This window comes from Parasteatoda tepidariorum, chromosome 6, assembly GCF_982258835.1.
Source record: "Parasteatoda tepidariorum strain Cologne lab strain chromosome 6, Ptep-v5.0, whole genome shotgun sequence".
Lineage (NCBI taxonomy): Eukaryota > Metazoa > Arthropoda > Arachnida > Araneae > Theridiidae > Parasteatoda > Parasteatoda tepidariorum.
Window position 1 is genome coordinate 109,507,412 of NC_141760.1, and position 121,986 is coordinate 109,629,397.

At 30.4% G+C, this 121,986-nt stretch overlaps 1 protein-coding gene across 12 annotated transcripts; it reads left to right on the plus strand.

Moving 5' to 3' along the window:
• Positions 1–9,450: 9,450 nt before the first annotated feature.
• LOC107449379 (regulating synaptic membrane exocytosis protein 2) lies at positions 9,451–102,297 on the plus strand. 12 transcript variants are annotated; one of them, XR_011636321.2, is made up of 20 exons: positions 9,451–9,695; positions 28,653–28,848; positions 31,916–32,154; positions 35,401–35,672; positions 48,058–48,152; positions 55,280–55,484; positions 58,623–58,746; positions 62,932–63,026; positions 64,379–64,467; positions 67,076–67,209; positions 71,283–71,454; positions 73,425–73,587; positions 76,441–76,684; positions 80,482–80,648; positions 81,922–82,069; positions 82,933–83,132; positions 89,853–90,021; positions 94,978–95,180; positions 97,716–97,858; positions 101,807–102,297. XR_011636321.2 is itself a non-coding variant. In XM_071178230.2 (20 exons), the coding sequence occupies exons 1-20, from the start codon at positions 9,589–9,591 to the stop codon at positions 101,999–102,001; spliced, it is 3,336 nt and encodes a 1,111-aa protein (XP_071034331.1). In that variant the 5' UTR covers positions 9,451–9,588; the 3' UTR covers positions 102,002–102,297. The 12 variants fall into 12 exon arrangements, 10 of the variants coding, with proteins under 10 accessions (XP_071034331.1, XP_071034334.1, XP_042899171.1 ...); XM_071178230.2 differs by lacking the exon at positions 89,853–90,021 and adding an exon at positions 89,404–89,548; XM_071178233.2 differs by having other exon boundaries at positions 89,853–89,916.
• The last annotated feature ends 19,689 nt before the right edge of the window (positions 102,298–121,986 follow it).

The following is a 121,986-nucleotide window of genomic DNA, read 5'->3' on the forward strand; positions in this document are numbered from 1 at the left end:
ATTTTTTTTTTTTTTGGAAAAAAAAAAGGAATTATTTGCACGTTCTTTAATATTTAATTATTATTTTGTTTGCCATGTCAGATAAACTCAATGATCAGCATGAACATGGTAACATTAGAGGATTACGTCGCCAAATTAGTATTCCTAATCTTATTCAAACCCACCTATTTATTTTGCTAACAGTTATGCTTTTAAAACGTGAATCTATAAAATTAAATAATTTGAATTATTAAAACTAAATTATTTTGTAATTGAAAAAAAAAAGAAGTTATGTACAAAAGAGCAAAATCAATGGAAAAAGTATTAATTCGTAAAGGAGAAACAAAAAAATTAAAAGTTGTCATACTCTTATTGACGCTTGATTAAATTTGGAAATAATTATTGAAATTAAAAATAAGCTATGTTTAAAGCAATATTATTGGAGAAAGGATACTAATCCGTTTAAGAGAAGCATGAAAAATCGCCTAATTATTCTTGATCCCAATGATAAATTTTAGCAGTAAGTAGTAACTGAAATTCGATAAAATAAAAATAAGCTACCTTACTTTTAAGTACTATAATGCAAAATTTAAGAGAATCTGCTCTAATTTATTTTGCTTAATTTTGGTGATAGGTATTGTGGTGTCGGTACTGTTTTAATAAGTACAAATATTCGTGCAATGTAATGTATTAGTACATTGGATACTTATTAAAATTGTGTCAATACTAGAAAGCTGTAATGTAGTTATTGTGAAAAGCTTTGAGGAGAAATTTAGGTAGAGATAGATGGTCTATCGTTTAGGCTCTGAAAACTTGTGCGAAGATGAACTGATAAAAGGGTTAAATTTTTAGTGAAAAATTTCTAGATGGCGGTCACATCGCACAAGAAAATTGTAAAGAGTACCTCAAGATTTTCTCTCTTTTTTTTTCTTTTTTTCAATTCCTACTACAGTCAAACCCCGCTATAGTGAACCTTCAAGGGACCGAAATTTCGATTCATTATAACCGGGAGTTCACTATATCCGTTGCGCAGGCAATTTCACTAATGGTTCCCAAACTCCTCCCTTTTATTACATTATATTCATATAAATGACTGAAAAATATTGTGTAGTTGCAAAAAATGTGTTATATTTCATCACTCTTCGTCTTGCGTACAAATAAAAATTAGTAATCTTTAGCTAATGAGCAATCCTCAACATCAGATATGGAAACACTTCCCGACTCTCAGATAATTTTTCCTGAATTTCTGTTATTCCGCTTTTTAAACACCTGTCTAACCTGCCATTCGAGCACATAAAAGTAGTTTCTATAGATGGTTTTAAAAATCGGCATACGTATTTATTTTGAAGTAAAAATTTCAAAATTATTACAACGAAAATGGGGGGGGGGGAATCAGTCGAAGACAGAAAAAAGTTCATTATATCCAACTTCCTCACTTTTTTGGTTCACTATAACCACTAAAAATAACATACGTGCATAGCAAGGCACGGGACCGAGCATTTCGTTCACTATATCCGGGAGTTCACTATAAGACGTGTTCACTATAGAGGGGTTTGACTGTATTGGTTTCACATTCTCCCTATATCTTGTTCAAATTTTCAATCGTTAATAAAATACTTTTTATTCATCCACTCAACTTCAAATACATTTTTTTTTCATGTTAATACATTATTTTTTTTCAAATACATATATTTTTTTGGCTAATCGTGGGCACTTGAGTCTATTTCACATTGGCCTCAGAATTGCTACTCTCTTATCGTTACCCAGTGAACACCTATGGTTAAGCCACGGTGGTGCAGTAGCGTCACCCACGTTATACAACCACAAACCCGTTTATAGGGTGGGTCACAATCACACAGAAGAAAGAAACATCCATGCCCTGAGCGGGATTCGAACCCGCAACCATCAGCTCAGCAGTCAGGCACACTAACCACTCGGCCACCTGGTGGGCATTTTTTCTGTCAAATATTAATCCATTCATTAAAATAGGGATGAGCGAAAAACGAAATGGATATTTCTGGTGCGTTCAGCGTTAGTCATTATTTTAAATTTTACTATAAGCAATTGGGTATAATATGAAAAAAGCACAACTACTTCCACTTACTAGGAATAACATTTACCTTTTAGTTTAATTAATAAACTGAGTTTTAAAGATGCTTACTAAATTCATAAACTTCGGTAAAACAACAATATAAATTATTTCCAAAGGAACTAGACTAATACAATTGGGTATAATATGAAAAAAGCACAACTACTTCCACTTACTAGGAATAACATTTACCTTTTAGTTTAATTAATAAACTGAGTTTTAAATATGTTTACTAAACTCATAAACTTCGGTAAAACAACAATATAAATTATTTCCAAAGGAACTAGACTAATACAATTGGGTATAATATGAAAAAAGCACAACTACTTCCACTTACTAGGAATAACATTTACCTTTTAGTTTAATTAATAAACTGAGTTTTAAAGATGCTTACTAAATTCATAAACTTCGGTAAAACAACAATATAAATTATTTCCAAAGGAACTAGACTAATACAATTGGGTATAATATGAAAAAAGCACAACTACTTCCACTTACTAGGAATAACATTTACCTTTTAGTTTAATTAATAAACTGAGTTTTAAATATGTTTACTAAACTCATAAACTTCGGTAAAACAACAATATAAATTATTTCCAAAGGAACTAGACTAATACAATTGGGTATAATATGAAAAAAGCACAACTACTTCCACTTACTAGGAATAACATTTACCTTTTAGTTTAATTAATAAACTGAGTTTTAAAGATGCTTACTAAATTCATAAACTTCGGTAAAACAACAATATAAATTATTTCCAAAGGAACTACACTAATACAATTCCAACCTGGCGAGTAGCGACAAGACACTTCGTTTGATGCTTTTACTTGTTGCTAGAAATCAGGTTCGCAGAAAATGCTGTTTACTAGTTAAATTTAGTAGGAATAACACGATCTGTGACGTAGGCTATAGTATACCCAATTCTGTTTCGCACATACTTAAAAGATAACATCAGAGATAATTTCGAACTTATAGCTCTATTTGAACAAAATAGTTTATTATGCGCATTTAATTATTTTATATTCTCTGTGTTTGATAAATTCAATAAAGAACATGACGTGATAGCACGTGTGGTCCACGTCACCACCAAATGTAAACTTTTATAGTTGTCTGATACTACGCGCCATTTTTTTTCTTCTTTAGATTCCTACTATTAGTTTACCCCCTCCCTATATATATTTATATATCTTTTATCTATTCATTCAAGTTCAGATACATTTTTTTAAACTTGTAGTGGATGACACTTGATGTTAGTACAGTTTTTTCAAATATTAATTCTTAAATTTAATTAATTGTTAATTAAAGTTATTTAATTTTAATGGGTTTTTTTAATATTACTTGTTTTCTTTATTATATCAAATATATTCCCAATATTGTTAGCGACTGTAAAAATATAAGTTTCGAAATCAAAATACATTATAACAATAAGCGCACTACTTTTAATTAGTCATTTATAATTGTTTAAAATTATAAAACAGTTTGAGACTTATTTTAATATTAGTTACACATAATTTTACCTAACAATGGTATAAAAATACTGAATCACAAATTAAAATAATAAAAAAGATTTAGATGTTTTCTTTTTATTTTAAAAATTAAAATTTATGTAATGATAACAAATTGCCACTTCTCCGACGAACTAAGGCTACAAAATTATAAATTTAAACACAGTCATGTAAAATTAGTTAAAAATTTTCCTAAATGATAAATATAAATTTTTCTGAAGAAATATATTTCTATCCAATTTAGGTTTCTAATTAAATTCGATTCGAAATAAATAAAAAAATCATTTAATTTTAATGCATCAAAATAAATTATAGCGTGATATGTTTATTTATGAGTAGAAATTATAAAACGAAAACAAAACGCAATTCGTTTACAAGACATTGGCGTGAAAATAATGAGCGACAATTCCAATTTATGTACTTTATTCAGGGAAGCAAGCTTTAGTGAAAAGTTTTAAATTTTTATACCAATATAAAGTTTAATTGTAATGAAAATGCCTACAAATGTTAACTACCTTATAATCTATTAATTTAACCAAAAATATAAAAAATAAGTAGCTATTTTACAAGTTAAAAATTCATTCCATAAGAGCACATAACTTACAAATTGCGATAAATTGTCTAGAAATAAATGCAAAAGAACAAAAATCGTGTTTTTGGAATGTAAGAGATCCTTTTTTTATGAAATTTTCTCCACATCCAAAAGCCCAGCGGTATGCTACTATTTTTTATTGAATTTCATTGTTCCTAAGACAACTTAGCAATCCATTTCTTTAGTAAAAGGCTGGGGGTATGGTTTGCTGGAGAAAATATCGTCAATTGTATCACGGGACAACGTTTTTTCAACGAAAGGGGGACTAACTCTCAACATAAAACGCTAATTTAAGGTGAAAAGGATTTTTTTACTGTCTCTCTTACTTAAGGGATAAGTACCGGAGAAAATTGTGGTAAATTTCGACTACCATGAGCTGGTCACGAGCAACAGCATCATGCCAAATGATTCTGAATACAGTTAGAACTGAATTTCGATGGAATGGATCACTAAAACGTCTTTTGCTTAATCTAATAACGTAAAGCCACAGAGAAGGACAAACTATAATCATCTATCTTGCGATACATAAAAACCTAACGATGATTATCTTCAATTTAAAGTTATATTCCTGTACTGCTATTATTACGCTTTTAGTTCAAGAGTTTAAAAGTTAGAGAATTGTTCATTATTATTATGATGTAATTCTGTGCTACATTTTAAGATAAAGTTATTTAGAAAAGTGGGCTAATCTTGTTAACCATCTTACAATTATTATTTTTGTTCAAATAACATTAATATACTGTTATAAATTACAGTTAAAGATATCTGTTGAATGATTAACCGCGATGGATCAGAGGAGGGAGTTCGCGCCTTCCAATGAGGTGAACCGAGGTCAAATCCCATCTATGGCTGGTCGATATAAATTGCACTGTCCACATTGCTGACGTGAAATATCTACAGTGGTAGACGGATCATGGGTTAGAGTCCCTTTGCCGTCGGGCTAAACCGTGGGAGGTTCTCGTGGCCTTCCTCCCCACGTAACGCAAATGCGGGTTAGTTCCATCAAAAAGTCCTCCACCAAGGCAATTTTCTCCCAATACTTGATCCAGGAGTTTCCTTGTCTTCTGGATCGGGTTCAAAATTACAAGGCTACGGAGTTTAACACTAGAAGTCGTAAACCCGAATATTAAATCGGCTGTTCAACGACGGTTATAAAATGATTTATAACCTAACGATCAGTTTCATGCACAATGAGATGCCAGCTAAAATAATTTTTAATGTATCCTCCCGTTTGGTAAGCGAAAATATTAAATTACTGTTGTGAATTCCTCAAATTTGTTTAAATAATATAATGTTATAACAATATAACTGTTATTTAAAAAAAAATGATTACTAAGAAAAATAACTTCTGTTCACCAATAGATCTAAATGTTATGATTTTTATAACATTTAGAAGAAGAATCGAAGTTATGATTTTTGAAACCAGTAATTAAATTTATAACCAGTTAATATTCCATTATTTATTTAATATTTCCGTTGTTTCTTAATCAAAATATTTAATTGAAATGTTTGTAAAGAAATAAGTTTCAAAACAATGTTTTTATAATGAGGGCAATTCCATATGTGACAAAATGATATTTTGACTTACAAAATAACAATTAATTGAAGTTTCTATGTATCTAATTTCAAATAAAAAAAAAAAAGTTTCTCATGCATATCATTATTATTGGCACAATGCGCTTCATAAACTAAAAAAAACAGGATTTTCTATCTTTTTTACGTTTAATTTTACGAACTTTTTATTTGCGTGACGGAATGACATTTTGGCAACCAAGCTTTTGGCATCCCGCTTAGAACTGGTAGTTTCTGCGAATTTTGCAGCTATTATTTTTCTAAACTATTTTATACTCTTAGTATAATGTGTAAGCAATGTAAAATGTGAATTTGGAAAATTAACTTCAGGTTGGCTAGCAGTTATTAACATCTATTTGCTGTGACGGAATGACCGTGACGGAATGACAAAAAGTTTAGTAGAAGAAAGCCTTCATTTAAAAAATGTTTTATTAATATGTAAATGATAAACAGAATGTAACAGATAAACAGGATTAATATTTATGTAAGAATTAGAAAAAATTTCAACAGTTTGAAAATTAGGTTGTCTCTGAAGAGGTTTTATATCTAACTTGCCAATGTCACATTTTATCTTCGTTCTCAGGTAATTTATGCATTATTAAAACATATGACGGAATGACGTAAAAGAAGTTACTTTTATTTTATATATTAAATTTAAAATGTTTACATTTTGTTCTGTATGCATATTTTTATCAAAATATTGCAAAAGAAAGATACATTTCTTTTATTTTATAAGTATTTTTCAAGAAAACAATTTGAGCACAAATGTGAACAATTCACTTGTCAGCCATGTGATTACTTAAGAATACTGCCAGATTCAAAAAATTTAAAATTATCAAAAATGAAACGGCAATATGTAGACTTTGGCTATTTTTGAACATATTTTTAAAATTAAAATATGCAATTCATAAAAAAAAAAAATTTCACTTAAAAGTTGACACTTCCGTGGAATTGCCCATAACAATTATAATAAATAAATTATGAGAAGGATGTGCATTTATGAAAAATTCTGTACTTCAATAATATGTTTCTCTGATAACCGTTCTCTGAGTTTATTTTCTTTCTTCTCTGTTTTTATTTTAATGAAAATCACAATGCAGCTTCTTCATTTTCAGTTTATACATGCATTAAAATTAAATTAAGTACTAGACTTGATGCCGCTTTAGATATGTGACCCAATTTTAAGACTAATATTGACAAAAGAATACGATAAAAAAAAGTCATTCTTTATTTTATTGACTAAATATTTTCAAAATAATTAACAAAGTTTATATCATTACATATTTTGGGTTCCACAGCAGAAAAAAATTGGGAAACGCTGCCTTAGGGCATGGCATAAAAATCATTTTTTCCGTTAAATTTATTTTTCAGATATATATTTTTACGAACTGGTTTGAAGTTACAAACCATAATTTCGAAAATCAAATTTCTGGTAAATCGTTACCATATGAACGAAAAAATTACCAAATGAATGATTTAAATAATTTTATTTTAATAACTAGAATTATGTCTTTTTTCCCGCTCCAGAAATGTTATTACTAGAACCCGGATTTTGATGACCTAAAAAATCTCAACTAATGCCCTTAAAAAGTGCAAAAAATAACCTTAAAAAGGGAAAAAAATGCCCTTAAAAATGCAAAAATTGCGCAAAAAATGCCTTAAATGAAGTAAAAATATTGAATTAAAAAAATGTTTTGCTCTTTAAAATTATTATGAGTCATTTAAAAGATATAAAGCAATGCAATACTTGTTCTACGCTCATTAAAGTTTGAAAAATATGTTTTATATCCTAAAATAACAAAAAAAAGGAAAATATATTGACACCAAAATATTTTTATTTTGTATAGAAACTTTAATGGATATAACAACTTCCATCTCATAATATTACTAAATATCGGAATTACATTGGATTATTAAATGTTTTTTGATAATTTGAAATGTAAACGAGCGTCTCTTGTCTGAAAGTAAATTTTCATTCCTGCAAAAGCTTCTTTCAACGTCTACTGATGTTATAGGTTATATATTCTTTGGTTATAGGTGCGTACTTGAAAAAGACGGTCTTCCTTACTGACAATTCTTCTTCAATTTGAAAAGATGTTGCTTCACCTGTTAATATCCTATAGATTTTCTTTATTGTTTGGAAGCCAGTGTAATAATGAAAATTGATAAAAAATAATAAAAATTGTAAAAAATTAACAGAAAACTTTAAAAAATGCATTAAAATGCAAAATACGCCCCAAAATTTCAAGAAAAATGCCCTATAAATCTAAAAAAATGCTCTAAAAGACAAAAAATGTCCAAAAATGCAAAAAAAATGCAAATGTCATCAAAATCCGGGCCTTAGTTATTACCATACAGAACGGTAATTTTACCAGAATCTCCCCTCCCCCCCCCCGTGTCCTTCAGTTTTATGCATGATTTCGTTGTGTTTTTCAATACTGATGTATTGATTGTTTACTTTTTTCTCACTCCGTTCGAAAAACGGGTATTCAGCTAGAATATAAATAAAAAATAAGAATTTTTATCAATGGGAAGAAAATAATTTTATTACTCATCATATCCTAATTTTACTTTTTTTTTTTAAAAGTGCTTAAACGTGTTTATTTTTTATTGAAAAATTTGGCTATGCACCCTGAAAAAGCGTTACTTTGATTCATTTTTCATTTATTTATTCCCCACCATCAAGTAAATCTAAATTATTAAGCGCAATTTGAAAGTAAATAAAACTAAAGACTTCATAAGTACAGAATTTGAAGTCAAATTGGAAGCCATAAGGGTAAATTTGATTCATGAAATTTTAAAAGATACATTTATTTAGTTTTTTCCCGACACTAAATGTATTTAAATTATCAAATATAACCTGAAAGGAAGTAACATTAGAATAACATAAACATCAAAAAGTTCGTTTAGAAAAAAAGAAGAAAACTACGTAAGTTGAAAAAAAAAAGAATATTAATTTCTTAAATGCATAATTAGGAAATATTTTATTTTTTGTGCTTATTTATCTGCAATTGTAAATTTTTCTAGCAGTTCATTTTCTTGAAATTTTTTTATTTGATAATTTTTCTTTTAATTAATAAATTAATATTTCAATTAAAACAAAAACGTAATTTAACTTTTATTGGAAATTATTCACCTCCTTCCCCCTCTCCAAAAAAGGAAAGAAAGAAATCGAAAAGAAGATAGAATGAAATAGTGGTTGGAAGCCAACCTGTATCATTCATAACTCTTTATAAATGATTTAGAAAAAAAAAACTTTATACAATCCATTATATTATTATGAATAAATCCTTCTATACTTCATAATGAACAAAAACTCTTAAAAAAAATAGTTAAGATATTAGAATATTTAAATAATAATTTTAATTGGTCTGTTACTACGTAATAAATGCAGATTGTAGTACAAGTTAACTCCTGTCTGTTTGCACCCAAATTAATTACTTTGTTTATTAATTTTATCAAACACCGTATAAATTTTTACTTGTTTTTTTGTTGTTGTTATTTTATTTTTTTATCGAATATATTTGCTACGGAATTTGATGGAGAGAGTGGGAATCTTTTTGACGTTTATGTCGTCACAAATGTAGGCGTAGCTGCAGTATTTTCCCCTCTCACTGTCCACACTTGCCTCTTCTCACGGTCAGAGGGATTTCCTTGACTCGATAGGGAATTTCTTAGGGAATAGACTCGATCCGAATGTGGAACGCCCTCTGGCGTCCGTTCACGCCAACAAACCAGACTATTCGAGCAGGCTGCATGGCTACCAGAAGAGTACCCCGTCTTTCGATAATGCACTGGGAGGTCCGACGAACGGGACCCTAGAGGGGTACACCAGGACATGGGGCTCAATTATGGAGGGCGTCGACATCAGCCACCTGTCTTTGGAGGAACAGAACATATTGCGGAATGTCTTCGCCCGCCAACAAGATGAGGAGACGAGGGAGGAACAGATTTTCAGGTCAGTGTTTCATCTCTCTCTATTCACCCGTCTCTCCATAGAGAAAACTCTCTATATAAATATAGCCGATTTTTACTTTTTTTTTTTTTAATTTAGAGAATCTTCCTTTAAAATTAAACGAGAGGGGATGAGTGGGGGTGTTATAGGATTCACCGAGAGTAATGGCCGCCCCCGAACTTTTCTACTAAGAGAGAGAGAGAAAGCCACTCCAGAGGGGGGTTGTAAAGATGCAGGGATCGATGAGTTGGGCACAGCTGTAATTTTTTTTTTCTCCCCAAAAAATTACGTGTTTGACTTGTAATTCAGCATCATTCCCATTCATCACAAAGTAAACGGTGTTAAAATAATAAAGAAAATGTAGCATTTTTATTTTTAATGTGTAGTAGCGATCAACAGTTTTTGCCCATTGCTCCCAAAATAACCCTCCCATTCTAAGCTGCTTATTTTACTCCTTAATTCACAAAAGCAGGTTCATTCATGTTTATCATTATTATTATGGGTCACATTTTTTCCCATTATTTCATCACAACGTTCTACCAAAGTTTTTTTTTTTACTTTTATTTTTTAAATTTTTTACTAGAAAGATTATAAATCTTCATAAACCTTCGCTTAACTTTGAAAACTTTACGTTTCTACCTGTTCCTTTTAATGTTGTATTTTTTGTGAAATCTTAAATTTAAACCCGATGAAAAAAAAAATTTTTTTTTTCTATCAGTACTGTCTCAATATCCTACAGTAGCAATAAATCTAAATTTTAGTACCGCTTTAGCGTGAAATCTATGGGGCACAAAATTTTTGTTTGCTTTCAAAGTTATTTACGTTTTTAGTTCAGATAAATAAATAAATATTCAATAACACAGCCATTTTGTATTAACTATGTGTAACATATATTTTTTCTGTTTGATATTAAATTTCTGTTCGAAATATGTATAACATTTGCCTTTTGTTTCAAATCTCTAAGAATGTTTCCATTTTTTACAATTATAATGAGAAATACAATGAAAAGAATTTTTTTTTTCTAAGTGCAAATTTTAATAAGTTAAATATATTACATAAATAATGAGAGCATTGCCAGAGATTTGAAACAAAAGGCAAATGTTAAACATATTCCGAACAGAAATTTAATCTCCAACAGAAAAAATATATGTTACACGTAATTAATACAAAATGACTGTGTTATTAAATATTTATTTATTTGAATTGAAGAAGTAAATAACTTTGAAAGCAAACAAAAATTTGGTGCTGCATAGATTTCACGCTAAACCGGTACCAAAAGTTAGATTTAATGATGCCGTAGGATATTAATACAGAATTTTTTTTTAATAAAATATATATAATCTGTATCAATATCTCAATTTTAATAAAATATATATATACTGTATCAATATCTAATTTTAATAAAATATATATATACTGTATCAATATCTAATTTTAATAAAATATAGATATTGATACAGATAAAAATTTTTTTTTTTCTGTATCCAATATCCTACAGTATCAATAAATCCAAATTTTGGTACCGCTTTAACGTGAAATCTATGGGACACAAAATTTTTGCTTGCTTTCAAAGTTATTTACTTTTTCAGTTTAAATAAATATTCAATAACACAGATATTTTGTATTAACTATGTACAACATATCTTTTTTATGTTGGAGATTAAATTTCTGTTTGGAATCTGTGTGACATTTGCCTTTTGCTTTAAATCTCTGAGAATATTTTCATTTTTTATATAATATATTTAACTGTTTATAATTTGCGCTTACAAAGAGAAGTACAATTATAATGAAAAATAAAATGAAAAGAATTTTTTTTTTTTTACTAATCTTGTACAATCTCATGTTCTTTTAATGTTGCTTCGGAAATTATGCATCCTATTTCAATACAGTTTTTATGAGATTATGAAATGTGCCTTAAATTTTTAATATCTCTAATTATGAATTTTTTTACGAGCTTCATAAATTCTTGCAGAAAAAATAAACATTTGAAGCTCATAAAAAAATTTAAAAACAGATTTAAAAATTTTTCATGTTTGCACTGTTTTAAAAGATAAGTTGATGATCTATAATAATAAAAAATCGGGGGTAGAGTATATCGGCAGGTAAGGGGATTTCTAAAAAATATGTTTTCCTGAAATTAAAATCAACCTGAATCATGTAGTATTAGGAAATATGTAGTGTATTAGTTGTTGTAATTCCTTAAATACTAACTTTTAATTAGGGTTAACTATTTTGAATATTATTCCAATATTTACTGAAATACAAATCAATATCTATATTAAAAAGTTTATCACTCTCAATAAACTAAAGCGGAAATCGAAATTTATTATCTTTATTATAAAGCATCGAATCTTTGTTGTGGTAGTATTATTTTGTTCCCAAAGAATCAGGGGATCAGACCTTTTCTTTGAGTACTTTTCCTATGCAAAGTATTGATACTTTTTCAATGCTAAGTATTGATATTTTCTCTTCTCTTAATACTGTGTCACTATGTATATTATATTAGATAATTTAACAGTGGAAAACGGAATTAGTTCCTTCATTAAGTATTAGATGAGAAACGCGTTCATTTGTCCCCTGCGAAACTGTTTCACTACAACGATTAATACTATGCAAGAAAAACACTGAATCTAAAAAATTCTAAAACAGATGTTTCTTTTTTCTCACGTTGTATCAAAGAAAAATAAGATTAACAGTGGTACATCATAAATATTATTTATGAATTAATTTTTGAGGAAAAAAACTTAATATTTATTTAAACTATTTTTTTTTAATTGTTTTTTCATTAGATATCAATTTAGGTATTTTTATCCATTTAATTTTTTATCTAATGATAAAATAAAAGTTTTCAAAACGTTTTTCAAGAAGAATATTTGTAATTTTGTCAGACCTAAAGGGAGAAACGTAAAGCGGTCCTTTTTTTAAAGACGCCGTAAGAATTTTGGGTGATGATAGAAGTTTATTACTAAAGCGATGCGCCCTACGTTTTTCGTTTCAAATCTGAAAAAAATTAAATTATTTCAGTCTATTTGTTAAACGTAGTTTTAATATTTTCTAATTATGTGTTTACAAATTTGTTTATGTCGGAAATGTGACGGAATTCTGAGTAGCCATAAATGTTGCTTGCTGTATTTAGGAAACAATTGTAACTTGGTTGGAATTAAGAGCAGCGCACTCTAGCTAGTCAGAAAGTGGTCGAAATTTTGATTGACTATCAAAACCAATTTTTCTATAAAATATTGATATAAATTTTGCCTGAAGTGGCAAGGAGTCAATCAGAACTTGTATTTTTACCCTACACAACTCCAGTTAAAATTCAAGGTATTCTGACAGTGGACTCCAGAGGAAAACATATCACTCATAATTAAAATTTACAATATGCATTCTCATTTCATTCTTGTGTAAATTATTTATGTGACCGAGAGCGATTAAATTTGACATTCTGATAGTTCAAAGCACAGGGAAGGTCACTGTCGACATTCGAACATTCTATTACGAGCTGTTCCAGCGGGATGAGCAAAGAACAAAATTGAATTTTCTGATTTTAAAGCGTTAGCCATTGTTAAAAATTGAACTATAGACGATTCTGTTTTTTCAAACAACGTCAGATAATATCAGTGATATTTGCTTGCTTATAGATCTACTTGTTGAAAAGAAAAAGAGTTTATTGTACGTGATTTAATATTCATTATTTTTCGCTATGTCAGATAAATTCAATGAACAACCTTAACATAGTAGCATGAGAGGACTGCTTCACCAAATTTGTATTTCTAAAATTATCTAAAACTTTTTTCTTTCTTTTATAGTAGTATTTTTAAAACATGTTTCTATAAAGGAAAAATAATTTTAAATCAATGGTAATTGAAATGAAAAATAAATTAGGCTAAGATAATAGCAAAATTAAAGGGAAAGTGGTACTAATTCGTTTAAGGAAGACGTAAGAAATTAGCTATACTTTTATTGAAGCCAACGATACTTAATTTGTTTACAGATACTAAATGAAATTGCAAAGAAATAAACACACACTAAAAAGCAAAATTTATGGAATAAAAGTATTTATTTATTTAGAGGAACCGTAAAAAAAGAGCTATACTATTATTGATGCAAATGCTTTATTAATTTCGGGGTATTTAGGTTAATTTATACCCGTATAAATTAAATACAAAAAATATGCTTTGTACTAAAAAGCAAAGTTAATAGAGAAAAGGTTAGGAATGGGGGAATTATTAGGTTAAGGGAACAATAGAGAATCAAAATGCAGATGACACTGAAATAATTATGTTAATACATTCTACTGGTATTGTGGTAATTGGTTCAGTTTAAATAATAATTCTATAAAAGATTTTCATAAAATACTTTTATAGTGGTAGCAAATATAGTGTAGTAATATTTCAATTAATTAGAATTATAAAAAGAAATTTCCATCAGTACTTATAATTTTAAACAGTATATTAAAAATCAGATAGAGAAATGCTAATGCTCTATATCCACACCAATGTCTCATTAAAAATTCTTTTTGATTTGAAAATTTCGGTTTTAGTTTGCTTCCTCTGATAAATGCATTTCGTACGAAACTCAAATCTTGAAGTGATAGGTACCAAATATACTAATATAAGTGCAAAGTCTTCTATAGATTTGTTAATTATTAAAACTACGCCATTACTGAGCAGTTTTAATAACGATATTGTGAAAATAAGTGTTTTTCGGTCCTTAGAAAGGGATATTTACCAGGGAAAATTACTCGATAGTGGAAAATTTCGAGTGTCATCAGTTGACCGCCAGCAATAGCATCATGCTAAGTGCTACTGAATGCACTCTATTCTGATGGGATGAATTACAAAAGAAAAGAAAAGTGTTTCACTTAATTTGATAACGTAAATCCACCGAAAAGGTCAACAAATAATAATATATAAATATATAATTGATATTATTTTTAGCTTTATTAATTGTATCAGTATATGGGTGTCGCAGGTGTCCAATTTTTGAAGGAGACAAAATTAAAATACACAGTCACAATAGTACTCGAACGTAAGAAAAAAATATCTTATTACTGCAAAGACATTCATTATTTTTATCTCTTTCTTCTTTTTTTTTTAAACTTGAATGATGATGAATTTTAATCAATAATATTTCTTGAATTTTTTTTTTTTTTGTCCTAAATATTGAGGTGGATTTTTAATTATTTTGGGGAGAGACATGAGTCTACTGTTCCCTCCCCTGACAGACGCCAATGTGTTAGTATAAACCTTTCAATTTTGTGTTTGACTTTGTAGTGCTCAGCGTTGATTTATTGATTTTTTTTTAACCCCGTACAAAAAACGGGTATCCTGCTCGTATAAAATATTATTCCTACTCCTTTAAATGCAAATTGTAAGCTTAATCACAAATGCCGCTACAATTTTATTAAACTAAAAATTTAAGCTGACAGAAATTCTCTCTTTATTTCTTTTCATTGAAATATTTTAAACTCAGTAGAATTTTTTTTTTTCTTCAGCTTTTCAATCTCGAAGCGATTGCACAGTTTAAACCGAACTAACCAAAAACTATAGAATATTCTTTGTAATAAGAGTAGAATTCGATTAATTAAATGAGATGTTTTGTCTGCCAACTGACATTCTAAGTAATGGGTTCGTAACATTCGAAACATTCACCGAATTATGGGTTAAACATTCGAAACATTCACCGAATTATGGGTTAAACATTCGAAATTTTATCTCGTAAGATAGATATTTTCTAAGAGGGGGAGTACAATACATGGAAATCTTAAAATGAAATGGTGTTATTTTGGTCTAATCTTTTATCATTCTCATCTTTCTAACTTTCTTTTTTAACTGATTTTTTTTTATATACTCTGCTTAAAATATAATTTATCAGGATATTTATTTTGAAATAAATATTGAATGTATATTATACTGTGTATCATGATATGTATTATATCTCCTTTAACAAGTCCTGTTGAGATTACAATTCAAATAAAATATGCAATGTGTATCCATATAATTTGTTTTATAGAATAATAAAAATGTATTAAAACTTTTTTTTTAATTTCGAGCTTTATTATTTCATGTAGTTAATTCTTATATATTAAATTTTGCTTCCGAAAATCAAACTATTAAAATATTTTTTAATTCATATATTTTTGTGTAAATAGTTACTAATTCGAAGATTTCAAAGGACAAATTGATTTAATAATTGCGAAGAAAATTGATAGGAAATGGAATTTCAACTCGTAATGGGTACTTCCATGTTCTGAAAAAACTTATTTTGGTGAGCCATACCCACTTCTGCACTTAACTGGAAATTCCTAAAATTTAATATAATTCGAAAAACACATTTTTGACAAAATTTTTACTTCGAATCCTAAAACAGACAACCTTTACGACTGAGCTGAATGTGACGTAATATTTTAAATTAAATATAGACTAAAAAAAATTACTATTAATAGCTAACTACAATTGAATATTTATTGGAACCATTAATATTAATTTTTCCTTCTTTAAAACTTATATGTAGTCAAAAATAAAATATTAAAATTTAAGTGGAACATAATTTTTTCAATCAACGAAGAAAACTACCGCAACAGGCTGTTGTGGTATAAGGGGGATCGTGGAGTTTAATGTTGCACAATTTCATAACTATTGATTTGATTATGGTAATGTGGTTGGCATTGAGCATTAGCCGCCTTTATTTCCTAGATAAGCTATCTAGGCTTCAAGCCACCGCTGAGGATCGAGCCTCAGTCCTTCACAAAGACATCTCAGTGCCTTTAACTACTGAACTATCATGGTTCTTCTTCGATGAAGGAGTGTGTTTGTATTTTTTTATTTACATACATTTTTAGGGTGACAATTATATGAAACAAAAAGTAGAATTTTTTCAAAAGCTAATGAGTTCAAATATTACATGCAAAAATATTCGGATTAATTTCATGACACGTTAAATATTTTGATGTAGTTTATGACATGTTATATATTCTTGTTATCAATGGCTATGTTGGGACGCAGACAAATAGCGAAATTCTTCGATGACTTCATCAACCTTGGAAGCATTTTGCAGACAGTCTAATGGTCCTGCCCCCCCCCCCCCCGCAGAACCCTTTTTAGTTATTTCCCTGAATGATTTAAAAAGCAGTTTTCGGTCATGTTAAAATTGCAATGTTCTCCGCTAAAGAGCACTTTTTCCAAGTGGGTCTCGGACGGCCAACGGCGACAAAACTTTCGTCTCCTTCTTATTCAAGTGATTTGATGAAGAGAAGATTTAATTGCAATACTAAAAGAAACTCGAAATTTGCTGCAGAGGAACCACTAACTGAATGTCGGAAGTATTTGTAATTTGTTTTTACTCAATTTGTGAAGAGGATTTTCTATTCAAAAATATACAATTCATATATTGAGTGATTCTAACATTGTTTTTACAAATCAAGAAGATCATAAATTATTCAAACAGATAAGCAATTATTACCACAGGAACCAATATAGCTCTTATATATATCTATGACAATATATACAAATTATGATTCAAGATTCTTCAAAAATTTTAAAGAATATGAAAGTAAGATTTTTGTTTTGTTTTGTGAGGCAATAAATCTCATCCTGGATACTGGTTTATAAGTCCGTAATAAATTTTGTCCGAGGACCCATAAAATCGGTGTCCAGAGTTTCATGGAACATTGGAGAAGGCAAAAAGATTAAAATTAGAAATTCAACATAAACTTACAATAGAAAACGAGTACCAAAAGCTGCACAATCTGATTTACTGGTCTCACAGTAAGGTTCTAAGTGGCCAGGGTTTTAGCCCTGCTAAGTGGCGATCACAATGTGTCGTTGCACAATTCATTTGGCGAAGGAATGACAAGTACACCCGTTCGAAGATTCCTGATGTGTAAATTTTGCATTGTCTGCGATAACAATCCCAGAAAGCAAGTAACCTTACAGCAACCTTGTATTGGAATTTTCTTGTTATTGCCACGAAAATGTTCGTACTAAAAACCTTTTTTCAATAAAGCAGAAATATTGCAGTTTCAAACCTTTCAACCCAAAATGATTAAAAATTATTTTTAAAGTTCTTTTAAAAAGAATTGTAACACTTATGTAGCTGAGCATACAAGACATTGTGAAAAGAAACCATACAATTATCTAGATTTAAGAAAATTTTCACCTTGAAACTAGCGTTATTCAAGGATTTTTTTTTCCACTCTTGAAAACCCTAAGACAACCTCGATTTTCAGGTTTTATATAGAAGGTTGTTTAGGTAATGTGTGTAGAATAGAGCAAATTGTCACAGATCTCGTTTAAAGCTTAGAAGGTTTACACGTAAACCGCATAAAAACCTTTTTAGGTTTACATTAAAGGGTTTTTTCTGAGTGAAAATAAACCTTATTTTTTATCTGGGAATGATTCTCGCTGCAAGATCTTCAATCGAGTTCATTAAAGATTCCATATGCCACAGAAAGAAAATGTACAATGGGTTGAGGAGCGGTGACCGAGAAGCCAAGCAACAGGGCCACCTCGACTAAACTTATGTCTGCTTCTTCGAGTGGAAAGCGAAGCCATGTTCCATGGTCATTATTGCTCGCCTGGACGGCTACTATCGCCCCTCTTATTTTGTAAAAATTGTTTAGACTCGCCTTATACATATTTTAATTTTATTTGCAAAGTACGTGAAATTTTTTTTTATTGTAATCGCTTTTATGCATTGTTGTAAAAATAATTGGAATTTTTTAATTGACCTAAATTTTTCGAACATTTTTAGTGAAATTAAGTAACGGACATCTTTAATCTAGTTCTGTTCTTTACTAAAGATCTAAATATTTCCATTCCCTTTCTTCAATGTATTTAGTACTTAAATGTTTTTCGTAGAACTTTTAAATTGATTTTTCTTTTGTGGGAAAATAGGAAGATTGTTGGTGTAATAAAATCCCATTTTATTTATTAATAGAAAAATGTATTCGCATACCTCCAGAGTGAAATTTAATTTTATTTTAAGCGTTAGTGATAGAAAAAGTGGGGTGGGCAACATTATTCATAAAAATATTTATCTTCATAATACTGCATTCTTTATATTATCATCCTTGGTTCATATCATTGAAAAAGAAAAGAATGAAATCGTATTCAATAATAAAAGATGAATGCGTGTTTATGGCTGTTTGCCCACTGACCTCCATTCCTCTTCCCACTTCCATTAAAATTATACTACTGTTGCCAAAACGGAAAAAAATATGTTTGTACCATTACTCAATCTTTCCAACAGTAATTTCATAGAATATTTCAATATAAATATTTTGCCAAATTTTCGCTGTGAAATAAGTTTGCAGAGAAGCAGAGGAAGAATCAGTGCTGTAGCTATCATTGCTTTAAAAAAATTCTCATTCTAAAACAAGATACATTTTAGCGTTGGTACATCTGATGCTTTGTACATAAAAGTATAATATTTAAATGCGTACATCATGGGATTCACAAGTACGTTTAAGATAGCTACTATTGACAGGGGTCTGTTTAGAGGAAATTTGGGTCCGTTAACAAATATCTTATCATAAAAACGGACCCTTCACAAAATATTTTAACTTAAAAACGGACCCTTCACAAAATATTTTAACTTAAAAACAGGCCCTTCACAAAATGATTTTTCTTTTAATTGGACCCTTCACAAATTTGTTTATCTTCATTATTGTTTTGTTAATCGAATAAACCCTTCCCAGGGCAGAAAACAAGAAAGATGGATGTAAACGAATTAAGTTTTGTCTTCGGCAGACGATTCTTCCATTATTCGTCCGAAATGAATATTCTGCGTTCAGCAGTATAGGCTAAATACCAAATATTTGTATGTTGCATCTCTAATTTAGAAGCAGCAATTGCTGTTTATTTTTGAAATTTTTTAATTTTTTTATTATAATTTTACAGTGCCGAGCATAATCTTCTATCTATTTACAATTTAAAAAGTCCTTGAAAAAGTTCTTTGCAATAACCGGACCCTATTTGCACAAATTCATAAAAGCGGACCCTGGTTGAAAGAATGTGAGTAATTTTTTCACAATTTCACGAAAAACGGACCTTTCACAAAATGTCTGGACAGACCCCTGATTGATATATAGATACTAAATACGGCGATTCATGTCTGTTGTTGTTTGCATGGGTTTTTGCCAGAACTAGTGATTAAAATATAGCGAATGTGAACTGATTTTGTAGCCTACACATAAAAGCAAATAATTAAGCGGCTTAAATAAATTAATATACAAATGCTTTTTTTTTCTCATTACACTCATAGAGTTCATAGTTGTTCTGATTTCATCCTTGATGAAAAATATTTTGTCTATATTTGTCCTGATTTTTAGCTTTTTGTCCTCGCATTCCTGTTCTTTTTTTTCTTCTTTTTTTTTGTCCATGTGTTCAGTTTATTTTATTTCTTACGAATACTAAACGGGAAATTTAAAATTTTTGCTGGTAAAAGTCTCAAAATGCAGTAGTCCAAACTTAATTCCATCCACTATTAATACAGTCCCTGGCCAAATTATTGGACGCACTATAAGATTCTATGTAAGATCTTAATTATCAGGTGACAATTAACAATTTTTGTGGAAAATAAAATCGAGTTTTATTCGTTTATTTATATGAGCAAATGTAGTAACAAATCCTTTAAGATGGAGATATTGATCCGTCTTTTTCATCAGATTTAAAAAAATGATTAACTCCAATCAACAATACATTATTCATATCATAGAAATTTTAAATTGAGAGATCATTCTTTCAATTACTATTGAACAAAAAGTTCAAGCGACTTAATTACTGCATTTTTTATTTTGAGATTATTTAAAACCTATTTTAAACTGATTTAATTAAGGAAGTCTCGAACTCGATTACAAATTTTATTTTAACATTCGTATGAGGGAATATTAACTCATTGAAACTGGTAATTTTTTTTAATGTTTTAAAATCTATAAGAGATATCTATATATTGATCGCTGACTATTATGAGCTGTTCAGCACCCCATTAATTAAATTATACCAATAATCGTTAGAATTTTCTATCCTAGCAGTCTTAATTCTCAAATAAATATATGGAGTCTGTTTTATTTGATGTGTTTCAAAGGGTAAAGGTGAAAGGCAAATAATAAGGACTGCAGTTAAATCACAACATTAATGAAAACTTAACAATTTAATGATTCAAACTGCAAGCAAAAAAAAAGAAGGTTGGAATCATTTTCAAACAAATAACGAGGTGCAACTCTCCGAAAATACGTATCTTCGTCAAGACGATCAATAATGAACTCTTAAGCACTTAAGTTTTCTATTAAGCAGGATAACGTTAAGCGCCACTTTTATCTTTAGCGTGCTGTTTTTATTTCATTCAAGAGAGAAGTATGTATATATATATATATATATATATATATATATATATATATATATATATATATATATATATATATATATATATATATGTGTGTGTGTGTGTGTGTGTGTGTGTGTGTGTGTAATAACAAGGTTCCAGCCCTGTTATCAGTGTTGTATTTAGCTTGAAATAATCGCAGTCTTAAGCCATCAGACGTTCTAAACAGGTTTATTTAAATGTAGGCTGGTATTGCTAACAGTTCACGTCCCCACTCCTGCAAAGGAGGGGGAGTGGACAAGACTCCGGACAATTCCGGCACAGCTTATCAGAATCAAATCATGATGAAAAGGACACGCAAAACTATGCGTTCTTACGTTTTATACCAACATAGATTTGAGGTAAAAAGGCACAGTTCTTACATTCCTTGCAACCTAACGCATTAAGGAAAATCATTTACTGCTTCCTTATATGGAAGTGAAAAAGGGAACGATTCTAAAAATAACTCTTCCTTTGAAATATAAATCTATTTATATTTCAATGGTATGTTTTTTGCCTTGAATTCCCAAAATAGACTCTCTCTACGCTTATTCTTTAACAAAGACATTTTATGAAAACGAAAGAGTTTTAATTCTTTTATTAATACAAAAGTATTTAATTTTTGTATTATATATATATATATATATATATATATATATATATATATATATATATATATATATATATATATATATATATATATATATATATATATATATATATATATATATAATAAAATTTACCTTCATTTCACTAACATAAAGCAAATTCTGCTTTTGTAAAAAATTCGCCATTTGACCTTTTTAAAAGTTATCTGGGGCTGGCGTATATACTGCCCTGAAAAATGTCTTAATTTGTTTCTTCGACTGTTGGCCCCAGCAGTGGACTGACCATTAAGACACGGTTCCCAGTTGAACAAAGTCAGGCTGCGGTCAGGCGGGGACCAGTTGGATCAGTCTGCGAAGGGACCGAGGTTGTGCAGTATTATACTTCGTTAAACTGTTCTACCGTAAAGTGCTCGACTTCACGCGCAGGTCGTCGGGCTACCAAAGTGGAGGTGCCATCCCCTCCGCAAAGGATCAAAATCGTGACGGCATGCCTTCGGATCATTCTCAGAGATGTTTCCCAGACCGTCACTAATAGCCCATGGTGCAGCTCTAGTGCGGCGTAAATAAACTACAACAACTGCAAATAAAGTTTAAGTTTCAAAATACTATAAAAAAAAGAAGAGAGAAACACTGATCAGAATGACTCATTTGAACGGAATATTATTGAAGAAACGGGAAAGCGTATCATATAAAACAACGGCTAAGGTGCAAGTTACACGTTAAACAAAAAGCAACTGTTCTGTTCAGTGTGTATGACGGTACAAGCGTGATACTCTTTGTTACGTAAGTTCATCCACTACGGCAAGGTCATATCACATCGGATGGGAAGAGTCACTTATTGTTGTCAGACCAAAAACCCGCATATATAACGCATCAATCAAATCAGTTTTTAATTTTCATAAGATTGGGCACATAACATGTTCAATAAGCTGTTCACCATTTTCTGCAGCAAGTTGAAATCCAGAAGCAGCATGTTTCACAACTGATTGAAATCTCTCCGAGAACGTGTCGTGCAATGCGTGCTGCTACAACAGATTGCAATCGGAGGACTGAACTCAGCATTTTTGATAGCAATACAGCCAGAAGTCACACTGATTAAGACAAGGTGATCGGGACAATCAGGCTGTAGAAAAATAATAATTTATACTTTCGGAGAGAAAACTATTAAAAAATTTCCTATAAAATTGTGGAAAGAAGCACTGGCACACTGTGTAATGATACTTTTTACAGTAAAATTTCTCGAAACAAAAAAATTGATACAGCGTAATTTTTATAGATTAAGATTTACTGTAAAATCACTAAATCACTGTAATTAAATAAATATTAATGTAAAAATTCTACTGTATAAAATTTTACGGTAAAAATAGATTTTATTGCAAAATAGGTTTCACTGGTACTGCAGTCAGGTAGCCGATATTTTTTACCTTAATCTTTTGCAAAATTTCTTACAGTGAAGAAACAATAATTATTTTGAAGCAATCATCAAGGTTGATAAGTGGCAGAGAATAGGGGCTTGGTGCCATTGTGACAAAATAAAAAATTTAAAAACCGTGTTTTTCAAGCAGTTAAAACTGGAGAAAATAATTTTTTAATATTTTCGCCCCTAAAAGGTAGAGGTGGGCAATTCCACAGAAGTGTAAACTTTAAAGTGAAATTTTTTTTTATTAATTGCATATTTTAATTTTAAAAATATGTTCTAAAATAGCCAAAGTCTACATATTGCCGTTTCATTTTTGATAATTGTAAATTTTTTGAATCTGGCAGCATTCTAAAGTAATCACATGGCTGACAAGTGAATTGTTCACATTTGTGCTTAAATTGTTTTCTTGAAAAATACTTATAAAATAAAAGAAATGTATCTTTCTATTGCAATATTTTGATAAAAATATGCATATAGAATAGAATTTAAACATTTTAAGTTTAATATATAAAATAAAAGTAACTTTTTTTACGTCATTCCGTCACATGTCCTAATAATGCAAAAATTTCCTGAGAACGAAGATAAGATTTGACATTGGCAAGTTAGATATAAAACCTCTTCAGAGACAACCTAATTTTCAAACTGTTGAAATTTTTACTAATTCTTATATAAATATTAATCCTGTTTATCTGTTACATTCTGTTTATCATTTACATATTAATAAAACATTTTTTAAATGAAGGCTTTCTTCTACTAAACTTTTTGTCATTCCGTCACGGTCATTCCGTCACAGCAAATAGATGTTAATAACTGCAAGCCAACATGAGATTAATTTTCCAAATTCACATTTTACATTGCTTACACATTATACTAAAAGTATAAAATAGTTCAGAAAAATAATAGCTGCAAAATTCGCAGAAGCTACTAGTTCTAAGCGGCATGCCAAAAGCTTGGTTGCCAAAATGTCATTCCGTCACGCAAATAAAAAGTTCGTAAAATTAAAAGTAAAAAAGATAGAAAATCCTGTTTTTTTAGTTTATGAAGCGCATTATGCCAATAATAATGATATGCATGAGAAATTTTTTTATTTATTTGAAATTAGATACATAGAAACTTCAATTAATTGTTATTTTGCAAGTCAAAATGTCATTCCGTCACATATGGAATTGCCCAGGTGTTTAAAATAAATTTTCTCCCAATTAGTATCCTTGAAAAATTTGATTTCTGAAATTTTTATTTCATTTCAATATTTTATTCAAGTCAAAAGTATCAAAATTATTTGTGATAAGACAATTGAAGAGCTAAAGACAACAGAGTGAGAAGTTATATATTTTTTCTAAATGTGACACTTTTTCAGCAAACTTTTTCTTAATATTGTTTTCAGATAGGTATTTGGGGGGGAGGGATTTTCAGAATTTCCTCTGGATAGAATTTCCAATACAAAGAAACATTTTAATAGCTTACAATGAGATTGAGGTGATTTTCACATTTTAAAAAAATGCTTTTCTGAATAAATCGAAAACATGCCTTATCATATTGCCCCAAATTCTTTCTATTATAATTAAGTAATATATTAATTCTCATTTTACTAATTCTTTTATGAATATTGATTGTTATTTTCATCCTTTCTTTCTTCCTCTCTCACGATTTCTTTTATTTATTTATTACCATAATGTAAATTACTAATCATTTTACATGACTAACTAATGTTCATTTGAAGAGCGTTTCAATTCCTAATGTTTCTGCTCATGTTCAAATACTTTTTCAAAGAATTTAATGATTTGCTTTGCAATAAAATGAGACAAACCTGTTCTACAAGTTTATTTGCAATGAAAGCTGCAAAAATGCCATTACTGACAAAAAATGTTTGTCAATGTAAATGCAATTTATTTCTAATCTATCTATTTTTTTTTTACATTAGCAGATTTATTTGAAAAATTTTATAATAAAATATGCACTTACCAAAACTACGTAACTTTAATTTAAAATTATTTGTAATTTTAGCTTACCAAAATATTTGAGAGTAATTTTTCGATTGCTTCATGAATTATAAAATGAATGAGATTTTTATTTAAAAAAATAAATAAAATTTGTTTTTTTCTTCTTCAAAACATTAAATTTAAAATATTTTATTTAAAGAATTGTTTTCGGGTAAACCTTAATTCATTTTTATGGGTAAATTAAATCTCCCAGAATAAGAGTCGTGAGGTAGGTAGTGGGCATCAACCATACATTTCCGAAAAATATTTTTATTATTACATACATAATTGCCATTTAAAAATTAATAAAAGTTGTTATACCTTTAAGAAGCAGTTAACGAATAAATTAACAAAAATGGTTTCTGGTTAATACGTTACTGGTTGCTAAACTGGTTACTGGTTGACTGGGTTAATATATACATTAAACTTGTTATCCAAAATATATTAATAAATAGGGGAAAATAAATATTTTATTTATTTTATTCGAATTTACGACAATGGTGTTTATATTATATGCGTCTGTATTGTGTATATATTATATATACAATTTGTTTATATTCGGGACAAAGATCTTTTTATTTATTGCTTTATATATTTATTTATTACATAAGTACGACTTATAAGCCTTTATCAAGTATAAATACAGATAAATAGATAGTACTATTCCGAGAGGGACAGCGTGAAGTTACATACACAGTTACAGTGGGTTTCGAACCAGTTATCTCCACTCAACAGAGCGTTTGGTGGGCGATGCCGCTCTGAAAAGGGAATATATATGTACAGGCTTTAAGCTTGGTTAACAGCTAATTTAGCTACGTTACAAATTGAAAATTTGACTGGTTGTCCATTGCCAAATCATGTGAACTAATGCCGTAGCCTCTACTTCCGACAAGGGGCCGTGGTAGCCCAGTGGTTAAAGAATCGGACTTCGGTCTGGAGGGACCAGGGTTCGATCCTCGACTCCGCTTAGACCCAAGGAGTATATGAGGTATACGTGCTCATAAAATCTGTTGAATCGAAAGTCCAATGGTAGGTCGCTGACAGTGCCATGGGTCCAGGGATGTGGAGAAAATTTCCTTTCCCTACAGATCTATGTCTAAATTGAGGAAGTGACTTGTGATGGCATGTCTTCGGATCATCCTCAGGGATGTTTCCCAGACCGTCGCCAATAGCCCATTCTGCAGCACTAGTGCGACGTAGATAAAGAACCTACCTACTTCCGTCTAGAAAGTAGGTGGCTACTTACTTAAATTAATTGCGCAAGGCGTTACTTATCAATCGCAGATTTTAAAATGAAAATAAGGTAAAAGCTTTCGTTGAGCTCGTTACCCGACTCACTGTACGATACACGATACGGGGGAAATAATTACGTTTTCTAGTGATTTTAAAGTGAAAATTCGTTACATTGTTAAAAACAAGCGTCTCACTAGTGCTTTATTTGGAGAGAAGTCTTTATTTAACTCAGTTTCATAAAAGTTTCCGTCCCGCAGTGGACTGATCGTTTAGACAAGGTTCCCAGCAGATCACCGAAGTCAAGCATCACTGGCTACGGTCAGTGTGCGGGTGGGTGATTACTTGAATCAGTCTGCGTAGGGACCGAGGGTGTGCGGTATTGGTCCTCTTTAAACTGTGCCTCCGTAAAGTGCTCGACTTCGAGCGCAGGTCGTCGGGCTACCGAAGCGGGGGTGCCATCCCCTCCACAGAGGATCAAAATTGTGATGGCATGTCTTCGGATCATCCTCCGGGATGTTTCCCAGACCGTCGCCAATAGCCCATTGTGCAGCTCTAGTGCGACGTAAATTAACAACAGCAGCAACTACATAAAAGTTTCCGTTTTCTGTTTTCATAAGAAGGAAACGTCGAACCTTTTTTTTGGAAATTAATTAGCCTTCTTCGTATAAGATCTTCGTATCGTGATCTGGCAACTTCCGGGCAGCGGCCCGCATGAAACTAAAACAAAACTAACTCAGAAATGGATCAATTCGTGGAGTAAAACCACTGTTCAGAAAACCCATTTGAAAAAAGTATAATATGAGAAAAAAATACTTCTTGTTTTAGGTTTCCTCTTCGTCTCAATTCAAAAAGCAATAGCACCTGTTTTGATTCATTTAGAAGAAGAAAAAAAAAACGCGTGCAATGCTTTTTTAAGTAGTTTTAAAAATATTGTATTGTTATTTGCACTAATGTGCAGCAAGTATACATTTGACGACTTAGAGGGACTTATTAATAAAGATCTTATTTTGAATTTACGGAAACTGGTATTTCCAGAGCCATGTCGCTGTATTACTATGAGTTTTAAAATGTTTACTTCTTTTTAATATTCTGTAACAACTTTATTATATGATCGCTAGCTGCAAATGTAGAAAAGGATTTTATTATAATGTTTTTTGTTCTTCTGTTATTTACTTTTCTTTAATTGTCTATTTAGAAGTCTGAGTGGAAATTTAGCTCATTTTTTTTAAAAACAAATTGTATGTAATAAATGTGATTAGATAATCTCAAATCAGAAATTTTTTTTGTTGTTTAGAATTTCTCTTCAGAGACTTTTTTTTAGATAGAACCATAAATAACTTAAAATTAAATTTCAATTTTAGGGGGAGTTCTAATTGATGCTTATTTGAGGTTAAACTTTAATTTCAAGATTAAATTCAAAAGAAAGATTTAATTCTGCACAAAACAAAATCAACATTTTAATTCATTTTATAAAATTTTGTGTAGAATATTCTTTTGAAATCTTTTAGTTTTCTTTAGTGGTTGAATTTCTTTTCCCAAATTTATCTTAATTTCAAAGTTAAAAATTTTTTAAGTCAAATTTTTACCCTTTTTCTCATGTTAAAATTTTTAAAAAAATTAGGAATTTTTAGTATTTTGCAAGATTCATTGCTTATACTCTTCTTCTCAGCAAAAATAAGCAAATCACAACCTACATAAGTGCTTTTTTACCATTTGAACAACCCCTTTGCAATAATCACTAATAAGTGTGACATATTTTATTAAAAAATACTTTGAAACGACCCTCAGTTTGAACTGAATAGATTATTTTGTTACCGTTTTCTTTACAAAAGCATAAATAACATTTTTTAAACTTTCTTCGATAAAATAATCATTCTAATTTTTTAAGATAAATATTCTTAAATAATAGGTAAAAAAATATAAATGATTAATCATGAAAATATAATTGAAAAAAAAAACTGCAACTTTGTAATTTTTTAGGAGCACTTTATTTTGTTATAAGAATCTCATGTGATTTTACATCCGCTATAATACTTTGTCTAATTTTGGGGAGAGATTTTTCAAATTGAAGGACTCTTTTCATAATTTTCTTAATCTTGACATCAAGATGACTTATACTAATTGTGTTTGAAAGAATTCTATGTGAATTTGTACTAGTATTAACCATAGATAACTTCAATTAAAGAATAAAAAGCGGCATTAAAAATATCTTTCATTGTAAGTAATGGAATATTGCTTTATTCCTTCAACTCTAGTCTTTAATTAAAGTTGTATTTATTATTTTTTTTTTAGTAAATATGACTTATAAATAACTTTCTTTTGCTTTACTACATTCTAAAATTAAGTTATATACTAACAGGAAGTCGCAGGCTGACCTTCATCTGCTGGAAGAGGCCATCAACATCCGGCGTCGAGAGAAGCGCTTTGACCTGCACGCCACCTGCAATATTTGTTTCAAAACAAAGTTTGCTGACGGTGTTGGCCATATTTGCCAACAATGTGGCGTTCGTTGCTGTGCCAGGTGCGGCTGCAAAGTGCCATTAAAGAAAAACAAGGTACAAAACATTGCATTATCACTTGACATTACATACATTGCAGCATCCACATTTTGTCTGTAAATTTATGTATGGATTTTGTGGGGTAAAATGGGGTATTCTACCATAATATCTCCTATTAAATAAAATTTTTGATTCCTTGTAAAAAATAAATTAAACAAATGGATACTTTAGTGATAGCAAACAAATGTTGAAGAGAAAGAAGAACAAAACAAGTGTTATAAAAATTTGATAAGTCTATAGCAAGGAAAGTTATATTAAAAGTATCAAAACCTATGTAATTGATGAAAGAGGTAATGTAAGATTATGAACAATATTTTTAAGCTTCATTTAGCAATAAAGCTGATTTTGTAGATTTCAATAATGTTCTTGTTTTCCGTTCTTTATTTTCATATTTTTTGCTGCAAACAGCATATCAGGATTAGCTTTTTATGAAAAGCATTTAGTTGCAAGTCAAGCTTTTGCATAAACCTTAAAAGTAAACCTTTAGCTATGCAAAGTAAAATATTTATTTTATAAACTCTCTAATTGTTATGTATTCTTAAATTTTCTAAATATTCCTCGAGCTCCTAGTTTTCATTTTCATTGTAAGAAGGTAATTTGGTACTTTGGGAATATTCCATCGTCTTGTCAACGCTCGCGAAAATGTGCAAATCCTTTGCCACCATCATAATGAAAAGCAATTTTCAAAATAAACTTTCTAAACGCATTAAATTTATCAAATAATAATAATAAATTAATAATAACAAAAAAATGTAAGTGTATAAATACATAATAAAAAAGTGTAATAGGAAGAATCGAAGTGAAGTAAAAACCTCTATTTTTTTATATTTACACATTGAATTAAATTAATTGAAAATATACCTCTGCACTTTCTGCATGCTAGGCAAATCCCAAATTTGAATCATTTTGTAGCGGAGTAAAAAAAAACACAGTATATTTCAATACGCTAAACAAAACTAACTCACGTAGTCAAGGATTACACAGTAAATATGATGAAATTTGCAGTTATTGGTGCAGAAGATACCTTTTGGCGATAATATCGGGTTTGGCAAAAATGGTTGTGTATGGGATAATCCCAAAGTACCGGCAATTCTTCAACTTTGGCCTCCCTCTCACTACTTCTTAAATTCTATTACAGTTCAGTGTGTCACTAAAACAAGGAATGTCAATAATCAGTTAAAGCATTTAAAAAGTTCAATTTTCTGAGAGTAATTGCAACTTTTAATATTCTTGTTCAGCATACCTGCCAAGTCTCCTGTTTTTTAACAGAGACTCCTATATTTTATGACTATCTCCTGTTTACCCCTATATTCTCAAATTTCTCCGTATTTGTTGAAGAAATATTTAAAGCCAATTTGGCTATAAAATATCTGCTGATGGCAAAAATACTTCTCTTATTCCTCAACAGATGGTGCTATTGTCAGTACTGCAGCAGGTTGAGTGTTTATAGTTTGAGTAATTATAAATAATTGTTTAAAAAAATCTTCTTTAGATTTATATACATATTTTTTACTGTAATTTTGTAAGTACTGTAATTTCCATATGTAAGTGCTTATATTATTTTCAATTTGGAATTTCAAACTCTGCATGGATGCAGAGTTTGAGTCTGCATCCCTTCAGGATGTACGTACTTTTTGAACGGCCCCTATGACAGATGAAGTAGATTCAGGCTTGGGCTAGTATACTGAAAAAAGGTTTGGGATGGGCTCGGACTCATGATAAAATGTTCATAAATTTTTTTTTACTGCTTTTAATCAAATATTTGGGTCACTAGTTGAGTATAAAATATGTAAAATTGTAATGTAAAAAATTTTACAGAGGTCTGCTACTTCTGTTTGATACTTTTGCTTTATGAGGCTAACACAAATTGTGAAATGTTTTTTATGTAGCTCAAGATTTAGATTTTTAATTTTTGTTTTAGTCCATTAATTTTTCTCTTAACTTTTTGATTTGCAAGTTATTGATAATAAAGATTTTACCGATTATTTTACTTGTTTAGAAATCAAAAGCTGAGTGGTGAGACAAGAAAATTAGGTCTTCGTCCAACATATGTCTTAGGCTCGGGTGGGCTCAGATTAAAATTCTTTGGACTCGGGCAGGTTCGGACCTCGAAAAGGAAGTTCGAATCTTCTAATTAGTTTCCTCCCTCACACGTTGCTCTTATTTTTTCTCTCCGCTATAACATTTGAAACTAAACATTTTCCCATCCATCAGCATAACAACATAGTTTGCCTCTGTGGGGGGGGGGGGATGAGTAAGCTCCTGCCAAGGAAATGTTAAAGCTCCCTTGAAATAGAATAATTTTCCCTTCTTTTTTTTCTTTTCTTTTTTTTATTCCTAGCACTTGATGTGTACATCATTTGCTGGAGTGTAAGTACACTTCGTACAGACCCATAAGAAATAACAACAAATAAAAAGAATTTAATAACATTAAAACATTCAAAATATAAACAGAAAATCAGTCAGTTAGCAGTGCCTGCAACTGTTCCCTAGCATTCCAGCATCTGTCATAGACGCTGCCAGTAACTGCGGGGCAAACCCTCGGATACCCAGCATTCATTAGGGAGTCCTCCCCACACAAGACACAATTTGAATCGGGAAAGATCTTAAGTCTATGGAGGTGAGCGGCAGGGCAGTTGTGTCCAGTTTCCAACCTAAAGGCAGCAACCACATTGCATATTGGGTGATCAGAGATCTCATTCAGAGTCTCCCTCCAGATCTTGTCACCAATTTGTTCATTTAGATTATTTTCATAACATTTGTTTATCGTGTTTTTAATTATTTTATTAAAAACACAATAAAGAATTAAATTTTTTTAAAATTTTTTTTAGAATTAAGGCAAGAAAAATCTATTTTAATATACAAAAATTATCTATTTAATTGAACAAAAAATATTAATTGAAAAATTGTAATCTTAGAACAGGCTGTGGGCTGTGCCCCATCATCTATAAAATGTGACAGGATTGAGGCCTCTCTGCCCGTTGGTTCCACGGTCTCTGACTACAATTGCAATAATGTAAATATATTTTGGAATACGTTAGTTAATATTTGCTTTTTGTTTTAGATCTGGCTTTGCATTCTGTGCCGTAAGAAGAAGGAGCTGGCTATTAAATTTGGCAAGTGGTTACAGAATGATAGAAAGGAAAGTTGGGGTAGATCGCGTAGTCTGGAGGAGGATTCAGAGAGGAGGCTGGATGCTGGCGGATTTCTTTCGAGGCAGTTTACGTCCTCACTTAACATCACCACTCCTAACCTTCCTCCCTTTTGGCAAGAAGAGAAGAAAGATCCCCAGAAACCTGAAAGGTTCATATAACCTTCTTCATCTATCACAGGCACATTTTGTCTTTCCGTCACTAATCTAGCTTATTTATTTTAATCATTCATGTAGAGAATATATTTTAGTTAGTACAATAGTGAAATTGCACATAGTATCTATTCTTAACCCTAACGCTAGTGTAATCTTGTCTTTCTTAAATGAACATAGAATGAGACTATGTAAGAAGGAAGAGCTTTTTAAACTTATTAATTCAACTCCAGTAACAAAATAAAATAACTTATTAGAAACTGATAACACAATATTGATAAACCCCCTGGTAAATCGTGGCGACATTGTGGCAAAACGTTAGACTTCTTGCAGAAATATTCATAGAAGCAGCATGGATGATTTAAGAAAATTTTAGCATAGAAAAAAAATGCATCAGGGTTTTAATTTATTACTTTTAACATTAATTACATTTTTAATTATTTTTCGTCCAAGTGCATTATAATTAGTTTCCCATCAGCATTAATTTTCCTATTAGAAATATCTAATTATGCTAAATTAAAACAAGATAAAATTTTGATATTGATTGCTATTTATTCTTTTTTCTTTATAATCTTACTACAGTCAATTCGCTATAACTCGAAGTACGATAACTCGAATATTACTATAACTCGATTTTTTTATGAGGTCCCGACCCTTTTATCTTCAATTTCATGTTAATTATTCTCGATTACTCGAATTTTACTCCTTTAACTCGATTTTTTTTCGATCTTTTGAAGCAAGAAAAAAAACCTAGGAGCTGATATCTTGTCCCTTCCTTTGCAACACACACACAATGTCTTTCGCACTCTTCATGGAGAAGCTAAAGCTGTCCCTCTTGAAGTATGTGAACAGTGGTTAAATGAAACGTTACCAAATTTACTTCAAGGATACAGTTCAAATGACGTTTTCAATATTGATGAAATGGGTTTATTTTTTAAATGTCTTCCAAATAAGAATATGATGTTTAAGGATGAAAACTGCACAGGGGGTAAAATGAGCAAGGAACGTTTGACTGTCCTAGTTGGAGGAAATGCGTCTGGAACAGAGAAATTGCCCTTACTTGCTATCGGAAAATACCGAAATCCCCGATGTTTCAAGAATGTAAAAACGTATTCTTTGGATTACAAGTGTAACAAAAAGTTTTGGATGACATCAGTATTATTTGAAGACTATGTAAGAAAATTGGATCGGAAATTCTTCGCTAAGAAAAGAAAACTGATACTCTTTATGGATAAATGCACAGCGCATAGTGATCTACCTAATTTGAAAGCAGTAAACTTGCAGTTTCTCCCGCCAAACACAACAGCAAAGTTGCAGCCGATGAACCAGGGTATCATAAAGTGCTTCAAACAGTCTTATCGTAAATGGCTTGTCAGAAAAATGATCTTAAATATTGTAAGCATTTAGGAGATTTGTAATTAATCAGCATTAATTAAATAATCCAACAATATTTTGAAAGTCCAAAACCGAAACTAACGGTAAGTCGAACTTCCGATATGTCGAAGTTTTTCGTCAGTCCTATCAGATTCGAGTTATCGCGAATTCACTGTATAATTTTTAATAAAAGTCTTGAAAGTGAATTAATTACTGACCAAAGCTAACACAGCAAATATAAAAAGGAAAAAGAAAGGGTGTTTTCGTATGCAGAAAGATTAAATTATCAAAATGGTGAGTGGGAAAAATAAAAAATAACGAGTATTTAAAAGGAAACAGAAATAAAAAGGAAAGAATGCAAAATCTGCTACTAAAATTTTTATTTAATTAAAAGCCATTAATATCCTAGAACTGTTAAGAGAGTTATCATGAAAAGAAAAATCACAAGAAACTGAGCGGAAACCTGAACTTGTTAACGGAAAAATGTCAACTTCAAAAATAAGTCGACATTGAGAGCTCAAAATAATAGACGTTTATTTTGAGTTTATCAATCTAATCATATTTTTTTTGTAGTTAATGAAATTTTTTCATTGACAAGAATACATGTTTTTATTTTTGAACAAAAGTTTACAAAATTGTTTGTTGTGAAAATAAATTAAAAATTTTTTTTTTTTTTTTTTTTGTCATGAAATATGAATTATCAAAGTAATTGTATTGTATCATCTATGAGTATCACTTATTTAAGAAAAGAAAAATTTCTCAATGTGTCATATTTGTTTCAGTTTTATATTTTTTAGTTAAATTTCTATTTTCAAATTGTTGAAATTTTAATGCATTTTAACTTAACAAAATTTGAATTAAAAAATGAGCCATTTATCAAGATGAACAAGTGTGCTGAGTTTTTATAGGTGCTGAAAAATTTCTAGTGTATTATTTGTATTGGTCTATAAATGGCATTGTTAAATGCATCACAATTTAAACTGGTTATAACGGTAAAAATTTTGCAAAAACAGTAAAATTAAGATAAAATTTATCTCCTAAACCATGATTAAAAGAGGGGTGATAATTAACAGTAACTTGCAAGGAGTGATTTTGTTGACAGCTGGTGGCTTATTTGTCAAATAGAATATATTTCCTCCTGTGAGTAGTCTGATTTTCACTGTGATTAATTAGGGTGATAAGGCACTGCCTACTGTCTGTTCATCACAAGATGATCGCGAGGTGGAAGGCACGTTGCATTATGGTTACTATGAAAACCTGTTTGTTAACTGCATTTCAGAGAGGTATGACAGAATGCTGCAGTTTGTCTATTTGGTTCTGAGTGGTAGACGTATCATGGGTTAGAATCCCTTACCTTTGAGTTAACTGTAGGAAGTTTTTATGATTTTCCTCTCCATGTGACACAATTGTGGATTATTTCAATTTTTATTCTTCCACAAAGGCTAGTTGGTTCCGATGCTTGATCTAGGTGTTCCTTATCTTTTGGGTTGGGCTCAAAATTACAAGGCTAGGGAGTTAAAAATTGATAGTTATAAGATCTGAATAGGGTCAGCTGTTTGAGGTTAAAAAACAAAATTCTTCTATTTAGGCAAAGAAAAATACTCGATGGATAAATATAATTGATAGGAAGTTTTAGTTTCAACGATGTCACCCCAACAAACATTTCTACTGTTTGGAGCTCATTCTGTGATTGACCGGCAGTGAATTTCATTGTGTTTTTGTTTTATTTTCAAACTTAAGGTTTTCAAAGAGATTCAAATGCAATTTTTAAAATACATGCACTTTCCAAATTGGAAGTGTTCCTACTGAACTTTTAGTGCTGTCTAGATTAGATTTAGGTATAATATTTAAATTTATAATTTATTTTCCAGACCTGAGCCTCTAAGATATGAAATGAAATCTGCACAGTCGTACATCACACAGCAGCAACAGCAGAGAAAGCATCGACGTCGGTCGTCCCTCGAAATTAGGAATGATTCTCTCAGTTCAGATCAATCGGAAAATCCTCCTGCTCGCCCCAAACCTCGAAAGTCAGGCAATGGTGGACATCGTCAGAGACGAGATGGGCCGAGCAGCGGTTCTGAAGATGACGCCCGATCCACTCCTTCCTCGTGCAGAGATTCAGAAAGTGAAATATACAAGGGTCAGTCTCTTACATTTCTACCTGAAAATTTTATTTACTATACATTATTCATGTTGCCATGATTCATCAGCCAATCACTCCCTTTTCAACAATTTTATTTTTTTCTGCAATTGCTGTAAATCAGATATAAAAACAAAAATGAAATGTTCAGATTTCATAAAATGGATTACACCAATTATAAAACTGATTAGTTGTAACTGATGTGCAAAACAAATAAATTGTACCCATTTAAAAAGTTTTCTAAAAGTAAGATTTAAATATTGAAGCTATATTTAAGGTTGCTACGCTGCCTAGAAAACTGGGAAAATTCAGGAAATTTGAAAATCATCCCAAAAATCAAGGAATTTAAAATTTTTGATCTAAAATCTGGAAAATTCAGGGAGCTTGATTTGGCAAGTACCAAGCATGCAATCTTTGTGACAACATTTATCATGGAACGCATTTCATATGCAATAGTTTTATTTTTCCTCCATTTGGCACAGAGTTGTAGCATGCATGGTATTGTGACTTAGAAAACTTTCAACTCGGTAAAGGTAATTAGTTGCTAGAATTCAGAACAGATAGAAAGATGGATGAATTTCAGTCCGTCTATTCTTAATTTTTTCTTCTTAAATTTTGAGATAAATAATGTTTTTTTATTCTTAATTTCCTTAAGCCTGTATCACATTAGCTTGATAAATGAATTTAATTATACTTGTCATTTAGAATTTGCAGGAAGCATAGAGATTTTTGTTCCACATGGAAATTATAAAATAATACTATAATATCTGCTCAAAAAAATTTATTTTTCATAATAAATGGACAGATATATTGCCTTTTATTTAATCCTTTAGTTTTATTTCATGTTATTTTATTTATTATATTTAAAGATTATAGAAAATAATTATATAATTTGCACTTTCCTTTTTTCTATCTGTATATTTTTGCCATTTTATTTTCACTCACAAATATGTTTATACCTCTAATTTATTATTATTATTATTTTAATCAAAATAAAAGATGCTTTTTTTAATGTTATTATTTACGTCAAATTACTGTTCTTGTTTAAATTATTCTTTAAAATTTTCCTCATGGACGATAAAGCTTGCTTTTTGTATAATTTATCATTTTACTTTTGAATGGGTTTAATTCCTATAAATTGTAACATTAATTCAATATTTTTACATTCATGATTTCTTTTATTTAAAATAAATTAATTTTATATTTTAATAATCATCTCATTTATAAAGGGATATTATTTTTTATAATTTTATCTCCTCAATATTTTCAATCATGTATAAAAAATAATTGTATTTTAATTTGCATATAGACTTAATACACAATCTCTTTATTTTAAAAATTTCAATCTTGTCCTTTTTTGCATCATGCAGATGCAATGTATAAGGTTAAATTAAAAGGGAATATGAAATTATGCAGGGATAATTTGTCAAAAGTTTCTATTATTGACTCACAAATTGCCAAAATTCTTGTTTTTTGTGTTGGATAAGTGAGATAAAATGTTATATTTTTATTTAAATATTTTTTCTCCTTTATATGATCTATTTCTATTATATTTTATGCCATTTTTTTCTGTAGTGGAGTTTTATTTTTAATTAAAATGAAATATATAATATAATGTATAAATTACAAACATTAATTTTTGTGGTTTACTGTATATTTTATCCATTGCACTGCTAGTACAAGCTGTGATAACAGATCGGAATTTTTTTAACCTGGTGAATTTTATTCTTCTTTTTGAGTAGCAACCTTGTTTATTAACATTTTAGATAGTTAAATAGACAAAATTAGATTGTTAGCCTATTAGTTGAATTACTGAAAACTTACATAATACTTAACTAAATTGTCTAAAGGTTTAATTAAGAAAAACAATGTGTCATATTTTACATCACACTTATGATATCTACATTAAACATTATATACAATTTTTGTATTTTTAATCATCTCAAATGCTCTTAATCATACATGAAAGTTTGTTCAAGTACTTTTTAAAATTGTGTTCTGAGAAATGCATCAAATTTTGTATTGTAATATTACTACATTTATTTTTTAAAATGTTCTCACATTTTTCAGCTTTTTAAATGTTAGGAAATGTTATTAATTGAAGTCATGATTAAAAAAATTTTCCAAATTTTCATTAACTTTAAAAATCACTTTTAAAGAATGCTCAAAAATAAAATTTTCTATCACCTAACTTGCTGCAATGAACAGGTGAAAACATTTCTTTGAAGGATTAGATGTAATTCTTATATTTGGTGGTGATATATTGTTCACTCTAAATATAATCCACTTCAAATTAACTTTCATAATGAGAGAAGAACTCAGACAATTATTTTTGTGCAAAAAATAATTTTAGGAAGAATAAATATCATAAGTTTGGCAAAATAAATATAATTTTGTCGAAAAAGCAAATTAATCACAATTCTATTGGGCAAATTTTCTCTTTATAAACATCTCACTCGCTGCCTAATCCCACAATGATGGTTAGTGCATAATTCAAAATTACAGTATGTTTTGAGCTACCTAACAGAGGCTCCATTTCAGACTTCTCCAGATGTGTTCAAAAGTCAATCTAAATCAAATTTATAAGGGTTCTGGGAATATAATGCCTCTGCGGCAGAATTAGCTAGATTTAGGACAGAATGGATTAATCCACAGTTTAAACCACCCTGTCCAAAACTATCCAAAATCTATTTACTCAAATTATGTCACAATTTTAAAAAAAAGTATTATGAAAAATAAAATGCTAATTTTTGAACGAAAAACAAAATGAAGACTAGTTTTTGTTTTATTAAAAAAGTTTATTATTATCCTTAATATTGTATTCGTTATCCTTATGCAAAAACATAATTTATCGGTATTAAAAGCATATTTATTCACATTTAAAGGTATTCACTTTCGTTGTTCAATGAATTGTGGAGCTTCAAAAATTATAAATCTTTTCCTATTATATTATTTTCCTTTAATAAGTAAAAACAAATTGTATAAAAAGTATCAAATATTTATTAATATATGTAATTATTACAAGGTATACATTGTTTACACATACAGAATTTTTACCTTTTACCGAAGTTCAAGGTTTTGAACACTTTAGGACAGTTTAAGACAGTAAAACCCACATGTCCTGTCCAAAACCAGTTTAGGATGTCCAAAACACCAACCCTGCTCTGAGGATTATGCTTTACATCTTTAGAGTTACTGAAGGAGTCAGCCTGGCCTTTATACTAAAATATTTGCTGACCCCTACTCCATACAGTAAATTAACTCACATCTTTTTCATTAATGAAAAATTCCTATCACAAGTTAGGAAAAAAAGAGACCTCACAATGTAAAAAGTAATCAGTTTCCGTAAATTGATCAGAATCTTTCATAAATCTAAAAAGGAATTGATTTTTCCAGTTTAAAAGGCTTGTTTTTTTACTTTTGCTTTTAGTGTCAATCCTAGTATTATGAGAATTGTCTGATTTCTTTCGAATAATCACTAACAAAGATCATAATATTATTTACAGAAACATAAATTGGAAAAATACTGTTCACAAAAAAAATTCACTAATACTATAAAAATACTAGATTCTTAAGAATAAAAACCATAACGTGCTGTCCAGTAAACATTGAGACGTTCTCCCTCTGACGTTCTTGCGCCGCTTAGGTTTGCTACATGCTTTCTTCCAAAAGCATTAAAAGTAGTTTCATTAAGATAACACACCCCAACTGAGAGGAATGCATGATTCCTTTTGCTAGAGGCCAAAATAATTATGCAGTTCGAGAAAAACAGGTTCTTACATAAACTGAAGCATCACTTCTAGTGTTGCACTTAAAGGTGAACAGGATGCCACGGAAAAGGAACCTGTTGACATAAACAGCAATTCATAAACTCAAAATGGCAATGGCTCGCAGGACAATGATGAAGACACATAATATAATTATAAGCATTGGAAATACTAATCTAAGTGCACTGTTGTGCAGACAAGAGCTCTATTTATGCTCTTAGAATTTACATACTATTGATGCCAACAACTAGGTGTCTAATATGAGCTATTTTATTTTATAACCATCGCTAAACAGCCGACCCAATTTTATGGGTTTACGACTACTAATGTTCAACTCCGTAGCCTTGTAATTTTGAACCTAATCCTGAAGACAAAGGAACTCCTGGATCGAGTATCAGGAGAAATTTGCCTTCGTTGAGGACTTCTTTTGATGGAGCTAACCTGCATTTGCGTTACATGGAGAGGTAGACCATGAGAACCTTCCATGGTTAGACTGACGGCTAGGAGACTCTAACCCATGATCCGTCTACCATTGAGGATATTTCACGTCAGCACTGTGGTTGGGGCAAGCCGGATGTGGAATTCGTATCGACTGGGATTCGAACCCGGATCGCCTCATTGGACGGCGAACGCTCTATCCCCTGAGTCGTCGTGGCTCAACATTAGCTATTAAAATACCTGTGCTAATCCTTAATTTTGATATTATGCAGCAACTAATAACTCTGCTCCCTGGTGGCAAACCCCTCATTCACCTAAACAAATGTAAATAAAGCCCAAATGTAAGCAAACATCAGCATTTAGCTAGTATTCCATTGATTGGTGCAATCGGCGATTGGTCAATAGACAAAACGTTACAACATTCTAGACTTTCGCAAGCAGAAAGGCTTTTTAGCTCTGAACTAAAGCTCTTTGTTATGAGAAAGTTGACCCATAAAAATGAATCATTAGATTGAAGTTATAGCTGCACCAATTCTCAAGTTTGTTGATACTTCTGTGATCTCAACTTTAATATAAAATAGACTGCTTGCTTGGAAACGATTTATTTAAGCCAAATATTTTAAAATAAATAATAAAAGGGTAATGATTATGAAACACCATTAAGTGTGGGTATGTAAGGGCAGTTAAATTTTGTTTCTGCCCAAGGGCTCTGAAGAGGATTAATCTGGTGACTCAGAAAGAATAATCCTCTTACTCCCAATAAGAGGTGACCCAGGTTCGAATCTCACAGATGTTTGTCGATATAATTCTTCTGTTTTGAACTGACCACAAGGCTGATGAAAAATATCCTCACTGGTGGATGGATCATGGTTTAGAGTCCTCTTGCCCTCCAGCAAATTGTTGATATTTTTGTTGTTTTTCTCTTCATGTACTGCAAATGTGGGTTAGTTCCTTAAAAAAAAGTCCTTCATGAAGGCTATCATTAACTCAATGCTTGATCCAAGAATTCCCTTGTCTTATGGGTTGGGTTCTAAATGAAAGCTATCATTAACTCAATGCTTGATCCAAGAATTCCCTTGTCTTATGGGTTGGATTCTAAATTGCAAGGCTATGGAGTTGAATATTGATAGTCCTAAGCTCAAAAAAAAGTTTTATTTCCTCAACGCCTGTTATAAAATAAAATATAAAATAGTCAGTTGTGTGGGCCACATATTATACAGGCTATTATAAAGGGTCTCACAATATATAGATTGACATACTAAAATAGCCTGTGGTGTGTGGGAGGTAAATGATCTCAGGAGTTGCTTGATTCAGGAGTTTCCTTATCTTCTGGGCTGGGCACAAAGGTTACAAAGCTGTGGAAATGAACATTGATTGTTGTGAACCTAAAATAATGGGTTGACTTTTCAATACCCGTTATAAGATAAAATCAAATTTAATGAAGTTGGATGAAGTAAAAGAAGTTTGCAACATATCTTATGGGTCTGTAGGAATATTGTTTAGGAAAAACTACAGTACAGGAAAGTATATTCTTGCTTAGTACCCACAACTATTTATGTACAGTTTCCAATGAGAGTCTGAAATTTTTAAATGGTCTGTCGTTAATACGAAAACTTCTTCAACACGCATGGAAGTTGAATGGAAAAGTAATAAGTATGAAATACATTTATTTCTGTTTAAAATTTTCATTAATTGCTTTTTTTCCTTTATTTTATTTTATTATGCGCATTACTTATTTCTTGCAGAAGTTAATCTAAAAATGGGGTGTGCGTAATTTGTATTTCTGTTTTAACAAGTCTTGCTATATTTTCCTGATTGAGTATTATCACAACTCAATACTAGCCTTTAAGTAAATATTATAATGTATAACATGTAAACTTTAGTGACAGATTCCATCTAATGTTTAAAAACAATTATTATTTTTATATTATTCCTTAAAAAAACTAAATTAGATTTAAATTAACAATCAAAACCCAGCCATGAAAGAATGTTGTTTCAAGGCCTTAAATGATGCATTTTCCTTATATTATCTAACTGTTGCTCTGAAGCTTTCTCCCATTCATATTCTTTTCATTTTCAAGGAAAGTAGATACTTTTTTTTTTCTTTAAGAACTATTGCCTTGGTTTAAAAAAGTTCATTTTTTAAAAATTTATTTAAAATTTTTTTTTAAAAATCCGATTAATTTAAATCAAATTTTTTATATTTAAATTGGATTGATTTAGAAAAAAAGAATTTAAAATGTTAAGCTAATAATTAACTAAATTTCATAACTATAGTAATAATTGAAATATTAAAATTAAGAAGAATATGTTCCAAACTATATCATTAAACGTAGCATTTAAAATTATTTCATTCTTACAATACATGCAATTGCACGATTGAAGTTTATCGAGAATCGAATAGAAATATCTTATTATTAATTACTGAAAAACAGGCTAAAATAGGCATATCGCACATTTTTTTATTTATTTTATTTATTTACTTTTTGAAATGAGAAAATAAAGTGCGTTGCTTCATGCCTTACCTTACTGCAAGTTGTCAAATCTTTCTGTATAGAGTGACTAACTCATTAATTAAAAAATTACACTAAAAATTAGGTATTATGAATTTATCTTTTAAACAGCTTTTTTTATGCTATATTGTACTAATTTATTTTTAATATACTTTAAGATACAAAAATTGCAATGTTGAAATAAAATGAAAAAATTAAAGAAAAAAAAATTGAACAAATTTTTGAAAAACAATCCACATTCAATAAATAACTACTTTTTACAGATGTATATGTATATATAAAACTGCATTAAATTGTTGCTTTTCGTTTTAAATTAGCATTTCAAAGAATCCAAAGGTGTTTTTAGATTTTTTAAATGTCATTTCATAAGTGTTGAAATTTATTAATTTATTACACACTAAGTGCTAATGCACTTTGTCAATTGAAAGTAATTAATAAAACATTAAATTTAAAAATTTTGAAAATCATTAAAAAAATTTAATTATCTTAAATTAAAATGCTTTGCAATTTTAATTTGAATAATTTGTAATTTATTAAAAAAAAATCATTAAATCCTGATAAGATTAATTAAGATTCTTCTTTCAATTATATTATCGGGAAATATTTGCACATATAGGAATTTTTAGAAGCAGGATCATTTTTCATAAAAATATAGAAAGAAATGTTGAAGTGATTGTTAGCAGTTTTTTGAATGTAATAATTTACTTGTAAAATGAATTATGTTTTTTAACTTGGCAACTTAATTGAGCATTACAAGAGACAAGATGATTTATTTCCAAACCAGCTCCCTCTATTTTCATAACAAGAGAAAAACGCTATCTAACTCAAATATTTGAATTTTCTTAAATTGTTTTTAGTGTTTTCAGAAAGAGTTAAATCTGTAATTGTGTTAAAGTTTAATTTAATGAACAATGTATTTTTTAAGTTAGACAAATATTTTGAATTGAAAAGATTTTTAAAATTTTCTTTCATTCATTTTAGTTAATTTTGTTTATTATTACTGTCTACCCATCTTCATGGTTAAATAGTAATTTAAAAAAACAATTTAGTTTAAAGAATTTTATTTTATCTTTTCATGAAAATAAAAAAATTTTAATATATATTAAAATATTTGGACTAGATAAATCATTAAAAAAGTAATAAGTTGAAAAAAAAATTGCTCTATATGATTAAAATGATCAATCAGACTGAAAATTGAAAAATTTATATGTTAAGAAAATTATTACTCAATTTGGTCCAACTAATCATGTTATTACAAATAAAATTTAAGTGGGTAATTTTACATATAGTTTTTTTTTTTATTAATTATCGTGAGTGTTTATTTATAGTGAAACAGCTAGATTTAGCAAAAACTTAACAAATCACAGGATCATAGGTGCCAACTTTACTGGATTCTTAAGTAGACTACTGGATTTTGCCTGTTTCTCCAGGTCTATTGGTTTAATAAAAATTCTCCTAATTTTTTTAAATTTTTGAAAATTCCTTAAAATTGAGTAAGTTTTCTAAAAAAAACCTATTGAAATGAAATTTTTGCACTGAATATTGCTTGCTTGAATATTTAAATAAGTGTTACATAATGAAGCGATCCTCGTTGATAAAAACTTTTTTAAAGCTTTGTTTGATCTGAAATATTGAGTTTATTTTATTAACTCCCTTTTTAATTCAATTAAAAAATGAAATAAATGCCTATTACTATTCAAAATTAAGAGTAAACATAATACATAACATTTCAAGTTCATTTAATGTTAACAGGGTTGCCACAGGCAACTAAAATGCGACTATTTGCAACTATTTTTGGCCATAGGCCACTATGGCGACTTTTTTTTGCCTGAAAAGACTAAAAAGCAACTATTTTCAGGAAAAGGAGACTATTGGGAGACTTTACTGTACTCCTGGCGATGTTTTTTTTAGCATAAATTGGGTTGACTGCTTGAGGCCTGCGAGAGCTTCTTAACACAATGAATTTTTTTTTTTAAATAAAAAAAAAATTAATTGCAAATTTGAGTCATCACTTTTTAATGCACTAAATTTGCACAGTAAGTCTATTTTGTTTCTCGATCTCCTTTTCAACGGTTATTGCTACGAAATTCTGCACAATTTTTAATGCGATAGTACGATGCGTGAATTTGGGATCTGAGTAATCACTTTTCACAAATATATATGTATGAATATATTTGCTAAATCAATTATTGATGAAAGGGAAAAATTTTTAGAAAGAGGTTTTTTTTAATGAAGAAATATTTTTTTTAATGAATTCTAGTAGTTAAAAGTATTAAATTTTCTGCAAATATACTAATTTTTTTGATGTAAAAATTTAGTGCTAGAACACTAACGTTTATATAAAAATTATCATATTTTCTACCAACTTGACTAAATGGATCATGGTTAATGGCAATTAATCATTTAATAAAATTTTACACATATTATTGAATTTTTTTTTTCTTATTTAAAAAGCAACTATTTTCATAGTTTTTGGCAGCTATTAAAAGCAACTATTTTATTAATTTTTTACTGTGGCAACCCTGTGTTAATCATAATTGGAAAATATTGCAGTTTTTTCTATTTTGATGACTGTAAACATTTCTGAAATTCCCTATGTGTAAAATATTTACTACATTTTGAAACAATTATCATGAAATTTATGTTTTGTGAAATATACTGAATTTTTTCCTATCCATGTTGGCAGCTATGCATGATAATAAATATTTCTCACTTATACAGACCTTTATACTGCTCAGGGGTTTGATTTGCTGCAGTATGAACGTTAGGGGTCATTCTATAATTCTTAATTTAATTGAACCTAATAAATTTTTTGAGGCCTTTAGTTTGAGCTATTTTCTGTTGTATCGGTTTTTGAGTTTTATATAAATAGTAGCACATTTTATATCTTCTAACAGTTAAATTTTATTCATAAATACTATTGAAAATGTGTAGTACATGGACATGAAACTCTGCGGGCACCACAAGCATATTTAAACTTTGGTCTTGATATTTGTAATCAAAAAGTGGTGACAAAAGTTGGATTCTTTTTTAACTGTAAGAATTGTAGATAAACATTTTAATTTTTTGTATATTTGCAGCCTTGACTTCCTTTTATTTTTAAGATAAAATTTTATTTTTTTTAAAAAATTGATTCCCAAAACAATGCACTTAGTTGTAACAAAAGGAAAGTATGTTTTCAGTTGATTTTCAGAGATTTTTGTTTTTGCTTAAAATATTTGAAAATAAGGGAAGTACATGTTGAGTGTTAAATGCTCTAATAAATCTAAATAAGTAGGAAAAATTTTTTGTTGAAATGTAGCATTTTTTAAAATTTTAATATGACTTTTAGTATGCAAGAAATATAAAAGTTAAAAGCCCTAGAAATGTCATATATGTGAGTTAGAAAAATTTATCTTTAAATTTTTATTTAATTTCATTCTAGATTTTCCGAATTCTTGTGTTTACTCACAATTTTTTCAAATGGAAACTGACAAATAAAATTTTCAAAATTAAGAAATTAATGTTTTTGAAATTATAACTTAACTTTTTGCACCTCAAGTAGTTTAAAATAATTTAAGCGCGAATTTATTTAAAATATATGATGCAATACTATTTTACGAAAATTAATAGTCATAAACTAATATGGTAACAAAATACAGTGAATTCGCGATAACTCGAATCTGATAGGACTGACGAAAAACTTCGACATATCGGAAGTTCGACTTACCGTTAGTTTCGGTTTTGGACTTTCAAAATATTGTCAGATTATTTAATTAATGCTTATTTACAAATCTTCTAAATGCATACAATATTTAAGATCATTTTTCTGACAAGCCATTTACGATAAGACTGTTTGAAGCACTTTATGATACCCTGGTCCATCGGCTGCAACTTTGCTGTTGTGTTTGGCGGGGGAAACTGCAAGTTTACTGCTTTCAAATTAGGTAGATCACTATGCGCTGTGCATTTATCCATAAAGAGTATCAGTTTTCTTTTCTTAGCGAAGAATTTCCGATCCAATTTTCTTGCATAGTCTTCAAATAATACTGATGTCATCCAAAACTTTTTGCTAGACTTGTAATCCAAAGGATACGCTTTTACATTCTTGAAACATCGGGGATTTCGGTATTTTCCGATAGCAAGTAAGGGCAATTTCTCTGTCCCAGACGCATTTCCACCAACTAGGACAGTCAAACGTTCCTTGCTCATTTTACCCCCTGAGCAGTTTTCATCCTTAAACATCATAGTCTTATTTGGAAGACATTTAAAAAATAAACCCATTTCATCACTATTGAAAACATCATTTTAACTGTATCCTTGAAGTAAATTTGGTAACGTTTCATTTAACCACTGTTCACATACTTCAAGAGGGACAGCTTTAGCTTCTCCATGAAGAGTGCGAAAGACATTGTGTGTGTGTTGCAAAGGAAGGGGCAAGATATCAGCTCCTAGGTTTTTTTTCTTGCTTCAAAAGATCCAAAAAAAATCGAGTTAAAGGGAGTAAAATTCGAGTAATCGAGAATAATTAACATGAAATTGAAGATAAAAGGGTCGGGACCTCATAAAAAAATCGAGTTATAGTAATATTCGAGTTATCGTACTTCGAGTTATAGCGAATTGACTGTATTAAGATACAAAAAATTTTAAATTTCAAAGTGTGAACTTTTGAATGTTACCACATTGATGTCAGTAGAATGGAAAATGTTAAAGTAATTGTGAGATTATTTTTAATTAAGCAATTATTAATGTAAAAAAAAGAAAACACAAAAATACCAACAAATTAAACAAACTAACTATAACTATAGTTTGTACGTTTCAAATTTTTTTTTACTATCTTGCAATTTCTTAGAAGAAAATTAGTGGGACTATATTTACATTCAATAAAGTCACTCACCGATTTTTTAAGTTGCAATTAAGCTGTACTGTTCAGTAGAGAAGCTGGAAGTTATATTTTATTCAACTAGAGCCATCTATAGTTTTTTATTAGCACTTTTCATACGTCGAACAGTAATTACGCAAAAGTTAAGGGAACATACAAATGATGTTTAGAACAAAATACACAAGTTATTCTAAGTATATTGATGATATATATTCAAGTAGAACGTCATACCATATCTGAATATGCATGCATTTGTCTCTGTAACTCTTTCGTAATATAGTGAATTACTTAGAAAATTCAAAAATGTATGCTGAAGACATGGGACAGTAATGACATTTTACCTATATTTTAAACTTCTTGCGTATTTATATATATTATTTTTACTTGTGAATTTTAAAGATACCATTAAATAAGAAAAATAAATGTGTTAATGAAAAATATTGCTTAAGGACACAAAAGTTAAGGAATTGAGAAAATAATGAATTTTACTTTTTTTAAAATTAGAATTCCTTGAGAACAAACTAGGTAATCACTTTCCTAGAAAGTAAAAGGAAAAAAGACTCATCACATTTAACATTTTAAATTAGTAACTTCTTAGAATTCTAAAATAATATTGCTTGTTAAATGCGTCATTTTATGTGAAATATTTTATTTGTTTCGGATGAGTTCTAATTTTTACTATGTATAAAAAAATTTTTTTACATATAAATGGGGGAAAGAAAACCTGTTTTGAAAATAAATGTTAGAGGCAGGATTGTTGTGGTGAAATTGATGTGACATGTCTTTTGTTTCTTTCATTTATTCAGTTCAGTCGTTGGCGAGAAGGAGTGAGGAGGAGGATGTCCAGATCAGAGACTACAGGTGGCAAAGGAGCCAGGAGGACTACCAACCGATCACATCGGTGAGATTATCCCTCTCTGTCTGTGTGTCCGTCCTCTTGGCTCCGGGCCCCCTTCTTCCTCCCTGATCCCTTACATCCCAGATCAGCTGCTTTTTTTAATTTTTTTTTCTCCTCAATGCTTTATATTTTTTCCCCTGCTGTGCAAAAGATTGCCTTATTCTCACAGAAAGAGAGGCAGCGGTAGGAGTTATTCAAATGAAACTCAAGTATTTTTCTAGATAAGGTTGATATAAGTGTGTATAAAAGTGTGCCTGTGCGTAAATGGGCAACTGAAGTTGTTTTGTTGTTTCTCCAGGGAATGGCCATCGGAGGCACCCCTGTCACCGCACAGAGCCCCCTCACGTCCTCAGGTCTCGTCCGTGGGACGGAGGGGATGGTAACACAAAGGATTCTGGCATCGACACCAGCAGTAGTGCCACTCTATATGAAGACACACAACAGGTGCTCAATTCCCCTCTCTCTCTTATTTTTTAAACCCGGTAGCCAAGTTATAACCTTTTGCTTGCTTTTTTTCCCCATTGAGACCGCAAAGCACAAAACATTCCTGAAAAAGTATGAGATTGTGCTTTGCGGTAATCAAATATGTTTTCTGTGCCTTCTTTTTCAGGCTTTTAAATGACAGTAAAGCGCCATTTAACTGGACAAAAATTATCCGAATTATTTTATTGTTCAGATTTTGCATCACAAATGTTTCTCAAGAATGTAAAAACGTCAATATCGCAGATCAATGAAATCAGTTTTGTTCTTTTTTCCTGTGAAAGTCCATCTGCTTTCCACTGCAGTATGGTCGACGAATCCTTCAAAGGGTTATTTTTGTTTGCATTAGCATTGTACAAATTATCCATATTTAATGAGGAGCTTGTCAAAAAGAGCTGTTGCAGATAATCCAGGAAGTACCAGAGGAGGCCCTTAAAACCCGACAAAGTAGAGTAGAAATAGTGGAGTAGAAACTGGAATTAGTGTAGAAACTTACTTCATTTATATTTAGTTTCTCCAGTAAGGGAAAATGTTATGTATTTTCCCTAGAGTTATAGAGGTTGGTTTCCAGTTTCATTTGCTTTGAAAACACGTACTTAAGTACGAGGTACTGACAAAAAGTTCCCGGTGTAGGTCAATTACAAATCTTTAAAATATAGTACAATGCTTTTGCTATATTGGCCTTCAAAGTACTTTCCTCCTGCATCTACACACTTCTTTCAGCGTTCGTACAACTGTTCAAAACACTCCTGGATTCTTTTTACTGAGGGTCCTCCCTTTACTTCACATTTTCGTTCACCTCATCTGAATCCACAAAACAGTGTCCCTTTAATTTCATTTTCAGCCGTGGAAACAGGTAAAAATCCCCTGGGAGAATAAGGAGGGTGTTTCAGAGTGGTTACACTGTGTCTGGAAAGGTATCTTTTAGCAATGAGAGTGCGATGTGGAAGTGCCTTGTTAAAGAAACCCATTTGTTGCGCCTGTTTTTCAGGCTGTTTTTATGTGATTGCATCTCTTAGTCATTCAAGAATCTCCAGATAAATTTCTTTCTTGACGACTTGGACTTCAGAAATCAATTCTTATTGAGTGACTCCCTCATAATAGAAAAGCACCTCCAACATCAATGTCCTTCTGCTTTTGTCCCTAACAAAAAATTTTCCTTCCTTGGTGAAGTTTTTGCTTTCCATTCACTCGACTGACATTTTTTCTGAGAGTCGTAAAGAAAGCACCGTGCCTCATGTTCGTTATGATTTTCTTCAAGAAGCTGTCATTTTCATCAATCATGTCAACGGAATCCTGCACATGTTCAGTTTCACTTCTTTTTGTTCAAGAGATAACATTTTTGGAATCAAGTGCAAACAAGCATGATACATGTTTAAATCACCCTGAAAAATGCTGTGAATCCTCTCATGTGTAATTTAAAGTTCAGAGGCAATAGCATCAACAGATATTCGTCTGTCTGCACGGCCAATTTCGCAAATAAGCTCAATATTTTCATAAAGAGGAAGGGCGCCCAGTACGAGAATCATCTTGTGCAACCTTCAGGAAAGCGCTTATGCCACTCATTCACAGCCGATTTTTTCATGGCATTATTTCCGTATGCTTTCTCCTTCATCTCAGAAGATGATTCATTTTGCAAAGCACAGAATTTGATGTTTGCATGTTGCTCTAATGATGACATTTTAAAGTCTGATGAATGAAAAATTTGTATTGTCAGAAATGGTCTGCAGCTAATGCTGATAGTACCAGAAATGAATTCCAGATGTCTGTGTGTTTTCTTTATTATTGCTGCCAACCTCTAAAAAAATACTTTTTCTACACCTTAAATGTAGGCGACAATTGCGGCCGAAATTCTTTGACTCTACCTCGTATATAGTTTATTTTTTAGTAAGTTTTCAGAGGATGGTATTTTCACACATTTTTGAGAAGCAATACTCATAGCAATAAAAGTGTAATACTAGCATTGCAGCAAGAAAAAATTAGATTGTTATAAGATCAAAAAGAGGTAAAAATGGAAAAAATATATACTCTGGTGTTAGCATATCAACTATATCAAAAAATTAAAAAAAATTCTAATATTTTAATTCTAATTGGAAAATTTTGGTCAAAGACTAGTTTTGTATTAGTTTCGGACAGTTTTCTTAAGTTATTCAATTATATGGATTTTTCAACAACTGACCTGTCCAGTTGCAGATTGGTCAGTCATGATAATTGGCGCTTTACTGTCTAAGCAACCTGTCTTTGTGCTACAATTCTTTTTTTTTCTTCTTCATTTTGCTGCTGATGCGCTTTCAATTGCACCAAAAATTTATTAGTGCTTGATATACTTTGTCAGTCAACTCTGCAATCAATTAGATGCATACAGTGCTGAAAAAAATATACTGAGCAAAACCTTTAGTTTGAGACTACAGGTTTCAATCTTGTACAAATTTAACATGCAGTGCAGAAAGTAACTGTAATATTCTTTTAAAAATGAATGACTTAGGAGAAATTAGTTAAATTAGACTTCAAAAAATTCTTTTATTGACTAGTGTTAGAAATTTTGTGTTCCAAGCTTGTTTAAAAAAAGAATCCAATCCCATCAGAGGAAAGAGAGCATTTTTTCCCCCCAGGGTCAACACCTAGTTAGGTGCTTATCTTTCAGTTGGTCTATGCCCCCTCACATATTTAGTTTGTGAGGTCCCCAATCGCAGATCAAGATGAAATAATGGGGACTTTTAATCTCAGTTTTAAGCTCTATCCTCATTTGTCCAGTTGAGGGAAAAAGATAAACTTGTTTCAATGTGGATGATCATAATGAGGATTTGTTTTTTTTTTTTGTTGTTATGTTTGTCTTAAACAGGAGAAATTTATTTATTGTGTTCGTATTAAGCAATGCAATTAATTGTTTTCCAAAATAAGGTGATGGTGAAACTGCTTTCCTTCATTTTAAGTGGAATTTCATGTAAAGTTTATAAAGGGTATATCCACTCTCCCCTAACAACAATTATACCTTATCCCCAGTTGGGTTCAATATGGGTCCTATATTGGGATGTCTAGATTTTTAAATATTGGTCCTATGCAGTGTCAATATCGACCTATAAAGGGCTTATATTGGCTGAATAATGATTATAAAATATCGGGTGAATCTGATAATTCTATATGGGGCTGACATTGGTTGTAAAGTGGCAGTAAAATATCTGGTGAATCGGGCAATTCTATATGGGGCCCATATCGGAAAAATATTGGCCCTTTGAACCCTTATTAAGCCAAGATTTGTGAATGTTGGTCCAATAAGGGCCCAAGTTATTTTGCTGCTAGGGTCTATTCCACACAATACACACACCATGAGGTGGTTCTGTTTTACAATATACACAAAACTCTTCACAACTCACACAACAGATGGTTATGCTATTTGTGCTGATGGTGTGAGGCAGAGCTACCCTCAGCATTTTAGCTGCACCAGGGCTGTTGGTGCCAGTTGTACTAATTATAAACCTAAAGTAGACACCTTCCTACTGGCTGTGAGAGATTATCAGAAAATTGTGTATTCGTTGATTCAGAGGTCGCTTTTAAAGTAGTTTCTTCATTCCTGCTTTAAAACACATGGTGCATAGCGTTTTTAAAAAGTACTTAAAGGTGCTTATTTTCTATTTTCGTTTCTTAAAAGCCCTTAAAGGTGCTTTTTTCATAGGATATTTTTAGAAAGTGCTTAATTTTCCCTTTTCCAAAATAAGATTTTTTTCTTTACCATGTCGATTTTCGCCACATATTACACAAAAGTGTGCTTTTCGCATTGTTCAACGTTTTCAGAATTCATTCAACCACAATCTTTCGTCGGTCCATAGTGTATGAAAGCTATTTACGTGTTTCATGAAATACTTGTGAGTTCATTTTCAGAATTCATTCAACCACAATCTTTCGTCGGTCCATAGTGTATGAAAGCTATTTACGTGTTTCATGAAATACTTGCGAGTTCATTTTCAGAATTCATTCAACCACAATCTTTCATTGGTCCATAGTGTATGAAAGCTATTTACGTGTTTCATGAAATACTTGCGAGTTCATTTTCAGAATTCATTCAACCACAATCTTTCGTCGGTCCATAGTGTATGAAAGCTATTTACGTGTTTCATGAAATACTTGCGAGTTCATTTTCAGAATTCATTCAACCACAATCTTTCGTCGGTCCATAGTGTATGAAAGCTATTTACGTGTTTCATGAAATACTTGCGAGTTCATTTTCAGAATTCATTCAACCACAATCTTTCGTCGGTCCATAGTGTATGAAAGCTATTTACGTGTTTCATGAAATACTTGCAAGTTCATTTTCAGAATTCATTCAACCACAATCTTTCGTCGGTCCAAAGTGTATGAAAGCTATTTACGTGTTTCATGAAATACTTGTGAGTTCATTTTCAGAATTCATTCAACCACAATCTTTCGTCGGTCCATAGTGTATGAAAGCTACTTACATGTTTCATGAAATACTTGCGAGTCCGCTTGTGCGTCTGCTGGGCCAAGTTCGGTGAGATTCTTGCACTCTCATGTGCAACTCTTCTGCATTTTGCAAGATATTCTCAATTTCATGCTTCATTTTCCACCCTCTGAAATCGAACCGAAAAGTCTCTCGATTTTTTTATGGTGGCTAATATAATCAGGTAAATTATTTTGAATTTTGTTAATGTATGTAGTGCTTAAAATATTTTTTAAGTGCTTAAAAGGTGCTTATTTTTTGTTGAAATATTTGGCTATGTACCCTGAAAGTACAGGCCTGTTCTTGGATCTTAACTTGGAATAAATTGTTTGATGGGCGGTATTCACAATGTGGGGTGCTCTAATGGAAAGTCCCATTCTCTGCGACCTGCATAGACTTGTTTGGTGTGAGGCTTCGGGTCAGTGTGGAGTTGCTAGGTTCCTGATAATTATCCAGACAGAAGATATTTGGTACACTGCAGACGTTGATATTAGGTATAGCTTATTTAAGCTATTATATATTTTTAAATACTAAAGTATCTATGAAAATTTTTTCATCATTTCATTGTAAGAGAAATTGAAATCTTTTCTTACAATTAAGCTATTAATTATTTATTGTTAAATGAGTTAGTTTAACATGAATGTACATAGATGGCAGCAGTGCTGTCATAAATATAATCTCTTATCTATAATAAAATATTAGTCCAGTTTCAACCTCCACCTAGGTATGTTGTTTTATTTCTTGTGACCTGCATGCTTGATTGTTGATCTAATTGTTCAGGTTATGGACCTAAACATACCTGCCAAATCTCCTGTTTTTTAACGAAGACTCCTATATTTTACGACAATCTCCTGTTTACCCTTATATTCTCAAATTTCTTCCTGTTTGTTGAAGGAATTTTTTAAAAAACAAAAACAAATATCAATAAAATATCTGCTGATTGCAAAAATACTTCTCTTGTTTTTCATCAGATGGTGTTATTGCCAGTACTGCAGTATGTTGAGTGTTTATAGTTTAAGTAATTATAATGGTTTAAAAATGTCATCTTTTAAGATTTATGTACATATTTTTTACTTCATTATATGTAAGTGCTTATATTATTTCCAATTTTGAATTTCTCTTTTTGACTTACATGATTATGCATGATGTATCAAAACTTTACTCGTCGCCTAGAAAATGCCACTAGTAAAATATCCGTTATTTTATTTCTCCAATGTTGGCAAGTATGCCTAAAATTCATTCAACACTTTCTTGTTTGTTTGGTAGAACCGTTTAAGAAATGGAATTTTCTAATAAGAGTTAGCCTATAGACTATTCCATTTTTTCAAATATTTTTGTTGGGGAAAAACTGTAATCGCACTTATTTGAAGCAGTTTTCTTCTACGTCCGCATGTTATAGTCATCAGATTGTTCTGATTCGCCGTTAACTTTTAGCCCAAGAAGGCTATAAATACTTGTAACTCTGTTTTCCCGATGTTCTTTCCTATTTCTACTGTCGCAGTGTATGTTCCAACTGTGTAACTCTCTGTGTTCTAATAAACATGTCTTTCTCCGATCCACTGATCTCGGAATTTCATTACATCAACAATTTTAATAATATTACTTAATTTATCTAGCCACTGGAGGAGCAACAAATAATAGTGACTAAACTGTTTTATTAGTTTATAACTTTCAAATTTGTGCCTGATTTTGTTCAGTATTGATTTATCAATTTTTTTTTGTCCCATGCGAAGAACAAGTATTGAGTTAGTATGATAATGTTCATTTATGTACTCAAATATGTTCAGAAATTTAATTTTACAAGCATCTGCTCCGAATGTTTTGTATTTGTTCCAAGACACATTTCTTCTGCTCCAAAATTATTGTTACTGTTCCATCTACTTATACTAAAGTTAATGTTATCAATCAGTTACTGAAAAGTTGGTAATTTATAAATGTTTATATAGGACAATATATTTAAAAGTCAAATAGCTCTATATAGTTGAGCCTCAGCATACTACGAAGATTTTAACCTGATATGGGGGGGGGGATCTAGCAAAAATTGCTAAGGTTTGACAAGTGCACTTTATATTCATATTTTTTTGTTATTTCAAAAAGCTGCTTATCACATTTCTTAGCATGAATATGATTAATAAATTGCATGGATTTTTGTGTGTGATGACTAACTAAATTTATTGATTTTTGTATGGTGCAGCACAATGTGTTCTGGTCAAGATCAAAAGGCGGAGGGTACATAGGAAATATGGTGCTGAAGAAGGAACTGGGACCAGATGGACGAACTCGTCAAAATGTAGGGATGAGGGTGGTTGGTGGTCAAATAGTAGAAGGCATCATGCGGGCAATAGTAGAGAACATAAGAGAGGGCAGCCTGGCAGATCGAATAGCAAGAATAGAACCTGGTAAGTGTATTTTTATATAACTCGTGGAAATTGAAACAAAGTAATCAACAAATTAACACAGTTGGCGCTCGATATAACAACCCCCGTTATTGTGGGCAGGGTTTGAAAAAACCCGGGTATTTTAGAGAAAACCGAACCTTCCTGGGTTTTATTTGAAAAAACCCTGGGGAAAATTGAGTTTTTTCATTTATTGCTCATAATATTTTTATTTATTAAAAAGTGTTGTAAGCTTAAAAATAGAAATAAATCCAAAAAGTTATTTTAATTTTGTTACATGTATTTTATATTAAGTTTAAATAACGCATTATCACTAATACATATTTGAATCTTTTTTATTGTTAAGTACATAATGTTTCACAATTTTTGACTCAATCATTATAAAATTATAATCTGTAAATATATATAATAAGTGAAAACTAAAATTTCATCTGACTTTTGACTTTAATAAAAAATTGAAATAAATATTTAATAGTGGTCTTCCATGTTTTTATAATAAGATTAAAAAAAGTGAAATTGAAAATATGTATAATTATAAAGAGTATCAGTTACTTGTCTCATTTTTTTCAAATAATTAAGAAAATGATATTATTTTTAGATGAATAATTTTAAAAAGTACTCTTATAAAAAGTTTTAGCTTATTTTTTTAAAGCCAGAAAATAACTGTTTAAATGTGTTAATGTATCACTTAGTAAAAAAAAATTTGTTTCTTTTCAATTTTTTTAAACATATGAATTAATAATAATATATTAATATATAAAGCAGTGTATCCCAAACTTATGACTTTTGGGTACCCTTTCTAAATTTATCGCAACGCTGCGTACCACTAATAAAAAATTAATGTATTTTTTACTATAAAAAAATTGCACAAAAGTTAAAAATCACAACTGGCTGTTGACAGCACTAATTAACTGTTTACTCTGCAAAAATAGCCATAGAAAAATAATTAATCATAAGTTTTCTTGGCTAGCTTTGTTTTTAAGTAAAATTTTTTGAAATTTTCGCTTGTAGCAGATATTTCGCATAAGAACGCGTACCCCCGCTAAACTGTTCCTGTACCCCTGGGGGTACGCGTACCACACTTTGGGAAACACTGATATAAAGCATGCAACTATATTTGAAAAATTGATGATTTTAAGCTATATTATTTAAATTTCTATTCGATTTAATTTAATTTAAATATTACTCTCTGAAAAAACCCACTTAAAGTTTTCAATAGTACTATAAAATTATAGATTCGATTTTCTTTTACTTTACAAATATTAAAAACTTGATCATATAAATCATGCAACTCTATTTGACAAGTTTATGCTGCACAATAAATTATATAAAATTAAATGTGCATCAATAAGTTTTAATAAAAATTTTTTTTTTAAAACCCACTTATCGTTCCAAGTGAGTTTTTTCAAGTTGGGCCCACCCAATAAAACTCGGGTGGTTTTTTTCAAAGTGGGCCCACTCGGCAAACCCTGATTGTAGGCCTTATGAGCGTGATAGTTTATAGTTTTGATCTCACTTTAAAGACAATGAATATAGCTCTTTCCATTCTTAGTTGTGTAAACCAGGAAACCTTAACCAACAAATCAGGAAACTGACAATCTGAATGATGAGCGTTACTATATCAATTTTGATACTGAGTCCAATTTTTCTTTTGATGTTTTTGCAGGTTCTCATTAAATTTCCTTATGAAATTGTATAAAATACATTCAAATCCATATTTATGTTTTGTTTTTCTTTAATTTTAGTTGTGTATTGTTTTGATGTTATTAATTTTATTTGTTGTTTATGATTAAATTTTCTAGTAAAATTGAAAAAATTACATTTAATTTCATATTTACATTTGGTTTTTCTTAATTTTATTTGTGCGATTCTGTCAACGTTTTTCATGCAAGCATTAAATGAATGCAATGATTAAAAATTATCTAAATGAGAATAAATGTCAGTAATCTATTTAATTAAATTATTTAATTTTTTACATTGTTTACGTTTCTTATAATTACATTTATTTGTATTTCTGACATGTATCATATCAAGCATGAAGATTTTGAAACTTAACGGATTATAATTGTTATTTTACATTCGGTACCGTTTTAGTAATACCACAAAAAAGTATCTTTTTTTCTTCAAAATTTTGGAGTATTTAATCAGCATTTTATGATAGATAAAAAATACAATGCTTCTAGGCATTCTTTTTTCAATAGATATAATAGCTATGACTTGAACAAACATAACTGGTACAACTGGTACAAAATACACTCGAATATTATTGAACATTTCTCTCGATAATAATTCAGCGAATAATAATAATTCAGCGAATGTAAGAAAATCCCTTCAAGAGGCTACCTGAAGAACAATATTTTAATTTAAGAGAAATTCTTTGAGTTGCTCAATCATAGGTAATAATACATGGTTCGTAGCATTTTTAAAAAGTGCTTAAAGGTGTTTATTTTTGATTTGTGTTTTTTAAAAGCCCTTAAAGGTTTTTTTTTCATTGGGTGTTTTTAAAAAGTGCTTAATTTCCTCTTTTTGAAAATGAGAATTTTTTTTTGCCGTGTCAATTTTCGTCACATATTGTGCAAAAGCGTGCTTTTCTTATTGTTCTATTCAACGTTTTCACAATTCATTCAACCACAATCTATTTCAGCGTACCGTCGGCCCATAGCATATGAAAGCGCAAGTCATTTTAGAGGTTTGATGAAATACTTGCGAGTCCGCATATGCGTTTACTGAGCTGGCTTCAGTGAGATTATTGCACTCTTAAGTGCAACTCTGCTGCATTTTGCAAGATATTCTCAATTTCAAGCTTTATTTCCACCCTCTGGAATCGAACCGAAAAATCTCTTGATAATTTTTTAATGGCCAATATAATCAAGAAAAGAGTTCCCTGTCAAGAACTATTTATTTTATCATGAAAATTATTTTGCATTTTGTTAATGCATATGGTGCTTAAAAATATTTTTTGAGTGCTTAAAAAAAGGTGCTTATTTTTTGTTGGAAGTTATGGCTATGCACCTTGTAATAGATTGACAATAACTTTGTCAACACACATCTTTTTTATGTAGATAAAGAAATTTTATTTTGGGTAATATTTAAGTCTAATTTCACTAACATAAATATAAATGAATGAGTGTTTATTTTCAGGAGATGAAGTGGTGGAGTGGAATGGAGTGTCTTTTCGTGGTCGCCGTAAAGAAGAAGTAGCCAACATCATTGCTATTTCTAAGAATGATCCCCAAGTGCAACTACTTATTCACAGGCCTTGCGGGTGAGGATTAATTTTCAGTATATACTTCACGCTAGAGGTGGATCGGGATTAGTGTATCTGATATTTTGTACTTATTACTTAATAGTACAATTTATTTTAAATAAATTCATCTTGAATTCATCTGGGCCGGGATAGCCTGCCTGGCAGGGCGCTGGACTCCCGTTCGTTAGAACAGGATTTCCAATCCAGCCTGCAGTAGACTCCAGTGAAGTAATTGGTGACTGGTGCACGTTAAATCTATCTGGTCACAATGTCCTCCATGTTCCCATAACAAATACCTCTGGGGGTACTAAATTGGAGATTGATCATTCTCTAGTTCTGGTCAAAATTACGATCTTTGGATTAATGAATGGATGTGTGAATGGGACCGCCCTATAAACGTTTGTGACATATAGGTGAAGTCGAATTCTTGACCATAGATGGCGCCACTGGAAAATAAGAACAAACGCACCCCCTCTGCCTTAATGTCTGGTGACAGCAACAATGAACGAGTTCAATCACTATCAATTACTTTATAAAATAAGTTTAATCATAAAAACTCTAATACTTACTTGAAAATCAGATGAAAGTAACTAAATCTTATGTGTTTAACATCTAGATTGCCATACCACTTTCATTGAATTCTTATTATTAATCCAGTTCAGTATTAAATTGCTGTTGCATGTTAAAGAAGGAATAAGTATTAACTGAATAAAAGAAGTTCTGTAACTAGATTCATTCCTACTAGGTATTCATATCAACTCACATTAGATAAGTTTCAAATTATTTCGGAGATAGTTTCTTGCACTCATCTAAAGCTCACTTTGAATCAGTTCTAAGAGACCTTTAATATCTGAAACTTTTTTCTCTTCATTACAGGCAATAGTATGAAAATAAATAAGTTAAAAAATGTTTTGTCCTGTATTGAATATAGTTTATTATTTTGACCTAACTTTAAGATAATTATATCCTGTTTAAATTCATAGATTTGTTACATGATTACTTCATTAAAAGTAAGAATAATAAATGCATGTTATATGTGTTAATTTTTTTAACAAAATATTTAAAGTTTGTATTCAATTTAAATCAACTACGATTTTATTATAAAACCAAAAGGGCTCTTAATCTTGTCTTCAATCTGCTTTAAAAGCTAATAAAAGTGTTAAAAATAATGGAAAATTTATTTTATATTTTTTCACCTCCTGTGTTTAAGTCTAAATTAATATTGATAATACATCTTATGCAAAAAACATCAGGTTTTTATAACTGATACTCAATTGTATCAGCTTTTAACTAATGCTGAAACTCTACTTTGATCTCTACTACACGCAATATTTTGAGGTGCTCTCTCCAATCTTCTTTTACAGCATAAAAAAAAATTTCTTAATTAATCAATCTGTGAAAACATGTTGACTAATTTTTAATATAAGTTTAAATTAGTACAATTAAAATTAGTCAAGCATTAGTTGTATATTTGTTTATAAGAAGTTACAGTTTTACTTTAACTTTCTATAAAACTAATATTTCTATTCTTGAATATAGAATGTAGAGCGATTTTCTTTTTAGTGATGTTTTTTAAAAACGTTTTTTTTTCTTTCGAGAAATGTTTTGTGACATTTTTTGATTATGTAGTCTAATCTTGATGTCTCAAAATTTGAGATAGTATCAATATTTTAAGTCATCAAATATTGCTTGTTACTGAAAAGAAGAGTTTTTTTTTACAATGTTTTCTAAAAAGTAATCTAGTCCAGTGCTATGTAAAATTATTGTTTGCTTGTGAGTAGCATACAATATTTTATCAATGACACTTTCCAAGTGGATGATATAGCATTGAATGTGTCCTTTTATGTATTTGACCTTGAATGTTTTAATTTTTTCGTAATTTAAAATTGTTCGCAGTCTGTTGATTGGAATCTCAAATTCTTTTACCCTTTCCTTTTTTTTAAAAGCCTTTCTTTTTCGTCAAATTCTTGGTAATTTGCATCTTTCTTATTATTTTTGATTGTTTGCCATTTTGAACAAATATCTTAAAGGAGATCTCACCTTATCTAAATGCTGTTTTAAAATTATTTATATTCTTTTTCTGTTTTTTTGCATCATCCAAGACAAATAGAATAAAAAAGTTATCTTTTTCCTACAAGGAGTAGCTCTGCATTATAGATTACTTGAATGCAAGAGAGCACCCGCCTCATGATGAATTTCTAAACAAATATTTTATCAAATAATTGAAAGCAACACAAGATTTTTATTATTTTTTTTAAAGGATTTCTATTATATATGTGTAAAAAATATTCAAGTTATCAAGGGAAAAGCTGAAAAAATCTTCAAAACCAGATTGTTTAACATTGCTCAAGGAATTTATAAGTAAAAGAAATTTTTATGAGATATAGAAAAATTCACAAAACCGAAATTCGAATAATTCTTGGTATGCATGATGGTGCATTTCTGATCAAGTATAGCTTACTGTTTTTTTTTATTCCTAACTTAAGTTATATGATTTTGAAACTATTAATAAATTAGTTTGTGTAACTTACATGCTTTTCTTTAAGAAACTATAAAAGAATTCTCACATTATTCTTCATACATTTAAACAATCATTACTGAAATTTATAACTTCTAAAGAAAAGCCAAACATTTTCAGAATAAACTGATTCATACAAATGTCCCAGACCAAATACCTTTGCATAAATATGTTTATGTACCAGACCGAAAGGAACACAGTCAGCATAAATTACATCACCTGCATTCTCTTTGATTTCTGTATCTTTTCTTTTGAAACTTGAATGCCTGTATTGCCAACTACATTAGTCACAATCATTCAAATAAAATATGGAAATATAATTTATTTTGCTAGTTGATTAATAATCCCAAACAGGATCTTGTCTTATGTGTGTGTCCTGTTATTGGTAACTTGCAAAGATAAAACATTTTTTAGCTCATTAAAAATGACTACATAATGCTTCCAATGAAGTGTTCCCTTTTTATTGCCTATTACAGGGTTGACAACTCCATGATTATGCAGGGAATTTTTAGTTTTTCCTTACAAACTGGGAAAGTACAGGGAATTTCATTTCTTATTTTCGTCTTTTAAAAGTGGTGACCACTCAAAGTGCAATTTATGAGATATTTAAGGATAATATTTTGGCTATATTAAGCTATTTTATTTACTATAGCATTATTTGTTTTAAATATGTTAAGCTTTTTCTTATCTCTTTAAGTTTTTCCAGCAATTGAAACTAGTGCAGTACACTCTCGATTATCCGTGTGCGGATTAACCGTGCTCATTCTGGAGTCACACAAAAAATATAAAGAGAAACATTTTCAAGATTAAAAAAATTTGATTCACGAAATTATAACACTACCAAATTTTTGGAAGCAATATTCGTTATTGGATTGCAGTATATGGAATATCAGCAGCATGGTCAAAGGTAAAATCGTCTACGTTATCACGATCTTGGAGAAAGATCATACCGCTTGATGAACAATCCTCTTCAGATGTTCAAGAAAAATATGATAACAGTATTCTCGAGCAAGCAAAAGAAATCTAAGGTTTCGAAATTCTTGATGAAGAAAATTTAGAAGGTTGGTTTCAAAGTGATGCATGTGAGCCTGGCTTCCAGTATTTGACTGATGAAGGCATCGTTATGTTATTAAATCAAATAGTGATGATAGTAGCTGATGCCGAAGATGTAGTAAGGGAATGGAATACAATTTCTCATTCTGCTGCTCTGTGGAAACTTTATTAGATTATATGGGAGGATTTGATTACAGTGACATTACTGCGGTTCGTAAAATATGTGTATCGATATATGGCGAAGACGCATTACACATTTTTTAATAAGGAAAATTCCTAGTTTGATGTTATGCATGCAAATGTCAGTAATTTTTATATTTTTTGTACTGATATTGAATTTTTCTTTAATAAAAGGAGTTTTCGGATTATCCGTGTTTTTCGATTGTCCGTGCGATTAACCCGGATAATCGGGAGTGCACTGTATATCTAGACTAATATAGTTCACTCAAGAGCACAGTGATTGTGTGTTTTGTCTTAATAAATTATGTGTAATATGTACAGGGAAAACACGGGGAATTTTTTTTTACGGATTTGAGTGGCAACCCTGTATTACTAAAATTTAAAAAATCCCATTCATTGTGACTCATTAATGAAAAATTTTAATAATTAATTAAATATCATTATTGTTTCAGACGGAATGCTCCAAATGTTGCAGAGGAGTTACCTTGTGATCTGCGAAGGATACCTCCACCTCACTTAGAAGTCCATCCAGAGGCCATGAATAGAGGCAAGTCCCTATTAATTCATGTTCAGATTGTACAGAAATGAGTTTCCTGTTTTTCATGCTTCCATTGAGTTATTTTATGAAAGCAGTTACTGAGGCGACAGCAAAATAGTTATCACTTCATTTTTTTTCTTCTATTCCGATCTTGTTCAAATTTTCAATTGTTAATAAAATATTTTTTTTGCATCCACTCAAGTTCATATACATTTTTTTAAACTTGTAATGGATGACACTTGATGTTAATACAGTTTTTTCAAATTATAATTCATTATTTAAATTTAATTTAAGTATTAAGCCGTAATTTTATTTTAAAATTTATACAAGCTAACCAAACCTAAATTAGGAAGATGCTCAAAAATATTAGTTTTTATTAATTATGCATTACATATTATTTATGTTAAAATGCAAGCTATTCTTTATTCTCTTAAAATGAAAGCTTAGATTTTTTAAATGAAGTGAAATTATTTGTTGTTTTTTTATTACACGAGAAGAAATCTTAAGTCTTCAGTACTCAAGTATCATTCTTATTTTTTATATTTTTTGTTTGTACTTTTCTATTTACGTTGGGACTTCTTTGACCTAACTAAAATTGACTGGATGCTTACTTTTTTTAAAAAATGCTTAAAGGTGCTTATTTTTGATTTACATTTTTTAAAAGCACTTAAATGCGTTTTTTTTATTCGGGGTTTGTGAAAGGTGCTTAATTTTCTATCTTTTAAAAAGAGATTTTTTCTTTGCCGTGTCGATTGTTGTTCTAAATTACAAAAAAGGCATGATTTTTCCAATTTTCTCTGCAATATTTATCAGAAATTAGTTATTTTATCATGATTATGTGAAGTCTGTGAAAATGTTTTTGAATTTTATTGATTTTTAAGAACTTTAAACGACAGAAAAAAATAATTTTTATTACTGCACAGATCTTAATTATGATTTTTTTTTCTGAAAGTGATTAAAAAAAATTTTAGTGCTAAAAAGTACTTAAACGGTGCTTATTTTTTGTTGAAAAATCTGACTATGCAACCTGATTGGTAATTTTGTCGATTTTTAGTTTGAATGATCTTAATAGCTTATTTTTTCTTTGTAAACAATGAATACTTAAGTGGATATTTTTGTGTTTTAAAATATTTTTATTTAAAAATCATTGTAAAGCAATAATAATGACTTGCTCTTGATATATATTTTCGTGTTTAGTAGGTAAGTTTAATGATAAGTGAAAGGATCTATGTTACACGAAATACTGTATAACAAGAAGTTCCATGTTTCAAGGAGTACATTATAAAAATCTTTCCTCGTAATTACTTACTTTTAATATTCTTAATGAAGAGTAAATAAAAAACTTTATATTGTTTTTAAAGGAGGTATGTTCCATGATCATCATCAGAGGTACTACTCCAGGTACTCATCCTCAAGGCGTTCTAATTCAGTAGTAGGAGGACAAATACAGGTCTGTATTTCATTATATGCACATATAATACATATTATACATTATTATACTATAATCAGTCTTCAAAGTGATTAAACATTTCTCACATTCCCTAGACATCATATACTAATGGCAAATAAATGAAGTATGAAATATGATTTTCTCATGTATGATTAATTAGTACGATTTCAATTATTTAGTATTTGTTGAAAGGAGGAAAAAGCAGTTTCTCTTTAATGAGAAAGGCAAGTTTTTTTTGTAATTGTCATGCATTATTTTATTTTATAACAGTCGTTGATCAGCTGACCTAATTTGGGGTTTGCGACTACCAATGTTCAGCTCCATAGCCTCGTAATTTTGAACCTGATCCAGAAGACAAGGGAACTCCTGGATAGAGTATTAGGAGAAATTTACCTTCGCGGAGGACTTTTTAAAGGATCTAACCCGCATTTGCTTTACATGAAGAAGAAGACCATAAAAACCACCCGCAGTTAGCCTGACGGCAAGAGGACTCTAATCCATGATCCGTCTACCACTGAGAATAGTTATGTCGGTACAAACCGGGTGCGGAACTCAGATCAACCAGTCATCACTGGGATTCGACACTGATTCTCTACAGTGGGAAGCGAGCGCTCTATCCCCTAAGCCACCACGGCTTTGTCACGTTATTAATAATAACTTGATTAATCATCGTAATAGCGAGACAGAGATGTATAAGCTATTCCTGTCATTGATGTTTTTGCCACAGGACAGTGCCGTTACCCTTTTCCCCTTCATAGACTTTTTTAGACTTAAAGGCCCTTTCTCTGTGTTCACTGATGTTTTTTCCAATCCGATATTTTTAATAATAACCAAATAAGCTGGTAAAACTAAAATTTTAATTTCATAAAAAAATTGATTTATTGAACAAAGAAAAAATTATTTCTCTTTTGTTATAAACTCAGAAATATGTAAATATTTTTTGTTATCGGATAATAAAAATGACCAAATAGGCAAAAGTAAAATTTTTGTGTCATAAAATAATTACGTTGTTGTGCAAAAAAAATTATTTTTCTTTGTAATTAACTCACTGATATTTAATTTTTTTTCCTAATCAGATATTATGAATAACAACCAAATAAGCTGGTAAAATTAATGCTTTGTCTTAAAAAAACTGATTTTTCTTTGGTCATTGTGGGGAATGAGCTTTCAATAATGTCAACCATTTCAACAATGTCAACCATGTCAACAATGTCAATGTCAACAATGTCAACCAATGTCAAAAGGCACCCCAAGATAGAATCGAGTTAGCATGTCATGTATAATAGTCAATTGATGTTTAATAATCCTAGTGATAGACACACTACAGTATTCCCCCCAGAATTTTATCAGTGATCGAATTGGATGATCGGATTCCATTAGTTGCCGTATTTGCAAAAGACCAAGAGAGCTGTATTGAGTTCACTGGATTCTGAGTGCTTGAGGTGAGAGCTGTATTAAGTTCACTGAGTTTTGAGTGTTTTTCGTGAGAGCTGTGTTATGTTCATGGTTGTGTGTATGGTCTCTCCTGTGTTGCTATTAGCACTCAAGTGTGTACAGGATCCCGTTGTGTGTAAATGAGCCTGAGAAGCAACAGCGTGAGGAGGACGGTGTTGCAGTTACAAATATAGGGTGCATAGCGTTTGTAAAAAGTACTAAGGGGCTTTTTTGGGGATTTCGTTTTTAAAAGCTTTTAAAGGTGCTTTTTTCAGCTGGTGTTTTTAAAAAGTGCTTTTTTCCACAAATAATTTTTTTTTCTTCAGTGATATCTGGTGGATCCCATGCATTTCACGAAAAATGGGGTGTTTGCTACGCAATCATTCACGCGGACTTCATGTCGTACCCACGTTATGACTTGCGCACACTCGAAACTGAAACCCGAGTGCTCCAATTCGGATAGAGTCAGATCCTTATTAAATGTTTTTCTTTTTAATTTATTTTGATTTTATTCTTGTTTATTTTATTTTACTTCTAACACTTTTTTGACGTAGGGGGTAAGGGTACTTTTGTTCTGAGTTCAGGGTCAAGTTGAATTCACTCGGTGATGTGGGAAAGTTTGATTTACGTCCGTTTCTTTTTGGTTTTTTTTTAACGCTAAAACTCTTTATGAAAAGTTTACTATTACTATACTTTTTGTTTTTCAATAACATCATTGATTGAATATGAATTTTTTGAGTGCTTGAAATTTTTTTTAAAGTGCTTGAAAAGTTTTTAAAAAGTGCTTATTTTTGATTCAAAGATTTGGCTACGCACCCTGAAATAGTAAGTCAACTGTTCAATGTGAACCATCCATCAATGTGTGCGTTACTTTCAATGCGAGTTCATATCACGTCCAGGTCACCAATATGAGGAATGATCTTTGGGCAAAGTCAACCTTTATCTATCAAAAGGTACCCCAATATTGAATCGAGTTAACGTGTCTTATATACCAGTAAACTGATGTTTAAGAACCGTAGTGGTAGACACACTTCAGTAATATTTTTTTTTAAAAAAAGAAAAATAATGCACTATTTCCTTTTCTATAATTCTCATATTTAGACTAAAAACCTGAGGCATTGTAGCGTGTTACATACTATTGATATAATGAGTCTCGTCATTGAATTTGTTTCAGGTAAAGTTATCTTGCGACCACCAGAATTCTCACCTCCTTGTAACTGTGGAGTGTGCCAAGAGACTCCCACCACGCCTCAATACTGAACCTAGGAGTCCCTACTGCAAAGTTGTTCTTCTTCCCAACAGACCTGGGTAAATACTTTATTTTATTAATGTTGATTACATGCTCTGTAAATTCATTTTCAGAACATAGTATTGTTCGTTATGGTGTCCCAAAAAATATTGATATTGATTCCTACTCTCTAAAAAGTTTCCTTTGATCTATTCAAGACCACTTATAAAATTTCAGCTTAAACAAAAAATTATTTAGCTCAATGTTGTCTAAAAGTTTGGAAAAAAATAAGAAAAAGTGATAATATTTTACAGTTTCTTGAAAAATTATTTCTCAAATATACATTTTATTTGAAAAATGTTACTCCCTATTAGTAATATTAATATTAGTAAAGAAAATATCATTTATTACCAATATTTTAATTAATGTTCATTACATGTTCTGTAAATCATTTTCAGGGCATAGTATTGTTCTCTCTGATGTAGAAAGAAAATTTATTTTGATTCCCACTCTCTAAAAAGTTTTCTTTCATCTACTTTAGAACACTTGGAAAATTTCAGCTTGAAAAACAAATATTTAGCTCAATATAGTCGAAAATTCTGAAAAAATAAGAAGTTATAATATTTTATAGTTAATTGAAAAATTATTTCTTAAATATGCATTTTAATTAAAATGCTATATCCTATTGGTAATATTAATACTTAGTAAAGAAAATTTTAGGAGAAAAACTTCAGTATATACGAGATAACTATTCAGTATAAACTATAACTAAAGTACAAAAAGGAACTTCATTCAAAATAGGGATAGGCAATGTAACAAAAACTATTTTGTAGCAAAATCTCCCTGTCAAGTGGGTAACAGGAGAAAATGTTGCATAATATGATATAAATAATATTTTTTGCATATCTTAAAGATATTTACGATTGCACACTTGTTAATACATGGCAAGAATTGAACAATTTCTTCAGATTCTTTAAAAGAATAATTTTCTGGCCATTTCTTGATAGACCTGCTACGAAACCTTTCGTCTATTTGTGGAATGTAAAAGAAACAGCTAAAGACATTTCAGTCATCAAATTTTAAAGGAAGTTTCTTAAGCAAATGCAAATTATTTTTTTGCTAATTTTACTCACTTGTATTTCTCCTTGGTACAAAGAAGAAACTTAGAAAAAATCTGCTAAGTTCGCTTGAATACCAAGAATGTAAACCATTTAAAATCATGGTTGGCTGGTTTAAACCAAATTATTTTTTTTAAATTTTAATTATTCTATTTTAAACATTTTTTAAAAAAATTATTTCATTAAATAAATGTTTATGATTCATGTAAATATTTTTGAATGTAATTTTTTTAGTTTTGAGTTTAAACGTAAATCTCACTTTAAAAAAAAAACATAAATATGTTATTTTTAAATGCATATGTTATTTATATATCATTTCTTCCTGCAAAAATATCTATGAAAACAAATTAATGTGACCAAACTTAAAGTTAAATCATTCTGTCTCTAAAAATGCTTAATATAGAATGGAGCATCAGCAAATACATATTTTATAGTTTTTAAAATTACTTTAAAAATTTAATTTTTTGAGTGACTTTTTATCTTGTTAAAATTACATTATATATGTCACTTAAATTAAAATGAGATCTTATTTTCCAAATTTTTTTCTGCAGCAGTGTAAACAAATTTGTATTGTATGCATGCATTATGTTTTTATTCGTTATTGTAATATTTCATTTATCATTATTGTATGCATTTTAACAAGAAAAACTATCTAATATTTTAAGAAAAAAAATTTGAAATTTATTTTAAATATTTCATTGTATATTATTTTATTTGATGCTACAGTATAATAATTATTCTTTTTACTTAAACCTTAAGTCTGAAAACTTACTTTTACTATTTTATATGCAGCCATTTATTATTTACATCAAAAAGACACTATTTTATTTAAATTACGGAGTAATCTGCAAAATATAAAGCAAAATTTTGGTTCACTTAACTTTTTCCTTGACATTGATATTTTATTTATTTGTTTTTAGTTATACATTGTGGAAGAATTGATAAAATTCAGAGAATTATAACAATGTGAAAAAAAATCAGGGAATTTAATTAAAATCTACAAATAGTTTGAGGAAATGAATTAATTTGAGTTTGAAACTGGAATATTTTTTTTTTCCTTCAAAAAAATTGGTTTTGTAATCATTTAAAAGGAATTTCAACTTTAAAAGATGTAGAAGGGTTTTGTAATATATTTTTTGCATAAGAATACAAAATTACCAAGAAATTAATAATAAAACTTTTGCCACCGGTTACAAAAGTCGGGAAATTTATTAAAATTAGTCTGGAAAAGTCGGGGACATTTTTTTAAATTATTTTTTTCTGGGGATGTGTAGGCACACAAGCTCTAATATTTTTGCACGATTTTTTTTTAATAATTCTTAATGCAATCTTTAGGATAAAGTTTTTAAAAAAATCCATCAATTGCCAAACTCTCTTCTCTTACATTAAACAGTAACGAACCTAACACTCAGAACCTCTCAAAACGAACTAATTAGAAACAATCAAGCAATTGATACTGTTGATTTAAATTTCAGACCTTCTGCCAACAATCTTTCAAAATTGTTCTTTCTGAATTGAAATCTTTGAAGTCTAGCCCGGACATAGATATTACTGAAAGTGATAAAGTTGGTCAAATTGTAGCGCTAGACAAAGTTAAGTATCTCAAAGAATGTCGAAAATCCATTGATAAAGGCCCATATAAAGTATTACTTAAAGATTCTAGCATTAATGAGTTGACTGCCATCATTCCTGTAATTATTACCTTATCTCAAATATTCTCTTACACCTACTAATTCTCACTGTGCTAGGTTTTATGCTTTACTTCAAGTTCCTAATACTCCTTTTAGTCCAATTGTTTCTAATTTCAGCTCCGCTTCTTTAAGCAGTTTGTTTCAATTTTATCCCTATTTTCTAGTATGAATTCGTCTCGTAATACTTAATGTTCCTTCGTTGGTCTCATGATCGTTAATTGCCTTAAGAAAAGATTACATGAATTATTATAATTATTGTAATTAATTCTTGTGAAATTTGCCAAGGTTGAAATTGACTTAGTAAATCTTACTTGCCTTTGCCTGGAGCAGTCCACTTTGACTTTTAACTGTAAATTTTGATGAATAATTGATGGCTTAGCTATGAGTAATCCTCTCATCTCCTTCGTAAGAGGACCCCATACTGCTGGAGAAAAGAAAGTTCAAGCAAATCAAAGTAAGTCACGAAGTTTCAGTTGCTGGGAAAAAAATACTTCAAAATATTAAAATGCAAACAAATTATTGGAAGAGAACTTCTCCTTTGTGTAATCCTAAGTTATCATCTCACAATTTATTTTCATTTTGATATTTTGAAAATTTCTTTTCAGTATTTGAAACTTCATGGCATATTCTTTGTTTGTCTGAACTCAGCAGTATGGCATCCTCTTAAGTGACCTGCATATGCACCATTTTGAAGTCAAACTCTTTGATCTATTTAAGTTCTATTTTAGACGATATGTTAACAAATGTTGAACGCACATTGATGGACAATGCTGACATTGATTATGTTCCCAATATTATGAATTCTATAAAGCCTTGCATTCACTTCACGTTTAAACAGTAGAAAAATAAATGTTTACTTTTCTTAGGTGTTCTTATTACTCATGATTCCAATAAATTTCTCACTACTGTTTATCAGAAACCGTTTGTAGTGTCACTTTCTCCTCATAATCTTTCATCACATCCCCCTAACTAAATGATAGCAGGCTTACGAACACTTGTTTACCGTGCTTCTGAAATTGAGCCTACATCTGTCAATTTCAACCCCTGTATCTTTTGATTCTGTAATAATGCCTATTTGTAAGATTATAATGAAAACCAAGACCAATTTGATATTTAAAAATCAAAATTAAACAATTTTAATTTTAAAATTTTGCAACTGCAAGCATTTTCTGATCATACAGAAGTTCAAACTGTGTAATTTCTTTTTCCTAATGTAGCGTGAAAATTGTTCCAGTTTTCTTTATTTTGCATTCTGGATTTTAAAAAAAAGTTTTGAATTATACTGCACTTCATTATGTCATACTTTCTTATCTATTACTCCATTTTATTTTTCTCTATTAATAGTGAACAGCCTAAAAAGGGTCGTTCTATAGCTGTCTTGCATTCCAATGAGCCCCAATGGCACGACACCGTCAGGCTGTCAGACCTCCGTCTCTCCCAGATCAAACATCGGATGCTTCAGATCACAGTCTGGGACTATAGCCCAAAAGGAGAACTCAGTGAATTCCTTGGAGAGGTATTTATAAGGATTTCATATTGACCACCCTTAATATATATTTTTAGAATCCTTCTCAAATATTGAGTTATGTACAACATGTATTGCTAATTAATATTGGATGGGAGAAAGAGAAATCAGCTTAATGGTAGAATTGATCATAATTTGAGCAACTCTTTTACTTCATTCTCAATCAAGTACTAATTAGTGATTCTGACTATGCAAAGATTTTTTCTCAAGGATTTTTATGTATACACACACAGAAAACCTATATTACATGGTTCTGTAAACCATAATTCTCTATATACCACTTTGACTTTACAATCTCTGAAAAGAAAACCAGAATCAATAAATTTGACGGAATTTCATTTCTAATACTCTTAATAATTTCAATTTTTTTTAAAATAATAATTACTCTTGTACATATTTTTGTGTTTCTTAAGCATGTGTGTTTAAAAACTATTTAGAGTATTAATATTGAAAGTGCCATGCTAAGTAAGTAAGTTATTACCTGCTTAAAAATTTTATTCACTTCAAAGAAATACAGTTATAAAATAACACTCGACATGTTTCAAGCACTTCAAAAGTAGGCACCCATTTTCAAGACTTGCCAAATGTGAATATAAAGAAAAAATATAAAATTGCCAACAGAAAATGGAAAAATAAATTTCCCTTTTTCTTATAATAGAAATAAGTTTCCATTTTTTAATTTTTCCACTTTTGTTGGCAACTTTAGGTTTTTTATTATAAATCATTTTTGTTTCTTCATTTACGTCTGGCATGTTTTGAAAATAGGCATCTATTTTTGTCGTGCTTAAAACATACTATCTGATATTTCATATTTGTATTTTTTTAAGCAAATTAAGTTTTCAAACAACCACTTTTTATTTACACTTTAGTTTCTTGAGACTATTTATATAGGTAATTTATTATTTGATGGTACAGGGAAAGCTCTTATACTGTTTATGCATATAGTAGTTATTACATAAAATATGATTAACCTTTTCAAAAACATTTTCCCATAAAACAAATCCCAAAACGATTCAGAAATTCTCAAAATTTAAAAAAAGCATTGAAAGCTATTACTCATTTAATGATTAATGGACGAAAAATATTGCAGACCATTTATAGTTTGTCTAAAATAAGAACTCCCCCAGACATTCGCCTGGACCTGTGACTGTGACTATGATAATGAGGTATGACTACTTCAAGAAGGGGTGCAGAGTCACTGTTTTGGAGTGGTTTTGGCTCTAGTCGGCAAGAAAAAAGTATTATCTTTCTTTGGTCTATTGTGTTAGTCCTAAAGTGAAGGTATGCTCCCAAAAATTCACCATTCTTGTTTCCGTAGCACCAGATAGCCTCAGACTTTGTGGTGGGAGGAGTTCTTAGCTTAGACAAACTATATATAGTTATTAGTGTGATAAAGTTTTTGTATTCTGAGGACAATAAAAATCCCTAAAAATATTTAGTATATTATACAACAGTTATAAAATTTATATTTTATAAAATCTACTGGATTTTTTCCTATTCATGTTTGCAGCTATGATAATGTCTAATGTTCTTGATAATTTCAATTTTTTTTCCATATGAATGAATACTTAAGTGCATATTTTTGTGTTTTAAGGAAGTTTGCATCGAAATATTGTTTTAAAGCAATGAAATATTGCTCTGTTCCATATGTATATTGCATTGTTTAATAGGTAAGCTAATTGATCTATAACTAATGAAATTAAAGACAAGATGACAAAGAAAAACTAATGACAAATGTTTCATGTCTGTGTTATTAAGATATCTACTGTATAAAAAGAAATTTAAGGAAGTAAGATTAGAAAATTGAAGTGGTGTTCGTGATGTCCTCCGTTTGGCTGTATGAAGGTTAAATTGTGCATTGCAATCTGATCAGAACAAAAGCAATAATTTTGCCTGCAAATGTGCAGAAAATATAAACAATATTAATGCTACCTTTTTTTGAGTGTGTTTTTTTGTTGCAGGTGGTGATTCCTTTGCGTTCGAGTATGAATAATGAGCCGCAGTGGTACCTCTTGTCAATGCACAGGGACAACGTGATTAACCCATCTCCTCCAGAATCCCCTGATAGAAGACTTTCCGACGACGACTTGTCGGACTTCGATGAAAAGTTCAGCGAAAGAACCGGTATTCTTTTGTTCAGATTCCATTTCATTGTTCCACATTCTATTCAATCCATCATGCAAAAACTCAAGACTTATTGTTTTGCGTTGATGTGTGTTCCAGATGCAGTTTGAAGCTATTGTTTTTTCATTTAAAGTATGGATAGCCAACTCACAGACTGTATGCCTCAGTATAGCAGAATATTGATCATTGGCACATACTAAAACTAATTTTGACACTAAATTTTTTAAAAAAAAGTCCTCAGAACCTTAGAAATTAGTATCAAAAACTAACTCTTCTAACCTACACAATTTGAGTATATATATTGTTGCATATTTGGATCTGCATATAATTGTGAACTAATGTTTTTCTGCTATGACTAAATAATAATATTGTTCAATGCTGATGGGTACCTAAAATAACTAATTTTGTTTCTATCATCAAGAATTTATCCTAATATAGATGTTTTTATAAAACAACTACAGATTCTAAAGCAAGCCACAATAATTAAGTACTGATAGTCTAATAATTCAGAACTAAGTGTATTGAATTTAGTGTATTGAATAATAAATTATTGTAAGATGTGAAATACACTCTTATCTGCACCCATACCCTTTGTTCAGATCTGAGCACTCTTTCCAGAAAATGTTAGTCAGCTCTTACTCTCGAAAAACAGAATAGTGTAACTATTCTTGTTAAAATTAAAATTCTGACTAACTCTTTATAAATTTATTAATCATATAAAAAATTATAAAGCACATATAACATTAACTAAGTGCAGAACATACCACTTGGAAATGAAATAGAACATCGAACATTATAAAGGACCGATTCAATCTTTCAGTTCAATAATTGGAGATGGCATGCTAGATTTTGTTGGGAGTTGTTGCCATGGTATTCTCTAAACAGTTTTGTTACAATACTGAATGGATAGACACCTGCCTTTTTGCACAAACACCTATAACAAAGTAGAATATTATATTTTAGCAGCAACTACCATCAAATATGTTTACTGCCTGAGACTCATAATTTTTAATATTAAACTGTGTAACTTTAATTATTAAATTTTTTTATAATAAATACTTTATATCCACATATAATAAATACCTTATATCTGTGTTTTTTTTCCTAACTTTAAAAATTACAAGTTCTACTAATGCCTTTGAAAAAAAATGCTCATATTCATTTTTAGAAATGCCACCACATTAAGAAATACTATATCTTCCATTCTATAACTTGACTTTCAAGCACTTAAATTGTTACAAAATTTTCAATATTGGCTTATTCATCAGTAACTTGTTTCTTAAATCTAGCTCTTAAAATAAAAAAGTTACGCGATCTTTAACATAAATATAAGAAATGGAGAAGTAAAATTATTACTCATTCTTGTTGGTTCTTGAGTTTAACTCTTCAAACGGGTAAAAAATCAAAAACTCATCCGAATCAGAAGACCAAACATCATAAGGAGGGAAAAAGCAAAAATTGACACCTGTTCATGTAATTTTATGTATAAATTTTATCTTATAAAAAAGGTGTGTCTTTTAAAAATCCTTGTTGTTTATTTAAAATATAATTATTAGAAAATTTCTTTTGTCTTTGGAAAACATACTTTTACCTTTAGTTCAAAATTTGTTTTGTTTTTTTTCGAATATGAATTCTAGGTTTGATTTATTAATTGGAAAACAAGGATAGTGAATGATGTTGATAGTAGCTGAGAGGCATATTTGTAATAGTTATTCTTAATTACAAAATCATAATTCAACCAGAGAAACTTTGAAAAGCATTTTTAAATAGCTTTTTTAACTGTTTCCATTTTTAACATATCTAACATAGTAACAAGTGACTGAAAAGCTGTCTGAAAGAGAAAGTATTGTAACCTGGGGACCATACTTGGTGAATTTTCTCACTATCTTACTGCATTAAAATTGTTAGATCAATAAATAAAAAATTGTATTTTTCTGTTTTAAAAGTTAGATAATGTATTTTTAATAGAAATAAATATTTTTTTCTCCATTGCTTAGTAAAACTAGTTCTGATGATATTTTCTGAATCATTTTACTTTATTATGCATTGAACTATATGTGTTAGGTCCTCTCATATGTCATTTCTCAACTTGGACTTTATTAAGATCATGCAATTTGCAATTTATTTTCAATGATTAAAATCATCAAACAAAATTTGTTGAATTAAGGAGTGTGGGGTTATTTTACATGGTGCGCAGCGTTTTTAAAAGTGCTTAAAGGCGCTAATTTTTGAATTTCATGTTTTAAAAGCCCTTAACGGTGCTTTTTCTTATTGGGTGTTTTTAAAAAGTGCTTAATTTTCCCTTTTCAAATAGGAAATTTTTTTCTTTACCATGTTGATTTTCACCATGGATTATATAAAAGCGTGGTTTTCATATTGTTCTATTCAACGTTTTCACAATTCATTCAAACGCAATGCATTTCGGCATACTGTCAGTCCGTAGCATATGCAAGTGCCAATCATTTTACATGCTTGCTGAAATACTTGCAGATCTACTTGTGCATATACTGAGCTGGGTTGGTGAGATTCTTGCACACTCATGTGCAACTCTGCTGCATTTTGCAAGATATTCTCAATTTCTGGCTTCATTTTCCACCTTCTGAAATCAAACCGAAAAATCTATTGATCTTTTTATGGCGGCTAATATAATCAGGAAAAAAGTTCTATATCAGAAACTAGTTATTTTATCACGATTATGTAAAGTCTTTGGAAACTATTTTGCATTTTTTAATGTATATAGTGCTTAAAAATATTCTTTTAGTGCTTATAAAATACTTAAAAGGTGCTTATTTTTTGTTGAAAGATTTGGCTCCGCATCCTGTTTCAACATTCATTAATAACGTTGTTTTGCAGAGCGTCGTATGATGGCCATTGACAGTTGTTCTCCCTTCTATGAAGGGATTGATCGGCAACCCTATGAAATGGGTGGACGATCAAGATCTTTAAACTCTCCTCCTATCTCCTCCTCCGATTACCCACGTGGAAGGATCAGAGAGACCGGATTTGAAGATAGAAGGCGATCCAGATCCATGGCGGATTCATCAGAGAGGAGAACGCCGGTTCACGGATCTAGGTCTGTCTCACCGCCACAATACAGGTATACACCGTTAATTGTGCTCACTAACTGCTAATTGTATATCAAAAATGATAAGCGTACTTATATATTTGAAAAATTAATGGCAACTTTTTCGTAAAAGTCGGCATGATTCAGCAGAAAAAGATTAAGTCTACATGTGAATGAATCTCAGATCTAGATGGCTAAATTTTATTTTTGCTCCCTGCCAGCAAAGGTGGCAGTGCCAAGGCCAATTATACTTTGGTAGAGACAGATCAGAACTCCATTGGTATCTGGCTAGGCATTAGAGGTTTTCGTGATTTTCAGCTCCATTTGGTGCAAATGTTGATTAGTTTTGCTTTAAAGAATTCTTCTCAAAGGTGAATGTGACCTTGTTCTTTAAACAGGTCTTCTCTTGTCCTCTAGATTCAAGGCTAAAAAGTTAAAAAAAAGCTGCTTACCCACTGAGTTGAGTGTTCAGTGCCAGAAATTCCCAAAGTGTTTACCTAAATTATGAAGAAAAATGAGAGTCTCGAAACTAATCATAATCACGTAGTTTGCCGTGATAAAACAAATGCCCAAAACAGTTTTATAAGCATTTTCATAAACTAAAATGTGTTATTTTTTGCATGAAATTGTTAATTTTCAATGGAAAAATTTAATATAATTTAGGTGTTTCAATAGCTGTAGATATTTTTGTATTAAAAATAATAAAACTACTTAGGGTTAAATCTTAGTCATACCTTTAGGTGTAACAAAATGGCATTATATTTTTGCTACAATCAATGCTCTTTAAATGAATTCTTTTTTAAAATCAATAATAACTGAATTATTGCCAATGATAGCAAAAAATATTGGTAAAACATCTACTCTGCAAATGATTAGCTCACCCTACCTCTGAATCATGTTTTGGGCTAATAAGGCTAGATAAAACTTGATGCCAGTTTGTTACATATTCAGATTACTAGAATTTTCTTTTGTGAATGTAAGCCAAAATATATGTGTATTTATTTCAACTTCTCAAACAAAATTATGGTTTTTGAAAAACATGAAAAATCCTCCATGAAAACAAGCAGATGCAATGCACACAAAAAATTCATTAAAATTCTCCTTTATTAAAGGCTTAGAATCAAATAAAGGCATCCACGAAATTTTTATGAGTTATTCAACATTTCTTGGGGTCTTAAGAAATGTGGCCACAAAAGAACTGTTCATAGAAATCTCAGCATTAGAAAATAGGACTTTTTTAAATTTCCCATAAACATAAAATTTCAAAGTTCTAATGGACTCTTGCATGATACATCATTGATAGTATATCTTAGTATAATATTATAGCATAAAGTTTGAAAATGAAATTAATAAAAATGGAAGAACACTGTTAATTTGTTCTTTCTTATGAATGAAATTTGAAAGAAAAAAAAGTATGCAAACTTCTCTCCATATTATGGTAAAAGTCTTAACTGGGGTTAAGTGATTTAGAGGTCCTGCAACAACAAAAAAATCTACTTTAAACAGGGTACTTGAAAAACCTTGAAAGTCCTTGAATTTTGTTGAAAAAATTCAGGGCCCTGAAAAGTCCTTGAATTTTGCCATAGGGTACTTGAAGAGTACTTGATTTTTTAGGAATTTAAATAATACTAATCTTTCTTTCAAAAAAGCATTAAAAAAATAATAAATAAGTTCAAAGGAAAATTATAGAAATTCTGATAGATGCAATTTTTAATGCTTGAAGTGAAAAAGGGTTGAAGAAGATGCAAAACTTCTCTCTCTTAGATTTTTCTCACCAGATTATTGTTCATCTCTCTGATGTTTTGAAAGCTGAAATTTCTCTCAAATTTTACATTTTGTAGTCATAGTTTTTGAATGTGATATCTAGTGTTTAATCGATTTAGACATATGTTCAATGTGTTAACTTCATTATTACGACAGATTAATATTGTTATCCTTCTTTTAATTTATGTGCCAAGGATAATTAATTTTTTATCATTTATAATCAAATTTTTACATTTAGTTTTTACTGCTAATAAATAAAATTTAGTTCCACAGGTTTCTTTGATTATGAATAAACATCCTGATTCACATTAAACTGATTCTTGATTTGCGGATCTGAAGTCATATAAAATGTTCTATGAATCGCAATTTAAATTAAAGTGATTATTGAATCACATCTTGAATATTACTTTAAAGTGATTTGCAAATTACTCATCAAGATTCGTATTAAGGTATTTTCTACATCACACATCATGATTCACCATGAGGTGATTTATCAATCACACACCGTGATTTCAATTAAAGTTATTTCTGAATCATATAACGCGATACGTTTTTAAGTAATTTAAGGATCATGTCTCGCAATTCTCGTCCTAGTAGTTTACAAATCACGCATTGCGATTCACAAAAAAGAGATTTAAGAATTACCACTCACAATTCTCATCAAAATGATTTAAGAATCAGACATAGCTGTTCTATGTTAAGCACCTTACAAATTGCAATTTGCGTCATAGTGATCACTATTCACGTGAAAACTATTAGCTAATCATGCAACAGAATTCACATTACAGTGATTTATGTATCACACATTGTGATTTACGTCTTGTTAGTTTGTGCGTTTTGTATCATTTACTGTTTATATTGTTCCAATTTAAGAAACATACACCACAATTCAATTTTAACTTACAAATCACGCATAGTGATACGTGATTTACGCAATCTTCGAGACTTACTTCACCTTTCTTTTAATTTTGATTTACATATCGTATGTCTAGATTCGTATAAATACAATTTGAAAATTATGTTTTTTTAAAACTGCATGTTCACAAAATTTTAAAAATCACGCTTCGCGTGTTATGAATATATTTTGAAGAAAATAAAGCTTGGTAAGTTTTAGTTATCTGCAAAATATTGTTCTACAATAGATTTTATTATGTTCAAATTACATTACTGATATTCTGAAGTAACAAAATAGATTATTTGTTATTAAAATTGAAACAGATATGTTAAATGGATATATTTTGATATCTTATCTAATTATATACATTTTCTTTAACCTAGAATTTGATCTGACATAATAAAAAAAAGTATTTATATTTTAATAACCGTGCAATTACACAAACTTTATTAATTATTTACTATGCTTGTTTAATGTAATATGCATAATTCCTTCAGCTTCATTAATTCACTTCATCTAATTCACTTCATTAAATTTTTCACTGATGCTAGTTTTTAAATGTTGGCTAGTATCCTATGTTAATTAGAGTTTTTTTTTCTCAATTAGAATTCTTCTGACACCAAATATAAATGCCTTGGTTACCATTAATAAAGTCAATCAACACAATTAATGATTATGCTTATTCTTTAATAATAAAATGAGTCACACAGACTCTTAACCAATTAAGTTCGAACCACACAGGTTCTCAGTTTCACACAGAAACATACTACAATTAACAAATAACATATTCACTTAGAATCTTAACCACTAAGGTTACCAGTTTCCTCTAGAAACAACATCAACAGACAATTCCAACTGACTAACTCTTCCTTTACATCGAAAAAGTTCGTTGCATTTCGTTAAGGCGAGCGACATCTGGCGTACTATAAGAGAGGCTGTAGTCTCGCATGTTACATATATATATATATATACATATATTGTAAAATCGTTGATATGTACTTTAGCATATAACTGTTATATGGAATAGGTCCTCGAAAAATTTGATTTTTGATCCTTGAAAGTCATTGAAAAGTCCTTGAATTTATTTTTAAAAAATTGAGTGGGAACCCTGTTAAAGTAAAAGGTTTACGTGCGTAGCAGTCAGTGCTTGAAATAATGTTCTTCTTTTCAGGGCAGCTCCGTTCCATCATTCTCGACGCCTACTGCCAGCAGCATCCTCTTCTAATAACCAGTATAGGAAACGCCAATTACCACAAGTACCTTTCTCCAGGATTGATATAGAAGAGCGATACATGAAGAAAGGAAAGAACCCAGCAGTTGCCGTTACCCCTCCTTCTGGTGAGTTGCTGTTACCTCTCATTCTAATTGCTGAATTATTCTTTTCCCAAGGTCCCTTAGAAGAATTTATTAGTCCAGATAACAAATAATTAAATTTTATAATTTATATTACCATCATTCTCATTATTAACGCCATTATCATCGGTATCTTTGTATAATTGCAAAGCATCTTTATCTATTTTCTATTTAATTATAAGTTGTTTCATTGTTCTGTCATCCCTGTCTTAGATCAATTAAAGTTTTACCACTCAATATTTTATGCCAGTTGTTGGCATAGTTGAAATGTATATATTACCGGCAAAGTATGAAACGCCGGTATTCTATGGAATGCCTAGGCATTGTATGTAATGCCACATGTTTTTAGGCAAGGTATGAAATATGAGGAGTATTACATACTTTCCCTTGCCATTGTATATATAGTACCTAGGTGTCCTATAGAATGACAAATATCATTTAGGCAAAGTATTAAAAAAAAAACCATCCTGATGAAGTTATTTTTTAAATGATGTGCATATCTTAAAAATAAAAATGTTATTCTGAAAAAATAATGAGAGTGCCATTAAAAAATTTATTCGAAATGCGTAAAGAAAAATGAAAACTGTACAAGACATAATTTATGCTTTTCTTATTAAAGGAAACAAAATTTTCATATAAAAAATAAGAAATTAACCTACTTGTTGCAACATGACAGGCTTGAATGACATTTTGGCGAATCTGAGATGTATTTTATACTTTGCTGGTTTCTCATTTGAAATTCTATAGAACGCCTAGGAAATGTGTGAAATATAAATCGTTTCATACATTGCCAGCTAGTTTTAGGCATTATAAACAATGCCTAGGCATTATATACAATGCTGGATTTCGAACTTTGCCAATAACATATACAATGGTCATTTTGAGGATATCTTTGAAATTACTATAAGTATGTTACAATATTTGTGTAAGCCTTCAGACCAGCTGGATGCATGAAGAAAAAAGCCTGTTACATGCTACCAAATGAGTAGTTCAACAAATGTGGCATTGTTGGATTACTCATTATAGTACCAAATGAGTAGTTCAACAAATGTGGCATTGTTGGATTACTCATTATAGTACCAAATGAGTAGTTCAACAAATGTGGCATTGTTGGATTACTCATTATAGTACCAAATGAGTAGTTCAACAAATGTAATGTAGAATTACTCATTATAGTACCCAATTAGTAGTTCAACAAATGTGTCATTGTTGAATTAATCATTCAATTCCAATCATTTAATACTTTTCATATCAACAGGTGCTGAGTTCCCACAGCGCCGTGGGGGTGGATCACGAATGGCAGCAGCATTGGGGGTGAGCAGCTCTTTAGTTAGTCCCGACGACTCAGAGTCAAGTTCCAAGTTTAGCCTCAGCAGTGCCTTTCACAGAAACAGTCGCACTCTCGGGTAAAGTATTTATTCACGCACTTTACTAACAATGTTTAATTTTGAAGGCTTTATCTCTATATGTTATTGAAAGCCTGCCTTTATGCATGCGCTTTAATAACTTCCAATCGCAAGTTCATAATCTGATTTTCAAATTTAGAATGTCTTTATTTAAAATTGACCTTTTTTATAGACGTATAAGGCTTTTTAATTTTCTTCAAAAAAGTAATTAAAACCGTTAAAATATTTTTATGGAGTTTAGTTCTCAGTGTTCATGTTTTCTGATTTTTTGAGGAGGGCTGGACCATGCCTTTTTATTTTTAATCCTAATGCTCCCTGTCCTTTTTCTTAATAACATTGATGCACCTATGCCATTTTTTTTCCATCGGGTTCAAATCCCGGCAATGGCTGGTTGATTCAAATTTTGCACCTGACTCGCACCAACCACAATGCTGATGTAAAATATTTTCAGTGGTAAACGGATCAAGGGTTAGAGTCCCCTTGCTGTCAGGCTAACCGTTATAGATTTTCGTGGTTTTCCTTTCCATGTAACTCAAATGTGAGTTAGTTCTATCAAAAAATACTCTACATTTTCCAGTAACTGTTTTGTTCTAGTAGTTGGACTTTGAACATAACGTCTAAACAATATCCTATGTCTTTTAAATAGAATCCTATAGCAAGTACAGCTACATATATTGGTCAATATTTGATGATTTTTTTTCTTTTGCCAATCAAATAATCAAATTCACCTCACTTCCTGTATACTCCACTGAAATATCAGAGTGTTCTGACCAATAGTTCTTTTTCATAACCTTTTAAGGATATAACTTTAATTGCAATCATTTATTTAACAGAAAGTATTAATAAAGTTGATTTATTTGTAGGGAATTCACGGGTCGTTCTTCAGCATATGGGGGACCGGTCCATCCATCATCCCGAGATGCAGAAATGGATGGCAGCTTGTCCGACACAGCTGTTGGACTGGCCACAGATAATAAGACCATGATTCGACGACCCTCCACCTACTCTGCCACCCCCTACCTTTCCAAAAAGAGCAACAGCACTTCACAACTGAGTGTCACAGGTATGTAATTCATTGATGGTACGAATCCACAGATATGTATTTAAATCCATTTTTCAATTGATACCAAAAATATCCTTTAGAAGAGAAATGTGGCTTCTTTATAGATTTAGCATCCTTTATTAGAGTAGTCTTTAGCTGATATGCTCACCTCAATTAATTTAGTCTGTGATAAAGAAATTGATGGGGTAATAAAATTAACAAGATTCCCATGGTCCTTAAAAACTGCTTAATTTTTTTTTGGAATATAAGGGCGCTTAAAAGTACTTAATTTTGGTACAAGGTTTTTAAAGTCCTTAATTTTTCAGCATCACTAGAGTTGATCGGAACAATTTTTCAGTTCAATTTTTTAAAACAAAATACCGTTCTTTTATCACCTAGAATTAGACCACGCATAGAGGGTGTGCATCATTTTAGAAAGACAAAAATGAATGTGTTAGAGGGGGCTTCAGGCAGGGGGAAGAAAGCATGTCCTTTTATTAATATATTGGTTCTTGCATAATGCTTTTTTAAGTTGAAGACCCACATTAACCTTCAAAATTCAAAAAATTCAGTTCTACTGGTAATCTGGTTATAGGAATTAAGTAAAACCCTAAGAAAAGAAGTATCAGAAATAATTTTTGAACTAGAATCCATAACGAAAACTATTTCCTAAAATCTTGAGGAATTAAATTAATTTGTATAATATTTCAATGTGTAATAAGTAACTAAATTTATTGAAGGCAGTGACATTTTTGTGAAATTCATGATTGTACTAAAAATTAAATAGATCTGTAATAAACAGGGTTGGAAAAATCCCAGCCCACCTATGTTTTTCATCAAAAACCTGGATTTTATTGGGTTTTTGATGAAAACCTCAAGTTTTTTCCAAAATACTTCAATTTTTTTTCCTGCGTACTAAATAAGAATGCATGGTTTGCTTCTAACAAGAAAGTTAAATATTTGTTAATTATTTGTAATTTGTTTAGTTGCAATGTAAAAAAAATTTTAAGTTTTAGACTGTTATGCTATTATTTTTGTTTCTTAAGGATAAGCAGATTGTTATATAATATTTAAATCTACTCAATTAAAAGATCCTTAGATTTTAATAAAATCTTTATTCAGTTAACATTGCAGCTTAATATACTGTTTTTTTTGTTTTGTTTTTTTTTTTTTTATTAAATTTTTGGTTGGTTAAAAATAATTTTGTGTAAAGCTCATCATAAAAGTAAGTATAGCACATTTGTTGTTTAGTTATAATTTCAAAATTGTTAAGTTATATACCGTTTTCAATATGTTTTTCATAAAAAATTTCAATATTTTTTTACAAAACGTTACCTGATAAGGTGATATTACAGGATTATTTTATAATAAAAGAATACCACTTTCAGTTTTCAACCGTTAATTTGTGATAAAAATAAAATATTGAATCATAATAATAGTTAGAGTATATTATGAATGATAGAGGATGATAAAGAAATATTACTAGTAAAAATCTATAAGTGATTAAAATAAAAATAATTTATTAGTATTTGTTAATTAAGGAATGTTATTAATTTTCTGGCCATAGGAATATGTTGATGCCTTTAAAAATCGTTTTAGACCCTTTTGTTTACATGTTTACTAACTGATAAAAAACTAATGATAAGAACTAATAAAAACAAATTGGTAGGAAAATTATGAATCTTCTCAAATGTAATTGTATATTTATTCTATAAAAATTTTCATAAAAATATTTATCGCAATGAATTTAAAAAATATATTGAATTAAGCCTTTTGAAAAAAATGTGGAATGATTTAAGGTGCTTAGATATTTTACATGGCACAGTTAAGAAAACTATTCTCAATCATAACTCTAATTCAACTTTTTAGTATTAATTATCTTAATATATACCCTTATAAATGAAACATTTTATTAAAAGGAAAGAAAGAATTTTTTTGGCCTAACTGAACATTTAGCAAGATTGGCCCACAAATAAATATGTGATGCAGGTCTAGTAGTGAAATATAAAAACTTGTTGTAATAAATTTTTCAATGTTTTTGCCAAATTTCTTTATTTGCTCTTTTTTTTATTTATATATATATATACATGAAAAAAATTGCAAATCCTAATTTCTGGACTTAATTTTACCATTCAATTTCATTGAAATCATTAAAAATTGAATACGTATTAGTTTCATAGATGACGTTAACCTTTAACAATCTGAAAATGTTTTTTTAGAAAACCCAACCCGGGTTTGCAAAAATTGCCTGGTACTTCTTTGGCGAGCCCTGTTAATGAATGTAATTATACCAGTGCTTACGTTATAATAAAATTGTTTATTATTTTTTTATGAAATGTAACTAATTGGCACTGTCATTTGTACTATATATGTATATATTCGATCATTAACAATCATTCTATTTTAAAAAAGTCCTTAATTTTTTCAAGAAAAGGTGCTTAAAAGTGCTTAATTTTTGCTTTTTTAAAAGAGTGGGAACCCTGGAAAAAAAATTTTAGAACTTGAAAAAAAATTTACAGACAAATGTTAGAAAAAAATATTTTTTAAGCAATTAAAATCAATTATAGATAAATTGATTTTTAAAGACAATTAATTTTTTATGTGAGATATTCGATTTATGTGTGAAAATTGTCAGGAATGAGTTTATAAAAGTACTTGTGTAATATTTGAGTAGCTTAGTCAAAGAAATTATATTTTTTCAATGGTTGGATCCTATTTTAGTTTTATACAACAATGGTGTAGTTTGTTAAGTCTTAGTCTTAGTTTGTTAGTCTTTGTTAAGTTTGTTAGTCTTAATGGATGAAGGGTGCTAAGTGGCAGTTTTAGACATTTTCTGAAAAGAATATATTTACTCAAATCCTTTCATTAAGATCTTTAAACCTGTTATTTTAGATCTAGAAAGGCTCAAAAAAGTTTTTATCCCTTCCAAAAAATAAAGACTTTACCTAGAGAAGATAGCACTTGACACCATTCATACTGAAAAATGTTTCCCTCAAAATTCTATGCAAAATTCTTCCTTGTTAAAAGAGATAAGGGTTAAAACAATGCATTCCAAAAGAAATAATTAAACATAAAATGTCACCATATTGATTAGATATACTATAAGATACACTATATTAATTGTCACTATAATGTTAATTAAATTGATAAGAAGTACTATATATCTGGCTACGATTCGCTTTCCAAATATATAATTAAAATTTGAAATGAAATGAAAGTTATTCTCAGTTAAAAAAAAAAAGGTTACATCTTTAAAATGCGGAATAGTGGGTACCACATCGATTCTTAGCAAGACTTGAAAAATAATAATCTTTAAAACATAAAATCTATACTTAGAAAACAGTTATTAGTTATAAATCTTTTTTTATATATGAATGCACTTTATTATAAAACGAAAGAATTGAGAACGATACTTATTTATAGAAGAAACTTATACAGCCAATCAGAATCATAATTTGATGATGTGTACATGATGAAAAATAACCTAATCACAAAATAAGAATAAATCACCAACTTTTTATTTATTTTTCAGATGTTTCCAATCTTATATTTAATCAAATCCATCAAAATCAGATTCTTCACTTTGGCGAAAAAATAATTGTTGTAGTTCATCATCGAGTTCATTTTCCATCTCATCAGTGCAGAACCTCATTTTTTTTCTATTTTAAATTTTTTTCTTCTTTCATACATCAGTTAATCAACAGATTGGTGTCAATTTACGTACTTTCCCAATTTATTTTTCAGAGGCACATTTTAATGCTGAAGTGCTGTTTTTTTTATTATTTCTTCTATATTGTATACATTAGTTAGGAAAAGGAGTAGAAATTTTTAATCAGTGTTGAAAAATAAATATGTAAAAAATTTCAACTAATTCTAAATTTCATCTGCAGTAATTGGATCGATGAATAGAATAAAAATATTTTATATTCTAGTTTTGTGACAATTGGAAAATAAAATATTTAAAAAGAAAATGTAGGTGAGGAGGAGCGAGTAAAAAATATATGTACTGGTTTATTCTTAAGTTTCAAATCGGAATTTGTAACCGATTTGTAGATGTCAGATTAAAGATGGTTCTTCCTTAATCGAAAACTTCTTTTATCACCCTATACATAAAAAAAGCTTTCAGAGTGAATATTCATAATTTCGGAAACAAATATTGTAAAAATCTGTTTTTGAATAAATCCGCTGTGATTATAAAATCATCACTCTTAGCTTGGGGGGAATGATTTCTTTGTTTAGGCCATGGTCTATCTTCTGGAAATTACTGTACTAAAAAATTGCTCAGAATCTTCTTTCCATAAGAACTTTGATGCTGCACCCATTTAAGCTCTTACACTAGTAAATATTCAATATTTCTTATGGCCACCAAATAATACACATTTTCTTTTCAAAAACTAATATTTTTTTCCAATTATTAAACATCTTAGAAGGCTAGATTTAGTACCGTCTTTTGGCATGTGCACAACTGGGCAATCTCTATAGGACCAGGGCATTTGCAGACGATAGGATGAAGTCTCAAAACATACTTAGAAATTGCAATACTACTTAGTGGCCACGTAAATTTGTTATTAAATTTATCTAATGAAAATAAAAATTGCAATGTTTCCCCTTTGAAAGTTGCGCATTAAAAATATATATATATATAATTTAAATATCTATCATTTAGTCATTTGCAGCCATTCGTATCATAATAAAAATTGTATTTTAAAGAACTTTAACCAATTAAAATATAGAGCTGAATAACAATATCTATAGCTATATCGCTTTAAATATCTATATCTGAATATAAAAAAATTCAGAATTCAGTCACAATATGATATTTATGTTATCGAATCTTAGAAATTATTAATACGCTAATTTTATATTTAATTCTAGCTATAAAAAAAAATTTAAAAAGGAAAGAATGGAAGAAAGAAAAATTTAAACCTATTTTGTCAAATTAATGAAGAAGAAACAAATTTTTAGAAAGTAAATTTTCTTTGGTACTGTTATGTATCGAGGGTTTGTGAAAATTTATTCACAGCAGTGTTTATTTTTGTATATTAAGCACCGTAATATTTGTAGCACATATTATCGCAAATAGTTAAACATCATTGGTGTCAATAATATTTGACGACTTTTCTATGATTTTCTAAAACAGAGTACTACCTTTTCAATTTAAAGTTCAAAGGTTTGTGGGTAAAATATTTTTACTGTGCAAAACTGAAATATTAGAAATAGGTTATGCCAAGTGCTCAATTTTTTCTTTAAAGAGTGTTTTTTTCTGCATTTATGAGTAATTTTCCTTCATTAAAAACTATATAAATGGAGTATTTTTTTCTCTAAACAGTGAAAATAAATCAATAATAGTAGCTTTTCAGAAAGTGAAATGGGTTGAAAATTAAATGTTAATAATTTATTAGTAATAAATTGATTTTAACTAAACATAATTTTTAATAAAATCAAAAAATCACAATTTTTTTATTTATATAACGAATTATTTAAATTGAGCGGATTCCATATTTTTATATATATAAAGAAAAATTTTTTTGGATGTATTTTAACAAGCCTGATTCTTTCCTATTGAGTCTGTTTAATTAATATGTTTCCATTTAAGCAATTTATTTTTCTTAGCCCTGAAAGAGCCTTTTTTTAATGTTAATTGCAGCCTTTCCGATATCTTTTCTGATGATTATGTCACATAAAATATGAATGAAAAATTATGATGAGCACTGAGCAGAGGTTTGGCACCTAAGATATAATTTCAAGGACATTTTATTTACTTAAAAAAAAAATCATTTGGCAATGACTCGTAGACGACAAACTTCTTTCAATTTTTTTTAAATCTTAAGTATGGACATGGTTTCTAGGCAGATATTTAAAATAAAAAATGCTTAAATTTAGCAACTTTTTTTTAAAAAAAATCAAAAACTTGAACTTGATAATAACTTGAAGAAACAAATTAGCAGTGTCATCTCTAATATTACATGCAATTCAAATGGGAATTTTTAAAAGTATTCTTTAAAAAATTATCCTTAGGTTTTCATGAAATTCTAAAGTATGTAAATTATGATAAAAGTATAAGATAGTTAGATATTTTAAGTAAATGATAAAATTTGAATTAGTTTAAAATGTTTGTTGTGAATTTTATTTAATTTCATTATAATATTGTTTGGGGGAATATAACTTAAGTTTTTAAAAAAGGTATGAAATAAATTTGATCTATTTGGTGAAAAAAAATTTCTAAATGAATTGGAATTGAAATATACCCTTTCTTATCATAAAATGTGATGTGTGTGTGTTCTGTAAAAAGGGAACAAGAAGAGGATTTTCTTCAGACTTCGTAATGATTCCTCGTCTTCCTTTGTGGTGCGTCGGAGCGAAGAAGTCTTGCCGGATTTCAGGGCCGGCAGCAGTAGTGTCTCCTCCGATGGCAGCATTAGCGGGGACAGCACGACGTAAGTCCTCTTTTCACCTTCTCCTGTACAAAAACAGTGGCCCACTTTCTCCTCAATGTCTTCTTTGTGAATAAGGAAGAGTCTTCCTATGAATGTAGTAGTCAATTTCAAAACTACTCCATGCTTCCTTTTTTCAGTGATTCATTTACTCAGAGTTTTGTCTTATCTGTTTCTTTATGGTGTCACTGTCTTTCTGAGGAGGTGAAATTGATTTAATATTAACAATTACGTGTGAAAAAGAGGCGAGTCGGGGCTGATCGGATCGAAGGGGGCGATTAGCTTAAATAATATTGTCTTCTTGCAGGCGGAGACCGACTTTCTGGAATGACACCCTCACCGACTGGCACGGTCAAGATCAATGGGCGACTGTAAGTACTTGTGGCCACCGCACACATACACATTTGCACATCCGCTCGAGGTGGATTTCTTTTGCAATTCTACTTGACTCACGACTAGTGTGCAGAGTGAATCAAGTAGGTATTAAGAAGAAGTCCATCTCGCTTTGTTCATGGTCCCGCTTTGTCTTTTGTGGTGGCGCTTGTTCGACTCAATTCGACTGTCAGTACTTTTTTTTTCTTTCTTGTATTCCTTCTCCTAATTTGCACGTGCCTTGGGTGTGCTCTCTTTTGCCTTCTACTCCTTTTAAAAAGCATGTCTCCCCCCTCGCTCCGAATGCCCCGAATCACTTCTCTGTGTTGTTGCTTTCCTCTTTACCTTTCTTCATATTAATTTATAGTGAGTGCTGTTTGTGTGACTAACATTTCTTACTCAGTGAAATGTATTGTAGAATGGGTTAGCTAGAAACAATAGCCAGAAATTTTATTTATTTATTTGTTTTTTACAATTTTGTTCAACCGTAAATTTGTATTATATTATCCTTAAATTGACATTTCATCTTTTTAGAATCTTCTTGAGTTCTGCAAAATCATTTAACAATAAAAATGCATAAGCAAACAATGTGATAACATTGATATATATATATATATATATATATATATATATATATATATATATATATATATATATATTGATATACACACCCTGTAAAAATCAAGATTTTACTGATACTAAGTTTCTTTAAAGTAAAGAAGTCTAAGTAACAACTTTTTCTTGTAAGTAGTAACTTATATAAAGAGTACTTATCAATTATTAGATAATTTAAATATTTAATAATGATGAAATCTCTCCATCCACCCAGCTATAGATCAATGGGTACTAGCTTATCTGGTAAGTAAAGGTGGCCAGTACGCAATGTTGATCACATTACCACTATCATATACACATGTCATGTATTGTTTACACTCTTCTTGTACACCTGTTCTGGGCGATATCGGAATTTTTAATATTGTGATATATTGTCAAAAAATATCCATATTTCATGATATATTGCAATATTTTCAATATAGCTACTATACTTGAATTTTTTTTTAAAATTGCTCTATGTTTTCATTACTCAAATGTAGAAAAACACATTCTTCTCTAAACACTATTATTAATCATAATTTTAAAAATAACAGACTAATTATAAAAAATTTTATCTATAAACTGAGAGTTGAAAAATTATGTTTTTGTGTACGTGTACATATATATAAACTAAACTACGCATTTATGATTTATGCTAAGATTGCCGATGGTACAAAAATTTTAAATGGCTGTTCTTTGTTTAAAAAAAACTACGAAATATGGTTGTTGATTGAATGATGTCAAAATGTTGTGATAACTACTACTATAAAAATGCTTATTCGAGAAATGATGTTTAAAAAAAAAAGTGGTTATATAAAAAAGTGTTAAAAAAAAGTATTTTTATAGTTATCTCCTAAATTTTGAGCTTATTGATACCCTATCGACTCCTCTCGACTTAATGGACTTAAGTTACCTTTTTCTTTAATGTTTGTAGCTGTCAGTCAGTTTTATCTAAGATAATTGTGGCAAAAATTTGTAGGTAGATATATATTATGTTAAATCGCATTTTGTATTTTACGTATTAAAATTATGTATTTTTCTTTCTTTTTTTTTTTTTTTTTTTCTTTTTTTTTTTTTAATAATGAACAAATGATGTCTCAAAAGTTTTGCTCTTCTCGACTCAAGTAAAAATGCTACTAAATGTCTGTTTAAGAAAATAAAAAATGCTTCTAAATGTCTTAAATTTTGGCTCTCAAATTTTAAACATTGTCTAAAAAAATAATTTATTGACTGTTTATGAACAATTTATTGAATTTTGATGAATTAATGTATTGTTGATTTAAAGTTACTCTCCTAAAAATTTTCCTATACTTATTTTTTAAATCACTTTTGAATTTAAGGAAATACTATAAAAACAACCAATTGTTCATCTTTTTTTCACAAACTAAACATTCTTGTCACAAATAATAATTATTAACTAAAGATATTAAAATACTGAAGGAGATTTCTTTTTATCTTTGGCTTTTCTAATTATGAATTTAAATTTCTGAAACAATAACGTCAGAAAAATTGTTAATCGAATTTAATTAGCTTTTTTGTTATCCATATAGAAAATCCATTCTTGTAATGTGTGATTTGATTTTTAATAAACATAAATTTTCAATATATTAATATATTCAATATATTCAATATATATAATTAAATTCAATGATAAAATCTGGTTAAATTTCAAAAAAATGCTATCTGTGCACTAAAATAAATGTCTTGATATATCTGTCAATATACTTAATATATCGCCAACTCCATCAAGTGAAAAAGTGCCGAGCAGAATTCAGTACCTTTGTTCCTGAACCGTTAAACACTGTAGTCTGTTAAAATTATTAATCACTAGTACTTTTTCATGAAATAGATTTACTCATTGATTCACAATATTATCATCTGACAATATTTTTTATTATTCATCATGTGTCGTTATTTTTGGGCATTTATCGTATGTCTGTTTTTTGTGATATATAATGTTAGTAGGTATTTATCCTGTTAATGTTTTATCTTGAAAAGATTTTTTTTAAAATTGTTTTCTCGATGATCGAAAAATATGAATATTTCACTATAAATCCATATATTGCCTAGCACAGGGTGCGTAGCGTTTGTAAAAAGTACTTAAAGGTGCTTTTTTGGGGATTTCGTTTTTAAAAGCTTTTAAAGGTGCTTTTTTCAGCTAGCGTTTTGGAAAAGTGCTTTTTTTTTTCGAATATTTTTTTTTCCTTCCCTTCAGTGATATCTGGTGGATCCCATGCATTTCACGAAAAATGGGGAGTTTGCCACGTAATAATTCACGCGGACTTCATGTCGTACCAACTTTGTGACTTGCGCATGCGCGCACGCTTGAAACCGAAACCCGAGTGCTCCAATTCGGATAGAGAATATCAGATCCTTATGAAATGTTTTTCTTTTTAATTTATTTTAATTTTGTTCTTGTTTATTTTATTTTACTTCTAACACTTGTTTTGGCTTAGAGGGTAAAGGTACTTTTGTTCTGAGTTCAGGGTCAAGTTGAATTCACTCGGTGATGTGGGAAAGTACTGATTGTTTCGATTTACGCCCGTTTCTTTTTGGTTTTTTCTTAACTCTAAACTGTTTATAAAAATTTTTTGTTTTTCAATGATATCATTGATTAATATGAATTTTTTGAGTGCTTGAAAATTTTTGTAAAGTGCTTAAAAAGTTTTTAAAAAGTGCTTATTTTTGATTCAAAGATTTGGCTACGCACCCTGCTAGCACTCTTTTGGTATTTTTGATATTTATAAAGTTTAAAAAATTTCTTATTTTTTAATTATAAGTATTAATTTAGTTACTCACTGAACATATAAGGTTTAAGACAATGAGATTTTTTATTGCACTATTTGCAGTAATTTGACTTACCTTTTACTAAACTACTTACAATTGTTAGATGTAAAAAGAAATTGTTTTTTTCTTTAATTTTTTGTTTCAGTTCCTTATTGCTATTTTAATTTTATAAAACTAGATAAGACATTTTATTGTAGTTCAATATAGATAAATAGTTTAAGACTTTATCGAAAAATTGTATGAGATTATATTAAAAAAAAATATTAATAATTTCTTTTGTGTAACATTTTAAGTATATATTTAAGGCATTGTTGTTTGATTATAATGAACTATTATCGATAAATTAATTGTTTTAAATTAAATGCCATTTTCAATGGCAGTTTTATTTTTAGCAAAATTTCCTTATAAATATGATTGTTTTAAATAATTATCATACAGCACCCTTTCCTTAAAAATTCTACTTAATTTTTCTTTAATATAACTTAAGCAGAGTTCTAAAAAGAGTTAAAATAAAAACGTCAAGGCTGGAATCGAAAATGATTCCTTTGAATTACAAACAAAGACGTATAAAAGACAAAACTTGTAGCCAAACTGCGCATAGAAAATCACTTCAATTTATACACTTGGATAGAATTATTGAAAAAAACTGCTGACCTCTTAGAAAACTTTGAAAGAACCAATAATAATTGAATTAATAAATTTGAAAACAAAAACATTTAAGTATAATGCTATGATTACAATATTCTAGCAGTTTCTATCCCACCCATTTTACAATGTCATTTTACAAATTGTCATATTTAAACATGCAACAGCAAAATGATCTTTACTGTGCTTTCATGTTAAAATAATGGTCAACTTCCATATTCTTCTCATTTTCCATTATTGTAAAGATAAAAGGTGGTTTATCCAAAAAGCTTTTATCCTTGTTGATAATATTTGTTACTAATTGTACCCATTAAAATACTATCTTGATTTTTAAGCAGAAAACTTCTTGAGATTCAAGAATACCAAATTGTATTTATTTTGATTTTTAAAAATAACTCATGTGCTTAATCGAAAGAAATGCAAATGTAATTGAATCAAATTTATAACGAATAATTTAAATTATAATTGTCACTTGTTATAGCTTATAATCAATTACTTTGTAATTACGCCAAAGGCGAGAAATTTTATAGTTAAAATTGATCTTATTTTAATGAGTATTTTCAAAAATAAATGTAAATATTGGCAAAAAAGCAAATTTTTTTTTGCGACTTTGAATGTAGAAATTGTAATTTTAAACAAATGATGGAGCAATTTTTTTTATTAATACTTTTTTTATTACTAAGGAAGGTTTTGAAGCAACCATTTTACCTGAATGCTTTCATAATTCAAATATAACAATGTAATTGGAAAAAAAATTACTCCATGTTTTTTCATTTATTTCATATTATAATTTTTTGATGCTCGTTTTTCCTAAACTTTCCAGTATTGTAGCAGGACTCTGTCGATTGTATATTTTTATTTCTTATGGCGGACACTTTATTTTTAAGTCATTTAAATTTTTGTAATTGTTGAACGGCCAAATTGTTTAGTTTCTGCTTACCTTTAGTAATTTTAATACGAAAATAACGTAATATTTTATTTTTGTATGTTTAATTATTTTTTGTAAAAATAAATTAAAATTGTGTTCTTTGTAGATGGGGATCGAGACTTCTCCCGGAAGCGGGCGAGGGTTTCGTGGAAGGATTAGGCCCAGGTCAGCTGGTAGGGAGACAAGTTCTTGCCTCCCCCACTCTTGGCGAGATTCAGCTGGCCATTTGCGAGAGGAAAAGCTGCCTAGAAGTGGAGGTGATTCGAGCCCGTGGTCTCATGCCCAATCCAAATGCCAAAACTCTTCCAGGTATTCTGCCACTTGAGTTTTTTTTTTTAATGACAAAACTAGAATTACTTTTATTTTCATTAATAAACTGCACATTATTTCAATACTGTGAAACAACCTACTCAGGGGCGGATCCAGAAATTTTTCCTGGGGGGGGGGTCATAGACTCAGATTCCCCCTTATGTCCCCTTAAATAATTTTTGAAATATTTTATTTCTTTTGCAAACTGATAAGAAAATTATTTTTTTTATTTTATTTTTCAATTTTGGGGGGAGGGGGTCATGACCCCTATGACCCCCCCTCCCCCGCTGGATCCACCACTGAACCTACTTCAATATTGTGCATTATTTTAGTAATTGAATTTTAAATTGCTAAATTGAAACTTTTCACAAAGAGTACAATATTTAAACCTTATTAAAATGAACTTAATAACTGATTCTTTACTCCCTGTGTACATATTCTTAAATTGCTTCCGTGATTCATAACCATTGCCGCGTTTGAAGATCGTATGCAACAGTATTTTTAATGATGCATTTTAAGGTAACGATACAAAGCCTATTAAACAACCGTCTGGGGTCAGTGGGGACCTCTGAAGGGTGAATGGGTAGTAGTGATTGGGAGGGGGTGAGCTGCTTGACAGTGATGCATAGGAACTCATTGAAAGTCAAAAGGAAAGAGGTGTGCGAACTTCACGCTTTATTTAGAAACTTTTCCCCCTATGGTGTTAGAGAAACACAAAATCCTCTTAATTTGTAACAGATTTGTTGAGATGGACCTTTTAATTTATTTATCAAAAATTCGGGACTTTTGGGAATTTATTTTTGAAATCCCAGCATCTAGTAAAACAAATACTTTTTTAATAAAATTGCAATGTGTTTACTGTTGACTACCAAACGCAAATTTGTTATATAATTAAAATCGCACCATCATAAATACCCAAATTACTGAAAAAAATTTGGATAAAGCCAACATTGTATAATGCTTTCTGTTAATCACTGATATTTTAATGGTAATGTTATCATTAGTTCATAGAAATTTTGATTCTTGAATGGAAAAAAAAGACTAATATTTCTATCATTTAATAAGCTTTTTATAGGTTTTTCTCATTAAATATTTTATTTCTTTCCATTTTGTTTTCCATTATCCTGTTTGGTGTTTTTCAGTAATCAATTTTATTACAGTGTGCTTTTTATTAGTGAATGTTAGAGAGTAGATAAAATAATTTAAAATACATTATATTAATAATGTATCTTTTAAACTTGAACGAGGAAAGTTGTTTTAGACTTTGTTTTACTGCAGTGAAAAAAATTTTAAATCTTAAAATTCCTATAAAAATTTCCATTTTATGCTCAATTTAAGAAAACTGAATTCAATTCTATCTAAATTTATGATTAACGTAATATAATGCATACATTAAAATGCCTTTTTGTATAATTTTAAATGCTATACAAATATTTTAAAAAAATAATAGTTTTTTCTCTTTTTTTTTTCAATTTTGTTTCATTGTATTATATTTGCATCGTTATAGTAATTTCGTTCTTTTTGGTATTAATGTCCTATTACTTTTGAGTCTTAAATTTGGACACAGTATATCTCGTTAACAAATTATTGAAAATTTACTCAAGGCAGTATTTTGTGACAAAAGGGTTCATTTTGAATGTGAAACTCTTCCTATTTAATGTTGTATTCAGCATTTGTTATACAATCGTCATTAAAATGGATTGGATATTTTATTTTGCTGTGCCCCCAGAAATATCTAAGTACCAGTCAATAATTCGTTTCTCTTTTGTATACGGGATGTTTCATAAAGTACGCCCTTAATTTACATGTATTGAATCTCTACCGAAAAAATCAGTACAAAAAAGCATACATATTAGTTTTGAATGAATAAGTAAGGAAAAAAGCAATGAGAACCAAATTGTCTCTATAGAACATGATTGTAGATGTTTTGAATAATCTGTTTGTCTCCTCCAGCAATTAAACTAGTTTCATGCATGTGTCATCTACTACTGTGATTTGTCACATAGTGTTTTTGTTTTTTTCTTGCGATGTGTGTACTTTTTTGTTTTCTTCTTTGATTCATTATTCATATTCATTAGAAAGGGACTTTACGTAACACTTTGTGTATGCAAGTTACAAATCAAAGCATATAAATGTTTAGTAATTAACAATAATAAAAAATTATTCTTTTCATTAACTAAATTTTGGACAATTATTAATTGGACACAAATTTTTTTCTTCTGTTTTTTTATTCTTATTCCTACTTACTTAAGCTTTTATTTGGCCTTTAAATAATGCTTTGGTTTTACTTCAAGCAGTTTTTTTTTAAATATTAATTTGATATCATTTTTTTTATCTTTTTGCATGCACTATTTTACCCACTTGTAGTTTCAACATTTTCATAAAAATCAGGGATTTTTTCTAAGTACAGTTTTAGTATTTAGGGAGAAAATTAGGACTATCTACATGTAGAACCACTGGTGGGATTATAGGTTGTTTTAATATCTTAATGTTTATAAAAGTTTGTACTTTAGCATAAGTTTTATTTTCTTGTAGCTCCTTACGTGAAAGTGTACCTCTTAGACGGGGGCAGGAAATGTGTTGCTAAGCGAAAGACAGCCACTGCAAGAAGGACATTGGATCCTCTCTATCAGCAACAATTATTATTTTCAGAAGATTTCAGGAACTGTGTCTTGCAAGTAAATATCATCAACTCTCATGAACTGCTATCATATCAAATGGGGGAAAAAATCTATTTTTTATGGGGTGGGCAAAAATAAGAAACAAAAAAAAACTTTTATCAATTGAATTTCTATTCCCATTTCCTTCTTGATACCACTTTTCTCCATTAGACAAGGTGCATAGCATTTTTAAAAAGTGCTTTAAGGTGCTTATTTTTTATTTGCGTTTTTTAAAAGCCCTTAAATTTTCTTTTTTTTTTCAATTCTGAATTTATAAAAATTGCTTAATTTTCTATCTTTTAGAAAGAGATTTTTTTTGCCGTGTCGACTGTCATTTTAAATTACAAAAAGCACATGATTTTCACAATTTTTTCTGAAAAACTTATCAGAAACTAGGTATTTTATCATGATTATGTAAAAATTATGAAAATGTTTTTTAATTTTATTGATTTTATGTTTATAAATTAAAAACTTTCAAACGATAGAAAAATGTAATTTTTATTACTGCACATATCCTAATTATGTTTTTTTTTTTGTTTTTGGAAAGTGATTAAAAATGTTTTTTTGGGTGTCTGAAAAGTACTTAAAAGGTGCTTATTTATTATTGTTTAGATCTAAAAAGTATAATAAAAGAAAACTTTATTTAATTCTGATAGTAAAATAAAAAATATAATTCCATTTCAGCATACGAGGGGTATCCGAAAACCAATTTCCGTTAAGCACTTTACAAAAGAAGTTAATGATTATTACGGAGAAAAAAACGTTTTAGTGCATAATTAAATGCAGTACTTAGGTAATTTTTCATTTTGCTTACATTTTAAAAAAAAATCTATATCAAAACAAAAATCTGTTATGCTACTGTTGGCTCCAAGAAATTCTGTAGATTCTTAACTATTAAAGCTAAGAGCTTGCAACTTTATTTTTAACTTGCCAAATACTCGTTCATTATACACAATTATAAAACGAAATAGTAAACAAGCAATAAATCAAAATTAATACTGATCAATCATGCACGTAACTGAAATGTGTAGAGATGTCTAAGCTGATGTCACTTCATTTACCTGCCTACTGAAATTTCATCTATGATCAATCAGTTACTAGTAGCAAGTAGTTGGAATACGTTTCATTTTAAAGTAAGCAACTGGTTGCTATCAGCAAAAACATTACAACAATCGATTGAATGATGGTACTCAAGTGATATAGAACATCTTGAACATCTCTATATAAAGACAAAATTAAAAAAGTTCAAATACTTATTTTTATTATTATTATTTGTTTCCTTCCCTGGGACTTAATTTATTAGATTGAGAAAAGCACGCCCAATTCATTAAAATAAAGCAGTGATTCTGCTAGACTTTATAAATTGTGAATCTGTAGAATCTGGGACATCCAAATTTCTGTCTCTTTTTACTAAAAGCAGGTCTTTATTTAAAATATGAATTTTCCCCTTTATCCATCTATTAGTATATGCTTTTATCGATTGTATCTATTGATCGACAAAACAATGCATTTTGAATCAAAAATAGTTATATTTGAACTATCAAGGCTTTTAATTAGGACTGTTCAAACACCTGTATCAAAGAATCATTCTAATTTTCTCCTTTGGCTATTAACTACAATGAAAAAGACATTTTTATATATATATATATATATCAGGAGTTTGTTTAGAAGAATTTGGGTCCGTTAATGGATCCTTCACAAAATATCTTTTCATAAAAAGGGACCCTTCAAAAAAAAATTTTATCTTTTAATCAGACCCATCTCAAATTTGTTTATCTTCATTATTGTTTTGTTAATCAAATAAACTCTTCCTGGGGGGGGGAGAAAGACAGTTTGACACAAACTAAGTTTCCCTTAAGTTTAAATTCCAAATGTAGTATTCTAAGAAAATATTTCTACTTTTACAAACATTGTGTGTGCATTCTTATTAATATTAAATCTTTTTTTTTTTGTAAATAAATAATTGACCCTTCAAAAAATAATTTCTCTTTTAATCAGACCCTTCTCAAATTTGTTTATCTTCATTATTGTTTTGTTAATCGAATAAACTCTTCCTGGGGGGGGGGGAGAGAAAGACGGTTTGTTGCAAACTAAGTTTCCCTTAAGTTTAAATTCCAAATGTAGTATTCTGAGAAAATATTTCTACTTTTACAAACATTGTGTGTGCATTCTTATTAATATTAAATCTTTTTTTTATAAATAAATAATTAATCAATTTATATTTATTCATAAAATTAATTGATAGAATATTATGAAAATAAAAATAAATTTCTGGCAATTTTTTTGAATAAAATATTATAAATTTAAGAATTGTTTAAGTTTACTTAATGCGTAACATATTAAAAGTGATATATTACTAAGTTGTGTTATTTAAAAATGTGAGTGATTTTGTTTCCATTATTAGTCCAAAATGAATATTCTGTGCTGAGCAATATAGACTAAATACCAAATATTTGTATGTCGCATCTCTAATTTAGTAGCAGCAATTGTTAAGCAAAATCTTGCATCTATTTACAATTTAAAAACTTCTTGAAAATGTTTTTAGCAATTTTTGCAACAGGACTCTATTTGCACAAATTCACGAAAGCAGGACTCTTGTTGAAAGAATGTGACTTAGCACTTATTTTATAATCACAAATTATGAATAGTTTTTTCACACTATTACAAAAACAGGACCTTTCACAAAATGTCTAGACAGACCCCTGTATACATATTCAAAGTTTGGTTTTATTTTGCCTTCATAAATCTGTTGCTATGCAATTTTTTTCCTGTGTTGGGGAATTATGCGTCATAACTTATTTTTCACGTCACCTCTGATATTGGGAGTATTTGACGTGTTATAGCGTGTAAGCGGAATCACTGTAAAAATTAACTATCGACGCTACAAATGAAGCTCTTGAATGTAGCCAACCCATTGTAGTAAAAATTAACAACAATTGAGAAATTTTCCTCATGAGCCACGTCGTGTCACGTCATTTTATTTTACCAACTACTGATTTTACATTATTTAGGTAAATAAAAATATGTTTCAAGAGAGTGTAACTGCAAACTAAATAAACACAGGTAAATACCAATTTGGTTGCATCCATTTATGCATTCATATTTTTTACTTGAATTTACGCAACATTACGATTGAAAAATAATTCATTATTAAAGAATATACAATGATCTTTTAGTGTAACTCTTTTTTTGATTAAATAGAGATGAGATAGCAAATATCTCTAATGTTATATTTTAAATAAATGAAGAATTTGCTTCCAACTTAATTTTCAAAAATTTGTAATGGTAAACTTATAAATTTTATTTATTTATTTATTTTTTTGCACTTCCCACCCAAATGTGTAAATTGAAATTTCTGACTATTTTTAGAATTGGGAACTAAAATTCTCCTTTTCACCTGCTATACAAATTTTGGGACCCTAGCACACCGCTTCTCAAACCGTTATACGAACTCCGTTTTCTGACATCCATAACAATAATAAATTCTTTTATTATTATGGATGCTGAAGTATATGTCCTTTACTTAAGTATTAAAGCAAATGGCTGAACGTACTTAATTTATTAGTTTGCTTAATGCTTTAATATTCTATCAAAAATTTGAATTATAAAAAATAATTTCAGCATACTTGCTTCTTTAATAATTTATATTCCTGTCTTTAATCCATTCACATTATGTTATATCTTGAACTCAATTTTTTTATAGCAGCCTTTGGCATAATTTTTATTTATTTTGTGTTTGATAATATTTTGTAACTGTCTCATATATAAGAAACTTTATTAAAACCACAAATTTTTATCTGTTAAAAATTTTCCTGTCTGTGTTTAAAAGTCTAAACATAAATTTTTAAATTTTGGTGCTTTAAAAGTTTATTTTCTTTACTTTAAAAAGTAGTCTGCATTGTTAGAAAAAAAATTTAAGTTAAGTTTATGATTATTAAGTTTTTTAAATAAATGTTTTTCTTTCAGGTGACAGTGTGGGGTAATTACAGTAATATAGAACGTAAGGTGTTTATGGGTGTGTCCCAAATAGTGCTTGACGATATTGATCTAGCAAAAGGAGTGATCAATTGGTATAAACTCTTTCACCAATCATCCCTGGTCAATAATCTGACGACAAGCAATGACCGCAGCTCTTTTCTCTCTTTGGATAGTTTTGGCTGACAAACAATAACAACAACCATTATTTCCTTGTTGCCTTTTACTCTCTCTATCTCTCTTTCCAGACGAGACACACACACACACTGCTGATGGCCACTGCTCGGAATCTTCGCTTTTCGAGGGAAGCGATAACTTTTGGTGGGCACTCTTGATAAGAAAGTGTCCACAGCCTTCCTCTCCTCCTCTCGAACTGTGACACACTTTTTTTGACTTTCATATTTTTCAATAAAAACAAATCATCCAAATAAAAAAAAAATGTAAATATTTCAAACTGTCTCTCATAAATATTTTAACTACGATTCAGCACTTTGTCTCTCATTACCAACATAATTGATGTTTCTGTCTGCACTACTGAGGTATGATATGCCACATTCTTAGAATGTCATTACCAGTGATGTTTTTGTCAGCCCTGTGTCTCCCATATGTCATACATTTTTTGCAATAGGTACAAACAAAGCCTAAGAATCCATCACGTTAAAAACCCCATATATATGGATTAATTTGTACGGCAGGTATAAATACAGTCGGACTTCTATTTATCGAGCTTCCATTTTGAGAATTTCTCTTTTATGAGATTTTTTTTCTTTGAGGAACCAAGAACATTTTGCAAATTTCTTTGTAAAATAAATTCCAAACAGCTAAGTGAAATTTCTATTTAACGTACTTTTCTTTAAGATCCACTTTCCCAAAATATTTCGGAACATTTCAAACTTGTTAACGCATTTTATGGGGGAAATGACCTTTTCTCTTTTTGTTTGCATTTCATAGGAATCCATGCCAGAAATAAATTTACGAGAAAGCATAACAGAAATTTTTTGAAGCATGAAACTATGAAGTTACAGATCGTACTGTTCGTAACAGTTTTGCTAAAGCTGGATTTTTAGTCAGCACAGAGAATTTGGAAAGTGCGGAGGGGGTGGATGACGTTCCTTTAGAGGAACTTAAAAAAAGTTGGGTACAGCTAAGAGAGAACCACGAAATTAATGATGATGTGCTGATTAATGATTTTCTTTTTATTGATTTTGAAGCTGCAACCACAGAAACATTAACTGAATCGGATATTTTGGACAGTATGAAAAATAAAAACAACACAGCAATAAATTGTGAGAAAGACAAAGACAGAAATGGTAAAGAAATCACCAAATCTTCATATGATAAAATCTAAAATCATTTGAAACAATTCGATAGTAGATAATAATTTACAAGGTAAAGGTGTATCAATTGCTGTTTTTATTATGTCTAGTGTTTAGAAATTTAAAACCTGTTTTAGTGTTTCAAATGGTAATTTTCTATTTAATGAATTTTCCATACAACGAACTTTTTATCGTAATTTAGCGACTTCCTTAAATAGAGATCCGATTGTATTTTACTCTCACTTACCAACACTTTGCCTTTCATTACCGGTGTTATTCATTACATTGTCTTCTTTGCTGAAATACCCCTTATATGGAGTGATGGATATAAACAAAGCATATTTGAAATATTGCTCAATTTACCTACTTATATCTTCACTCATGAGATCTTAGCAAAGGATTGCAGCCAAAGAGCATTGCCTTAACAACCATATTTGTATAGCTTCATGAATTTAAAATTATGAAATAAAAATTTTACCTCAACATTTATCCAAAGGTCTCAAAAAGAAAAAATATTTTTTTTTCTCAAACAAAATATGTAGAGTAGTTAAAATCCAAAGTGATGAGCCCCCTATATTTACAGAATTCTTTCGTTCCCTCTAAAATCATAGTTTTTAAAAAAATTAAAAAAGTATTTAAATTGCAATCTTTTTTTTAAGTTTTGCAATTTTATTTTAGGGAATAGTTGCAATAAAATAGAATTTCCACTGGTTGCTACAATTTTATATCCTTTTATTATTATTTTTGTGTTAGTTAGAGGTTGTAACAGTTCAGAAAAATTGTATTTTTATTGTGATTTTTATTTCACTTTTTTTTAATCTGGGCAGTTTTCATGCATGTGACCTATGAAACTATGAAGATCACTTTCTTCAGCGGCCTAGTTTGAACTTTCATCTTGATCTTAAAAAAATATGGGATAAATTATTGCTTTTAATTTTAATACTAAAATAGTTTTTTCGCGTTTAATTTATGTTCCTAAGTAATTTATTTGAAGCAGGGACCCTAATAAGTGCCTTACCCCATGAACATGGCTATTCTGAATATAGCACTAGATTTATATTCTCTCCAATTAGTATGCACGTAAAAAGGGCAATGGGCCGTTTATTCCTTAGAAATATCCTAAAAGTGCGTTCTTCTTGGAGAATAATAGAAACCCCAGAAGTTCCTACAATTAGGAAATGAGCCCTTGTTGTTCAGGGGATAAGAGTGTCCTCCTCCCAGTGAGGTGAACCGGGTTCGAATCCCAGCGATGGTTGGTCGATGCGAATTCCGCACACGGCTCGCACTGACCATAGTGCTGACGTAAAATATCCTCAGTGGTAGACGGATCATGGGTTAGAGTCTCCTTCACGTCTGACACTAACTGGGAAAGATTTTTGTGGTTTGCCTCTCCACGTAACGCAAATGCGAGTTAGTTCCATCAAAAAATCCTCCATGAGTGCAAAATTTCTCCCAATCCTGGAGTTTCCTTGTGTTCTGGATTGGGTTCAAAATTACAAGGCTACGGCGTTGAACATTGGTAGCCATAAAGTTAAAATTGGGTCGACTGTTCAACGACGGTTATAAAATAAAAAGTAAATACTTCCTAAAATAACACATAATGGCCGGTATAGCTTGGTTGGTAGGGCACTGGCCCATGTCCAAAAGGTCGTAGGTTCGATCTTCGCCGGCCGAAGACTCCCCTCGTAGTAAATGGTGACTGATGCACGTTAAATCTGTCAAGTCGCTAAGTTCTCCATGTTCCCATAACAAATCATACCTCTGGGGGTACTGATCCAGGAGTTTCCTTGTATTCTGGATTGGTTCAAAACTACAAGGCTACGGAGTTGGGTCGGCTGTTCAGCGACTGATATTAAAAAAAATGACGCATAATATGTCAGATAATAGCTGAACTTTTAATTTTAATATTTGTAAGTATTCTTTAACTTTTCTTTATAAGATCTTCCTTACTTTTTTTTTAAGATTAAGATTTTTTTTAACATCTCTAAGACGCCTGCCTTCCTTGATAGTCTGCCCCCCCCCCCTCACACACACACTCTCTCTCAAGAGAGCTATTTACTTGGTTCTTTTTAGATAACTTCCACACTTTACCGTAGTCTATACCCAAGTTTCGTTCTTTATCTCAACTACGCTAGAGGCCATTGAATCTAGTTCTGCAGTTTTTTTCAGAGTGATTTGCGATTATCTCGCTCATTTCACAACTGAGACCCACAGTGAGACCTATTACCAGGGCTGATTGTGCTCCGGAAAAAATCCAGATTTCCGGATTTTTCACTAACAGTGATCCGGAAGTTTCCAGAGATCGAAGGTCCAGACGTTTCAAAAAATCATTCATCACAGAAGTTTCCGGAAATCAAATTTTCAAAGGTGGAACTTAAAAAAACAGTTTATTTTATTTGTTTGTAAGGGAGAGCCAGAGAGATACTTTATAAGCTTATATTCATGATTAATATTCATTTTTCATCAGTAAGTAGTTATTATAATCATTAACTCAAGAAAGAAAGACATATTTGTAAATTTTAATTACTTCTCCAGGTCATAGGTATGTGTAAAGTTTCAAATATATCTTACGTAAACTAAGAAATATTGAAAAAAGGGGGGGGGAAACTTGTTTTAGATTTTGTTTCAATTTAAACTTTCTTTTTTTTTTAAACTCTAGAGATTTTCTGGGATTTCGACTTGGGCTCACAATCACCCATATATTACTGGCATAGCTGTTAAAAATCAAGATATTGCAGTGCAGCTCAGTCAAATTAGATCGCAGTGCTTCGAATTAATTTCTCTTTGGGCATTCCGAACAAGAATAATATGTGTTTGCGACTGTTTATAAAATAAGCTCAGCTTTTGAGAACCAACAAAAAAAAAAAGCTAAATTTTTGCCTCATGACACCTGAAAAATGCATCATATGCCAAATTTAACTTACAACAAAATTAAAAATTAGTAAATTCCCCATAGAATGATATTTGGTTTAAATGACTGAAACAAAATTTGGTTTAGCAGTTTGGTCAGAATCGGTACTGAAACAAAATTTGGTCTAGCAGTTTGGTCAGAATCAAGTACTGAAACAAAATTTGGTTTAGCAGTTTGTTCAGAATCAGTACTGAATCAAAATTTGGTTAAGCAGTTTGGTCAGAATCAGTACTGAAACAAAATTTGGTTTCGAAGTTCGGTCAGAATCAGTAAAAAAAAAATAGCAAAATTTTTTGCTTTTCTTGAAAAAAGCATTCCTCTTACTTTTAAACGCCTATAACCCAAAAATGCCTTTGCGATTTAAAAATATAAACAACGAAAATTGAAAAGCTTCTGAATCTGCTTTCACAGTAGATATAATTTTAATATTTTGTTATTTTTTACGCGTGGATGCATGCTAATAACCAAATAAAGACGTAACTATTATTTTCGCAGGTGTGACTTTAACTCTATAAATAAATTGCCTTTCCTCTTTTACATTCTCTGTCTTACTATTTTGAAGGAATTATTACTCACATCTGTATAAGAATAAATTTATGTTCTTCATTCTTTCATGAGAGTTTCAGCTATTACTAAAATTGAGTGTATGATGAAGCCTGATGCTAATGTGTAAATTCAAGCCCAACCTATATCAAATTATGCAAAACTTACCTCTAATCAGAACTAATAAAACTTTTTAAGACATCCAGTTCCCCTTAAACTTATTTTACAAAACTTTAAAAAAACAAAAAAAAAAAAGCTTTTTGAATTTTTATAAAATTAATTACATTAACATTCTATTTCGATTCAGTTTCTATGTAAACAAAAACCTCCGGTATGAAATTATAAATGTTAAGTTAATGTAAGAACAACATAAAAAATTTAAACATACAAATTTTAAAAATCGAAAGCAACAAATTAAAATTTTCCATTCTTACTAAGTTTGTTATCCATTTGCAAACCAAAAATCCCTAGGAAATTGTAGCTGTTGGTTACATGATTGTTGCAAAAAACTAAGCACTTGTCAAAAACTTCCTTTCTTAGATGTGCTTGTGACTCGGAATGATAATTCATTCCATACTACTGTCTTTCGTAAACCTTTTGCTGTTTCTCTTCCCCCTCACTACAAATCCTCCCACCCTCCCAACCAAAAACTTGCAGCTTTTCGGTCTTTTGTCTACCGTGCGGTAAATATTTGTTCTAACAATGATCTTCTTGATGCAGAATTAAATTACATCAAAGCCATTGCTCATGACAGAGGTTATTCTCCTAACATTATTGATAATATTCATAAAAACTTAACTAAACAATCACATGCCGATAAACCTTCCAAACAATTTAGTCATTTTACCCTATTTTCCTAAAATAAGTCGGCAAGTTGCTAATATCCTAAAGAAGTTTGATTTTAATATTATTTTCAGTCCCATTAATAAGATAAAATTTTCTAATCTCAAGCAGCCCATTGACAGTCAAAGTAGCTGGGGTATATACCAAATTAATTGCCAATGCGGCCTTTCATATATTGGCCAAACTAAACGTGCCTTAAAGTGCCGTGTCAAGGAACATGAAGCTTATGTCAAAAAACAAGAATTTAAACACTCATCTATTGCCCAACATTGTTGGGACTCTAATCATAATTTTAATTTTTCCTCCTCTAAAGTCATTCAAAATTGTTCTTCAATATTCGATTTAGATTTTTACGAGTCTCATCATATTTTCAAAAATTCCAAACTGTTGGTCAATGACCTATCAAGTGTTCCTTATATTTCTCCTGTTTGGAAATCTATGATAAAAACTAACTAAGCCCCCCCCCCTCTTTGTTTCCTTGCTTCTTATTCGTCGTCTTCCGTTCACCCTCCTACTGGCCGTTGCTCTAAACCCTCTTGTGACGTCATCTTTCTATATATATTTACTCTGTTCTCTCATTGTTTTCTGTTGCACTGATGAAGGTTGCCCTTTGAGCATCCGAAACAGCTGTCTGCTTTTAATAATATTTTTGTGCTCTTTAACGTTGTCTACCTTAGTTCGTAAGCACTTGTAACTTAAGCAAAAGAAGAAAATGTGTAAAAATAGAGACTTGGGTGTTGGGCGGCACAAAACAAATATAAATATTTTTTTCTATTTCGTGAATTTTAAATTTAAAAAATACATAAAATTTTTAATGATTCTAAAGGAAAGTAAAACGTTATGCTTAGAAATATCTAATATTTTTTATAAACTTTAGTGGGCAGTAAAAGTTTTCGGGACGTAAGACTACTGTACCAATAGCCCACTCTTTATCTGGCACATGTTTCAGTGACAGTGTTTTTTTTTATTATTATTACGGCATACATATTTGTTTCATATTATTATATTTATTAATTATATTATAACCGTCGTTGAACAGCAGACCCAATTTTTTGGGTTTGCGACTACTAATGTTCAATTCAGTAGCCTTGTAACTTTGAACCCAATTCAGAAGACAAGGGAACTCATGGATCAAGTATTGGGAGAAATTTGCCTCTGTGGAAGACTTTTTGATGGAACTAACCCGCATTTGCTTCACATGGAGAGGGAAACCATGAAAACCTCCCATGGTTAGCCTGACGGCAAGAGGACTATAGCCCATGATCCGTCTACCACTGAGGATATTTTACGTCAGCATTTTGGTCGGTGCAAACCGGATGCGGAATCCAAACCCGATTCACCTAATTGGAAGACGAGCACTCTATCCCTTAAGCCATCACGGCTCATATTATTTTATAACCGTCGTTGAACAGCAGACCCAATTTTTTGGGTTTGCGACTACTAATGTTCAATTCAGTAGCCTTGTAATTTCGAACCCAATCCAGAAGACAAGGGAACTCATGGATCAAGTATTTAGAGAAATTTGCCTTCATGGAGGGCTTTTTTGGTGGAACTAACCCGCATTTACGTTATATGGAGAGGAAAACCACGAGAACCTTCACGGTTAGCCTGGTGGAAAGGGGACTCTAACCCACTATCCGTCTAAAACTGAGGATATTTCCCCGCACTGTGGTCGATGCGAAATTCGTATCGACCAGCCATCGCTAGACTTCGAACCCGATTCACCTCATTGGAAGGCGAACGCTCTATGCCCTGAGCCATTCGCGGATCTTATTTGTTTCATATGTTATGAACGTGTAAGCATAGTTTTTATTATTCATACACGCCTTCAGTGACTGCGATAGTACTTCCATTTTCAGGCAAAGCAAAATAAAATTTGTTGTCAAGATTCTCTTGAAACTCACCAGCCTTTAAAAAAAAGTTTCAGTCTTTAATGATTATAAAGCCACGCTTGATCAGGTTTCTGATGCAGTTGCCAAATTTATAGCCCATCTATAAATGGGAAGAAAATCAAAAAACATTCTAATAGCAAACACTACAGAACTGCTGATTTATTTCATGTTCCTGTGAAGAAGGATGTCGAGCCGTTTGCATCTATGGGGAAGCTGGAATGAAATGTTTGACATGAAAATATGTGCGAACTGCCCAGGGCCCCAATTGTACCGATTGTCTATCCGAGGATGCCGTTTAATTGCTTTACATAACCCTGATTTATCATGAGCTCCGGGCCCAGGGTCCGTACACGTCAGGGGGCCTCCTGGCAAATATTTTTTTGTGTCTGATTTTCCTTAAGATTTGTGTGTTAGAATTACGAATTAACAAAAATTGAAATAAATGTAAGCATAAATTTACAAAAATATTATAATTTACTTATGTTATAAAATGTTCGAAAACATTTTGCAAATGTTGTTGTTGTTAATTTACGTCGCACTAGAGCTGCACAATGGGCTATTGGCGACGGTCTGGGAAAACACCCCGGAGGATGATCCGAAGACATGCCATCACAATTTTGATCCTCTGCGGAGGAGATGGCACCCCCGCTTCGGTAGCCCGACGACCTGCGCGCGAAGTCGAGCAGTTTACGGTAGCACAGTTTAACGAGGACCAATACCGCACACCCTCGGTCCCTACGCAGACTGATCCAAGTGGTCGCCCACCTGCACACTGACCGCAGCCAGTGATGCTTGACTTCGGTGATCTGCTGGGAACCGTGTCTTAACGATCAGTCCACTACGGGACCATTTTGCAAATGAACAATATGTAAACTTGTGGACCAATGGGACCCTTTGTGCTGAGGCCCCCTGATTTTTAAATCGGACTCTGTTGCTGGAAACAACTTCGTATGACAAAGAAGTTATATATATTTTTAATATTACTAGTTATTTATAAATCATTAGTTTTATTTACATATTATTAGTTATATATTATATATATTAGTTATGTTTTATTAATACTATTGTATTTCTTTTGTACTTAGTTTGCTATTGAGCGTTTTTTTTTAGCTAATTATGTTTAACCCTTTGTCGCAGATAGACAATCGTCCTGTTTTTGTTGTTGTTTTTTTTTCTTCTGTTGGGTGTGCAAAATAAGTTTCCACCGTTTTCTATCAAAATTTAGCAGTTTATTGTGAAAAACGGTACATATACCGAGGATATCCACGAATTGACCCATTCCTTGGTTTCTTCAAATGATGTAAATTTCTGCTCCGACAGACCATGTACCATCGACCAGAATAGGCGATAATCTAAAAGAGCAAGGTCTGGTGAATAAAGGCGGGTGGGGTAGGACTTTCCACTGAAGTGTTTCCAAATAGCAAATCAATTTTCATGTAAAATCGACGTTCTATGTCTCGTGGCTTAAGTTCGTATGGAACCCAACTTCCTTGTTTTTGGATCATTTCCAAGGATTTTAAACGATGTGAAATTGCTTGCTGAGTCACTGGTAATGTAAGAGCAAGTTCTTTTTAGCGTCTGAGACGAATCTTCTTCCAAGTCCTTGCCTTCGTACAATTTCGGCCTTCCACGTCAAACTCTCCTTTTTAAACTTATGAAACCGCTCACGACAACTTCTCTCACTTAAAGCCATATTACCAAATGATTCTCCAAGCAATCGATGCGTCCCAGCTGCAGATCTCTTCAAATTAAATCATAAGTTACCTCAAATGACGCTTATTTAGCCAGAAACTTGACATTTTTGCACGCAAAACAATTACGTAATGCAAATAAGGAATCACCAAAACTTTAAGGTTATGTTATTTATTACCAGATGAACAAACTTACAATAATACGTTTAACACCAGTCAATTTCTACGTAACATTCTCGTAGTGCCATCTTGTGACGAACGGCGGCAACTTATTTGTACACCTAAATATTTTTTTACTTCTTAAAAAATAGCTAGAAATAATTGATTTAATAATCATCTGCTTCAAAAAGCTACTGTCCAATGTATGTGTGTATAGATGTCATTTCGTAATTGTTGATAGCAGATATTGGGAAAAGCAGTTGTGAAATTCTAATCGGTTTGTGGCTATTTTCCTAATTGGGAATAGATATAGAGGGGGGGGGGGTCCCAGTATTAGTACCTGTAGCAAAGTAAGAGTTCGTTAATCGCAAATTAGGACTTCGGTAATTTTCCATCTTACTCAATGTCTTATCTCTTTAATAGATTATTTCCTATGTTTCATTTTAAGTTTGATATTTAGTACATGAAGAAAAAAAAATTGTTAAGAGCGTTTTTTTTTAATACATTTTTGTTAAAGTAAATTCTGTTTCGAAAATTGAATATTTTCATTTTCGAGAATCCTAAATCTAAATTGCCCCATTGAAAGGTCTAAATTAAATATAATTATAAAATTGTAAATTTTTATCATATAAAAAAATGCGCGAAAAAACATTTTATGTTATTACAGTATAGTTTTAAAAAAAAGAACACTGTGTGTAATATTTCTTTAGCTGATTTGTTGAGTAGCATGCCATAACATAATTATATAAATTCTTTAATATATGTATATATATTATAAATAGGTTTTAACTCGTTTGAGAACAAAAATGTATTGTACCGAGCACAAGGGGTTCGTTTGGATTAGAGATTATTAAAATAGTTCTTTAGACTTCAAAATTTTCTTGAGTAGAAGCTTCCAGAAACTACAACTCAAATAACAGCAAAACTCGGGCTTCAGAGCCTTGGATGGTTCAATGAACTTAACTCACTGGCAGTGCCGTAACTTCACTCCTCGGTGGCCCTGGGGCAAACATTTTTGGCCCTTTCAAAAACTTTCAGTACTCCATCTCTAACTTTCAATTTAGCTATTTATGTATTATGTTAGTGAATATATTTATGAAAGCAAGTTATTTGTTCGCATATAAATTGGATTACAAAACATTGTAAGTTTTAAACATGACAAAATGCAAAATTTCAGCGAAATCGATTAATCCTGAGAAATTAAATTTTGAAAAAGTCGTACTTATAAAACTCGATTTCTCAGGAACTAATGCACTATTCAACCAATTTCGCTCAAATTTGTATTTTCCATGTGGAATTAGATACTTTAAAATGATACAAAAAAAAAAACTATATGCCTTACGATTCAAAAGTTTTCAGAATATTATTTCCCAAAGGGGACTGATCGTTAAGACACGGTTCCTAGCAGATCACCGAAGTCAAGCATCACTGGCTGCGGATAGGTGACCACTTGGGTCAGTCTGCGTAGGGACCGAGGGTGTGCGGTATTGGTCTTCGTTAAACTGTTCTACGATAAAGTGCTCGACTTCGGGTGCAGGACACCGGGCTACCGAAGCGGGGGGGGGGGCATTCCCTCTACAAAGGATCAAACCTCAAGGGATGTTTCCCAGACCGTCGCCAATAGCCTATTGTGCAGCACTAGTGCGACGTAAATGATCAACATCAGACTATTATTAAATAATAAATATTTACTAAAAGTTATTTCTTGCGTGGAATTATCTTTAGATAACAAAATTTTATAATCGTGTGCAAAATTTTTTCAATTCCCTTAAAAAGCTCTCGATCTGTAGTGAAATACAAAAAAATAAAATTAACATTTGGGGTCCAAACTTTGGATAGCTCACCCAACCCAACTATTGGGACCATATTCCCCAGATTACAGCTACCTCCTATATTACGGGGGTTAGAAAATCGAATCTGTTGAACAAAAGTTATGTTTATTCAGAGAAAGTATGTTTTTGCGTCTGATTGCGTAACTTAAAATAAAATATCGTGCACTAATTAATTTGCATATTTGATGTCACACCCTCTAATTCGGAGTCCTAGAACGTGAAGATCCGATTATTAAATCAAAAGTTACTCAGGGTGGTACTTTTTTGGTTCACTGTACGTAAATGTTACCAATTTACGACATCTAACTGAGGAAATATGACTAGGGGGGAAATATTCATGCTGTCTACTCCTGTCCCCCATGTCCACAGTAGCCTCCTTTTCCTCTAAATATAATGCTAATCATAAAATACCAATTTCTACTTCAATTTGGAAAATAGCTAGTAAATTGGAAAAAAAGTAGCTTATTTTTCTAAAATTCTCAATTCTACTTTACTTTATTGTAGCGAATGTCAAATTTTCAGAAGGGGTGGCGCACATTATCTTCCATCTCAATTAAATTTCAGAGGAAAATAAAGTTTTCGATTTGGAAAATAGCTTTAAAGTCGAAAATAAGAGTTAAATATAAATTTTACTTGACTTTATTCCTGCGAATGTCTGAATTTCAGAAGGGGCGAAGTATATTCTTCGCCCCGTCACTTTAATTTAAGGGGAAAATAAAATTTTCTTTTTGGAAAATAGATTCAAAGTTTTTTTTTTTTTTTTTTTTTTGAAAAAGAAAAAAAAATTACTAGACTTTATTATTTCAAATGTCTAAATTTCAGAAGATACAAAACACATTTTAGCCCCCCTTACTTTATCTCAGAAGAAAATAAAGTTTCCTATCCCCTTACTATAATTTAAGAGGAAAATAAAGTTTTCTATTTGGAAAATATCGTCGAAGTTATGAAACAAAACAATTTTCTTCTTCTAAAATTTCCTACTTTACTTGATTTTATTCTATTAATGTTAATGTCTAAATTTCAGAAGATGAGAAGCAAATTCCCCACCCCCTTCACTTTTATTTCAGAAGAAAATAAAGTTTTCTATTTGGAAAATAGATTCAAAGATGAAATTTTTTTTAGTTACCAATTTCTATTATTTTTTAGCACTTCGAAATTTCAAAAGGGGCGAAACACTATGTTCGCCCCCTCATTACTATTTTGGAAGAAAATAGAGTGAAAATTGGAATTAAAATATTTTTTCCACTTTCACTTTACTTTTCCAAAAGTCAAAAAACACATTAATCGCCCATAACAAAATAAAGTTTCCTACTTGATGTATAACTTCAAAGCTGAGAAAGATTAGCTTTTTTTTCTTCTTCTCTAAAATTACCTATTTTAATGGACTTCGTCTTGGCGAATAACTAAATATCAGAAGAGGCAAAGCACATAAATATTAGTGGAATATAAAGTTTTCTTATTTCAAAAATAGCTTCAAAATTGAACAATTTTTTTTTTCAATTACCGATTCTACTTTATTTTTCTGAGTGTCTAAATTTCAGGAGGGGCGAAACGCATCGTTTGCCCCATCACTTAAATTTTAGAGGGGCCCTCTGCCTCCCCCTGGTTGGCACGCCACTGGGTCTGACGCTAGATAGTAGAGGAAACAATGTAAACTATAAGTGCAATGTACAGAAAGTGTTAACAATCAACTACATGCAGCTGTGGCCTTTCCCCTTCTCTTCAAAGCGTGTTTGTTCTTATGAGAAAGGGAAATAATTCGCGAAAAGCTGTTATACCATTTTTTACCCTTTCCTATATGTTATGGTAGGTACGTAATTACAGAAAAGAAAATTTTCACCAACTCTATCATAACACAATTTCTTTCCTACATATATATAATTAGAATACTGTATTTTGAAAAAACATGATGCGGTCTCTTCATATGGGGCCCCCTTGACCGTCGGGGCCCCGGGGCGGTGCCCCGGCGTAGTTACGGCCCTGTTTCAGATGCAGTCTCGTAAGGCAAAATGCGCAAGTTGATGCCTTTGAAAGTCTCTTCTGGTCTTTCCTTAATGTAGATCGAAAACAACTTATCCTCGCCATTTCTGTAAAATTTCTTCTCACTTTTTATAGTCTTTTTCAAACTGATTTAATTTTTTCCACGGAATCACTGTTTATACTGTGTCCTTGGGAAAAGAACTGAATATCCATCGTCAGAGTGGGGTTGCCTAGAACAAAAGTTTCATTACACCCCTAAGAACTTCCAAACAAAAGATTTACTGATGGTGCAAAGGATGTACTTAACTACGTTTGAAGACCACGAGTGCCCCTGAGTTCCCTAAACTTTCGGTTGTGGCAATTTAAAAAAATTTTTTTTAACAGAACGTGTCTAAGTAACAGCAAATTTGAACTACCTGAAGTTCAGTAATCCTTCTCTGCAGAACGAAGTCAAGTTTCAGACGCTGTCTATCTTCACTCGCTCCGCTTTCCTGTTTCTGCAGAGAATATGGATAGTTAGGGGGCAACACAACTCCTGATTTGAATTTGCATTTTATAAAATATTTCAATTTGTAGTAAATTTATATTTTGATTTGAAGTTTTCTATGGTAAAAAAAATCCATCATTAAACGTTGTTGGGATTTGCCTTTGGCTAAGAATTTTGAAATTTGGCTGATACTTTTGATATTCAACTAATTTACTGGCTAATAATTTGAAGTCCTTATTATTGTCCCTGACATATTATATAAATATAACATAAGAAGCTAAACTAATATTAGTAAATCCTCTCTCTAAATCTTTTCTTAATTTATTATTCTATACAAAACACTCTTTCTCACACTTAAATATTCACATCCTGTCTTGTAAACCAAGTTTTGGCATCAAGTGTTGACATTTGCTTAACATTTTAAAGTTTTTCATTTTGCTAACTTGTGAGAAAGACTTTTTCCCTTGACCTATTTAATAGACCAATTAGATTTCTTAAGATTTCCCTAATCCGCTGAAACAAAACATTTTACCGATTTATTTTGCTAGACTTTCCCTAACTTTTATGAAGGAGCACTTTCATTTTGTTTCACTTGGATGGTTGTTCTCTTTCAAATATTTATTAAGTTCCCTTGCCTGTTTATATCATTCCTCTCGGCATACCAAAGTCAAAATTTTTGATGGTTTTCCATTGATGGATAAACATAATCTTGATGGTAACCATCAATAATTACATCATGAACCATTATATTTTTGATGGTAATCAACATAGGTAACCATCATTTCAATGCAGGAATTCGGACAGATTTATGATGGTCCAACATAAGAATAGCAACTTGTTTTAATGGTTTGTTCCTGCTGATCCATCAGAAATTTCCATCTTAGTCTCTCAGAAATCAAATGCTAAAACAATCATGAGCAACCATCATCCTAATGTAGGAATCCGAACTGATTTATGATGGTCCAGTATATAAAAAAATCTAATTGTTTTGATGATATATTCCTGAGAACCAACAAGAATTCCCATTAAGTTATCATACAAATGAATAGTACACTTCCAATGGATTCCATCACACGTTGGAATCAAAGGTAACGAGATGGTGGACTCACTGGCTAAAGATGCTTCTTTGGAACCTTTACAGCCAGATTTACTTTCCACTTTCAATGAGGTCTTTGCAGAGTGCAAAAAAATGTTTATGGACCTCTGGAGGGTTCCTCCTCCGCATAGTCAGAAAACGACCTGGAAGTGCCTTGCTTTTTGAGGGACCTAGAAGCCAGCAGACTTGTTTATTTCGCTTTGCAAGTGGTCACTTGAGGTGTCTCTCGTATGTTCAGGGGCAAAAGACTTTTGGACTTTGCACTAAATGTAGGACTGCTCAGGCTTCGTCCGAGCATATTCTAAACTGTATCGATTTTAAGATCGACGAGGTTTTTTCAAAACCTCATCTGTTTTTAGACTTCCTGGACAGTTTTGGACTTATGGAATTGGTCTAATCAGGATGGACCTCTTGGGGATTAGAAACAACAACAACACAAATGAATAGTTGGAACCATCATAAACCATCACGGATTGTTAGTCCATGAGCGTTAAAATTCTCTTGATTGTTAACCATCAATAGTATTAAAGTAGCATTTTCCATCATGGAATGATAGAAGTTTCTTAGCATATCAAAAACTATGAACACATAATGGAAAACGTTAGATGATGGTGGCCATCAAATGATGTTGGGTTGTCCTGAGTCGCACTGTAACCAACATAAATCAAATTTTTTTAAAGGACCATCAAAAATTTTGATTTGGGCGTGTAAAACAGTTCTTAAAAATTCTTCTTTATTGAATAGTATATATATTTCTGAATATGTATAAATCGGGAAACAGTAAAAGACCATCTGATTTACTTGAAATAGTACATTTGTATTGATTATGAATAATATTTTAAAGTTTTCTTCGTAAGTATTTTTTTAATTTTGACTGATTAATATCAACCAGAATTCAAATAATCCGTTTTTAAGTTACGAATTGAAACTCATATCGAGACCTTACATTTGTAAAATTTTATAGTCATTTTAAAGTTATGAAGTGATAATCAACGTATATGTTTGAGACTAAAAGTTTAAAATCAAGGAACATTCTATTACGGGATTCTCCGGACTTATAAAGCAGGTAAATGTTATGATTTTTTAATAAAAAGTGTGGGGAGAGTAGTTACAGACCATGTCAACTTTCATCTATGAAAAGGTACCCCGACATAGAGTCGAGTTAACATGTCTTATATACTAGTGAAATGCAGTTGTAATTTTGTAGTGGTAGATACGCTACAGTACTCCCCCACCAGAATTATATCTGTGATAGAATTCGATGAATGAATACCACTAGTTGAATCATTGCTGTTTTTGTGCGAAGCCGGGAGAGCTGTATTAAGATCACCGTATTTTTTTGAGTGCTGAATGTGAGAGGTGTATTAACTTCACGGTCGTAGTCGCTCCTCTGTTGCCGTTAGCAGTCGAGTAATCACAAGTATGCAAGCCGACGTTGTGTGTGATCGAGATGAGACTGAGTAGCAACTGCGTGAGGAGGTGGATAATGATGCAGTCACAAGTAGCAAGTCAACTGTTCAATGTGGACCATCCAACGAAGTAGGCGTTACTGCCGATGTAGGCGTATCCAGATCAAAGTGGGCGTTTTTGCCAAGATAGGCGTGTTCACATCACGTCCGGGTCACCAATGTGGGGAGAGTAGTTACAGACCATGTCAACTTTCATCTATGAAAAGGTACCCCGACATAGAGTCGAGTTAACATGTCTTATATACTAGTGAAATGCAGTTGTAATTTTGTAGTGGTAGATACGCTACAAAAGTTTACTTGTAATTTTATTATTTAATTTGATGGCAGTTCTATGCAAAATGCTTTTCTAGGTCTAAGTAAAAACTTTAGGAGATAAAAATTAACTCAATATGAAAATCTTTCATTTCAATATGAGGAACTTTTCGGGAATTTTTTTAACTATAAGCATTTCTTATTTTACGTTTTTTAGTTTATAAGTAATAATTTTTTTTCATTGAAAAATTAAAACTTCTCTATAGAAACTTTTAAATAAGCTTGTTTTTCAGAATAAAATTACGTAAGATTACGTGTTTTTATATGGTACTTAACATGTTGGAAGTAATTTGATTCCGAAAATTACTTCAAGTCTAAAGTTTAAATAGACTATTCATATTTGATCATTAAATTTAATAGAGTATTTTCTCTAGAATTATAATCTCTTTCTTACAAGAATATTGATACGTGTTTTTTATTTTATTCATATACCAATATTTTTTCATTGTTCTTTAAGTGTTCTTTCTTTGAAAAAGCAAGAAATTCTATTCTCTCGTATGATACGGAAGTGATTTCGCGTGCCTCGAACACTGCTTATTTAATTAAAGAGATAAATGAAATTATTTCCAAATTTTCTCAATTGGAATATTAACTTCAAGCTGAACATTATGCTTATGCCGCGCTTTTAATTAAATTATATGGTAAAATGACTTTAATGAAATTGGTTATGAACATCTTAAATATTTTTCAAAATGGGAAACCTAAAAATAGATGGATCGCGTTGGTTGGGGATTTCGATGCGGGTAAGTGAACATTAGCAGGGGGATTTAAAGATTTGTTTGGGGGTGTAACAATTAATATTAATTTATTATTCTATATTCTATTATGTCACCTGCGTAAGAAGGGATAGCAACTTTCTTTCCACATTTAATAAGCCGCAATAAAAACAAGGAAATTAACCAGTGGTCAGCAGTACCGCGCTACAAGTATTAAAACTACTGTACTCGCTATTTTTTCCGTATTTTTTTAGTGTTTTTAAAAGAAGTTGAATGATACAACAAAAAAACAGTAGTTTGTAGCGATTTCCAGCAACTCTTTTTAACGATAGTTAAATAAAGAAACAACGTTCAATCGCAAAAAATGTTTCGGATCAGATTGGTGCTAATCCATCGCCTGTCCGTTTACGTTGGCAATGAGAATGCCTCTGTGGCCGAGCGTTGCTATACTAAGATCTACGTCTGATGCAATCGGTCGAGTAGTTCCTGAAAAGTGGAATTTTAAATATTTGTCTTTTTTAAAATTCAATTTCACAGGTACTATATAGTACGATTTTGGGACTGATTTCGTAACTTAAAATATGGTCTGCATAATTTAAACACATTTGCTGCCCCCTTCTCAAACCATTAAGACCTAGAACATGAAGATCCGATCATTAGATTAAAAGTTATTCAGGGTGGTCCGTTGTTTATTTTTCACTCTGTACTTTATTTCTTGGAGGATGTAAAAAAAGCATTGATCATTTAAATCACAAACATTTGATAATTTCCTATCAATTCTTAAGGGGCCGTTCAAAAAGTATGTACATCCTGAAGGGGGGGGGGATTTGCTATTTTGTACAGTTTTGTTCGATGGGGAGGGGGAAGGTATTATACAAAGTACGTATATTATAAGCATACACCAAATTTAAATTTGACATTTTCCTACACATGTATTATACATATGTTTGTTCTTGTATTTTTTCTTCACACGGCAACCACTTGTTAGAATGAGTAAATCAGTTCTCAAAAACTAGTACTTTTGGTTATCCTTCGAAACCAGGAAAACGAAGATGATGCAGAGTGGATCGACGATGATTTCGTTGATGAAGATAATCTAAATTTTTCATCAGTCGCAGACAAGAGTAACGCTGAATTGGTGTCTCTCGAGAAGCATTTGGAATGTCCTTGGGAAAATACTGTAGATGAATTGTATTGATAGTAGGAAATTATTATGTTGATCAGATAAGATTGTTTTATTTATTGATTCACAAAATAAAGTTGGGTGCTATTGTTTAAATAATTTAAATGAATGAATTATTTTAAATAAATATTTAATTTTATTTAAAACATAATTATTTTAACTTTTAGGAAAAAGGGGGGTAGACTAATAAAATGTACGTACTCTAGGGGGGGGGGAGTAAGACCTGAAATCGTTAAAATAAAAATATACATGAATACCGCAAGCAATTATTTACATTTAACAAAAATTTTCTAGTGAGCAGCGTCATCTGTTGACGAATCTTGTAACTAATTTCAAGCTTTTTGAAGCAAAAAGCAGCAAACTCTCCCTCCTTCCCTTTTTCTTTAATTCAGTTTTTAATAGTTGGGTTTCTTTTGGACAACTCTCAAAATTGTTTCTGCAATTTTATGATTAAAATACAACATTTTGATAGAATGGAAAATTTTTTCAGACGCAATCATTGAAATTTTTCCCCGCTTGGAGAGTAGCTATTTAAAAATACAAATCCTTTTAGTGTTTTCATATAAAAGCAAATTATATAATAAATATTGAAAACTTTATTGCTCTGTTTAATAGTGGATAGTATTAGTTTGAAACTTCGATTTTGTTATTATAGAATCAAAACAAAAAAAATTAAATATCTATGTTATGAATTTTTTAAACGATTATTAAAAATAGCTAACTTACTGATTGGGACCAACTTCTTTAACATCTTTCTTTTTCTAGTTGCAGGGAAACAGAAGCAAGATTTTCAACGAAAGAGCCAAACAAACATAATTTTTTTTATTGCTTTCATTGTAAATATTGTAAACAAAATAAATAAATTATTTTTTGTATGGCATCTTTCTCCTTTTATTTCTTTTTTTCTAAACGAAGTTTTAACTAGTAATAAACTCCGGTTGTTATTGTTTGCATCATGGCAAAATAAAGATCATCTTTAGTCCTACAGTTAAAAGCTTTGATGTTTGCTTCGATTAGTAACTTAGTTGGTAATTTTGCAGTATAAATTTATGCACTTTTTTCGCAAAATGGGCTTGGTCATCATTAGAAATTATTCTTTTTTATCAAATAATATGCTATTTTTATAACTGCCGTGAGTTTGTAACAGTTACTAATGACTGTCAGGACAATTTTAGAACGTCCTAAATCAACATTCTAAACTTCCTAAGGCTTTAGCAAAACGTCAATACAGAGAAAAGCTGCAGTTTTGCCAAAATGAAATGCGTTTGTGGTTTAATTTATTTTTTAATATTTAAAAACTTCCTCTAATGCTGCATTATCTGAGCTCAAAAAAATTTTTAAAAACTGCGAATAAGGCAGTGATTTTGATAATTTTCATCAATTGTCTATTAAATTGGCGATTTTTAAGTAAGTTTAATAATTTTCAAAGTATTTGAACTATTCGTTCGTTCTAAGGCCCAGATAATTTTTCACAGCAAGATGATATATATATTATATCCGTTTGAACAGCCGACCCAATATTGGGTTTGCGATTACTAATGTTCAACTCCGTAGCCTTGTAATTTTGAACCAATACAGAAGACAAGAAAACTCCTGGATCAGTATCCCCAGAGGTATTGATTTGTTGTGGGAACATGGAGGACTTTGCGACTCGACAGATTTAACGTGCATCAGTCACCATTTACTATTCGGGGAGTCTTTGGCCGGCCTGGGATCGAACCCACGAATTCTCGAACATGGG

What these genes read in the sequence shown, in the direction of transcription:
- LOC107449379 (XM_043043237.3), top strand. Translation starts at nt 9,589, where the DNA reads ATGGAGGGCGTCGACATCAGCCACCTGTCTTTGGAGGAACAGAACATA. An exon ending in TCAGTGAATTCCTTGGAGAG is followed by an intron (nt 71,455 to 73,424) that starts GTATTTATAAGG and finishes TTTTTGTTGCAG; the next exon opens with GTGGTGATTCCTTTGCGTTC. An exon ending in AGAAACAGTCGCACTCTCGG is followed by an intron (nt 82,070 to 82,932) that starts GTAAAGTATTTA and finishes ATTTATTTGTAG; the next exon opens with GGAATTCACGGGTCGTTCTT.